Here is a 144179-nt window from a genome sequence, read left to right as displayed (position 1 = left end):
TTTTTCTTTTTACATAATTTTACAACATTTTTCTCATAAAATATAATTTCTACTATTTATGAGGGTTATAATTTTTTAATTGCTAACATGCATTTTTAATTTCTTATTCCAAATTAAAAATTGTATTTAATAATTGAGTACATAAAAATTGAATTTCAGACGAGCTGTTTATGAGTTAGGTTATAAAGAGTATTTAACGTTTTGTTGAGCGGAGTACAGTGATAATCTAAGCTTTAAAATCTACAGTTCATACTCTACACTCGTCCGAATTTTGTTTTTTTTTTTTAGATCGAAAGACTCCGAATAATATTTTTCTTTAGAATATAAAATTAAAATTATATGTCGTTGTTCTAAATAGTAAAAACTTATAACAATAAAAATAGTATGAAATATACATTTTTTTCCTAAAAATGTGGTTTAGTAAAGACCTAAATTATTTAATAAAAATATTTTTTTTTTTTTTAAATGTCAGTCTTCAGAAATAATGATTATTTTACATTAAATAGATCATTATATATATATACAATCTAATATCATCGTCGTGTCTAAAAGTCGGGTGCGATGCGTTACTTTGGGGAAATCTTGTGATATACGATGAGTGTATAGAGAAATTCAAATGCTGGTCGTGTGAATTGGGGGGAGGGGGAAATAAATAAAACAGAACAATACCGTTTACATATATTATAAAGGTATATACGCGCGAGGTGCGGTGTATATTATGTTTTATTTATGTGTTCCGCCACTCGTTTTAATGACGCGCCCGCGATATCTCGGCCGGACGGAGGCCCAGGTCCAGGTCGGGCGTGAATATCCTTCGGCAGTCCCTCTACTTCCCGTTCTCCGTATAATCACAATACTATGTATATATAATATGTACGCACGTATACGTGAAACGCATAAAATATACTGTAATGCATTGTAAATGTTGTAATGTTGCGTGTCAGACACTCGGTTAATAGTACAATAATATTGCGCATATAATATATATAGATTATAATATTACGGTTTGAGTATACGACATAACAACATTGTACAGTTTAAATGAGCCAATGACGAATTGTATTTTCGGTAAGTCATCCGTAAGATAGGTTATGGGTGTCGATGCTTGTAACTCAATCTACAGCTTCCAACAGAAAAGCTAAAATATGTAAAACTCGTGATGGCATTCATATCATATTTTACAAGAAAATGAGGAGTTAGACTGTTAGATAAAATGGAATTCGTGGAAACAAACACAATAATATAAAATATACTACTACGTTAGTTGTAACTAAATTAAATATAATATGAATATATTACTATAAAATACAGTTCATATATATATATAGAAATACTGGATAATATACCTACTTATTTTATGGAGCTTATAAAGACTATATATAGCTATATAAATATACATATATATGTACATTAAACTAGTGTTTTCTTAAACTGCAGTAAGCATTACTAACGATTCAGATTTTTATGCGTAGAACATCCGAATATATTATTTAGTCTATGCCTATGTCTCAATTGCACTATGTCCCTTCCTCGCAGTTCCTTTAAAAATATTCCTTCGACGTGATAATTGTAAATGCGATAATATAATATAACATATTATAGTAATAAATTTATTTCTTAAATAAGTTAAATTGTATTATATATAACAATTAACAATACGTTTTAAGATTCGTTTGTTATAATTTTAATATTTTATGATAATCGTGCATTGTTATCTTGACACACAACTTCACTTCCGTTTGAAAAAATATTATTTTATAAGTATACACACGCATATACACATAAATCGGTCACGTCCAAACATGCTATACCTTCTCTTTTCTTAAATTTTTATTGTAATATTTCTATCTCAGATGCATATTTATATGAATGTATCTATATTATACAATTACGTGTAGTATAATAATCATTATAAATCGTAAAAAATACGTTAAATTCAATAAAAACTTGGCAATTTATTAAAATTTAAATGCTATACAATATAATATAATATATAATGTATATAACATCCAGCATGAAAAATATTGTAAATTATACTTAAAACTTAAGTGTACATATTTATTTATTTTTAAATCCTCTTACTATGCATACCCATAGATCAATATACACAACAATCGATATTTACGAATTTTTGAAATCTAGTAATGTGTTTCTGAAAATAGTATTCAATATTCTTTAAATAATTAAATAGTTTATATACATATTTATATGACTCATCGATTTTTGTATTACATTACACTCATTTCGTCTGTAATTGTTGTATTTTTTTTCCAGGCTTATAAATAACGTGCAAAATTAGGGCGTTTTATTCTATCACAAAAACATATATATATATATATATATATATATATATATATATAAAATCATTGGATGGTAATAAATGTAAATATTATAAATGTATTAAGTTTAAAAGAAACATATATATTATTATGGACTATAGTATAAGAAACATAACATGTGTTTTTTACTGTAACTGGTGTAAAGTTTTTAAAATTATTTTAAATAAAAATAAACATATTTTTAGCATATTTTACCGGTTTAAGAATTATTAAGAGAATGTTTTTAGGTTTTTTTTTTAGAGCGTCTTAGAATCCTAGAATTTTTAACTCTTTTAAAACCTAAAAATCCGCTCTTTAATTATAATATTTAACTCTTTGAAGCATGGTGGTAAGTTGCATTGACCACCTAATTTTTTTAATTTTTGCATGGTGGTTATGACTACTAACCACCTCAAGGAAATAATTTTATCTTGTTTACGCATGGTGGTTAATGAATACTACCACCTCAATTGATTAGTAAATATACCCACGTTTTGATTTATAAATAGTTTTATTTATCCAACTGTTTATATTTTGTGTCATACCATACGATATACGGTGTTGCAGCTGCTTATCTTTATCGTTCCCGTAATATAAATTAAAATTGGAATTTTTGTTTATAACATCTTTGACATATGTATTGATAAGTATATTTTTCATTCATATCAGTCTCTATCACTCAGCAACAATTACTGATATAAAAATTAATACTTTGTAGTGGTTAACAGCCGTAACCACCATTCAAAATATGCACATTATTGATGACCGATAAGCATTTATAAATATTTAAAAATTATTTTTTTCACTTTGAAATTTGAATCATATTTATAATCACATCAAAGATGTCACGTCGTACAAGATTGACGCAAAAAGATGTAGTTCAATACCTCGAAGAAGATTTTCCTTCTGGTTCTGAACTGGAATCAGATGTCGATGACACTGATGAGGATCCGGATTATGAAAAAGAATTTGTTTTGGATTGTTCGGACAGCGAATCGGACGATTCAAATAATTTGAATGATATTGTTTTACCAGCAAACTCATTAGAAACTTGTGCATTTTCAACTTCAACATAAGTTTGCGAAATATAATATTATAAATGGTACTGAAACTTATTTCCTTAGGACACCATCTAGGAATAGACCAAATACTCGTAATTTAGTAACACCTGTCCATTCAAGGTTTATTCAAGAACCTATCCAACATAATTCATAATTTGTCATTATTTATTTTTATTATATTATAATGTCAGTAATAAAGAAATTTGATTTATAAAAAAATTATGTTGTTAATCTATGCATGGTGGTTAGTGTAAGTAACCACCACTAAAACTTAAATAACTTTGTAAGTAATTTAAATTTTACTAAAATAGTGGTACATAGATCATTTATTGACCCACTACTATAAGTATTTTACAAAATTTCAAACTTTTTTTTTTAAAAAAGTTTCTGTGCATTTAGGTAGTGAATTTTTATATATGAACCGTGCTTCAAAGAGTTAATATATGCTGTCCTCTACATTACACGTAATAAGGACACGTATAAGTGTTTGTGGGCGATCGAGCTATGAAGCATACACAGTTTAGATATACACCGCTCTTATACTGAATTACTCACATGCACATTCACTACATATCACGTCGTATAATAATAATAATAATAATAATAATAATAATAGTCATACAGAAAGAAAAACGCGATTCGGCGGCAAAACGATAGTCGTTTAAAACATTTTCGGTACTTCGGGCGCGAACGGTAGCGCCGCCGTCGTCGCCGCCTCCACGCATAAGAAGAAGTCTTATTACGGCTAATATAATAATATAATATACGGTGAACTATATATGTATACTATACGACAGACGAACTACCGGGCAATCGTAAAATTAACACGTCCACCGGCGGTAATACCAATATATAGTCTGTACGGCGGCGGCGGCGGCGGTAGAACCGTGTGAACTGGACGCGACGACTGCACTACACACACACACACACACACGGCCTGTTGCGACGTTTATATTATATATATATATATATATGTGTATGTGTGTGTGTGTGTGTGTGTGTGTATAATATAATAGTTTCTATTTTTTATACTCTTTCGCCGGACAAAACCAAATTACAGGGTACACGTCTATCCATATACCTATGTATAATATAATGCTGTAGTGCTTTTGCGGGCGCGAGCGCGCGCGCGCGAGAGATCGTTTCTTAAATATATACGTCGTGCGTGCAAGTCGTTTTATTTAATATTATTATATAGTTTTGTGTGAATACACGGCGATGATGACTTCGAGCTCGGGCGCACACATATACCGTCGAATTTCCCAAGAAAATGCGTACAATATGCACACACACACATGCGACGCAGCTATACCATTATGGTATACTGACTGCCGTTTTAAGTACATATATTATAGATCGAGCAAAATCGTCTATTCCACCATATTATTTTATGACCCACGGGCCACGACTGTGTTCTATTATCGTATATGCGTATTATTTAATAATATGTCATTATGTTGAAATATACTCGTTATTACTGCAGATAATCCACTTTTCGTTTTCAAAAGGTAAAAAAATTGTATGTGCACCGTTTTTCGATGATTAATTACATAAACACGAAAATAGATTTTCGGAAAAGCCTAAATTGCGTAACGCACAAAGTATCGGCCATCAATATCGGGTCATATCAGTCAGGCGTATAATATAACGTCGGGGAACGACTTTTATATTAACGCATAGACAACTTTCCATTCACACGCGTATATAATATAATATAATATTATACACACTTCCCGGACACCGAAATACTGCGTGTTATTATTATAATATTCACACCATGTGCTCGTATGTGTTATTATTATCATCAGCTCTTTCGACGATCAAAAACATTTATCGTAATGAAACGGCGAATACGTTTTGAAATTCACTGGCCTGAAAAACATGTGGAAATATCGCCGGCGGTCGCATAGTACAGACTATAGATAATATACCGCGATGCATACCGATTTCATAAAATCCGTATTGATATACATTATACTATAGTAAGGCGGTGTGTTTTATGTTTATATGTTACAGATACAAACAACTCGCCACGTATAGAACCGCTGAAGTCGACAAATCGTCAGATATATTCGATCGCGTATATATAAACATATATGATTAAAATAACGAAGATAAACAATTACCACCCACAGCCACACTTCACCACCCTGTTTCGCGAGGTTTGCAAAATCTCAACAAATTTCAACATCATATTTAGTGTACGATATTATGTGAAAAAAAGTACTATTAGAGCATTATTATTCGTATGTTAATTATAATTTTATTAAACATGAATATAATATTACGATGCGTTTGTCAACTGATGCAGAGAAAACGATGACACGATTATTTTTTTATCCCATGTTCCGATGCAATATTTTAGTAACATATAGTTGATTTGTGGCGCTATACTGCTATTCTGTAGAAAATCGTCGCATTGTTGATAATATTATGATATTTTTATAAGCACCCGCGAGAGACAGGAACCAGGGACACCTCATAGACACGTGACGTTAATTTGTTATAAATTCTCCCGTAGGCGCCCATCGTGTCACCACCGCCCGTATATCATTATTATATTGTGTATAGCCGTGGATCATATATTACACGTCATAGGTTATAATATTACTATTATTGCTTTTTATTATTTTTAAAAAATATATTCAAGTAAAGACACAAACACGGTACGTGTCATGTCGTCTGTCTATATATAAGAATTCTGATGATTCTTCCACTATGTTATATATAATATTCTATCCTGTATGTATAATGGATTAATACATAACACTAGTATATAGGGTATGGAGTAGTGTGACGATAGTGCGATATAGCCAAGTTCACTGTCTAACATAAATTTATTTTAGAACGCAGACACACAGTAATTATTTTTTATACCTAGATCTTCTCTTGAATAAAAAATCTTTCGATGTGATGTTAGAACGAAAACTTTCATAACGAAATATTACTTACTTATTAAATGAAAAAGAACACAAAATAAATTCGAAGTGCGTGTTATACGTCGACATTAATCTAAATACGAGTATAATATTATAATCTAGAATAAATATTAATAGGACTTATAAAATTTTTTTTTAAGTGCATTTTAGATTCTGAACGGTGTTGATAAATGAATTGATTTTATTTATTGATGTGTAAGTATGATAGACAATCGGTTCTATTTGATACTTAGGGGGTAAAAAGTAAAACATCTATATTCTATAATAATTTTTAAAATAACTATAGGAAAATCAAAAAAAAAAAAATTAAGGAAAAACGTAATTGTTTTTATTAAAAACCAGTTTTAATTTATTTTTTCATTTTTTTTTAATGTCAAATAGACAATCATAAATTTTTCATCTGGTCAAAAAGCTTGAAAATTGTATTCAAGGTTTCTCATAAGTTGTATATATATATTATAATATACTATACAGCCATTTAAAAATATAAATACGTATATATATAGGTACGATACAATATAATACGCATTTGAAGTTCCAATTATAACAAAATCCGTTAACATCACAAAAATTATTAAATAATTTTGTAGCTGAAAATTTGTAAAATGTTCAATTTCTATAGACTATATAGTTAAAGATTGGAAATTGAATACAAGGTTAAGTAACAATACATTTTAGTTGTTTTGATATAATTCAAAATTATGATTCACGAGTACTTAAAATTCTTAACGTAAGTAGGTACTCGTATATTATTATATTTTATTTACTCAATGCATTTTTCAAATGCAAAAATGAAATAAGATTCAGCTTACCGTACTAGACCAATTGTAAAATAAATTACTTAAATATACCAATAGAAATATGTGGGCATCATGCATAAAATGTAGGTACCTACTTATTAATGATATAGCTGGCGTCGCTGAGTTACGGTTTTCGTCTGCAATGATTTATTATTATTTTATTAAATTCAAAATTAATACGTACATTGGAATGGCCGATTACTCGATGACGGCCGACAGGGTAGGTATATTTGACGCCTATACTGACTGTATACCAGCGCTACGTATTACCTATACTAACTTTGCCCGTTTATAATTATTTTCTTATCGAAATTCGTGCACTTATTACTAATGGTATACGTATATGATATAATAGTTCACTGTACAGTTTTCGTGGATACCTCTACACGGACTTTAATATTTTTCATAAACGTATAGCATGACGTGTCACATGCGCTCTGTGCGTAAAAACCGGATAAATGATTAGCCACATTCACTGTTAACTGATATATATCGCCCTACATGTGTGTGTGTGTATATATACGTATACTTTACCTATAAGTACGGCTATATATAGATCATGCATTGTGTACGACATGTCGCGCGGCGGACGTACGCGACGGTTATTAATTCTACAAATCGCAATAATTAGCCGCTCGCGGAACGTGCACACGCCCGCAAAGGGGTTTGAGACGTATAAGAATAACACATAAAACGAGTATACGAGAGTAAACTAGTTAACACAAGTATAATAAATTGTATATATATATATATCATCATCACACAAATGCACACACTATATGCGCAGACGATGACCATCGAGCGATATAGTTGACGACACACGCGTAACTTGCAGGTACATTACCTACATTATTACCTATATTTATTATTTGTATGTACTGCAACGGCATAGGTATGCGTCCGTGTGCACATCATCTCTAGTCTGCCGCCTCCGCCACCGTGACGAGGGTATTTATTAAACGACGCTCCGCGAAAACGGCATCTATACAATACGCAATATACGATATATTAAATACCTACGTGGCATTAATAATAATAATAACGTGTACCTATATATTTTATATATTATTTTGCGATGACACGATGAGACGACGACGGGTGGTTGGGTTTTTTTTTTTTTATGTTTTTTAATACGCATAATCTCTGCCCGTGTACACGCCAGTTTGGACTTCCGCTTTCTGTCCGAATTTCGTACAAATTATATTCCGTTTTTAAATTAATACGTTATTATTATTTAGCTTCGAAAGCTGTGCATTCGTGCAATGACCGAACACCACGGGGGTGTTGTACGCCCATAATACTATAATGTGTATATAATATATTATTATTAATATTATTATCACCGCCGCCGCGGCGGAAATAAATTATGAATTAATTTCGAAGCCCGGTAAAATCGATTCGAAATATAAATTAATTTTTTTCCCCCAATATTGCGTACACGTGCGAGAGACGCCGTGTAAATATTTATTCAAATATACGATGTTCACCCGAAGGTCGCTGTCATATATTTATACATTATAACCCATCCGCCGCCATCGCGTATGTGTATGACGTATGAAATTGAATATTAAATCGAATTAAAACGATAAATTCAATCGACCAATATATAATCATATTTATAATAATAATAATATGATATTATATTATTATTATTTTTTTTTATTCGAGACACATAGTCTTGTACGTATATATGGGTATATAATATATTCTTGAACGCTTGAGTGTGATATTATTGTATTCGGCAAACATTTTGTTTACGACTTACGAAAAACGTCCGAGTTGTTTAATCATTTTTAATGAAAAAAAACCTCTTGTGCCTGGTTCAGTGTTCGTCTACATCATATTTCTCGTGTCCTTTCCGCTGCTGAGACAGACATAATATATATTATGTATAGTACCGATGATGAGTATTATAGATTATAAATAGGTATGCATCGATATAATAATTTTATGACCAGACCGGGTCTGTTGTAGCGCGCAACCATAGCTTTCGTATTAACCACCGGGGGGTATACCCCGAGTTCTGATCCCACGATTTGTTTAAGTGCTCCACATAACACTGCGACCTCAACGTTATACGCTGTAATAATGTATAGGTAGGTATAATATACGTAATACCATGGTTTAAGTCGTCGTACGATATTTGGTGTGTAAGTGTACCGCAGTAGTATATACACTAATATTTAAATTTTTGAATTTTAACAGGTAATATGCATCAGCATCTCAATGGCAACCTTGACATTTCCAAACGTTTATTATACGATGGAAGCCCATAAATCAATCGATTTGTCTATGTATACAATATACATACAGTATACAGACGTACGAAACGACTAAAGACTGTTGAAAAATAATTATTTTTTTTTTTATATCATTATCTTTTCCACTCGAAATTATATTGTTTACTGTGTATAAACAACAAACGCCATCAAAGAATAATATTGGCCCAGTGACGAATACAGACTGTAGCATCGGTGCAATTAGTGATGAAATAATAATATAATATAGCGGGGGCGCTAAAATTATTTGTAACTATTAAAGCAGCGGTTCCAAAACTTTTATGACCACGGCACCCTTGAGAAATAGTTTGTGTTTTGTGAAACTGCTTTTTTTTTAAAATGATACAAAATGATAGTTTTTAATAATATAAATAATCCAAGTATAATATAAAATTATTTTCTCAATAATCACATACATTTGGCGGAACTCTTGAGATTATCCCGCTGAATCCTAAAGTTCCGCGGAACACACTTTGAGAAACACTGTATTAGAGATCAGGTTATTCAAGCAGTAATATATTATTTTATTTGTAAATACAATGGACATACATTTTTTAATTCAAATATATAAAATACTAAAATACATCAATGGACCATTAAATTATACTTTTTTTAAAACATTCCACTTGCGACCCCTCTCACTACCATTTGTCACACTCGTGTGGAATTCTTCAATTAAATTTTAATAAAATTCTCCAAACTCGAAATATTGATTTGACCCCAAAATATGTAAATATGTAGATTACATAAAAACACACACAAAATGTTCAAAATAGTGAAGTAAAGTACTTAAAATCACTATCGCAGCAACTAAAACATAGATATCTTACAAATATGTAATATTATTAAAAATTATAAAACGAGTAGTTATCATTACTTATTTATTAATGAGACTCCATCATTATCTAACAATATATTAACAAATGATTGCAATCATTAGGTGTCGTATAATGTTATAATTCAGTTCAGATTGCACCTGAAACATATCAGCTAAGCAGGTCTCGATTTATTTGAACAAGCCAAACTAATGAAATGAAAAGTATAAATGCAAAAAGCAGAACGGATTAAATAAAATGTACATAACTTTACTTGGAAACGTAGTCGAGTGTACAGTGGTGAGGATGTGTAGAACTATATATTCTAAGTTCACCTGGCAGAGAAGAAATTGGTGTGCGTTCGATTCAAACTTCGACAATGGTTAGTTTTATAGTACCTAATTATCATACGTGCAATTATAATTTGTAGTTAAATTAATATTTAAATATTGATACATACAAAATATTTATGAATAATCATGTAAAAATTTGGTCCGTTGACGAAGCATTATACATCCATGCTAAATAACTATAAAAATTGCTGTGATTCTATCTGAAGACGAAATTGAATTACCATACCGCTTCGATGGTTTCGTTCGAGATTTGCTTGATCGAAATCATCGTCGATCTACAGACGGTACTTAATAGTTAATCACAAAATATTTTAGTGATTCCATCTGAACTGCTGTCGTCCCGATGGTTTTGTCGAATTCAAATATCCCGATCGAGATTGAAGTGGCGGTAGTTAGATTAGACTCAGTGACCTTCAGTGATGGAATACAGGAAATAAGAAATTATTCAAAATTTTTAATAATTGATATTTCAAATTATTAACATTACGAAATTTCACAATTGATTTCGTGTTTAGTTATACGTTATTTAATTACGAGCTATTCTTGATCAATTGGTCCGTTTACCCATTTGACAATAAATCCTTAAAATATATTTTAATCATTAAAAAAAAAAAAAATATAATATCAAAATAAGTATTAATTTATTTTAATACATAGATTAAATGGTTATTCAATTATATATTGTGTATAGAATTATAAAAATAAGCCTCCGACGCCATGCTGCACACCATAAGCTGCAGCGCATACCACAGTTGTTTACTGGTGGTTAAGTATATAAAATATACTTTAACCCTTTTCAGAGGTTTGGTCTCGGTTTTTCGAATTCCAACGAAATCATTTTTGATGACGTTTTAAATTATTATTATTATTATATATTTATTAAATATATTTTAAGCAATCTCTACGCATTATACGCATTTATAATATACATATTATATAGTATAATTTTGAAAATTTCGTATCAGTATTAAACTAAATCGAATGAGTCGTGTTTTTCGGTACTCTTATAATAATATACTTAATATATATAATATAGTCGATCACTTTTTCATCTTGAATTTACGTTTGATGATCGCAGTGGACAATCATATTTTATATCAATGATTTACTCGTTCCGAAAATTTAGATAATTATACATTGTACATTGCTAATTAAAACATCATATTCCTTTTTATGAGATACAATAATGTTTGCAGCTTATTATTATATTGATTCAAAAAATTCTTAACAGTTTATATTCATATAATTACTAATAAGTATTATAGATTTGCATATAGTAGACACTATGTAGGTGTACTATTTTAATATTACAACGGATAAAATAATGAGAATTATTATATAGATATAAAAGGAGAAAATTTCTTAATTTTTAACATGTTAAAACTGCCATTTAGGGGGGGGGAGGGCGCTTGAATTAAATTTAAAGATACTCAGCACTTTCAAACACATCGCAATAGTTTCTCAAATGGCGGTGGTGATGGCTAAAAGCTATAACGGCTAATAACAAGTATATGTACTTACTGCAAGTATCTATATGAAACTCCAAAAACTGCTGTACAGTGCCAGTTTCTTCGATTTTCCACGGGCGGTCGTTGGTCCCGGCCCGAGTAACCAGGTATAACATAATAATGGTATAGCCAGTTTGATATTACGTTTGTATATGCATATATATACATGCATCTCGTGTAGTATTTATATGATATATATACACTACACGATTTCGGCGTGCGGTACTGTCTCACCGGCTCTCTCGTGTGTGGGTGGAAGCGCGCGTCCCCCGTGGCGCGATAAAAGAAATAATAATAATAACACAAAAAAAAAAAAATAATAAAGAAGAGAGCTGGTGCGCGCGAGACTCGACCGGCTTTTATACATTATAATATATTATATAAAATGTAGATCGGTGCCTCGGGTGGTATAGTTTTGTCGGAATATCCTCGCGCGCGCTCGCAGATAACTAATTTACATCCAATAATCGTGTTAACACGACGACAATACACTCGCACACACACATGCACACACACACACACACACACACACACACACACACACACACACAGGTAGTCAGTCGGTCGATTCTCATTCACGTCTGGTTTTTTTTTATTTTTATTATTATTATAATTATTATCATTGCACAATCTTTTGATCTCGTTTCGTACGCGCGCGCCGCGCAGTCAGTCAGTCAGACTTGTATAGATACCTGTAGTATATACAGTAATACAGTATCTACTGCTATCTACGATATACGCATTCCTCCCCCCTCGCGCAAACTGTTGCTCTCTTTGTACCGCCGGTAGACGAACAATAACGCACAAAAGCGCAACATCTGCTCCCTGATCTGCGTGTGTGTGTAATCGATTGTCTAAAATCTAAATCCGTCTATATACACCTATGCATATTATTATTATATTGTTACAATATACTTTGCTCTCCGTATTTCGACTTTTCATTTGTTTCTTCTTTTCCCGCACGGATATAATATAGACACTATTAAATATTATGACAAGTTTAAAGACCTTTCGCCCAAATCTTGTCGTCCGCACACACACGCTGATAATAAATAAATATATACACATATTATATATGTGTATATCATATCATCATATAGATGGTTCTTATTGTTTGGATGCGGCACAAATCGTTCAATATAATGTATAACTTCTTTTGTTTCGATTCACTCACTCACTCTGTCTCACCGCGGCTATTCGAAACACGGTATAGATATAAACGGTTGAAAACGTGTATATACGGGGTGATTATAGTATACATTTTAGTCTAACATATTATATTTATGCATATAGGTACTTTATTATTTTGTTTGATTTTTATGCAAATTAACCAATATTTTTCAGTTTTCAACAAAATTAAAATCATAAAATACTTTTATTTCACCAACAGTAAGACAGTAGTTTTTTTTTCGTTTTAGCTGCTACTGAGTCATTCAATTGCTGTCAGTAACAAAATATACATGTTTCAAGCCAACTGATTTGAAGTTAAACAATACAAAAGGTTTTACAGTTAAAAATGATTAAGATTATTTTACTAATAAATAAAATAATATAAATTACAAACTTATAAAATACTTATATAATAATATTAGACGTTCACCTATATATGTGTTATTACGTTCAACTTATTTAATGACTAATAGGCTGACTAATAAGTAATGACTATATATATATTAGCTCTATATAAAGAAAAAATCGCGTAATTGTATTATGCGTCATATACATTGACTACATGATATAAGCCAACAACATCCACTGTTCACTAAATTAAAACCACACTATTCATCCACAACCGATAAAAATCGTACTAATTAATTATATTTATTTATTTATTTTTAAATCCGCAACGAGCCCATCCATTTACATGATGTATAATGTTCGGATATTATATTAATATAACATACATTAGAATAGCATACATTTAATATTTATAAAAAAAAAATATAATAATTATTATTATATTAACTGCCCAAAAAACTAAAAAAGATAAAGATGATCCTAGTCGTTGACCAGTTTTACAATTCGGACGAATGGTCAAACAATTACAATTGCTATAAAGAATAGTGAAATGTAAGAGGTCCAAGAAACTAAAATTTGTGACTTTAAAATTAATTCCAAATTTGTTCAGAGGTATCAACTTCATTGTCAATCGTCAAAAATTTAAATATTAAGTTAAAATTATTCTGTTCCCATCACATAGGGTGGACAAGCTCAGACATACTGTAGCAACAGCATTGGTGCATATACTTGCGAGATGCGCATTCATCATTTTTTAATACACATTTTTAATACGGGATGCAAATATAGGTATAATGTTTAATTTTTTCCTTTTTGGAAAACATTTACAATTAATTCAAATTTAATATAAACTTACAACTGGAACATGTATATAAATACGAAAAATCACGTCAAATATTAATTTTAAACCACTTAACTGTCGACGCCTCTAAAATGTGTTGCTCTTGACCGGGGCCTGTACTTAAATATACTTAATTGGTATAATGCTCCACTGTGCGTATAACATGTTGTATACATGTTATATTGTTACAGTGTACGTATATATATATATATATTTATATAATACGCTATTTAAAAAAAAAATATATATATACGGAAACTTTATCCGTCGACCACTCGTCCTCTACCTGTAATCTCGACACTTGATCGAAATTATTCATAAGCGACCGCAATTATAACTACATCTATGTAATATAGTCTCTAGCAGACAGCTTTCCGCGCGCGCGTGTCAGTAACAACGTAAATAATATGAGTAAAAAAATGAGATGAATTGACGGAATTATGTAAACGTGTATACCTCTATACTTGTACTATATATATATGTTACTCATTTGCTGCTCCGGTTAACCTTGAAAAACGTAACGTTCAGTACTATATATCTAAGGAGAAAAACATAAGAATAAAACGTTATTACATTTTACAAATTATTCAATCGCGATTATAATTAAAACGAGATTAGATTTAATCGATGCCCGTGTTTATAAAACATATTATTATAACATTAACATAGGTATAGGTCCAGAAATTACACCGAGAAACACTATATTATGTTATACCTGCAGGTGCAGTTGTAACAGTTCGCTCAGTGCATTGATAAGTGATATACGCTTGTCTGCCTCGTATGTAAAACGTCTTAATTACACAAGGATAATGATGCGCGTTTTAAGTATCAGATATGTGATTGTTACCCAATCGTTCGAAAAAAAAACCGGCAAACTTTTTTTTTAATTTTTCATATTTATTAATTACCCCACAGAAACTCATTACGAACGTTTTTAATTTAATTTTTTTTTAATCGAAGGTCCGTTCAATATTTACTAGAAGCACGTAGATTAAACCCTCATCTTACTTATATATATTTAAACCGATTTAATCCTTTCTTAATTAGGTACCTTTTCGACGTCATCATTCATCCCTGTCGCGGTACAATGTATACCTGGTGCCTAAATACGGGTGCATTAATATAGTATATAAACGACCTTTTGTTTTTGTTTTTTCTTTTTATCCGTGCACGCTGCACATCCGCTCCATCAACATACGTTATGCCTATGTACATATAGGTAATGTAGTTTATATTACATCATTTAATTATGCTCTTTTTGCACTATTAACATTACGCATTCGTCAAACGGTGAAATGAAAACACTATCTTTCTCATTATTAGATTTTATTTAGATGTGTTCTAGTTTTTATATATTTCACATCGATATATAACATATAATATTGGTTATTGTGTACGTTAGTAGAGGTTTGATTGCAACAGAAATCTATTTCTTTTATAATTTATCTATAAATTCACGATTTTGAAGCGATTCTGTACTGACAAGACTTTGTGCTCGATTATCGATATATATATATATATATATACATAGTTAAACCGAGTTGTGAATATTAAAGTCTCCAAGCATGGATTACATTATATTATTATTATTTTATTATAATATTGTTGTTACACCAACAATGTGTGTGTGCTGAACGAAGTGTGGTTCTTATATATATATATATGTATGATGTGTATGTGGTTTTATGTTTTTGGTAAAACATCACCGTTAGTATTATTTAGGTGAATAGACATAATTAGGATCCACTTGTTAAAATGTTGACGTCTCGGTGTCTAGACATAAATTCATCAGGATTTTTAAATGAAATTACCTCATGGTGAAAGGATTGCCGCTTCGTATATTTTTATAATAAGGTTTTCGTCCAGTTTATATATTCAATTTAAGTAAAAAAATAAATAATACTCGACGTTTCTCGTATAATATTTTAATAAATAAGTAAAATAAGTTAGTAAATTATGATTATTTAAGAACTTCTTTCGTATATTTACATTATTAATCGTCAAAATCTTATAGGTATATGTGTATATATTTATATATATATATTTCTTTTTCCTAGATGATACATCAGCTATATTATATAGGTATAATAATTAATAGAATCGCGTATTTTACGGACTACAGTATAGTTTTGTAGGTATGCGGCATAACATATTATTATAATATAAAAATGCAATGCTGCAATAATGAATCGTACTCGATATCGGTTCATTTTATTGTCTTATTTAAATTAAACATATTATGTGCGCGTTTATACTCGTTTTTAAAATAATATTGTATGTAATACCTACTCAATTTTTATAAATACAATATGATGTTACACTAATAACGTATAGAAGCAGTGCATATAACTAATGCATTATTTAGTTATATATTTTTTCAATATTATACAATGTTGAACGTAAACTGCGTATATATGTTTATCGGTATAAACACTATAAACGTTACGAAAACCATTTATGATAAAATATACAAATTCGCATACGCACTTATTATATTTAACGTGTTTTTAAAATTATAATGACCTATTAAACGCAAATTCTATGTTATGTATATCTACTAGACATTTTCTTGTTAAATATCCCTCTTTAGATTCTCTGAATATCTTCTGTGTAACTAAACATTTAAATTTAACCGGACGGGATTCTAGACAACAAAACGCAATTGATTCGTAATTGAACAACAACTATCGATCTACTTTTTTTTCGTATTATACCATTTCTAAACTGTTCATGTCTATAAATACAATGTACGTTTTGTCAATGATAGTTGTAATGACCGATGTCACGGAAAACGCGTGTACAAGTGGTTATTAAAAACAAGAATAGGTATACGCAAATAGGTGAATAAATCTATCCAAAATGTCTAGAATATTATGTAAAAATATGCAAAGTACAATTTAGTATGCCGTCTTGTACAACATTGTATCTCACTTAGGATAATATAGTTTCTGTGATAATATCTTAAAAAATATTCGTAGTCATAAACATCGTGGTAACAAATTACCGGTTAGGAGATTATTACCGCGACTGCAATTTACCAAACCGATTTTTCATCGTTCCTAAATACTCCGTTGTTCAGTATAATATATACAGTATATTAAGCAGTGTATATGTATATATAGGTAAAGCGAAATTTCGAGTTTGCGAACTCAAAAACCATAATATGCTACCTATATTGTAGCGTTCTAAAAACCCCTTTAAGCGGAATAGTATATATCTATACGTATTATGGTGTCGCTGACAATTTGCAATTCGGACATTCTGCTTCTTAATCCGGCAATAATGTTGATGCAAGGTTTGTGTACAACGAGGGACGTAGAGTTGGCATGAAATCGTTAGCACAACTTTTCAAAACATATCCTGCAACAGTGTTTTAAGTAGACGCGTTTTAGACATTGTCGAGAGACTTATTGAAACTGATCGGAGCCCTTATTTTGAACGGATCCACGGTATATACATTTTGTTCTTCACATCTGACTAATTATACTAATGTTAATCAAAACCGTTTGAAAACCTTCCAATGGCGTTCAGACGGCGACGGCGACGACGGAAGACGAATCATAATTATGCAGACATATTGTCTAGCGCGCATTGTACCTATATACATCGTTATGTAAGTACGAAATTCGTATAGTACTACGCGGGCGCAATCGTCGCTGTGCGACTAATACAACTACTACGTATCGTCACCGGTTACGGCTTATAATTGATCGAAAAGAAAACGCGCAGTGTCCACACGAGACGAATCGTGTGTGCGAATAACGACCGCGGTAATTTACATGTAAACACGCGTAGTAGAATATTATTATAATATGGTACGTTCGTAGGCACTATAATATGTAGACGGCGGACGGACGGTGCGCGCGCCGCGTAGGCATGTATACCTCCTAATGATAATACGCGCTTTGTAAAATCGGTATCGGTCGTTCGATCAACGTGTTTGGCGTACGACTGGGGGGATAACGTTACGAAAAATAAAATAAATAAATAAAACGGATCGCGTCTATCGGGCGGCGGCGCGGGCGGGCGGGTAAATGTCGTGCGAAATTCGTTACGACTCCGAATCTCTCTACAGATTTCCATCGGCGAGCGCGCGCCCGGCCGCAATCCCTTGCACGGCGGCGGCCGTACAGCTCCGTTCTTCGATTATTGTGTTACGCCGGCGGCAACGATTTGTGCATATATTCATAATAAACGCCACGAGCGTGTGCACACACACACACACACACACATATATACGTACGTGTGTACAGGCGGTACCTATCGCACTCGGGGCACATGTTATTATAACGCTCCGATAGTAACGAGTTCACGTTCGAGTGGAGGAGGTCTTGTTATAATATTATATACAACGCGTGCGCGCGCGTCTCCGCGTTTGTGTGCGTGTCGGTTTGCGAATTTCTCATACGTACACACACACACACACACACACACCGCAAAACCGCGCCGGATAATTGGATATGGCATTTCGGTCGATTCGACCGGGTCGTAAATTAGATCACGATCTATACACACGCGCACACACGCACACACGTGTACACACGAGCGCGGGCCGGCAGCATTCCTATACGGGGATAGGTGTACACGGAAAAAGAGCATATTATTAAAATATGCAGCGGTGGTGAGAATCGTTTTGACACACTGCGCACGCGGCGGTGTTCGGGGGGGGGGTGTGTGCGGGAAAAGCGTACATCGAAAACAATCTGTATCATCCGTCGCCGCCGCCGCCGTCACAGAGATAGGTGAAATTAAAACCGGTTCCCCTCCCCTCCCCCCCACGAGGCTTGTAATTTATGCGCCGTCGGGTTTATTATATATTTATATAATATCGTATTGTACACGTTGATAATTTTTTTTTTCCATCTACTAAATTTCTTCATTTTCTTCTTCTTTTTCTATTTATTCAGATTTTAATTATTATGTCATGCGACGACGCGCGACGTCGCCGTTTTGAACGACCGCGACATTTCGGTTCGATCAGTTCAACACGATAGTGCGTACACGCATCACTGGCACGGCGGAATTTCGAAATATTTCGATGGTTGTTGTACGCGAGAGTACAACAGGTATCTGTATGCGCCACCGTGCCGCCGCGTATAGACAGTTTTATTATTATACACGCTGCAGCGGGACTGATATTAATATGTACGACTTCACAGTGCCGGTAAGAGATTCGTCGAGCTTAGGCTATACGCTATCCGCGCACGAATATACTCGTTTTCGTCATCGACTTCGGGACAAACCGCGGTTGCCGCCGCCTCGTACGACGGTATACCGTTTAATATTATTATATGTATAATATAACTATGTATAGGTGTTATTATGGTATGTATGTCCATAATTATTTCTTTAATTCCTCGCGTTCGGTTGTTTGGAGGTTGGTAGATATACTATCGTGTTAATGTAATACGCCTATATACGATCGGAACGATTGAAAATTAAAACGGTAAAGTGCAACGAGATAGAGATTATAACATAGAAGGTCTAATAATACATACATTATGTCATATATGTATTATAATATTGTGCGTGCGGTGAACCGTGGAGATACGTTGTAGTAAGAGAGATAGTTGTAGCGGCAACGCAGTCGGCGGACGTGCGGTTAGAGCGATGTACTTATATTGTATTAGTATCATAATAATATTGTGTGCTGTGTGTCAATTATTATGAACATCGTGTACTCGTATTATGTAAGTACAAGAGCCCTCGGGGGTATTCGAGGACTTCATCCGGAGTTCAAAATCTTAAGTCATCAAAGAGAACGTCATCGATTCAATAGTGTATTTGAGACCTATAATTTCTGTATCCAGTGGTGTATTAAAGCCTTAGGATAGGGTAACAAATATCGTAAATAAAACAAAACGGGACAACTCTAGACAAAATATCTCCAAAAATTATATAATATTTTATTTTTATTTGTAATGATATTTTGGAGCTAATGTCTGCCTATTATCCTTCAGTGGGGGTCATTAATACACACTGTATAATACGCCTATACATAGAACATGTTTCGTGTTCAATATTGACAACTTACTGTTCGTCATCACTCGACGCTCATTACGCAAAAACTGTCTTTATAAGTATTAATAATTTTTGTTTCAATAATTACTCAATCTAAAACAGTTAAAACATTTTTTTTCCTTTTTTCCGTGTAGGTTCAAGTTTTTGTTTACCCAATATTATACGAATATGCATAATAATATGGAGACGATAGGAAAACTATAGAGTAAAAAACTTTCCGTTCGAAGTTTGTCGAGAAAAGGCCGATGCTCGACATTTTCGACGTTTATAGTTATTATAATACGTATAATCAATACAATATCTATAAAATAATTTATTAACTCTGATTATTGATACAGATTAGGGTGGCAAACACTAGAAGAAATACGGGAACGCGAGAGTTTCGAATTTACATAAATACACAATAATAACGTATCGTAGACCGCAGTGAATATTGGTAATGGGTCTGATACTCAATCAATATTTTGCAACCCACAAGTGAGGTACTATTTCGGTGGTCTTAGATTTCGATTTACCGCTGGCTATAAGACGACGGCGACGACGGTGGAAATTCGGTCCGTCGCGCGTGGTACGCGGCAAAAGACCAGTTTTGTTTTTACGCGTCTGGTGTGGTTTTATTTTCGAACGCCTCTCTTCGCGCCGCGGTCCGATTATAATAATTATAATTATATACAGTTTTAGCGATAAGCATTAATAAAACCGCCGCCAAGACGTCCCGCGCGTACTGTACGTGTACCTATATAATATAATTATATTAATATACATCCGTTTCCCGATCATCATTATTAATGAAACGTTCGCGTCGCGTCTTTCTCTGTGCGCGCGTCTATGTACAAAAAAAAAACCCTTTTTTTCCCAAGACAATAATTAATCATAATTCGAAACACGGGTTCGAGTATGCGTGTGTGTATGTGTGAGTGTATGTGTGTGTGTGTGTGTGAGTGTGTGTGTGTGTAGTGTGTGTGTTTAATAGTGTGCGGGATGCGTTTTATATTATTATTATTATTATATTCTTACCTCGCGCGCATATTATAATCTAATCTATTTATAATAATAGCAACAACAACAACATATCTCACCTGAACCGCCGCCTTTGATGGATGATGGTCAACCGGTCGGTCGCGCGCGCTCCCCGGCGACGGTAATCGATTTGGAAAACGATTTTTTAAAACCGTACACCACAATAATGGGACGGTGGCGGGATGGAGGGAATATTATTACTTGCACGCGCATGTAGGTGAAAATCGCTACGCTTACACCTATATAGTTGTGTAGAAAAACACAAACTAGACATACGTGACGGAGCAAACAGGGTTAAAAACTATGTATGTTGTATTGTATACGATTACCAAATTAAAAACGACGGTGGGCACGACTGTCGGACTGTCCCATCGAGTTCTTTGATCTCTCAGTTTCCACTGGCTCCAGGTAATCAAGATTACGAGTTTGATGGTTTATTATAATTAAATCTATATTAAAAATAATATATGTGTATGACATAGCATCGCTACGAGACACGTATTGAGTGATGCGTTTAACATTAGACACGTAGGTATAACTGAGTTATCGAACATTATAAAATTTTTTCTCGATTTTGAGAAGAGAAATTTGTTGGATGACTTAGAAAACTAATGCATTCAACATCTACATTCTACGACGATAACGTTATTTATTAAAAGATTTTCTTTCCGATAGCCGCTATATCTTACCCATATTGCATTTAGTACTATATGCTAAGAGAAATGTTGGAATTACAATTTGGTATCTGCTTAAATGTATCGAACTGTAAATACAGTTAACCTTTCATAGTAATCTATATAGTAATATAATCTATATTTTATTCTGCGTATACCAAAGCATATGAAATGTAGGTAGGTATATATAATCAACTCATTTTCCTTTGCCGCGTTTCCCCATTCTACATTTAGTTGGTAGTGATACTAATTATTTTTAGATAAATGCATTATACGTCATATTTTGACTAGAGATTCAAAATTCAACCACCTGTCTTCAAATTTGTTTTCAATATATGTACATTACAACACATTTATAGGTATATAAGGTACGTATATAAGCAAAAGTTCACAACGCGTCTTGGTAACTTACCTTTAATCATATTACATACGAACACATGGTATGTACATATATAATAATATTATTACCTATGTTATTGTTATTACATATTATTCGTAAGCCGCGCGGGCACGGGGATTGCCACCGGTTTTTGCGATACCATCATCGTGTGATAAACGGTCCCGATAAACAGGTTTGTTGTTTTTGTTTTTTTTTTTTAGACACTTGTATCGCTCAAATGTATCATCGTCGTATTTTAATTTATAATCGCGCAGTTTTCACAGTCTCTCTTGCGCGCACGCAAAACCCTTTTTTACAGTCGACTACGACGTTAATACGCGGCTACTAGTTTTTCTTATATAATGATATAGGCACGTCAACGACGTGACAAATGTGCACGCGCCCACAGTTCATTTTTTATCATCTTAAATATTTTTTTTTTTTAGTTTTTAATCACTTACATGCATGCGTGATATTATTAATTCGTAAATATATTCCTACTGCGGTCCATAGATCTTGTATAATATTTTATACTCTAGTGTTCGCATTAAATGATAATAATATGACAATATTTTACTTATACATTCAGAAATGGATGCTCGTATCAATTTCTGAGTATAAAAAGTCACTATATATAAAGTGAGTATTATATTTGATCCAGTCGAGTTTAAAGTGGATTGATCTTAATATATTATGTTAATGCTGGCGACTGACCGTATCAATTATAATGATATACCGGAATCTGGAATTTACAATTTATACCATTGATCTATACAGTGTATTCGATAATACGATAATAATAGTTTTTTTTTCGGTAACTACATTAAATCACGGTACTTATAATGAATCACAGAATATCTATAGTGTTCTCAAATACTGAAAATACCGGGTTATTGATAATTAACCCTGTATATGAGTATATTTTACCCATACCCGTGGAATAAAGGTGTTATTTCCGGCATTTCCGCTCTCGATTTGTCGGATGAAGGGTAAAACAATAAGAATTCGGACCGTGTAAAATGGCATCTGCACGCGCATCAGATGGTTTAAAAGTGAACGTTTTGGAATAATACATTTCCTACCATTTTTTCGTGATGTATGTGGTACAAACCGTATTCGGTCTGCAACGGTTGAAGTAGTTTATACACATAAGCGAGACGTTATAGGTTTATGTATTATGCATTAGAGTGTGGCGTATTGTTTCTATATTAATGTTATACTGTTATAGAGAGACTGCTTGAGCGAAGGAGTGTTCTTATAATATATGTTTTAATATATATTATGAATCGCGTTAAAATGTACATAAATCTTATCTAATATAGTAATTATTAAAACCGCACTTTTGTTATAAATGTTATAAATTATTATAATCACGTGTTTAATTTGTGAATTGTCGACGACGCGCTTTGAAGATAAATATCTATATATAGCTACAGCTTCATACATATATTTATTATAAATTCGTGATGAACGAAGAAAACGCGCATTTACTCCAATGTACCATAGTAACTATATGTCTATATTTCTATAATATGTAATAGATTTCATTAAAATGTATCTTGTGTGAATGTATGCTTTTATATTATGCATTATAGATATTAAAAAAAAATGTAAATATCTAAATTATCAGCATGATTTCCGAATTAGGTAAATTTTATTAGTAATTGTTTATTCAAAAATCGATACATTAACTATTGTCTAATTTTTAAGTTATGAGCGTAACAATGAATGTATGATCTTATAATGATGATTATTATTTTAATTAATTTGATTTTTTTTTTTTGTTTGTGTGTTTCAATAATTAAAGGTAGATAAAATGCTTTGATCATCAATTTCGATGGGGAAATTGGTTCTAGTTGATACTTTTAAGGGTAAAAAATAAAAATTAAAAATTCCCGATAAAAAATAAAAAAATACAAACATTTGCTATAATTTTAAAATAATTATTATAACTGTTATAAGTACTGTCTTTGCTCAGAAACTTTTTTCATAACATACTACGATTTATTATTGAATTAAAGTTTAACACGTTCATCATAACTAGTGTCGATTCAATTACGAAGTACTTACACTCAAGTACTCGACTCTTACTGTACAGCTGAGCGGGTGCGGTTAGCTATACTTTCCCACTTTTTAGTTTTCTTGTTGATACTTAGATATACCTTCTATTCAAACATTCACTAATATCTGAACAACTGGTGAATTGTAACTTCAGTTGAACCTGTAAGATAAGTTCATCCAATGCTACCGACTAATATTATCTTTTAATAATTTCTATAAATTTACTCTGGTTAAAAAACAGCTAGATGACGACTTTAATTAGATATTATATTTTAGCACCGTTGTTCATCATCATTTTTGTTTTAATACGTATTTAATATTTGTAGGCTTGTTGTAAGTAGGTAATATAGTTGACGTAGTTTCAGCAATCTGACGTGACATTACAACACAATATGTAGTTTACGACGACATGTGATGGCTGCATCGAGCAAATGCCAAGGTATATTATATAACATATTTACATATGACCCATAATTATAATGTCTCTTCTGTTTTTGGATCTCATATTTTTAGTGATAAAACATCGTTGTATATTTGCATTATAAAATATACGTGCCTGCCCGTTAGTCGCGGCTGTTCAAGAATATCGTGGGTAACATCGCGATGAAATATTATTCAAACCACTATATATTATTATGTGTTATAATAATTGTAGTCATTCGTTTTCTCATCCTCGTCTGAAGATTAAATACATGTATAAATTATAATACTTATTAATATACGATACATTTATAAATATTCAAGTCTGCAGAAAGTTGCAACCGAGAGTCAAATGTCACCTAATTTATATAATGTATAAACTGCAACGGCTATTATTTCGTTATTTAGTATAAGTGAAGATAGATAAATTGTATTTAAAAAAATTAAAAAATTAAAATAAATAAGTAAGTAAATTATAATATTATACATTTATAAGAATATCTGACCCGAAGTAACATTTTGTGCTAAAGTATCAAATAAAGAATGATCTTCGCCATAGCCGACTCACAAGTAGTTGGTTAACTCAAAGCAAAAAGTTTTATTCGGAATAAATTAAAATATGATTATATATATGTCACACAGAAATGCAGTATTATAATATAATATATGTACACTCGACACCTGGTTCCGATGCTAGTTTGTACACCGGTGTTGACTTATTTAAATACTTGATGTGATATATAGCGGCTTAAATGAAAAAAACCCATTGATGACAATAAATTTAAATGGTCGATTAGAAAAATGCTTTTACAGTCAATAACTGTTTAACATTTAACGTTATAATGACGTCGAAAGCGTGCGTTGTGATAAATATAGTTTGACTATCGTTCATCTACCGTCGATCCGATTTATACTTTTTAGAACCTTGGACACAATCGGTATTATATTTTATTGATCATTATTATTAGCTATATGAAAGGAATAGTAATTATAACTTAATTCGTGCGTCTTTATTATAACTACTTAATAACATAATTATATTTAGATCATAACACGGACCTTGTCCGTTGAAAAACACGTCCAATAGTCGTTGCAGAGTTTGTATTAAATATTATTTAATCGAAATCGATATATAATAATATGATCAATTATACAGATCGTATAATAATGTAATCACACACAACGACTTCCTATATAAAAATATAGGTACACATATAATTTTATCAAACTTAACCTCATACTTGTTTTAACTTATATTATAAAAGTCTATATGCGTAAAGACATAATCTAATTACTGTTTAATATTAAAAAATAATTGATTTCGAGAAGATTTTTTTATGGTACAACATTTTTCTAAATAATGGAAATCGAATACAAATATGACTGTAAACAGAATTGTACTTTGTATATTATAATAGTTTTCTGTAAACCTGTTTTTATCAAAATCTTTACCATTTTTGGATATAAACTGAACTCAGTTTGAACTATTTTTTTACGTCGACGACGATTTATCACTGCTTTCAAATTTATAAAAGATACCGGCTATCGTGGCCCACCCATCTCACGAACCTTTTTTTTTTTTATATAATACGCACATGACGTTTATACGGTCCTAATATCGGTCTCTCGTTATGAAATTTATAGGTCTTATATATTATATTATTTACCAACATGAATATTGTAATACTCATATGGCTACCATATTACTTATATCTTAGCAATAGTAAAAAGTAGGTATAAATATACAACAAAATTTATCACAATGAGTTAAAAAAATGTCTTTCCATATTTGTGAAACATTATTATTACTTACCGATATGAAAATGTCCTGTCATTAAGATAAACCTATTTATAATATACATATAACAAATCATTATTTTGTTTTCAAAGATACTTTGTATTTGTAATAAACTAATAAAAAATATATCCAGATTTGTATGGTGGCAGTAGGTTTATATCAGTATATGTAGGTACAATAATATACAGTGTTCTAACAGGAGACACTCATTATCTCGGTAAAAAAATGTCTTAACATACATAATTTAAAGCTATTTGAGCTCTACACCTTGAATAAATATTTTCATTTTTTAATAACAGTGATTTTTTAGTTCATACAATATCAATAACCATATTTATTAATCTGGAGCAGAATACTCAAAAAAAAAAAAAAAAAAATATCCAAATACTTGTTTTTATTAATAATTATTTATTAATTCTTAGATAATTGGAGTGATAGACTACACATTTTACAAGATTTTATATGTCACTTTACAATTTACGTATAATATCTAAAGTTGAAATGTTAATAAATTAATAAAAAATAAATATCTTTTTTAACAATTTAGTATAAAAAAAATATTTTTTATGGAATAAAGTATTAGTTTAAATAAAAATCAATAATCTTATACTATAAAGTCAACGAAGTGGTATACCGTATAAAATCATCCTGTATATAGGTTTACTGGAATAACCGTATAGATGGGTACCTATGTCCTATATAGCAATATATACATATAAATATACGATAAAATCTGTCTGATTTATTTCGTGATGTTCAACATTTAATTAGGTCGAACGTGTTTAAGACACTGCTACACTCTTATTATTATACATGTCGTGTTAGTGTAAATACTACAGTAGAAGCAGCAATGTATACCTATGGTACCTGTGTATATAATAATAATATAAAGTATATAATATTATAATGCGGTCAATGGATTTTAATCAATTTTTGGTAAATTTAACTGATGCAATACAATGTAAGTGTGAACATGTTATAAAGCAATGTATACCTACCTACTTAATTCCGGTTTTCGTTATTTTTTTTTCCCAAAACTCTTCTGTTTTGAGATTAAGTATATACAATAATAATATAAATATAATTTATATATATATATATATATATATATTCCTCTAATGGTATTTACCCTTAATAATGAAGCAAACAGAACACATTTTAACATAAAACGGTACAGACGTACATAATAATATGTATATTATTACAGTCGATTTATACTCATATACATAAACTTGTATATACATTTACGTTTAGCTTGTTGTGCACTATACACATTATTATATCGTGTACTAAACACCAAAATAAGAAGTCGTTTTATTTATGTTAACGACAAAAATATTATATTTTAGCTGTACCTATAGATTTTCAAACTCGTTTTGTTCTATAAAATTTGAATATCGAACATTATCCAAATATAACATAAAATAAGTTATATGTAAACACTTGATGTAATTTATAAATTAGGTGTATTAAATAAATAGTTTTAAAAATATGTTGTTTAATATTACTATTATACATTGAATTGTACTCATTTAAAAACTATGTTGGCACATTAAATTGTAAGAATTTTCATTAAAGATATGCTATTAAACTATTTATAAGCCAAGTTTTGGATTAAGGATGAGTATGATTAAGTGAAAAATAATTTACGATAAACAAATTGTTATTATGATTTATATACTGTTGTCTACTTCATCATTTTCTATTTTGAATTTGATAAATTAAATTTTATTATTTTATAAAATGACAATTTGTGATAATTTATTATTTTTACTTACGAGTGTCAGATAATTTGAAAAACCATGTGTTTGACAGTATAATATTATAGCTATATGTACTTATGAGCTGTAATAAATTGGATAATAAATACAACAAATTGTATATAATTTGTGATACTTAAATAACTGATTTTGTATGAATGTGCGCAGTTGTTTATATGAACCTTCTTTCATTATGTTTTTAAATTATTTCAATAATCTCAACAGCAATAAAAATCGTTAAATTTCATAAAATGTCGATCATCAGAAAAAACCGATTGTTGGTCATGATTCATAAGTTATTTAATTATTTTATTTATTTTTTGAATATTAAATACAAAACAATTATATTTAATAAATATAATTTTTAATTTAGATATTTAATTATTTTAAAAAATGTTTGTACAATAAAAAAATAATTTCATATTCATTAATAATAATAAAACAAACGTATTAGGTATATAATTGTTTATTAAATTAATATAAAAATATATATAAATTACCTATATCAATGTATGTATATTTTTCATTTCTTTAACTAAATAGAAGTCCTAAACTTATAAAAATTGAATAAGGTACTTAACAACTTTAAATTTATGTTTAATGTTTCATTTTTAAATTATGCTAAAGAAAATCTTTAACAACTCAAAAAAACAATCAGAAATAATATATCTTTAAATGACAAAAATGAGATAGTCTTTTATAATAAACAATACTATGATTTTATTTCAAGTTTAAATGATATTCCTGTACCTAGAAGCAAAATCAGTATATTAATGTAATAATTTATTATTTATCATAACACAATTATTGCTATTTCACTAAAAATATTGATAACGGTTCTAATGTATTCTATATGCGGTAGTCTAAACAGGTCAATAGCTAATATATAGGTACTATGTACAGGTAAATCGAAAATAGTCTAATAATCTATTCGAATTGTCTATGGGGTGTGGAGAATTAAGAGGAATTGCCACGTTTATATTATTTTGTTTGAGAGCATATAACATTGTAGTAATGGAATATTTTTGTATACCTTATAACTATTATTATATATATATATTATAGGTTTAGATATATTTTAGTATAATATCGTCCGATCGTCGGCATAGAGTTATTTTGATCCGTCGACGGATCTTCGATTTAACAACAAGATCGCGAGCGATGCGGCGTACTCGTATGTTAAAAATAATAAACGACGGAAAATACACACTATTTCGTGCGTATATTATTATAAATTATAATAAATAGGAAAAGAATAAAATATATTATTTGAAAAAAAATCCAAGGAAATGAATGGTGGTACAACGCAATACTATTATAATATTGTATGACGTACCTATATAATAAAGTATATTATATCGTATGTGCGGTAAGTCTTCCGTTGTGGGCGGTCGAAAACAATATAGTCATATGATACTATATACATATATGTATTTAAATTTACCTACGTGTGTATAATACATATTATATATAAGTAATACGCGCGTAATGGGTCGGCGGAAAACACGTAAACGCGCGCCCGTATATACTAAACGTTGCACGAGCAGCAAAGAGCAAATACAAGCACACACACACACACAGACACATACGCACACCATACTTACATATTATACACATAAATATACGTACGTATGCATAATATTGTGTGTGAGTACAAGTAGGTATACTACCTAAACGCATTTATATATACCTAATATTAATGGGTGCAGTCAGCGGCGGCGGCCTTCCATTTATAAACAAATATTGAAAAAGAATATTGATGAGCCCCTTAACAGGCGTGTTATTTGAAACGTTTTGTGCTCTTGCGTATATATTTAATAGACGTATAGTAAACCTACAATATACTGAAAACCGTAAACTCTTTAAAGACTAAGAACGTGATTGGCGGGCGGCGCATTCGGTTTGCCAATATATAATACACGCCGCACGAGAAGTCTCATTTGTATAGGTACTAATGTTATAATAATATGTATAATACGTGTGTAATATGCCCAAGGGCATTGACGAGTTAATAAGTTAAAGTTGAGTTATTTTTTACTTGTATTACAGCTTAACGAGTTACTTTTGTTTTATATATTATTAGGTTTTCCGTGTCTTGATCGAGTGCACAGTACACACATTAACTTAATAAATAAAGCGTCCAATGATATTTGTTAAAATCATGTTATGTTCAATGTAATTTTTCATAAAAACTATATATTATACCGTTATTACAGTTTTAAAAAAAACCAATTGGATTTAGTAAAGGTTTTTAAACTATATTGTTATTTAAAACATGAGATTTGATATAATTATAAAATATGCGTAACTTATTATGAACCTGATTAAATATTATTACCTACGCTTTATGTCATGATGTGGGTGCAACAGTACAATATTATACATACAATTATTGTAAGTGGATGTAAATATGAATTCTACTTCGTGTAGTTATTTCGACTTAAAAAACAAACGTTAACGTCAATTCGACATAAAATATCCAAACTGCAATGATTTCAATAGAGAAAACAATATTTTAATAACTATATAATATTGTCTGTGAAAAACCTCAGAAAACTATACTTAGGCTTTCAAATTTCAATGGTTATTCACTTATTGACTACTATGGCATATTTTCGTAAAAATAAACTCTTTTTATGTATTCTACAAGTAATGAAATCCTATACAAATTACCTATATTATATAATTAAAACATCAAATTTTGGTTAATTATTAAGAAGACAATCGTATCTTCATGTGCAATGTCGTCGACTCACTAACATACCATTACACCAACATTTATGTTTAGCAGTTTCAAATAATTTAATTTATTATAATAACTCAAATTTTGGTGATTAGTCTGAATGCTATCAAACTTAAAGGTAAGTAAAAATATTATCTATGTGTCCTCTTGTTGCTTGTTATGCTTATGACTTTATGAATATCTAAAATATCGACATTTAAAAATCAGTATCACTCATTTAAAAACTAAAATATTGTGAAAAATCAACAAAAGAGCACAGAAAATGTTCTTATTGTTAAATCTAATAATATCAAATTAAATTAATAATAATCAATTCACTCCAGTCTCTAATTTTAAAAGTCTCTTATGTTGTCCAGTTATAAGTCGGTGACAACACATATGTGAACGTCACGTCCTTAACTATAATTAATAGATAATAGTAAATACCTAGTTAGGTTATTACTTATAAGTTATAGTATTATAACCATAAGTATATTGTGCCAATAGTATTACACAAATCCGACTATCCATCGAAGGTGAAAATTATACATTTTTGTAGTTTTAATTCACATCTATAAATCGTTTGGTTGTAATTTTACAAATGTATTTATCTCGTTATTGAATTTCTTTCGATCGTGACTACCTATATATAATATTATAATGGTTTTATTCGAAATTTATTTTAATTAAATTATATTTAATCGCAAACGGTTTATTTTTCTATTGCGTTGTCAGTATAATAAATTTCAGTAGGATAACACAAGGACTTTGCAGTTAGCTGGAAATCAATTTTATTAAATCTCGCGATTAATAAATAGTGCTTTAAGTATTTTTTTATTTACCTCGTTTACGTGTTATCCATTACAACTGAAGAATAATAATAATACATGGATTGGCTGGCGGGTGAGTATAGATATAAATGTATAATATTATCGCACGACACGTACAATACTATTACTCAAATATATATATTATCAGTCGTTATTAGAGTTTACATTATATTATGTATTATTACCATATGTATAGGTACGATAATATACTTTCCGTGGTATTAAGTTTATCCTACACGCACGACAGCGACGACGGACGCGGCCTAACATAACTTTCAATCGACAGTTTTAACGATCATTACAACACGTTCAATGTCATTACTATTTGAATATTTACAGTAGATAAAATTTTTTTCATATAAATTTATATTATCACGTGAATATAGAATTATGGTATAGACCATAGACGCGATGACGACGATGACGTAGGACGCACAATATATTTATAGGTACCTACCTATATATTATGTTATTTATAAATACAATAAAGCAAGGTACCTATATCCATAAAACTGCAGCGCATATTAGACCTATATGTTACCAACTATATAGTATATAATATATATATACAAGTAAATATTATATGAATACGCGCAGTGATAAAATCTTTCGCACAATCTTGTGAAACCATACGCGATATCATGGGTGTAAGTATATGTATATATATATATATAATTATTGTGTGTGCACGAGTAAATATTACGGGACGCAGATTGCGGTGGCAAAATTCAAACGAGTGTTATATTGTTTTATTATTATTATATTTATACGCTTACACACACTCGAGTACTTGTATATTATATTATACCTTTTTGTTTATTATATAACCATAATAACCACCGCGAACGGCGAAACCATAATTTATTCCTCCGCATAAACGCTAGGTACCTATTATATATACATATATATGTATCTACGCGCGTGTGCATTTAAATTTGGCAGTAAAACCGTCGGCTACGACGTTAATTAATTTTGCGCAACGTTCAAAATTCGTGATATTTGTGGGTGGATTTTATAATAATGCCGTGATTTTTTTTTTCGATTTTTGTTTCCGATGCAGCCATGCGGGTCGTTGTAATCGCATCCTAACGCAACAATATAATATGTAAGATTATTACACATATTATAATACGGTTAAATGGCGGTAATTATTATATGCGCGATTGGCCGTGTGCGTTTTGGTACATATTATTATTATTAAACATTAAAATATTAATTACACACATTATATTATGTATAAGTGTGTAACCGAACGGTTGGCTGAGAATGGATGCAGAGTGGGTGCCTCGGTAGTTTTATATAGTACATATTATATATTATACCTCACAATATGTAAACACGTCACATTACTCACATTATATTGGTAGTATTATTTGCAGAAACCACATTAATATATTTACTGGTTTGCAGACGTAGATCCAAAGGGAGGTAATAGGGTGCTATAGTACCTCCTTGGCATATTGCTTCCTAGAAAACAAATACTTTACACAACATGTATTTTTTAGTAGGCTGGTTACATTTTTACATAAAATTAGAACAAAAAAAATAATAAAATTCATAAGTAATACTGATAATTAATTACCAGATTTGATATGTCTTTATTATTTACTTAAATTATAATGAATATAGTATTTGTTAGAATTTAATTTTTTTAAATAAAGAAATTTATTTTAGATGTCTTTTTAAAGTTGCTACTTATGTTTATCCTTTTGAATATTAAGAACTAAAGCACATTAATTATAAAAACTAAAAAAATCTCATGCCTTCAGGATGGAGTGTACAGAATACGAGACTATAAACTTAGCAAGCCCCCCTCTCCATAAAAAAATCCTAGATCCACCATCACAGTGGCTTATATATAAGTTACAGGTACGCGCAATATACCTGATACATATAATATTTAATGCCTTTTTTGACTTGACATTGAGAGATGCGAGCAAAATATGAATATATATATGTATAGTTTTCCGGAAAAAGGTACGCTGAAGATAATAAATTCCTTTTATAGCTATATGCTAATAATTTAAATATATAATATAATATTTTGACAAGTGTACATTCTTGATTCGCAAGTAGTTAAAAAACGATTCGTTCTGCTCGTCTATTTACGTAATCACTATTCACTAAGTATTATATATAGGTTAGGTATGTATGTATGTATCTAATACACAGACTTACGCATAAAACGCAAAATACGAGTGATTTGTGTAAAATATTATACAGTACCTTTATATATATACTAAAATATAAACCTAAAGGTATATATATATATATATATATATATATTATTTATTCATTTACCACTGTGTATAATATGTATGCTGAGAAAATAAAATATATTATGATAACACAGTGAACCAAATCCTACTTGACCTTACAACAATGTGCGTGCATACTGTTCGGCAAATATTCAGTACGTATTTGAGTGCTGATGATTGTGCGTAGTGTGTATGTGTACGTGTACTTTTGGTTTAGGCGTGAAAATCAAAAATTAGGGGTTGGCTTTACATGGTCAGTATTTAGCATGTAATTATCAAACCAATGGATAATATAATTTTTGAACTAATCGTGCAAATGCTATAATAGCTAATTACATGATAAATATTGGCTTAAGAAAAATTTTGGATAGAAGTATTTTTGATCTGTGGTCAGCATAATTGTATTCATTTTATTTAGATTATTGTGTTGCAATGATGAAATTATTGTCATATTATGAAGACTTGTGTTTACATTCTACAGTCTACAGTACCCCCACTTTATTTTTGATACAGGTAATAGAAAAACCTAAGTCATGCAAGTTATATAAAAGTTAGCATGAAAATACATGCTAATTATTAAATTATACATGCTAAATGTTAAAAACAAAAACAAATTACCCCCCAGTTTTATGTATAAGATAAAGGTGCTGTTATCAACATGTCGGTTTTCGAGTGTATATTTGATGATCAAACTAGAGTATACATTTATAATAATAATAATTTATAAGTTTTATTTTCATAAAATAACTTGATTAAAAAATACAATTATTAGTTTGTATTGCGATTTACATCACCGAATTATAATAATATCACGATTTTCTAATAACTTAACTATTTGTTATTTAGACTTATATGGAAATGTTGTCATTTGATTTACATTTTTATTAGGTTCATTTTATTTTTTCAATCATTTATGCTTTTGAGAATATTTTTAGCTTATTACTATTTAATATATCAATTTATTATAATGGATCAACACCCAATTCAAAAACTCTCACGTTAAGCTAGAAGACTCGGATGAAGCCCATCGTTACAACCTATATTATACGAAAAAATACTCTATAGACGTTCGTAGCTTCGATTTCCTCAGGAAATTCTTATAACGGATACCAAAGATTCAGCATCAGAAGATAAAGATCATTATAAATTATTAATTAACTAAATTTTTTCATACTAATGATATTGCTGTGATTAACAAATTTTCATTATTACCATTACCATTCCATGTTTTAATATTTGCTATTAATTAATAACTGTAAAACAAATACTTTTAACAGCACCATGGTGCGCTGAATGCTGAAACATTTTATAATCTTAAAATAAATAAAATGAGCAATTTTAATTTTTAATTCACTTATACTATTATCAACAATTCCATTATCGTAAATTCCGATGAAGTTATAAATCTATATTAAACTCAACCAACACATACCGTGGTTAATAGCGTTAATGCTATATTCCGTGAAACTCGGTATCGAGTAATCCCGATATTTTCTATTGGACAGTCTTATAAAGTTATAATACGAACACGGCCTACCGTCGCGTCTCAATCGCAATCAATCGTTTTCACTTTGTTGTTCTGAGTGTGTATTCTTATGATTTATAATAGTATATTGTGCTGTGTGACGACGACATTTCGATTTCGACCGATCTCGGATCTGACAATATGTTTTCGTAAACCATTCCCATCGGCTAGCGGCTGTCGTTAAATCTTGAACTTGTCGTTGGCGAAATGCATTATCCACCAGCATAAGGTTTTCGTTATACAGTGTCGTGCTGAAGAATTGAATATTATATACAATTTAAAGGTTAGTGGTTACATATTTCCGACATTTTATTACCTAAATATAGAATATACCTATATTTAACACGTCGCGGTGTAGTGGTAACGGGAATTAAGATGTGTATTATCGTTGTGACTGCGCGGTAACCTCTAGAGACCATACCACATATATAACAACAATATTTTATTTTAGCTATCATTGGCTCCCTTAGTGTTAAATTATTAGTGAATTTCAAAAAAAGAAAAAAAAACGTTTTATGTCTAAGAGTGTGTGTTATGTAATATAGTTAATATTATGCAGAAGAGTGATTAGAGCCACAATATTCTGATGAAATATGTTAGCTACCTATTTTTCGAGAATTACGTGCCAAATAATAACATTTGTAAATTTATATTATGTTAATAATAAATATTGGTAATTATCATTAGACCATTTTAATTTATATATATATATATCTTTAATAGTTTAATTTATCTAAACCTAACACATTGATATAATCCCGGCAAATCGGTTTTATTTTTTTCACTAATTTTAAAGTTAAATATAAAATTTTAATATAAGCAGATAACATCGTTAATCTCTTAAACTTTTGAGGTGTACTAGAATAAACTACAACAATAATAACGTTGAACAATTATTGCAAGAAATAAAAACTTATAATCAAATGATATCCACCATAATGATTTCTTGTTATTAATATATACTATTCAAAGGTTTAAAAATGTATTTTAGGACATAATTAATCGTATTAGTCATTTTCAACGTGTGTCGATTTCGGGAAAATAAATAAATTAGAAGTTACTAATATCTGCAAATACTTATAAAACAACTATATTTAGTAACACTGTTTCCAATTATTTTTATTTGTATTTCCAATAATTCGTTATTTCATTGAACTCCGATCAAAATATCAATGGAATATAAATTTCTTATAAATAAAGAAATTAAATCTAATAATATATTATTAATGTGTTTTTTGTGAAGTAAAAAGAAACATATAAAGGCCATTTGGATCTTGCAGTTTCAGTGTTTCTTTTTTTAGTCTTGTTTACATTTGCAGACTCGGTCTTGGTCTTGGACTTGTAAGTGTTAGTGCCGTCTCGATATTGGTCTTGCTTATCCTAGTCAAAATACTAAATAGAAACTTCCAGGTATTAATATGTATGACACACTATGTCATGTATCTTTCAAATAAACAAAACAGTTTTAAAAATAGTTTTATCAATTAATTACTATATGGCAATTAATATTAGTTTCTTCCTAAAAAATAAGATGAATAGAAAGGGGCTTCATATGTGAGCTGAAGAATGCGTGGTTTTTATTGAGCACCAACGTGAAGATGAATGAATTAAAAATATTTTATTTGATGAGGCATTACAATTGTGTGTATTATATTTTACTTAAAATATTAATAATTTATAATGTAATTGTATTATTTTTTATTTATTTTCTTTTACATTACAATTGTTTATATACAGTTTTACAAAACTCTGAAATCTCAAATAAAATATCGAAGGGAGTTAACGAGCAAGGAGCAAAGGCTTTTAATTATACAGTGTGATTCAAAATTTATAAAAAAAAAAATATATGATATATTTAACTAATGTAAATTTTTTGTTCGAGATAAATTTAAAGTTTTATGGATTTTATTTTTAATTTTAGTTGCACATCACTAAGTAGCGCATGTTAAAATAATTCCTAAAAATAATTTAAGATAACGTAAAATTTAAAAATAATTTTAGATATCTAAATAAAAAAAACTTGTATCAAACACTTTTCTTTATTTTGAATATTTATATAAAAAAAATTTGTAACATACATTTCGAATTTGTATAAATATTTTAGGTTTTAGTTTCGAGTGCAACAGTTATATCCACCGAAAATAATAACTATATGATATCACTAGCGATTATTAACTCAGGTTCGGCTGCACGTATGTATAATATATTTACAATATTTTATTGTATCGACGGTATCCACAAATATCCAATGTCCATATGTATGAATTATTATAATGCCGCATTTGTTCGGGTTTATAAGGTGTCGTAAATGGAGCGTATGGGTCTTCGTTCTATAGCGCACTTTCACACGCGTAGACTAACAAACCGCGAAAATACGAGAATAAATGCGCGAAGACGATCATCTGTCGTCGTGGACGTGCACGTCGTTAAACGCGTTTGTCTCTGAACTTATGTTTATACAGACACACGAGTGTATGTATGTGTGTGTAAACTATACACACATCGCACACATATATAAGCACATATGGTGTATACGGTGTGGACTGTGGAGAGAAAATAGACTTAGACAATACTAAGACAATACTATATAATATAATAATGTAAACGCGCACTATCGTAGGGTAAGCGTACGTCACACGCAGGCACGAGATCAAAACGCCAAAGGCTAACGTCGATGTCAACGATCATATCTCCGTCTCATGTATTTATGTACACACTTAAACGTCATGAGTATATGTGACCGTTTCCTTTCTCCTATACCTTTATGATGGGCTGCTGCGGTGGCTGATTTATCGGGAGCGCGGAGCGTCCAAACTGCATATATATATATTATATTAACGGGGTATCTATAGATTCTGGACTAAAGTAACTACCGAAAGGAACATAGCATGTTTAACGACTTAAATTATTATCTGTCATGTACTATTGTAGAGCCCCCAAAAGAAACATTTTACATTATCATATATTTTTTTTACTGTGTTTTATAAGTTCTGTGCGTCAAAAATATACTGCAAGTGTAGATGAATCCAAAAACAAATATATATATATATATATATATATATATATATATATATTTTAATGTAATTTAAAAATAACTGCATTTATCAATTATATAATTGTCAAGATTTTATTTTTTTTTTATTATTTACATACAGAGTGATTCATCCAGTATAGGTACTCACCCCTTGACTCCTATGGTTCATTTAATATTAATTTATTATTATTTTTGGATATTTTTATATACCTACTTTTTTTTTTTATTATTATATTTTTATTTTTATTTACAATCTATATTTAATATTACAATGAGTAAATTTGATAACAAGAATTTTTGGCATGAGTTCACATAATAAGAGAAAATATTCACTGATATTACTATTGATTATAACTAGTACTATTTATAATCAATGATATTACTCTATATATCTACTTTGAAACTATATTTTCATATTCTTGAGATTTTTCTACCTAGTCAGTCGGTATGCGCGAAAAGTGATTATTTTCTTTTGAGACAGGGTATAGTTTATAATATATAATAATAAAGTTGCGTTGTAACCAATAAACGACTGATGCACTGATGACGATAAAGACAGAGTATTAGCAAACTTACATTTAACACATCATATACTCGTAAATTTCAAATACACTATTATTAAGCAAAAAGTTCTCATTAATTGTCTATACGGCTATACTGCCTATATACTTAAGACATCTTACAATAGGGTGTAGTAGCTATGACGTCCGCTTATAATAAATCGTATAAAAACTCTATAATACTTACTTTATATTCAACGATTTTTTCTCAAGTTAATATATTCGCATATTACATTATATGTGTTATTGTACACGATCGATCAGATATTATTTATGCCACATTATTATATGAAAACGGGCACGCAGATGATGACGGATCCCTGCGGTGCGTAAAGATCAACAGGTTTTAATTTTATTTTATTTTTGTGATTTTGGATATTATTATTCCCGTAGACATTTCCCACAATATTTTTTTTCAATATCACCCACGCTGCGGCAACCGTGTTCGAATATTTAAATTACATCATACGAATACGCGTTAAACATGAAATCTGTGTACATATATAATGTTTATATTCCTATTTACGTGTGCACGCATTTCGGTGTCGAATCTCCCTAGTTATTATTTTTAGATATATATAATATACGCCTGAACGCCTCCATACAGCAGTCTGGTGACATTTACCCGCCGAATTCGATGTTCATTTTCCACCTGATACGTTAGCTTGAATTAATTTTCTAAAATAAACCTATATATCATGTGTAATCACCGCAACAGACCTACAATTATACCGATTTATATATTATTACATTTACGTACACGTTCCGTGCGGAGTAATTGCAGCAGCGTTTGGCTTATTACCTATATATTCGACTTATACGACAAACCGAATTGATTGATTCGATTATTATAAATTATAATATAATTTACTCATTACACTATTATATTATATTATGAGTTATGATCGTTCTCAGCGGCACGCATATTCATAATTATCCGTGTAAAACGATAAATATTGGTGACCGAAGTAATCATTTTATACCATTATCGTACCATATATATCGCACAATTGCGTAAGATATGTGTATGTTATTAAATCACGTTAATTGATAGATTATTTAAAATTTACCAAAGGTTATTTTTTTTAATGGTGAATTTTACGTTACTTTAAATTTATATTGGTAATTTTATGGTAAAATTAAAAAAATTTAAAGTTATAATTTTATCGTTTATCTATTTATTAAAATTCTTCATTGAACATAATAATATAAAAATATTAAATTTTACATTTTTGTATAAAAATGCAATATGCATGTATAGGTACTTATAGATATAAATATAAATAATAAATAATAAACATTTTTTTGGATTTATTATATATTTTAACGTTTTAACACGCACGTGAAAATTCATAAAAAATGTGTCCACCCAATAATAACAATCAAAATAAAAATAATTTTTAAAACCTAGACTTGAAAAGAATGAGTTGGGAAAAAGTTTTTGACGCGATAAAGACACGTGAATTGTGACATTACAGATTGTGGGTTTTATTCTTATTTAAATTCTTAATAGTCCAGCAAGGTTAACAATTGTTCACATTCAATGTATTTTACGTTAAAATGTATTTGATATGAATTATCATAGATTATTACATAAGTTCGAAGAACTATTTCTGTATTCAGCGAAAATAAAAATGTTCCATAACTATTTTTATTTTTAAAAAACGTATACGTGAAGTATCATACAAAACGATGGATAATCGTTATAATATAGGCATCATGGTGGTCTAAATATAATTACTTCGAGGAAATAGATAATATTGTTACTTACGCTTATCACATGCTCGAAAAATTTTATATTCTAACAATATTACATTATCCTTTAACGCAGTTCATTAGCTATGAAACATTGTTTATTTATTATTTGTATTTCAAATAAATCATTATTGTCGTTTTTTTCGTTACAATACATTATTTATGGAGGCAAAACAATTTGTAAGCCAAAACTTTATTTACCATATCTAATCGGTTTTTCTATTTGATTCACACGGCTATATTATAACATATACTGCACACGCGCGTTCCTTGTATTTTTCATAAATCGTTTTCGCTAAAATGTTCAATATTTTACGGTTTTTTACGACGCTCTATAACATTAGTGTGTGATTTAATATACCACATCACGCTATTCGTTTCCGTTTAAAATCTGTAAAATCTCTACACGAGTTATTATGCTATTAATAATAATATCATTATTTCCATATATCCGTGTAATTTATAATATTATAATTGTTGTATACATTATTACACTGTGCTGCACTCGATGGCGATGAAAACAGTATGATTATTATACATTCGTGTATCAACCCATAAAGGCTACCTGCAGGCTGATTATTATTTATAAAATCCGCGTGAATATTTCAAAATTCACCGTAACGATTTCAGCCACAATAAATTATATTTCCATTTTGTTTTTATTAAATATTATGCCTATATAATTGAATTAAATCAGAACGTATACATATACCCATATTATGAGTGTATGAGTGTCAGTGTGTGTGTAGAAATATTAAACTAATTTGTGTATGGTCTGAATTAATTATGTTACGGTGTATAGTTTCAATGTTTATTCATTAAGCGTTACACAATATTTCTGTATATCCTTCATACTTGATTTAAAATAACATTTAGTAAGAAATTATTGATGCGATAACTTATTACTACTGAATAGACACATTGACGGATTTTCGCAATTGTAAGAATTACACAAGCCGATATATTGAACCAAAGCCGTTTGAATAAATACTAAAAAGAAAAATCAATACATTAATTAATCACAATGTACGATGTTGACAACTTGAAGATGAGCGCGTGTAGGTAGGTTAAAGTGTTTACTATAAACTGTCCTCCGTGGCACTGCGTAAAAATGTTCAACTCTTTTAAGTACCATTAAATTGCAACTTAGACGTATAACAGAATAACAAATATGACCTAATTAAAAAAAAAAAATACATCCAATGGGTTTTAACGTGTACAGGTAACATTTACCGGTACATATACGATGTACGTAAACGTATACGACATTAAATTAAGTGCAGGGCTTTAAAGGATTTCAATTTAGCTTAACCAGCTACGACAGGCTTAAAATTAAAAAAAACCAACGTTTACTATAATTCTCTTAAAATCTAAAGGTGTATTCGTATCGAATACATATTGTGACGATTTGAGCTAATATTTTGAACATTTAAATTTCATACAATTGTTATAAAATTAGATTGCATTACCTACATGTTTTCTGCAATAAAACTAAATGAGAGACTATTGCCTAGTATTATCCAAAAAAATCCGTAGATACTTATATATCTAATATCTATTAGCGCACCTATGACAAAAAGAACTAAATTCAATCCATTTAATTTTTAGGTCAACAACCAATAAGATTCAATTTCGTTAGATAAGCCATACCGTAAAATGTACCGTTTATCTTTACCAACCTTTATTATGTGAATATAATAACACTTTATACATATAAAAATTAAGGTAAAATAAATATTATAATATAAATGGATGAATATAATACGACTAATACGAGTGTAATATGTCAATGATTTGTTACGTGATCAATCAAAATATAATGTTAATCCGTACCTATACTGAACACGGATTTTGGTACACAATTATTTCTTATAAAAATAATAATTTTTTTTTGCCTTACAAAGCATATGATCAAAAATATAATAATAATAATAAAAAAAAATTACATTCGGGCATGTCAAGATAATTGCCAAGTGCTATAATCTAGAATATAAGCTTTTCGACCATATGTAGTGTACGATTTCCGTACTCGTGTAGCCGTACTGCAAATACTCGTTTGATCGCTTGACTATATTTTTTTCTTAACCGATTTTCAATAACTCGAGCAGACAACCGAGCGAATCGGGTGTGTTCGACGTTATCTGAAGTGACGCTAAATTTACCGTCTTATACGTCTTTTGCAATGTATCATAAGCTATATTATAATATGCACCTATTATTACTATATTGCTCTCAATGCTCTCTTGAATTAAAATATGTAGAGCACCGACGATTAAATATATAATAAACAGATCATGGTTCTCATTATAAATAATATAGTACTATATTTATTTCAGTATTTCACGCAGTTGTTCCCATGATTTACTCAAATTTTCGAAATACATACACTATCAATTTCGAATATCCACATTTAACATATTAATATATACCTAGAGTGTGTTTACGTTAATAGGTATCTCTAAATATTTTATTGGAGGATAACCTTGGAGTGAAATTTGTTTTCGGGAGGTGGAAGGGAGTAACGAAATACACTTTCTAGAACAATTAAAAATGTCTAACCCTTTTGGTACGTTCGTACGTTGTACAAATTACTATTTTAAACGACTATTTGTATTAAAAAAATAAGTTAAAATTTACGAATAATAATCCCTGTTTTTAACAAAATAGTAATCACCATGCCTATTTTATTCGAGATATTTCCGATATTGTTAAATGACTATTGGTACATAGAGCTGAAGAATCTAAACTAACAATTTTGTAATCCGTTAGTTTTCAATACATATAAGAGGTACTTTAAATTATTTTTTATTTTATCTTAAAGGTATAATTAGGGTAAATTATGAAAGCGTAATATAGAAGTTTTGAAAACAGATAATACATTGGTTTGATTAATTTGTAAATCTGTAAAAAAAAGTGTTATTTTAAAAGATAATTATATTATGCATATACATGAACCGAACAAGTTAGAAATTTTAAATTATCCTTAAAATTTGTATTTTAGAACCTATTCATCCTTTGACATCTCGCGAAACCCAATTTCATCCTGCTGAAATTTCTAGTTGTACCTCTTAGCTCAAACACACTGCGCAGTATGGACAGTATAGATGGGTATGGATACGAATGCATAATATTGTATCTATACGTAATGTAGGGCGTAAAAATAAACCTTCGTGAGAACAGTCACTATAAGAAAACAGTATTTTTTCCCTTTCGTGTATCGTTATATGTTCTCTTCATTTTTTATGTACGAACGATAATAATTTATGAACTGGTTTGAGAAAGACGGCGACGGCAGCCGTGCAAAACTAGATCATTCCCTCAAAGTCAGCGCTGCTGTGTAGCAACAGCAGCGGCAGCAGTATATATAGTGGACATGCTCGCAATTTGTTGATGGAGACAAATAGTCCGCGTGCAAAACGACGGCGACGGCGACGTGAGCGGATACCCGACAACGGCGTGCGGGGTAAAAATAATAATATATATATATAACGATGAAGATAATAATAATAATAATAATAAATAAATGAAATAAAAAAAATAAATAAAACACGGCATAAATCAATCTCGGACACAGCGAACGGTCGCGTCTCTCAACGGTAATATCTCTTTACGTGCGCATATATATACCAAAACTGGATCGATTTGATCGATATATACATATATGACTATATGAGTAGCGTATATATATATTGTATACGAGTACTGTATCTATAATAATATCTGTGTGTGTGTGTAATATAATAACGCGAAATAGAAGATGAAAAAGAAGAAGAAATAATATAAATGTGTGTGTGTGCGCGCGCGCTCGCGCGCGTTTATGACGTGATTGCAATAACCTATGAGAGACGAAGAGATATTAAAGAACCATCTGCCTGGCGTAAACGTCGCGATACGAATTCCTTCGCACCGCCGTCGATGCGGGTCACTCTTCTTTATATATATTATTTATTGATTTTTCTCCTTTTTATACACATTTTTTTTTGCCCGTTTGGAATAACGCGCATCGCCGATAAATAACGAACGATATCAATTTGCTCGGCGACACGTCGTTTTGCTTTGACTAACGCCATATGCCAACTGGTTATCTCATACACAAGCACACAATATATGTATATAATATATATTTCACACACACACAAACTATGGTTGAAATACGTATTTGTATAAATAGATTATAACGGCGCGATATTAAATATGTTAAATTGACGGATTTGTATTTATATATAGCACCTATATATTATGCATATATTATATTATTATATATGCAAAATATATATGAGAGTCGAGGAGTACCTGTTTAGCGAGCTGGTATGGACCTGCACTCAGCGGACCATATAATATTATAATGTACATCATAATAATATAATAATATAATATTTATGCAGTATGTCTAATACATTTTCTTTTGTTATATTTTTTCACTAGCACAGTGCAACATATTCAAATTCGTCACCAATCTTTTTTTGGGTGCATATATAGTCATCATTAGATAGTTATTCAATCCTCTATTTAGATGTCTATTATTTTCAAAAATACGCAAGTCTATAAAATAATAATAATATTATGTATATTGTATATTATAATATATAAGCAATATTTATAATAATTTTATTTGGAAAAGCTATATACTATAACTCCGTATACAATTTAAAAATAATTTAGTAAAATTTATATTTTAGTATCTATTTTTAATATTGTCTAGTGTCGAATAGAACCGCTCTAAATGTTTAATTATTTATTCAACTGCGTAGTATTAAGATATTTATATTAATAAGACTCTATATAAATGTATTTCTAGTATCTTGTTTTGAATTTTAAATATTACGAGTGTATAATAATAATATTTAAATGGAAAAATTAATATGAACAATTGTAACTATACAAGGTGCATCACGGAGATATGAAAATTTTACATTAAAATGTCATATTTTGAATGTGTCAGATTATTGTGATACATTCTCTATATGTGTCTAGGTACTATCCCTAACACAGATGGACGGACACAACGAAGGTATAACTGATATAAGGGGTTCTAAATTCATCATGTTTAAAAAAACTAATACAGTTATATAATACTTTGACCATAATTAATAATGGTACTTGATACGTAAATACATCGTAAAATGGGCTTTTATACAAGGTGTAATAATTATTTGTTCAACAAATCATACGTACATCTCATTATATAATATGTGTTTTCTTGGAACTCTTTCAAAAGCATAACATATTGCTTAGGCGAAAGTTTACATATTTTAGTTATAATATTTGCAAAGTATTCAGCGCATCAGTGAATACCTATATAGAGTATAATGAGTATATATAGACACAGGTAATTCCACTAAAAAAATAATTATTAATTTTCAATACTTAAATAAGAACTGCGTATATATATATATATACATTTATTATAATATAGACATCAAATTCAAACTATTTTCCCGCTTAAATTTCTCTTTAAATGTTGTCATATATGTGCCAAATTTACTTTAAGTCCAATATAAATGGTATTCTGTACTTATAATACTCATATACTCTACAATTTATCATACGAATGCAATAAACCGTTAGTTTGTCATATACTCATATGTATATAATATATAAGCTGCGTGTGCATTGAAAACCCCTCTTCTTTTTATTTTTCAATAATATTATTTGTATTTCTTGTACGTCGTACGTTATGGTAAGTACGTGATTTGCTGTATACACTATTCACTTATATATAACATAAATATATTTATATGTGTGTATGCGTGTGTATTATTTATTTTCATATTTTGTAATATTCTTAATTATTGCTGCACTGCACCTATGCATAAGACTTGAATTTTTCATTAAATATCTATATTCTATACTAATATTTTCTAGATATGAAATAAATTTTGGCTATTTTATGGATGTAGTGTCCATAAAAAATTGTATAGTTTTTTTTAAATATTGCATATTCTTGAAGATTAAATATACCTAATATTACTTTGATTTAATCGAATATCATCATAGATTATTTTTAACACATTCGTGTTTAGACGATTTGTAATTTATAACTATATACCTATATACGGTGTCTGCCAAAATGTTGTCGTTCTTGATATGTTTATTTGGATCTGATATCATGGAAATGGATTTTACACTAAAACAGATTATAATATTGTCATAAATATATAGTATTATCCATTAAACATGTTGGATTCGTATTAAAACAAGCGACAATTACAGTTTGAATGTTAATGACTACGTACTTATAGCCAAACGCGCGTTGACTATGCAAATTAAAGTAATTTAAAAATCGTGGTATATTTGATAATATATTCAGAAAATGTCAAATAAAAATTATGAAACAATTTACGTTTCGTGTATTATATGCGCATTTATACAAAAAATAAATACACATAATACGTAATACGTACCTAGTACTTACATATTTATGCGTATATGAAGTAAAAATAAGATACATGGTATTATTTTCTACTTTGCGTGACGCGCACTTTACTTATTTGTTTATTGTATTGTTATATTTTTCCACATTGTGATTATTATGTAACATTGACCCTGTAACACATTAATTAATTATGCAACTCTATTTTTAATTCATTATAGGTATTCAATTAATGATATGAATGTATTTTTCTTACCATAGCTGATCTGATACTATTACGTTTTTTCTGGCAACAAAAAATAATAATTATCGACCTCTGGTTAATAAAAAAAATAATAAAATAATAAAACCGGTGTGTAATATATTTGTATCATTGTAGCGTAGCCAAAAATACAAAAAGAGGTGTGGTGAAAACAACTAAATTTTTTTATTATCAGCATATACTGCACTTATAATAATAATAACGAAGTAATCCGTGTAGGTATGTCTGTTTGTGTTGACACGTACAGGAAAATTTAGATTAACGTATTTGGCACATGTTATACACAGCGATTGTGTTTGTGCATGTTTAACAAAAGATTTTAATAATTCAATGATTTAAGATTTTTTTTAAAACATTTAACTCGTAAATTTTACCAAAAAAAAAAAGATTTCGATTACGATTTAAGAATATTTCGTAATAATTACGATTTTACTATTACACTTATTACAGTGAATACAAATATTCTTTGCTCTTCCAATTATTATTAGAGATTTTTAGGCAGATAATTATACTTATGATATATGTATAAAGGGCCATATGGGTCACGAGTATATTATATTTAATTAATAATTTATACTATTAATAATTATACTTATCGATATCGATTCGGTCCGACAGTATGGAAAAAAAATCGAACGTACGTGATGCATTTATTATAAGAATAAAACTTAAAACAGGATAACGGAATAAGCGAGCGGGCGTTCAAATCTCCGATAAAATATATGATATTATAATATTGCAAAATTCAGATCGGTCTTTATTTCTCACCCAAAGGTATATATTATATCGTGGGACGGAACGTAATAAGATGCACGGCGGTGACGTACCACTGTACCGGATGAGTATAGATTTATTCGGTTGACGGCGATTTCTCTATATGTGTTTCCGACATGTTATTATAATATGTATATATATATATACATAAGTATACGTGTGACGCCCCCCGGGATGATGGTTACAATACACTTATATACATAATACGTATACAACCGGAAAAAAAGCACATCGCTAAAACAGCGGCCGGATTTCTTGGTTCACGTGACCTTTGCCGGCGGCGTACATCGCCGTTGGTGCGTTATCGCGAAGAAGCGACTATATAATGTAATAATAATACGGGGCTATAAAAATCGAACTCGGGCCAAACGTCGTGACATTCTTAACCATATGAAAGAAAGTATATATATATGTACATTATAGAATATTATTAATATTATATATACTCTGCCAGCTAGACATATACACACATGACATATATATATATATATATATGACACTTTTCGAGATATTAATATAAACACACATATAGACATGTATATATAAGCACATATATGTATATATACATACACACACGTGTACAATAGACTTACTAACAGTTATAGCCATCATGCCCTGCGCGTTCACATTATGACCCGGCGGGGAAATAAAAAAAAAACGGCAAACGATGTTCGCGGACGATAATTAAAATAAAAAAAAAAATAAAAATACGACGAAGACCGGTGACGACAACGGCGGCGACAGCGGCGGCGCTTAACCTTTTTCACCTATCCGCTCCGCACAGGGTCCAGTTTTAACGTCCCGCTCACGATTTCCCCGCGTTCGTTCCATTACTTCGGATTCACCTTCCTCACCCACCCACTCATCCACACCATCCACCAATGCCCCCTCGGGATTAATATAATAATATAATACCGCCGGCAGCGGTCAAGAGATGAATATGCTTATAATATTATCAACTATTTATAATGTATATTGATCGTCGCATCTCAGTCACCACAGCTGTATGGATATGAATCTATAATATATACAATATACATATTATATTAAATACCAAACAAATATACGTAAATGTATATGGAGGTTTATGTGTGTATTATAGGTAAGTTTCCAAGTCTCCCCTTGAGTACAACACACATTATATTTGTATACACACGTTCATTATTAGTGTTTTGCGGGATGCTGTGTAATTTCTAAATTGGCTGCGACCTTATATTATATCGATTTTTATAAGCTCAAGCGAGAAGGCTTTCTCCTAAATACGAAAAATGGCGTATGCGTATTTTTTCTACAGTTATTTTTGTTTAATCATCGTCCGAGTGTGTATACTTTCTTATTCGTCCGTGGCACGTCGATAACCCTTTTCTGTTGATAAGGCTTGTTTTTAGTGTTTTTACATACGCCCCTACGACCTATACGCGCGAAGTATCAATAACATTCGTTCATACGCATGCGCATGTGCCTGCTGTACATATAATAATATAGGTAGTTGGTATATTGGTGTATGATTATGATGAGCGGCACGCCCGCGGTATATAAACCTACGAAATGTCATACGTCTTTCATGTCATACAATCACTTGGTTTTTTCTTTATATATATACATATGAACAGCAATAATATTTTTAACAATTTTTATACTTAATATATATAATGGAAAAATACAAGTTTCGTACAGACGTCAAACGTATTATGTATTTATAAATCGCCCGATTCAATATTTATACGCAAAATGGAATTCGACGGTATTTAGTCGATAAAATCTCTAAATTCACGTCTGTATGGACGTTGTAGCTGCAGGTGCAGCATCACGATTGTCCCGAAATCTAAAATGACAATGTGAACAATATATACAGTGTGATTCACCAAGCATACTCATTCCTATTTTTTTTTTTACTTAATAATGAATTTATTCAAATTCTAATTTTTTTTTAAATTTTACAATATTTCCAAATTTTTGAGATTTGTTGTACTTATTCGGTTATGTTAGGTAGTATTACTTAGTCCTTAAAAATGGTTCAACAAAAATATAAAATAGATGTATAATATCGCGGGTCTATGTAGTATTAATAATACTTCCACTATTTTTATAAATTATGTCTCCCTTATTTTCCGATCCTATATCGTAGACATATAATCCTTACTATTTGGCGATATATAAATAAAAAACTACTTTTTCCAGTTTTGATATTGATAATCAAATTTTCCACTAAATGATTTAGTGTATAAGGAATTAAGAGTTGTAATTTTAAAAACAAAAGCTTTTATGTCCACAAGTGTATAGAATTCTCTATAAGTAGTACAAAAAATCTCAAGAACTTAAAAATACGATCTTTAAGATCTTTAAGTATATTTAAAATTTCTATATACAATTGTATTATTGAAGAAGAAAAAGGAGCATGCTTATACTTAGTAAATCACTCTGTATACTCTTATAAAATATTAATCTAAAAAGAAAAAACACTCAAACACGTAAGAATATATTGAAGACGTATCGCAACCGATCTTCTGCGGGATGTTTGGTGAGAAAACAGATGATGAAGAGACGAAATATATATATCATTATTGCGACTCGTTATTCGTATACATATATATTATAATATAAGACCACAGTCACGTCCAATTCCGCATAAATCCTTTTTTTTCTTTTTTCTTTTTTCGACTATAATATATTATATTCTCATCATTAAATATATATATATATATATTATATAGGTACACCGAGTTTTCGGAGTACATAGAATTTCCAAAAGCAATCCACGCGTCTGTCTCGTTTAAGGTATTATACATATTATTATATTATACACGTGCAAGTCCATCTACATAATATATAATACAGGTTCACGTGTACCGTTCATTTGTTTAAACTGAACATTTTGCGTTATTGTACTCTTATTATTCGCAAAAACACGACAGTTACTCGTTTTATCTATATTTTAAATAATATATCGCATAGTAAATTTCCATTAACTTATTTACCGGCTCGATTATTGCCGATCGTTATAAGTAAACGCTGTAAACATATAATTATAATATTATTACGGGAATACATGATTTCGGCATTATTTGTCTTAAAATGCTGCAACAAAAATGTTGTAAATGTTGTAATATGTTAATAGTATACAGCGATGGCGTTCGTGAACTTTGATACTTTTTGGTTGATTAATTATCATGATATTTAATAAAATATGCGTACTTATTATAACACTCATTAATCGTTATAGATGATAAGATTTTACAATTAAATTAATTTTATGACTTTGTTTGAATGAGATGCAAAATGTTTGTTAATGGTCACTGCAGTAGGTAAAATAATATCAAATAATAAGAACTATTTATATATTTATGTATAAGGACGTAATATATTATATTTTAAATTTAGACGAAGAAACTTGAATATTTAAGAATTTTTTTTCTCATTTTTACGACTGTCTGACGAATTAAACAGAATTTTCAATTTCTCTGATTTGTATTTTACATGTATTTTTCCAATAAAATAATTGAAAATATTACCATTTTTCATCACTAAATTACTTTATAGGTAAACTCGCGTTTAACTGCCGTCTTATAATCAATATGCACTATAAAAAACATAAAAATAATTCCGAGTGCGACAAATATTAAAATGTTAATTTGTTACATAAAACGTTTTAGACGGAATATATTCTCGAAAATAAACATGTTCATTTGTTCGTGTTTAACTCCAATAAAATTTAACAAAATACTTATCAGGCTACGTATTGGCGCCATCTAATTTTTGTGAGCCCAATTAGAATTTGATGATATGATTCAAGCGTATTTGCATTGTATACACGTATCCATTATAATTTTATTGACTTGTAAGTTATATTAGTTGTCTATAAATGATTATTCGTGGCGTCGAGTTCCAGAAATATACAATAAAGGTATAATATAATTTCTAGATTCCAAATAGAAATTGATTATTAATATGTGTGTAGTTGAAATACATATACCTACGTCGAGTGCAATGACAATCATAATATGAATTATGTAATAAAAAATCAAATCATTTAGATCAGTTCATAATAACAATATGTTAATGTAATTTTTTTTTTCGAACATTCAGTAATTCGTTTCATGTCACTGTAGTATATATACATAACACAATCGTTTTTTTACAATATTATACTATGCAGAGGTACTCCCTAAATCATATTACGACATACAGTACTAGTAGTACTACAGTACTGCTCTATTGATAAAACATAATTAAAATGTGAAATATCATATTCATGTCGCGCCGACGCATTTTGCCGGCCAGCCAGCCAGCCGGGCGATCGATGTCATTGAACTTTAAATTGTACGCGTCTTCGGACTGATTTTTAATAGTTCCACATTGTAATATGTGCTCGTGTGTATGTATGTGTCTGTGTATATGTATTTTATTTTATATTTTTTATTCATATGAAATTTTCGTCGCATTAAGACAGGTTGTTTGGTGAAGACGAGAGAATAAGAAAAAAAACTAGAACTGGAAATAATTTCAAAAGTACAAAACAGGATTTTGGGGCGAATCGAGATCGCGATAAACCCTGAAGATGATCCTAATTGAAAAACCGGTCGCCGCCGCCACGAGTGGGCCGTGAAACAAGAGTGACCCGAAAATTTGTCACCTAACAACCGGATTTCGTAAGAGCTGATTTCTCTAAAGCTTCTTTTCGGGATCGAGATCGATAAATAATAGTCAACCTGTTCGTCGTCGTCGCCGCCACCGATTCCATCGAACAACACTCGGATTTCAGATGTATGTTATCTTTTTGTATTACAGTATATTCAGTATAATACCATTATAATTATTCGATCGATCGTTTCAATGTACTGTATGTATGTTTAGTATATTCTATATAGGTATTATAATATATATCTATTATACGACAGTGACAGCACCGATGCAGATTATATTATTTCGTAGCGATCGTTGTTTTCAACATCGCTTTCCCGGCCATGTATATACATTATACATATATTATATATGCTCTACATCTATGATACATTATAATTCTATGACTTTGTGAAGGCTATTTTTTAAACCTAGCTATGTCTGAATCAAAATTGGTGGGCGGGTCCAGGTGCGTAAAACTGTAGATCGATGAACATGAATTAAAATGTATTTAATCTAACATTTCATACTATTTATGAAAGTATAGGTTACAGTCTACAGCTAGGCCTTCTAATCATGACTACACAAAATATAACTAATAAACAATGATAATATAACTATAATACATAAACTATTTAATTAGACTTAATTTTATGACTTAACAATATTTGAAGCATGATATTGTAGACGTTTTTAGTATGTTTAGGTCTTAGCTAATTATTCAATTTCTTTATTCTAAATGAAAGTGGTTGAGTGAAATGGAGTATTAAAATAAGTCTATAATTGCTGTACTATTATTTGACTAATTCCAATGAAGTGGATCTATTCAAAGTATTCAAAAATGTTTACTTACTCGTATATTAACATAATTTAATGATATATTCAGTAAAAAGGTAAATAATTGAAACTAAAATAATAGTACTGTAGCTGATTTGATCCTAAGGAGGTGATGATGGTAGGTACTATAAGGTATAGGTATAGGGTCCATACTATAGACGATATCTGGACTTAAAAAGTCTTCTTTTTCAGATTTCTGGAAAAAATTGTTCTTCATGCCATGTCATTATAATAATTACTTATTGTATTATTGTATATAAATACAAGTTTTTGTCGGAATCTTTCGTTTGCTGACAAGCACGCATAGTATAACTGATATTATTATTGTAAGAACGAGTCATCGTTTGTCGCCGTCATTGCGATCAGACGAGTGAGTGTGTGGGTGTTCTGACGATGATTGGAGAAAGTGTGCCTATACACACACACACACACACACACACACACACACACACACACACACACACACACACACACATATATATATATATATATATGTATATGTTGCACGCATATTATATTATTTATTTTATTCTTCTATTCGTTTCCGAAGATATATATATATATAGATGGTATACATCCCGCGTATATACACACGACGATTAATTATTATCGTATCGGCTATATTATACACGTCGTTGTATAATAATATATAATATATGCATAATTAGAGGTGTCTTGCTCGTCTGTCGTGCAGGCTTATACAACGGCAGCAGCGTGTTGCGTATAACAGCAGTGTATAACATATATATATATAGTTATTAGTAATATATAATATTATGCAGCGGTTTGATATACGCGTATATTATTATTATGATATGGGCGCGAGCGAGCGCGCGCGCGCGAGGCCGCTGGGTGGCCTTTGTAGAACAATCGCACAACGAGTCGTAAAACATAAATCCGTTCTAATATGATATTTTATTGCGGTCGTATGTCATTTAGCGCCCGGCTCCCGGCACAATAAAACACAGTGTTGTAAAAAAAAAACTCCGCACACACGCTTAACCATATAATATATATAATATATATTATACACGTCTTTACGCAGGTGTATGATAATATATAATAACAATAATATAAGAATATGTACAGTGGGAAAAAACGGACGACGGTGAGAATAATATATATAAGAAGACGTTCGTCTTCTATATTTCGGGGGAGAAAAAAAAATGTTTAACACGCAGCACACAGATTATTATTATATTATTCGCCACCTCGATGGGTCACGCGGCGGCGTTATAAACAACGCATTAGGTTTTCGGGAAAGGGAGCGCCTTGATAAATGTGGACAACACCCAAACCGAATCGCATGTTTGTGTGTGTGTGTGTGTGTGTGTGTGTGTGTGTGTGTGTGTGTGTGTGTGTGTGTGTACGCGTATACTGGATCTTCTTCTCTCTGCGGGCGACTTTACATATACGATATAATATATAGGACACACACACATACACGTATAATAGGTATGTACGAGAGAATATTCCGAGATGTGATGTTACGCGCCAGTTGTGTGTGTATGTGTGCAGACGAAACTCATTTATAAGCCGTCAGAGAACCGCGCGGTCCATGAATAATTTTCCTCTTCTAAATACACACACACAAACTCGCGATATTTTCGGAAACGGATCTGGTTCCAAAAACTGGATTTGTCGCCCGAAATCGATAGCAAAACGCACATATATGTATATTATTATAATTATATATTGTAATCTTTCTCTCTCACACACACGCGCGCGCACGTCACATGTCCGACCCATCGGTCGTCCGGGCTATATCCATATGTATAATATACAAACGTTGTGGCAGCGACGGTGGCGCGAACGAGCGAGCTCGCTATCGTTAGTCTCGTAGAAAGTAAACCCGTTGTAGATTTGGCAACTGACCAAATTATATACGCCACCGACTGCTCCGATACCATCTTCGGGCACACAATTTTCGGACTACAAAAACACGTAAAATAAAAAATCAGAAATAAATATAAATAATCGTTAATTAGATATAACATAGGTATATAGTATAATATATATTTTATATGGTGATGGCAGAGCGTCCGAATTTTGCAATGCCTAGAAAACGCGTGATATTGAATCTGTTTTTTGCATACTATAAGTACGTGTCGATTAATAAATTATAACCTGTTACAAATATACGATATATTATATTTCGTTTATAATAAATATCCATGTAATTGTGACTACACAACTGCTATATGTATATATTTTATATTATATAAATTGTTTATTAGTCTTAAAGTTTCTTTTCGGTTTTTATAGTTTATTTTTCCACCACCCTTGATTTTAAAACATCTGTTTATAGATTCAAAATTTACTGTTTTCTCTATCCATCATATAGTTATTATTTTAACATCTTTTTACCCGTATAAATATTTGTTATAATATGCTGCTTGACTGACTGATAATAATTATCACAATTATTGTGAGTACTGAGTAATGGTTATGAAAACTTCGACCTGCTGATAACCGAGTCATACGAAATTGTAAATGTAATACATTAATTTATCGTATAATATTCATAAAAACATAATACGCACGTATTATAATACTAACCAGCTATTGTTTGACACGTGTTTTTCTTTTATTTTTGAATATAGTTCTAATTCGATGGGTGCACGTCTTCTTTGTCAAGATTCCCTCTCAGTGGCCCTCCCACAGTTTTTCTATCGGCATGTGCTCATGTACAAATAGTTTATATCACCTAAACGTTAAACGATTTTGAATAAAAAATATTTTATAGTGTATCAGAACGTTTTCAAAACGTAATACGAGGGTACTAAAATATGATGTTATTGTGTTCCTTCTTTGTTCAAAAATATACATTATCTAACATTATATATTATATATAATAGTCCAGTCAATTTTATAGTCATCATCACTCATTGTCAATGCAATTATATATAGATCCACCTGCGTTCCCTAGATCGCATACGACGCAACTCTTTCCCTTGTCAATCGATTGTATTGTCCATCATCTATTCAGCGGGTTTTTTTTTATCTCTTCCAATTATATCAATATATGTTTGTCGACTAATGATCTGCATGTATACAAATCGTTTGAAATTACCAGTTTTTATAAGATCGGTATATTTAACTCGTGGTAGTGGTTTAACTCCGTGTCGGACGGTGGTAACAATTGATATAAATTTATTAGAGCTTTAAGGGATTTCAACTTCCGCGCATAAATCGGTAACAGCAAAAATAATAAACTGTTAAAAAATATTTGACGTAGGTGCGATACGGTATCGACTAGGGTTATAAAGTGACTATAGAAGAGAACTGGAATGCCTGCCTATATGTAAGAAAATATGCAAGCGATGTTACCTGCGAGGTAATATCGACGCATATAAATGTAGAAAGTAAATAGCGAATACGTATTTCAATTATTTTTTTTATTATTGTTTATGAGATACGATTAAGAAATTCTTAAGTTTCTAATTCATCAAGTTCCATAAATATTGTTATTTGTTACCAACTCTCGATAAAATTTAACAAATTGTTGTTTTAAGAAACGTAAATATTACACAAAATTAATGAATTTCAATTAAAATAATTACTATAAACATATTATAATAAATATTTATAATTGTTATTATTACGTAAAAGTTGAATTGAATTTTTAAAATCTCGCCATAAATTATATATTTTAAATTTAATAATAATTAAATATAATTATGCATTTAACTTTAATTTTATATCTAGGTATACATTATTAATTTTTGGTAATTTTAATAAACTGGTGTATTCATAGATATTTTTAAATTTTATATTTTACGTATACCTTCTTTGTTTTCTTTCACAATGTATTTATTCATATTCTAATTTTGAAATTTGTAAGTATACCTAAAGTATAGGTACCTAAGAAACATATTTTCAAGAGCCTATTTCAATTATTTACATACCATAAAAAAGTATCCTGTAAGATTCAATTTTTTTTTAATGAAAACCACCATTTGTAAAGTTTCAAGCTGATGATTTTTTTTTTTGAAAATATTGACGCCTCTATAAATTTAAATTTGAATTAAAAAAGGGAATTTCTCAATTGAAAACAAAATTAATTTATATCAACACATGAAACTCCTTAGATTATATAACAAAAGTAAGTAACTTAGTTATAAAATATGAACTTAAAAACTTTAAATGTAATGAAAAATATGATTAGGTATTAAAATTGAATGTATAATTGATGGAAACAATGGGTTATACGATGTAATCAATAGTTGTCACTTCAGTGTGTTTATCAACCACTATAGACATAAAATACAATAGTGTATATATCGTAGGCATTTAGTCAAATCAAGCATTTACTAAATGCCAAGGCAATTTAGTCAAAGAAATTAATTTTTATGCAATTCTACTATTCGACTAGACATTTAGTTAAATACCTATTTCAAGTCAAGTAAATAATAAAAATGAAACATTTTGTATTATTTTAAAAATTGTTTATTTAATTGTTGTTTAAAATTTCCATCGGGCGTTGGTTGGAAATCAATAAGAGCAATTTGTCCTCTTTAATTATAATCTGCCAATATTATTGGTTTTTACAACGATGCTATTGCAATGTTTTACAAGTTGTACACAGATTAATAAACATTTGGGTTGCTATTCGAGGAATATTATACTTATTTGTTATATAATGCTCGACTTTATCCTTTCCACCATGACCAGTTGCTTTATGACTTTCTTGGATTTTTTAAAAACAATTTTCATATGGTACAACATCAAAAAACCCTAACCTATAACTAACCTCATTAGAATCGATAAGGTTATAATTTGTCCCACAGTACTCAATATAGATAAGGTTCTCATACAGCCAAGTACCTACGTTAATAATTTTCCAAGGTAAAAACCAATGGAACTTTTATTTTTATTTAATAAGAATATATAAAACTCACTACTCATACAATAAACTATAAATTATCTAATATATTCGTATACTATCGTAGTCTACGTCTATTACATTTAATTAGTAATTACATTTAGTTAAATGACTAAGCATTTAACTAAATTTCTAGAGGGATAGTGGAATTGCATAAAAATTGAATTATTTGACTATATACCTAAGCAGTAAGCATTTAGTAAAATGCCTGATTTGGCTATATATATATACCTACGACATATATATTATATACTCTGTCTAGACTACAGAAGTAGACTTGTCTCATTTGACTTTTTAAAATATACACTGTTAATAATTGATGTTATATAGTATGTATGCTTTGTAGATTTGTGTCTGAGGTAGAAGTAACGTTAACGGAGTCTCCGCCTCAGTTGTTATAACATAAAGCAAGAAACCAAAAAAATTTCATTAATTATACATTTTTTTTGGTTATAATATCTTAATTTATCGTAGTATAGCGTTGGGAGTTATTATTGATATTATATATTGTTTTCATTATTATTATAGTAACATTATACTCTTTATACATGTTTGTACGCGAAATAATGTATTTGCCCGTAGGAATATCATATTTGCAAGTAGAATATAAGAATTATAGCTTTGAAAAAAAGTAATGACGTTGTGCAAAGATATATTTTCAAGTTATCTTTAATTACGAAAAAGATGATTGAATCAATTAAAATATTTTCTTTCGCTTCGAAAGTTTAATACACAACCATAAAACTGTGCGTGTTCTTTATTACAAAACCCTATCTACCAACAACCTACCTAAAATTGATAAACACTAAACACTAAACACTGAAAAGATTGTATAATAATCAAACATTATTATTTATTAATTCTAAAAATATAACAACGAATCATTTTTTTTTGTTTTTAAATATATTGTTGAAAGGGAATATTTGTACGTTTTAATTTTTAATTCTATTTATTATGATAATAATATGACTAATCAAAATTAATCACTTACGGTAGTTATTAGCTATAAATTTTAATAACAATGCATATTATAATAGACAATGTTTCCAAATTTTAACAGAAGGATACATAAATCATTGAAAACATAAGTATATAGGTACAAGCACTTGTCATAACCAATCTGCTGATAAATTATTTATGAGCACTGCAAATACGTAACTGACTGAAATATATTGTTGTATTGTGGGGGCTAAACGAGGGCATCGGTTGTTTAGGCGCAATCAGGGTCCAAAACATTTGCACTATAAGATGGAGGTGTACTCCCACCTAAATTATGTTTTTCAGACTATAAAAACTATTAAAACAACTATGCAATATGCAAAAAGGAAACGTATACTATATATCTTCCAGTTTAAATGTGTTTTTTTCTATGACCATCATTCTTCTTTAACGTGTCTCCGCATATATTTTAATGAAAAAGTCCAAGGAGAAGAAACAAAAAATATGAATTATTTTTTGTTTTTAAATAAATAGTGATAGGTCCGAAATGCAATTTGCCATAAGGCACAATATAATATTCGATGTCCGTGATGTATAATATAAACCTATATTATAATAATAAATCGGAATTTTTATATATGTATATTATATATACAAAATACCTATAATATAACGATGTTAATAATAAATAAGATAAAATACTAGTAACAATGATCAATAAAATAAATTAAAATGAAAAATTCACAAGATCGCTTATAGCTTGACTATCTATGTAGAAATGGCATAGTGAATTAAGTTAAGAATGTACTTTATACGAGTTAAAAACATATATTTTAACGAATCTAACATTAATTTATTAAGCAAAACAATCATGGTAGTTTTGCACTTGAAACCGCATTGCATTATCACGTGAATTTAGTCTACTTTATATCACGAATTCGCCATAATTTATAAACCCAACGTTAGTAAATGTTTGCGATAAAAAATACAATTTAAAATATCGAATAGCAATTATAAATTAAATATCAATTACACACTAGGTAAGTAAAAAAAAATGTAAATTTTGTACGAATTTTAATTCTCGTAAAATGTTAATTACTTCGCAATCCATTAGAGTAAAATTCATAAACCAGTTACATCATATTATTATTATTATTATTATTATTATTATTGCAGATATCATTAGCTCACTTCTCGTGTTGATTGTATTCCCGAATGCTCGTGTATACCTGTACTTATATAGTTATATGTATATTAGGTATATATAAATAATATGTTAAAATTTTAATGCAATGCGATTAGTATGGTTTTAATATTATTATTATACCATGTATATTGTTATAAGCTGTTGCATAGGTCATAAAGGTAAAACTTTTTATTTTAATCTACGCGAACAATGCCGCTTACAGTATAATAATAATCTATCTATCTATATAACAATGAAGACGCTTTATAAATTACGGACTAGAAATGATTTCATGTATCGCATTTGCTATAATAATAATAACGATTATATTATATTATACATTATATAGGTATACCACGTGAACTGTCTATTATATAAACAATAAACGCGTTACATATCATATGTTTTTTGTATTCGCTATAGAAGACATCTACAACAGTCGTATAGTGATTTCATAATGAGTATATTTTATTTTTATTTTTTCATATTCCAAACGCGTTGAGAAAAATAAAAATTGCGCCCGTACTACCGACTGTAACAGTATAATAATAAAAAAAAATAAAAACGTGCGCACCTTTATTACTGCAGTGCGCGCGTGGGGAAGATTTTTCACATCGTCTGACGTGGCGGAAAGAAGGAAATCGTTATTCTATTGGCGCATGTAATAATTGCAACGCACCACGTGCCACCAGTGCCACATTTCCTTGCACGAATATGCTTTATACGACTGAGGAAGTCACAAAAGACAGTTTCGCAAACCGTATATATGTTTATACAAATTACATTGTACTTGGTGAGGGCTGGGTAGTAACTAAAACACATTTAATTATAGAGTTACATTTAATATTTTTTTTTAACTTGTATCATGTATTTTGATTACTTTTTTGAGAGTAACTATTAACGTTTAATTAATAAAAAAATGATATTTTAATATTCATTATATATTTTTTGTGCACATTGTATTGAATGGAATTTATATAATACACGATAATTTGGAAAAAAGGTGCACAACATAAACATTAATATAAGATAAATTAAAGATAGAATTATATCATAAGACGTTCGTTATACCTATATGCTATACATTAATTTCAAGAGACTAAAATAACTGCTTTATAATATTAAAATATTTCATTTTAAAAATTAACGAAATCAGTGAAATGTACCTAATTTAACCTAACTTTCTGATTTTAGACGGAACTTATTTTGAAATTTAAAAAAATATTAGAATCACAGAACTATTTAAACACTATGTAAAGTAATTATTATGAATAAAAAATCATTAGTATCTGGCTCATTAAATTCCTTATCTAATTTCAAAGTACACATTGGTATTCATAAATAATTTTGTATAACATATAACCAACATTATCAATATTTATAAAAAAAATACTTGAACATTTGGAATGTCTATAAATAAGTCAAAATGATTTGAAAAATGAGTGATATTTTTAAGTTTATTATTTAAATCTACGGTTATTTGGTATTGAATCACAAAAAAAAACAAAAATAATTTAGAAAGAAATAGTTATTAAACGGGAATTAAATATTCAATGTTGTAAAAATGTCTGTGGTTATTGGATTTTGAGTTACAAAAAAATAAAGAAATCAATTTAGTCAAAATCTGATATAGTGTGAATTTTCCTTAATTTCTTATTTGTTTTTTCTGATTATAAAAAAGTACTGGACAATTTTACCTTTTTTAAATACAAACTAGATCAAATTTTCTATCCAAAACCACTCTCAAAGTTGAATTTTGAAACATTTTATCGTCAACTTATCGTGTAATCATATTTTATGTACATAAAAAAATACAACATTGTAAAATAAGTATATTTATGAGTTCATTTTGAAAACTAAAAAATGTTATTCTAAACTTTCTCTTGCGTATTTTTTAACTCACTGTAGTATTTTATGGTTACCAAGTAATAGATCTATAGTCTAAAATTGAGTGCATTAAAGAACAATAAATTGATAAAAGTATTTTTATTATTGAATTCACACGAGTTAGTTATAGTTTCGGTAAATTAATTCAGTTAGTATTTAGACATATTTCTTTATATCATTTACCGTTAAATATTAGTTTAAGTTTGAAATATGCTTCAAGAGCCTTAATAACGTCAGTTTATCTGGGTATAGAGTTTAACTATTAATATTATTGTGAAAAAATTATTGAAACGAAATTAAGAGAAAGATACTTGAGATTTTTAATATTAAATGTAATAAATAGGGTACGGATTTAAATGCTCTAAAACAAAAAAAAAAATGTCTTAGAAAATACAAATTAATGCACTAAGAAAATATATTTTTTTTTAAAAATGATCTTAAAATTATTTTTAACATTGAAAAAAAATATTTAATCATATACATTTTTATTTTTAGACATTAATTATTCGCATTATTTTCATCATCTAGTCCCACTACCAATCTTCTTTTTACTCTGAAAATTATTTCCAAAAAATGAATATACAATTTAGGTAGATTAATAGTTTAGACATTCGTTATAATTTTACGTTAGGTTATTCATAATAGCACTGTATAATCAGGTGCTGCTTAATTTTTAACGAATTTCATCAATTTCTATATAAAAATGACTTAAAAACATAAATAAATAAATAATGCACTAACAATGTCAAAAAATACAAAATAAAAGTTCATTTTTTAATATTTTGATGTATAAAATGAACTTTGTGCTTGGAAAGCAATGTTTTTGAACGCATTCAGAAAAAAATTAAATTTACATTTAAATCCATTCCCTCTGCTAATATAATTATTTCTACGAAATTCAAATTTTAAATAAATACTTTTACAACTCGATAAAGTTTAATATTGCCAGAAAATATTAACGGTTTTGAAAAATTATATTATTTATAATATGTATTAGAAATAGAATTAGATCTGAGAATGAACCTTGAAGTACACCAGATAAAATTAATATTGGTGTAGAACAAAACTCTCGTACACAACACTTTAGATATGTAAGCTGTCAAATGTACGCAAGATTCGATTCAACGTAAAAGTGGACTACATAAATATATTTAAATTTATGTATAAAGAATAAGAATGGTACATATTATGATTAATTTCAACAAAAACTCTAGCAAAATCAGTATAAATTATTGTTATTATGTGAACTAGCTAAAAGAGCATCAATCAAGGAATGTTGTTGTATTGTTAACTTAAATATTATTAATAGATTATTTTTGCTTTCATCATTAATATCTCATTTCTAAAACATGGTGGATCAATGCTTAAATTATTTCTGAATATTTTATTATTTAATTAACATCAAAAATATATTTTTGGATACATCTTTTTGATGAAGTTTCAATTGATTTTCAGTTATGTTTAAAGAAAAGAAATTTTGGAAAGTGGAATAAAACTTTATCTATAAGTACTTACCTTAAACCTAAAACGATTAATACGTTAATTTTTATGAAAATTATTACCCATGCAAGATAACAATATTGATTATAATGATTATATCCCCCCAAACCAGTCGATATATATACCTATTTATAAGTTAAGCACTTACACGAATTGAATAAATAAACTAAATAAAATAATAAAGATAAAAATAAAGAATACTTATTAATTTAGTTTAAAACAAAAGAGGAATAAAGATTCTTATCTTAGTTATAAGTTATAACTTATTACCTTTACTATACCTATATTTCGAGGTGTACCAGATATAATTCTGTATAATATATAAACGATAATAAAAGTTTGATAGACGAAAGGATACAATACATCAAGATAAATGGATACTGTGACACTGTCTGATTGCCAGTAAAAAGTGAGAACTAACAGAGTAGCGAGTATCATTATATAGCCAATAGCCATATTATATTATACACAAACTCAACCCATAGTGGACGTGAAAACCACATTGTGCACGCGACATTTCGTTTATGATCAATAGTATCGAAGCCAGAAAGAGAAAACTTATAGCCCCATGTTCTGATTGACTACCGCCAATTTTAGTAGCCGGGAAATTTTAATAATTAATACATAGACCATAATTCACCATATCATTATGAAGTAAACAATTTTAAATTAATTTTAAGTCACTTTCAGTGTTTATAATATGACACATAATTATCTTTAGGATAATAAAAAAGATAGGTATACCTACGATAATATCTGAAGAATAATTTTGATAAACCTATTATATATATTTATCTTAAATTTTTCTTTTTTATAAATATCATGGACCCAATTTTTTTTTTTTATTTCTTTAGACTTTTAATTCGAATATTCTACGACTAATAAAATTATTATATAATAGCCAAATCTGGCATTGAAAATGACGTTAGTCATTAAAATAATATATAATTAAACGTTTTACTGAATGTGTGAATAATATATGGACAATTTGTCTTACTGTTACAGGCAGTGAAGGCCCGTGCCATGCCGTAATAGTGTGAATCGGGCTTTAATATTATACGTGTATGTTACCAACCACGTCTAACCTGGATAATTTATTCAGCATTAGCGCTTTTAGGATTTCCGTTTAAGATTCAGAAAAAAACAACATTGCACAGTGTGTAATATATAATAACACAATAATTCTAATAATAAAATCTTACCATCTAGTATTGTATTGTATATAATATATATATATATATATACATACACACTCCGCATATGTATGCCTAGTATATATACAAGTGATGCCGCGCGTGCAAAGATACGTGACTGCTTTGGGGCCATAAACGGTACAGACAAATATATTGACACTTCCTGTTTGTGTGGGCCGAATTTTGTTTTTTTTCGTTTAGTTTCGGCGACGGTTACGATGATACGTTCAGCTATCATATACTCGCGAGACTCGTCTGAAAACCATAAAGACTAACGCTATGAATGTATTGTCTCATATTTTATCATAATTCATAAAATCTTCAAATAAAAAAATGATTGTGTGTATGGATTAGTACTCGGTAAGCCTAAGTTAATCAATTAGTACTAAATTGTATACTTATATTGTTGAAACTTGATGAAACTCGAGGAGTGTTCATTACTTCGCTTTACTATACAGATCACTACGGGGTAACTCACGCAAGAATTGTTATGAAAATCAAATATTTTTTTTTTCATTTTTACCTAAGGTTGTCATTGGTTACAGATATAAAAGAGACTTTTACAAATTTTTATTATACTAATTATAATATAACCTATAAAAACACATATAAATAAATATAGATTTGTAGTTTGTATAATACTAAAAAACTACTCGAGCGATTTATACTCATCGCAAGATACATAGCTGGTTCCTTTATATTTATATATTATATTATACCTATGCGTATATTATACACTACACGAGATATTGTTATTGTTGGTTTTTACTTATGCAGATATAGGTTTTATTTTTTGAGTTTTTTTTTTCTCCTCTTGACGGTAGAATTGGTCTAATTAAGTTGTTTAGCGCGCGGACCGATATTGCGCTCGTCGTGACCGGTCCTCCAATCCGTCGTGGACACGAAAAAAAAAGTATATATACCTATATAGGTACAGAATATATATTATATAAATATATATATTAATAGTTACGATGGATGGGATGGCGGGTAGGACAAGAAAGAAGTCAAAAATTAAATAAAAAAATATAAGGTTTTTCGATCATTTCATTTCAGCGCAAGACCCCCGATTGAATAATTACGACCATTAAAAGCAATTAGAAAAGACCGCGTGCACATGCGGCTACGGCTACGGCGGACATACCGACCACGCTATGAACTAGTTATTTTTCTCCGTTGCTCTTTTAATAATAAGAAAACGGTTTTTTAAAAGAGGATAACACACATATCATTAGCCGTTTAAAAGATTTCTATATAATAACGACGATCGAGCCCTGCGCCGCGGACGGTTCCCACGTTTGTAAGGTCACAGACCCACCGCTCCAAGGTTCAAACGCGTATCCAAGCTAGTTTCAATATATACACACTCGTACTACACATACGTACATGCATACGCGCATAATATACACACATTATATATGTATGTATAATATTGTGTACTATACTGCAGGTGTATATGTGTTACAGTGTACCGCGCGCTTTCCGTTTAGTCCACCACACCACTGATCGATTTGAGCCAATTAAATGCCTATTTCTAGATTATATATTTCGTATTATATATATGTAATCAGTTGACATGGCGCGTTTGCGTAGATATAATACAATATGAGAAGATGGACCGCGACTTCCAGGTATATTATACCCGTCGTTGCGTTATGTGTTAATGACTTAAAGTATAATCGACCGCGCGAGAAAAAATGTTTTTCGCTCATTGTCGCTGTGCCCGATGTCGATCGTATGATTTTGTTATGCGTGGAAGAAGTGGCTGATTTTTTAGTATCTTCTTTGATCAAAAAAACATTATCAGAAAAATATAAGATTAATTGTATATTAAATTAAATTACTAACTGAAAAAGTTACTCAATATGTTATATTGACTACGAATGAAAATAATAAAAATAAAATTGGTACTTTGGTAAGTAATTGTAGACATTTTAAACCCATTATAAGTAACATTAACACAAGTAACAATCAAAAATAAAAACCATTTTTTTTAAAGTTTAAATTAACAATAATATTATATTTAACAGTTGATAATAGTTCTAAACTATATAATTTTCCATTTTCAATAAACGATTGTTGATAAGTTAGTCGATCGTGGCTACCTATTATAATTTTTTTAATCTATGCACAAAGGATGTTTCTATATATATGGAGGCATGGTGATATAATGATACCATTAGAAAACAAGATCACGATACTATTGAAAGTGTATTGCTTTTATTAAAAGAAAAAAATATTATGTGATGTCAAAAAATGTTAATAGTGATAAATTGTATACATAAAAAAATTATTATTATTTACATTATTTTGTTTGCAAAATGCATACCAAGGTAATAAATATATTACTATAAACAAAGAAATGAAAAAAAATGTTATGTCAGTGATATATCCCCTCGTCTTCTATCTGTTGCCAGTACTGACCATGCGCTGTCGTTTTCGTTGATATGAATTCATTTATACGTAGAACTTCTGCATTGCAGTTGTTATAGTATTATACCCATACTTAGAAATATGATTTATTTCTTATACATATTATGGTGTATGATATTACAACCAGATCCGGACGAGGCATGGCCGAAAATATTATTATATCGATACGCACACGTTTTGTCAAACACGCGTGGCAATTATATTATTACATTATAATATGGTGTATAATTGTATGTATATATATATATATAATATTATCGCATATATATTCGTGAGAAAATGAATTTCGTTAGAAAAAATTCGAGCAAAATAAATCGGTTCGTGTTATTGCCGAATGGACGATTTCATGTTAATCGGCGGCGGTCAGCTACACAGATCAGCTTTTTGTTGAAATTTTTTTATTCAAAATGTTTTTTTTTAATTATAATTCATTGTCGACTCCGCGAAAATAAATTGAAATCCCGTATGCGCGTCCTTTTCCCCTTCTGTCCCGCGCGCACAATGACAAAATTAATTTTCTGAGTTTTGTGTGCGCGTGTACATGCGTGTGTATTTGTGCGTACACGGACAGCCCGATTAAATTTATGTCACTTTGTAAACGAGTTTAGCAAGAAGAATCTTCGAATTCCCGAAAAAAAATCCATTAGATTATCAAATAGAATAAAAGCCAAATTATTATTAAGACACGCTGTTATGTACTTTTTGAATATATTTATTATAATTTAATCACTCAGAGCGTTTCGATTCCGTGATCTTAATGTCGTCTGAAACAACGCGCGTAATACGTTATTATTATATACCTATATATAGATATAAAGATACTATATACCGGATTATGTATAATAGAACGTTTACGTCCAAACAGAATATATAATACTTTTCGAATAATATATCTATGCGCGCGCACATGCATCAGCCGACAAAGAATCGCATATGTTAAAAAATTAACTACTGTCATTCCAACATGAAAAATAAACCTTAAAATAACACAAAAAAATAAAAAGGATTAAGGTTTATTGCGAAACATTTATTATGGGAAACTGATGGGGATGATTATATTTTCTTTGATAACTATATAAAATGTGATCAATAAAAATAAACGAACTCAAAATTGCATTTGACGCAATAATGAACGTTGAAAAATTTTTTTAAAATTTTTAAAATATAGTGTTTTGCATTCTTATAACGACTCATAGTGCTTATTAATTATAGAAGATATTAAGATAAATATTTTTAATAAGCGAAATTTTCTAACTAAAATTTGTATATAAACAAGTCATGCGATTTACTATAGAATAAGGAGGGGTCAATTATTGACAGCACTAACTATTCATAATAACTAATAAGTATGCATAGTTATAAACCATAATCTCGTATATTAGTGTCAAAACGATTTTTGATGCTCCCAACGTTGTTATTTAATACTCGTATTTCTTATAAAGTGTGATGAAATTTAATTATTACGTTTTGGAGATGTTCACTGTTCAGCTAAATATCTACACGCATTTTTGAGTGATTTTCACTTGTTATCGAAACTACAACAATCACTGCGTCCGGTAAATTCATTCATATATGATTATTTATTATTATTTTCATAATTTACCTGCGTATTATATATGTATATATATATATATATATATATGTACAATAGGCGTGCGTTGACACACCGAATAATGGTTTCTATCGGTAAAATATAGTATGTATATACACATACCTATTATTTTCGTCGTGGTCGTTGTCTTTGCAATGCGTAAGTATATAATATAATACGATATAAGTATACAGGTATATACGTATAGTGTATACTGTATACGTACGCGGAACGTATCAACGATGTCCAACACGTTGCCGGATGCCTTAGCCCAGGCGTGATCTGTTACAAAATACGCTGTTTACCATTCGGCGCACATATCCGTTATCGGTTCATGCTTTGATTTATATATTTTGAAAAACAATAACAATGGTCCCGTCTTCTTGCCGCAGGTCTCTAGCGACGGTCGTCACCGTCGTCGTCTATGTCGTCTAAGTCGCTTTTACCCGGTCACGTCTTATACATTATTATTATTATATGCCACGTATAAGTCGTAACCGGTCGGCGACGATCGAGCGAACTCGTCTCGGTGTTTGCTGCTGCATACGCGTGTTTCGTCATTCCTGTAGATACGGCGAACGTCGCACATTGTACACGCAAACGTCTCAATTTTTATCTGATTATTTTTTTCCTCATAATACTTTTATTACCCACCCTTATGTGTCAAAAAAAAATATTAATAATAAAATGTAAGCCACGCATGCGTTGCAAAAGACCACATCCCGTCGGTTTTAAACGCCATCGTATATTGTGTATAATAATCTGGTCGGGACTATATTATATACGTTTTTGTCTACGGTATTATGATACGTCGGCGGTCGATTAATCAATCAAAAATATATACATACCGTAACGCATAAGGTACGGCGTTCCCGTTCGGAAGATAAGTGTTGTAGGTGTGAAAGGTTAATAGGATTGTCATTCACGATCGAGTAGTGTGTATAATAATATTATATACCTATCGACGACGGCGGCGGTACGCTGCAGACGAAAATGCCCAAGACAGACGACGCGATCGACGGACCAACAATAACAACGCCATATAATAATAATATACAAGACAGCCAAGTCGTCTACATTATATGTATATATATATATATATATACATTATATGTATATATATATATATATATATATAAGAGTTTGGACTTACTAGCGCGCGCGCCGGCATCAAACCAGAGTACTTAGGCTAATTAGATTGATATACGACGACGGAGGCGTAGTGGAATAGGCGAACGACGAGTGTCCCAACGTTCTATGTGCGCGCGTGTGTGTGTGTGCGCGCGCGCGCGCGTTTCGATTAATTCATAGTTATTATAATAATTTATGCGTCGTTTTTATTATTTAAGGGCGAACTGGCGGGAATGTTTTCAAACGAATCCGACAGCGTATTATTATAGACTACAGTGCACGTTAATGGAAAGCAAACACGCCGCGCGTGTGTGAGTGTATAAAATCGAAATTCGTTGTTATTACGATAGCTGGCGCGCGGCTAAAGATAAAGATGAAGTATTTAAAAAAAAAAACGTGAAAGAGATTTAAATGTTGAGTTATCTCGATCAGACGCACGCAGTCCTTCGAAAATGGAAAATGATAATTGTTAATGTCCTTTTTTAAACTTGTCTCGATCGAGTGTATCGGACTTAAATATATTAACTGATCTTGTCCGTAAATAGATTTATATTTTGATACCTATGTCGTTAATTCTAGGTTTAGTAATTAAATATGTATAGACAGATATGTAATCCAATACAAATGGATCAGACAATTTTCGAATTATATTAAATCAAGTTATTTTTTGAGCCCTGCAGCTTGAATAAGGAAAATTTTTTGAGCATATAAACTCAGTTGCAATCTATCTAATCTAACCCTTTGATCGATAATTCAGACCACCCAAAAAGCCAACTAAATATCATACCTTTATAGTCAATACACACCGCATCAATAAAATAATAAAGCTATACCCCTGCAACATTACACACCTATAGATTTTAAAGTATTATCATTATTACTATTAAAGGGATACCTCTTAAGTTTATAGAACTACACATACAAGCAGGTAAGGGTATTACAGTTCATATCAATTGAATAAATGTACGTGCAGAGCACGTTTTATGGTACAGTTTTTTTTTCATTGGCAGTAAACAGTGATATTGATGTACGCTGTACCTACAATAAAGTCATAATATAATACACTTATACTAATATTTCCAACGCGGTTCAGTTCAATACAATATACTGCGACGACCGTTTAGGAAACTTATCCGACAAAATGTTGTCGATTGGCTTGAAGCGTAGTTCTAAACACGATCACTTACTGTTAAATAATGACTTTTTTACATTTCAAAACATTTAAGTTAATAATACATATTTTATAGACGTACTGTTAATAGTCTAATATATTATATACTCGTTTATAATATTATAATTATAATAATATTATTTAGTTACCTGCTTATAACGCAATATTCTTTTCGCTTACATCACTATGAAATTGTACGTTTGTTTTGATCTGACGTTTGTAGCTGTGTAAAAATGAAAAAAACCTTTTATTCACTGCTACATGACTATAAAAAAAAAAATACGAATTTATAACATAATATAACGCTTTATAGTAATGAATGTACTAAAAATAAGAAAAACAATTTTATGTATTTTTTTTCCTGTCGATGAACGGTTTTAATTATATGATTTAGATGTTATCGTCTATGGAAATATAAATAAAACGTAAAAAAAAAAATCAAACGACTTCTGGGAAACATTGAACAAACGTACACATACACCATACACACACATATATATGATGTACCGCGCGCGCGTGGTCGAGGAACACGAAAAACGTGTGTTCAGCAAAACAGTAGGACACACGCGGCAGACGGGTCCGCAAGCATTGCAATTCGATCCCAATATTCTCTGTTTCTTCTATGCACATGCACATAATATTAAATTATTGTATACATAACCATCCGGTTCACGACATAATAATTTCGACGTAATTAAAATGTACGCGCCTAGGTATTATCCGATTTCGCATCGTATTTCCCCGCTTCGGGGCGATGGTTTTAATTTAGACGGACTCGATCGATAACACCGTATCATAAGGTATAAGCATACAACAATCGGACATGCGTGAGAGTTTTTTGAACACAGTCTCTTCAGAATTTGGGTTTTTAATACGATTTATAATGGAGGACTTCGGATATTTGCAGATAACTATAATAGTTTAACAATCGTGACGACGATTCCGCGCATTTACATTATACATATAGGTATCTTCTTAGCTACATCCCATACACAGCGCGAAAGACCTCAATATTTACAAGTTACATATTATTTTCAGCTATAAATTTTTAATCCATTTTTCTTCTGAATACATAATATATAATATATATTATATGGTAGTAAGTATAGTCCAATACGTGATCTACTAAAAATAGTTTTGTCCAATATACAATCTACACTCTATACAATTTAATACCACGATTTATTATAATCTTATGTAATAAATTTACCATAGGTAATCGTCTCAATTCCGGATCAAAAACTATAAACAGGCTTTTGTTATATTAAATCCCAATAATAAAAACGAAAACAATTTACAAACAAAATGAGTCGAGGTAGTCAAGGCTCAAAAATACAAATCATTCAAATGCACGGGTTGTTTATGTTAACTATAATCGATAAATTAATATTTGCGATTTAAATCTATTTACATTAATTTATGTTCTTCAATAGTTTTGAAATATCAATAATACTTTAAACAAACTATAAAAACCTATAGTTGGAAAAACTATAGACCACACATTTACACCGTTACAGAATCACACGAATATTTATATTTTGTAGATCATATAACATTGGACTACTGCCGTCGGGTTGTACATCATTTATTACGTCATGTAAATATCTATAAAATGTATTTACAAATGCACACATATTATAAGCACCTATACGTACCTTCGTCACCGCTAAATGTGGCTCAGACGATCTGTGGTCATGTCGACGATTGTCGATTGACAAACGATTTCGAAACTATTCCCGTCGAAACAATATAATATTATATTAGGCATATAGATACACCATATAATTTATGACCCAAATCGTCGTCGTCGTCGTCGTCGTCGTCGTCGTTACTGTTGTACAAATCGGCACCGGCGCGGCGTGGCGCAGAGGTGTGCATTATATTATTATTATTATTATATTGTTGTATTATAATATTTCTCGTTGATCCCGAAACGTCGTCGATTTCTACGATATTATTATTATTATTATTATTATGCGTACGCATGTATAAATATAACACAACTCGGTCGCCGGCGTCACGCCGAGTGAAACCTCCGCCACGGGAGCGCACCGCACCGGTGTACGCCGCCGTCTAGAAGAGCGCATAATATAACGCAATATTATTGTTTTCGCGCGCGCGACCGCGTGTATAGTTTGAGCACCAGTGTTATACCTGTATTATAAATATATACATATATATGAACCAATATACCAACCTACGTACCTCCATCTACCTACCTATATGACTTTTATATAAATATATTATTATTATTATTATTATTATTATTATTATTATATCGACGGCGCGTTCTTCGATTAGTCTGCGCGCGCCGCGGGAATCTATCGCGCATATCCCCTCGGATGAATGAACGCCGCCTGCACGACAATACAATGTAGAGGTGCCTGCACACGTATAATAATATAATATAATAATATATAATAACATTGTAATTTGCTTTTATTATCATCGTATATTTCCGTCGGGCCTCGCTGTCGCGCGCGCGATAAACAACAATAATTCACCGTTAAACCGCGAGTTTTTTTTTTTTCTCTTCGTCTTTCGTTTTCGCGCACCCAACCCGTGCAACGAAAAATAATCAAAACGACGGTCTACCGCTGTTAAGTGTAATTTACGCGCGCCCGCCCGTGTATACAGTTATACATTAACGCGCGCGCACAATATTAATATTACATCCCATCGAGATCGACGTCGTCGTCGTTGCTGAGACGATAACACACATTATAATAATGTTATTATTAATGACAGTCTTGCGCGTCGCCGAAACGGTCGTGATGCGTGTATTTAACGGCTCAGCTTCAAAGTTTACCTACCTGTGGCAGACGACGCCTCGGATTACACAATCTTCCGAAACAATATCGTATACTGTCAACAACGTCGTCGTCGTCGGCCTATATTTTTGTTTCTGTTTATTATTTTTCTTCAATATAAGACCTAACTCCCGTTCTATTATAATTAACACGGTTATATAATATAATAGATTATATTATTGTGTTAGGCATAACATTATACAATCTGTATAAATTACAAGCGTTAACACGAAGTAAGGGTACAGATATGTTACTACCTATCTGTAAGTTGCTATACAAACATTGTTGCAGAAACTAAGAACTAGGCTAATTAAACGTTTATGTATTATAATATGTGACAACGATTATCATTAAGTCTTAGTCAGTATGTTTTAGTAGACTACTAAACAATTATGCGGCAAAATATAAAATCAAGTTAAGCTATAATATTATAAAAGAGTAGGCGTGGACGAGAGTTGGTTTTTCAACAGTGATCGCTTATGATCTGGTCACTGTATAATACCGTGCAGCGTCAATAGAGTGCTTGTATTTTAATTCTATGTGTTTTCGATGTATTAATATACGGAAGTATTGACACATATACAACAATATATTATAGGCCAGCGTTTTTCAAATTTTTTGTAATAAACGGTATCATTATTTTAATGTAAATAGATAAATAAAATATCTGCATAAAGTATAAATACCTCAAAAATTCAATTTTGTAATTTAACTAACTATATATACTGCTTTCATCCAAGAAAAATCGATAAATATAAAATACAAAGTCTCATATATATATATCAGTCTTAGCATATACCAGTTCACGGGCATTATCGGCGTCGATGTACCTTGACTTTTTGAACCTAACTTAACCGAGATGGGCGACTGCACTTATAGCGATTAGATATAAGCAACACTTGATATATTTCCGAACGTGATCCAAAGTACTCTCTAAATTTTTTAAATTATATATCTAAGAACAATCTCAAACTTTCGTCAGTTTCGGACAGATATATTTTTGAGTTTATAAACAATTAAGAATATTGTATTTTCGTGTATTACAGTGACTATTATAAGATATACTCAAAAGTTCCTCCGTTCAACTAAAATACGTTTTAGTTATATATATACATACAAGACCACTCGGTTATAAAATATAAATAATAAGTTGAAGATACGACTCGGCTATTAAGTCTACAGTAGTACACTGGTGCATTTTTATTATTTTGTGGGGAATGAATGACGTGCAAATTTTGGAATAGGAAATTGTATGCAAGTCATGCGAATTCCTCGCTAATTAATGGCATAGCTTAAATGAATTTTCAATGATGTAAGAGGGGGCGGGGGTTTTTCAAACGCACGTCATCCGTGAACAGACCTAACCATAATATTTGACGGCTAGTGATCCCAGGATTCATTTTTAACGTGAGATTGGATATATTTTTCGTAAAACTTTAAATGAAAATACAGGGAAATTGGAAGTGATGGCAAATTTATATTGCGTTAGCTTTGTAGAAATACATAAAAAGCCATATTTTATTATAAAATAAACCTTAGATAGATCATTCTGTGTAGCTGACCGTGTATTCAAATTTTAAAAAGAAAAAAAAGATAACAATAACAATATACATTAAACTATTTAAAGCATTGTATATTTATTTAATAAAAAAAATTTTTTCCGAAAACTATGCGAGTAATTTCATTAAATTATGTAAAATTAAATTAAAACTTTTTGAAATATTATGTATTAATATTTAATTGGATCACCTTTTATAATTAAAATTATTATCGATTAGAATATGCGGTTGAATTATTGAATGAGATAATACATAAGAACCAAAAATACCATGGTTTGAGAATCCTGAAATTGAAAATAAAAACCGTATGGAGTGATTGTGATTACATACACCTGAAAAAATAAAACAATTAAAAAATACATTAATCGGTTAAGTTTTAATTAAAAATATGCACGTTTTAAACTTAACTACACGCATGTATTATAGTTGTAATATAATAGTGAATAGTGATATACCTAATAGGTAATTGCATGTGGTCAGACTTAACTACTTGAGTGGTTTTTGTCTTTGGACAACCGAAACACTGAATTAAAAATAATAATCGTTTTATTGCTATATGATTTTTTTCAAATCTTCTACTTAAATTTAACCGTAAATAATTATTAATAATTTCACTCTTGACAGGCTATTTCCGATGACTATTATTATTATTACCGCATCGTACACGCGGTACCTATTTCTCGCGAGGTAGTATTCTACAAAACGCTATTATTTATGTAAATGCGAAGGCGCGTTCCCACAAATATGTTTAAAGTAAATGATAACTTAATGGTTTATTGGTATATTGGTAAGGAAAACACAACGAAAACTCGGACCACTATCATCTCAAAACTTTCAATTTTGTGACATTTAACTTTATTACAGCGTTATTCAATGTCTTCATCACGTTTTATTAAATAAAAACGTTTTAATTTCCTTATACATATATTTTTAATAATAATAGACATCATCTAAATCGTTTTTAAACATTAAACGTATGATTATACGATATTATAGCTTATGCGTTGATCGAATTTTTGTTAAGATTAAAAAAATATTGTACGTGCAAAACAAATATGAACACAGGTCAACGCAATAGTCTTTTCTCTTCTAAAAAGTAAATCTTCTTCTACGGTATAGGTACCCATTATTAATATTACACAGAGTAGTAGTAATAATTCCGAGAACAACGTTTTAAGAGATAAAAAAGCGAATACCACGTAGTTCATAACATATACATCTATAATATACACGCATGTTCCTGAACGCTGTTTCGTAAGTTCGTAATGTATTAAAAAAATATTTCAGCCATCGTTGAGATCAGTGTTTACCTATTAAAATTTGCATAATACTGCGCGCGTGTACAAATACAATATCTAATAGGTATGCGTATATTATTGAATTTTTTTGACCGTCTCACGTGATTTAAAAATGTGATAGAACCGCGCTTGTCCTTCTATATCATTGGGAAATCGCATGTTGTATTGTACACAATATACTTATTGAGTTTAATAATAATGCCTAATTATATTGTTTGACACAGAATTTCAACAAATTATTTATTTCGCAATGACGACGCCGCCGTATACAAACATATGCGCGTGGTATACGATGATCTGCGATAGGAGATGATGGGTGCACGACTGCACGCTGCAATGTGCGCGCACTTATGATGTTAGGTCTCTGTGCAGCCGCATTCATCATAATCTTATAATAACAACGTGTACGCCGATATACACAGAAGTTTTCGAATTTTCACGAGGTCATAGCCGAAGACGCCTTTACGTATTTACACTATATAACTATAAACATATAACAGCCGATAGGTGCTACAGCGTGATGCCGTTAAATACATGTATGAGCGTATAATACACATTAAATTATTTATTTATGTAGTTCATGTACAATAATAATAATGTTATGTATATTACGTCGAAAAACGGTATTCATTTTTTTTCACGATCTTGCACGAAAATGTACACTAACGAAGGGAAAACGGACCGCGTGTCGCGCGCAAACTGGTTTATTATATATATATATATATATATATATTATTTAAAATAATAAAGAATCAACGCCAACACTATATTATATATACACAATAATACGCGTTTGTGTTTGTGTGTAAGTGTGTATCGAGAAAGAGTGGAAAAAATTATACAATTGCGTGTGTGTGTATGTGTGTATGTTTTCGTGAGTTCTAATGGGTCCAGTTTTTTTCTTCATTCTTTCTTATTTTCCTCTCGGCCCTCTACTTCCCCACCCCCGCAGTCCTGACAAATATTTTCCAGGAGGGTTTCTAACAGATATTCCCATTAATATCGCCCGGTCGTGACATCTTGAGCATTATAATACGTTCCCGATACACACGTACACACACACGCACTCACACATTTATAACATATGAGCCAAATAAAAACGTGGTAACTTCATTATCGTGTGTATAGTAGGTGAACGCGCCGGCGTGATTTGTAAGCCTTATAGCTGCACACGCAGCGGGACGCAAATTCAAATTTTATTTTACATTTTTTTTTTTAACACCGAGGCAAACGTGCTCAGATTGTTTATTGTTATTTTTTGGTAATTTAACTAACTGCCGAGATATTAATATACACTTGCGTGTATATATATATAAATATATAATATTCAAACCTGCGTAATATAATATATAATAATAGTGATTTCCAACCAACGGCGACCGTGAGTGATCTCGTTTTTCTCAGGTCACATTGCTTTTACATATTTGGTCGACGTGGGGACTGAGAAGGATACGATATTACATTAAAATATATCGTATTATAAAATAGAAGAGCGCACGGGACGCGTGCAGCACTATAACACGTCGTTACTGGCCATCACGACGTATGCGTGCGCTTGTGTGCACAGTATATAACTCTCGCGTCGTCGTCGACACACCGCATATACATAGTATTATTATCATACTATATAGATGATACTATACTCTATACAAACAACATTATTCGTATCCGGACAATATTACGAAAATGCACGCGTTCGTATAAAGCTTACGTCGTTACTATTGTTATTGTAATGGTATTCGAAAAACGGCTACAATAATGTCACAAATCGCAACAAACTTAACCGGCACGTCGCGTGTTTCGATATATTAGTATTTAATATTAAAAATTCACGTATAGGTTATGTATCGTGATCGTATGTATCATGAATCATCTGCCCGGTGTTATATTATACATACGGCTACAATAGGTGTTGGGTGTACGCGGCAGGTGATAGTCCACATACATAAAAAACTACTTTCTGTACCCAAACCAAAATGTTCAATTTTTCACTCTGAGTTTGAAAAAAAAGTAATTTTAAAATTGCACTAAATCCGATCATTTCATAGATCCTATAAATCGTATAAATAATAATTTTAGTTGACAATTGCAATCGCGAATCGAACGTCGATCGACACTTAGTATATTACACGACGTAACTAATTTAGAAATAAACGTAAACACCATGGAGAGACCCCTGATTATCTACGGTGAACGTACAATTTTGTATTTTATCGATAATTGACAACGATATTGGTATGTGAAATGATAAAAACACGTGTATCATCTTGTTTAGACTTGAGAGCGTATAATATAACAGCTATACTTTCTTTCATCTCTGTGTGATCATTATATCGTCAAGTAATTTACACATCGTTAAAGGTGAACGTGACTATGGTTTAATTTAATTTAATTTGTAAATTATACATTTCATAAATAAAAAAAAAATGTATGAATAAGACGTTAATAAGTGACGTTGTACAACAACACCACAAGTAGTTTCAAGGAGTGATGCACTTCGAACATCATCTATTTTAAGTTCGAGTGCAATATTCAACCATTCCACTAGAGTAACTCGAAAAAAACACGTGCAATTCGACCTCACCCGCACTGTGTTACCTATCGCGGGATTAGTACTTGTTCACGATAGAGAATGGTTTTCCGTCGACATGGCCTCATGTACAGCACGCAGCGTCCGGGCATGTGATGTGTCCGTGTTTTACTAGTATCGATGTAATATACGCGATTTATATACACTTCGTAATATATTATGTTATACTTACGTATAATATAGGCGAGTGTTTGTTGACGTCATAATACGTTATTTGCGCTGATTTATTGCGACCGAACCACTAATAATATACGCGCGCACGCTCGAGCACCACCACCGCCGCTGCCGTCCATCCCTCGCGCCTTTTCTGCAGCGCGCTGACGTCATTTTTAAGTTTTCTAACCGTCGATAGTCGATGTATCGTTGCGTTATATCGATGACTACAATATCACCGATGCGCATCTACGTAGTGCATGCAAATAATAATAATAATAATAATAATAATAGTAATAATAAAACGAGCGAAAACACGAGATCATCGACGCGATAGGTATAATATAGGTTTACAACAATGATATGTACAATACATAACCCATCGCGCGCAATAAATCGTCTACCAGACTGCAGCACAATAATATATGTATACGCGCGTAAAAGAGAAAAACGGCATTTGTGTCGCGACACGTTTGCGTGCGAGTGTTTTTTTTTTTCCGAAATTTGTAGAAAGCCACTATATACTATATTATAATAAAGTCCGCAGTGGTATTACTTCGGCGAGTGAAAATCGGTTTATAATATTTGTACATAATATAATATAATGCAATATATATAAGTACCTACGCGTTATAATATTATATTGTATCGTGCTGCCAGTCGTCGGCGGAAATGCATTAACGCAGTCAACACACGTCCGCATATTTGGATTGAATATGAAATCTATGTATGGTAAATTGAAAATCGTACGTATACACACACACACACACACACACACGAATATCTACACGATTGAATCGTTATCCCGAACCGGGAACGCAAACGTCCGTGTATACATAATATCATGTATATATATTATATATACCACCTATTTACAGTGCGACATTGTTTATTATTATAATATACAAGGTTTATTGTCATCGTCCGTCCGTACGACGATGGCCGTACGCGTGTGTGACTTTAACGAAATCCAAAATGAACCGCTGGCGTAAGCTAATTTATGGACACTAGATGCAGGTACCTATCTATATATATATATATATATACGTATTGGAAACAACAGTATTTAGTTTTACAGCGATGTTCCACGTTCTGGCGATAATGAAACAACGATTTTTACATAGCATTATTGGGTGTAACATAAAATAATCGACAAAAACTCAACACGGATGAACTAATCAAGTTTTTTTTGTTCGTACGATATATATGTATATATTTATTATATTAGTTGTAAATGCGCACGTTAAGGTTTTATACTTTTAGTGTAACACATCAAACCTGTTATTAAAGGGTTTAAGGAAATAAACATCGTTAAACAACACATATTTTCATTAAAAAGTATTCCGGTAATTACGATAAAAAGAACATTTATACTTGGAACAGATATGCATATTGCAGGCGTGGGAGTGGTTTTACATCTTTAAAACAACATTTAGAGCCAAACAATCGCAACGCGTGTGTTCACGTATATATGTATTCATAAAAAGAATAGAATTTTTATGACTTGGACTCGGCGACACTTGAATAATAAATACGAAAACGCTCGACTAAGTGTTTTTTTTCAGTCAACGTACAAATTTGGTCCGAATAACACAATATTTATTGTAAGTAAATGTCATCGAACATTTTTTGTGTGAATACACAATCTAATTAAATTACTATTCGTTTTTGAAATCTAGTCGTACAAGATAATAAAATTAATTTGATAGTTTTTCTGTTACTTCAAAAGTATAGTATAATTTAATTAGATAAAAAATATTTTGCTCTATATAATTTAGACATAGTTAGCTTCTTAGCTATTTCTTTGAAAGATTTAATTATATTTTACGTTTGTTTGAAATTTTGAATATAATATACCTTAATATCGTAAAACTATATTATTATCTCTGAAAAAATCTGAAAATGTTGTAAATAATAGAACAGGATGAAATATTAGGTCTACTCCATGATTTCGAATCGCAAATAATATAAACGAAGTAAAATAATATTTAAGAACCATCAAAATTACACTTTTTCTTACATCAAAATAAAGGAGGAATAGTTTCCTCGTTTTTTATATTAAATTCCATTCAATTTCCATAATAAATCAACTAGGTGAAAGTAATTTTTCGAAATTATTAAAATTTAAACACCTACTTGTTGATAAAAATTTTAATACACTAAAATTAAAAACGTTTTAACTATAAATACAATTGTAGAAATATGAATTAAACATGTTTTATAATATTGCATAATTGTAGATATTAACATATTCATTGTAAAGTAATTTTTGTAAATGACGAATATTCATTTATATACATTGTTACTCAATATTCTCTTATCTTAGACTTTTCTATCCTTGGAAAATAAATTATAATTTTATTATTGATAACCTCTAAAACTAATTAATTCAAAATTATTAAGGATCTCCGTATTTTCGTATTTTAGGTATTAAAAATATATACATTATTTTATTTTATTTTTATCAATAATCGATATTAGTATTATTTTTGTTTTCAGCTTTTAAGCTTTCAACATACAATTTAATGCTTATATCAGTTACATCTAATTATTCAAAATTGTCCCGATTTTGTTTAATGTAATGACATACTCGTATATAGTCTCATGCACTTGCTTATGATACATATATTCACATTTCGTACGATAGATTAAAGGCATGCCGTTTTATTATTCACGCAAAGTTAAAAATACTGTAATCATATTTCTAACGACTATATTATAACGGAATGAATTATATAAGATTTAAACATCTGTGTTTTATTATATTTATGCCTATATCTAATATGCGTATTTGTGTGTGCGTGTGAGTGTATTATAATATTCTATCCAATACCACATATTATTTTTCTATTATAATTTGTCCATCTCCGGTCGTTTTCTGGTTTTCATATGCGATTGTTTCGCACGGACAATATACAGGAATGAAATTGTTTGAAATAAGTTATTCAAAACGATTCATCCAGAAAATTTTAAACGGGGTTGTAAACTACCTAGTAATATATTCATAAATAATGCACGGTATAATATATTACAAACATAACTTTGCGGAGAACCATTCAAAACCCTTTTTTTAATTTATAGCCGTTTCTTCTATGTATACGCGCTGCGCAGATAAACCCGCATAATATGACAAACATTGGTTCCTTATAATAATTTTTAAAACGCGGCTTAACACTTAATATTCTATTAGATAACGTCCGTTCGATATTTATTACATCGAGTCGCAAAGTCAGTCGGGAAACACACGTATGACGTGTATGTGCAGATCTGATTTATGTATCATATTATTAACTGCAACGTAGGTATATTATAACGGTGTGTTGGGGAAAATAATAATATTCCTTTAATAAAATCACAATACTTTTTCATAACGATATTTGTATACTGAAGTGTATCGGCATTACATATTAAACTAAAAACGAATCATTGTTATAGTGGTCTCAAAAATAATATCCGAAATGTGAGACATAACAATTCCGTACTTTAACGACTAAAAACGTTGATGATAAGTGTGAATATAAGTATAATATAAAACTATAATTTTGATAATATTATATTTTATAACATGTTGTATCGTATAATATAGGCGTATATGTAAATTTCCCAAGATCGGTTTCTAAGAAGAAAAAAATATTTCCCATTGCCCCAGGGATTTTTCTACGCATGAATGGTATTCAATTCAAAATTAAATATCACGTTTGTTACTAATTTTATGTTACTATATATAAAATTTATACAGGACATAGAACGGATGAATAGAAATACCTTAGGTACAACAATATAAACATTATATTATTTTACTACGGCTGACCTGAAATAATTTAATATTATAGCCATTATGAATTAAATGAAAACAAAAATACAATTCATACATAATATTAAGACAATAATATGTATTAAAAATAATTAATACTATAATAGAAATGACTTGTGTTCAGCTATTTAAAAAGTCTATTTTTTATACATTGAATTAGAAACTGTAACCCCATTATGCACGTAATTAATGAATATATAATGGTTTTAATCGAAATCACTATCAATTGGTCGTCATTGTAAAATATCTATTTAACTAAACATTTATTTAAATAGTTTATAATTTAGTAATCATATATTATTATTGTTTTCGAATAAATAAAATAAATTAAATTATGATTTCATGAATATTGGTGATAAATTGTATTTTAAGACATTTAAATCTAAACTTAAGATTGTTATATCATCTAACTTCAAAGTAATTTAAGTCATTTGAACTTGAACCGACTTATTGTATAAATATATTATATATGTACTATATGCGTAATCGGGTAGATATACTGTTGATTAGGCATTTTAAATAATCTTGTTTTTTTTCGTCTTAACGCGTAAGTAGAGTCGTTCTTAAGCGAAGGGAAGAAGGTCACGGGTCCATGCTCTGGATTCTCGGGTTTATTAATAATTATAACGTTAATGTTAGGGAAAATTGCAAAAGAGAGCCTCTGAATAATATTTTGCCCCAGGCCTCGAAATCCTAAAAGCGACCAGATATAAAACGAAGAAAAATAAAATCACGAGGACGTCCGTCATCGCCGAGCCTGTGAAAACTGCCTAGATCAAATTTTCACCATGGAATGTGGAAATTGATCGAAAGCTACAAATCATGACGCTAATGTATTATCATTTAATATGTAACAAAGCGATATATAAGTTGCAGTAATGTCCGTAGTTCTGCAACATCCGTGTTGTGGCGTATCTATGTAATATATACGTATAGGAAAATAGCAATTTAATGTGTTCGCTGCTACATAACAATAGCGACATGCCGCGGCAGAGTGTACATGTCCATGAAAAGAAGATTTAACTCTTTTTGTTTGCTATGAGACTACCTCCGTACTCTCTCAATTGGTTATCTATGCGTATAATAATATATGAATATTAGTGATATATTTATATATAATATGACCATATATTTCGGTGGCATACACGAATACACAATTGCTAATGTATGATACACGTCTATATGAACTACAGTGTACAACTATAACTACGTATATTATACCATAAACAGTAATAATAATCAAAGGAGGGACATGTGGCTATTGCCCACTATGCGCTACCGACATTAAATTCAAACATAATGCAACGCAATATAACAATATATCATGTACTATGTCGAGCTAAACATCTATCTGGTCCTATATGAATTAGGTGTTAGTACATGTGATTTAAATATTCAATACATATAATAAATTATCTATAATAATAATAATAATAATAATATGCATACTATAAATTGGGCGAATTAATTTTTTCGTCGTGAGCCAAAACGATTATTACTTGTAGATATTTTAAATATAATTTAAGTTTTGTTATCGAGATAAATATTATTTTAATTTAACCAATTTTTTGTTTTTTTTTACGTTTGTTTTTGGTTTATTTATATAATATATAATAACTTGGTGTACGATGGCTGACGGGTATGTCCACGATGCACTCCAAAACTACTCAGATCTCCGCCTATGGTGATTTGTTGGTCTCCAACATAAGATAGGATAGTTTTTATCCCAATTAATGACCTCAACATTACCTCTCTTTATTATGTTTGAAGCTGCAAACAAAGTAAATATTTCCTTATCGGTTATCATACACTACAGGTATTCAATATATACACACTATACTTTAGAGTATATAATAGGCTATAGGCCGCAGGATATGTCCTGCATTAGAGATAAGAATTTGATATTACAATGTAAGTAGAACTTTTTACAACATAATATGCCACAATGTTGACACGCTGGAAAATTAAAATAAAATGTATATACAATTTACCTACAATACATATTATTTTCGATGCAATAATGTTATTAAAAAATAGCTAAAATTACTTCAGGATTAGTATAATATTATATAAACTGTGCAAAAAACAAAATCGAAATAAAATATAATTAAAATTTTCGGTGAATGGTAATAATTGCTGAAGACCGCCGTCGGTTCCATAATAAAACTAAAAAAAAATTACCCTCCATATATTTTATATACACATGTGGTATGCGATTATACACGTCATAATATATAGCTATATAACATAATATATATATATATATATATACATGTACAGCATAGGTATAGGATAGTATAGATATATGTGTATTAAAATAATGCACCACACACGCGTAAGACATACACATATGAAATACGTATCAGTGGGAAAATCTTTCGACCTCGCACACACACAACTAATGGCCCCACGGCCCTATATACAGTCGCGCGCCACAGCTCTCCTACATCGCGCGTGCATTATAACATTCGTTACGTATTATTGATTCAACCATTATGTATACTATATACATCATATGTAAGTATATATATATATGTATCGCTGCTATACACACACAGACACACGTATAGACCGTGTTATTATAACAATCGATCCCCCCGCGATGTTTGTTTTTATACCATGCACGCGCTTCGTTCAACCGCCGCGCACCGGTGCCGTACGGGTTTGTGGGGTTTTTCGTCTTTTCCACCGTCGTCCGCCGCGCGTTAGCCCACATAATAATACATTAATATACCCTTCTCGCCGTAGGTTTCTCGGCGTACCCACATTTATAGAATATTATATTATACTATAATATGTGCGTATTATAATACGCGTGTATAAATTCAGCCGCCGCTCTGCACGAACACGCACCGGGTCACGACTGTGAACCATATTTATTTAACACCTCCGCCCACTAGTCGCGATAAATCAACCCGTTCGATGGATTCGGACGTGCAGTCTACACCACCTATGTGTGTATATATATATACATATTATGTATTATAATGTGTACGCGGTGCATTATAATATTATATATGCACATAATTGTATATCATGTACATAGCCTAGTACCATAGTTACCTATGATATATATATACATGTGCTGGTGTGTACATAATGTATAGTATATATCTGTATATATGTATTATATATAGGTACGTGGCCAGACCGCGGTATATATACTTCACCGTTGTTTACACTGCGTAATGATATTGTGTATACGATGACGCGACCCTATTTATTGCGAAACCAAATATAATATACCGTCGCCCTTCGCCATCGTCTCCCCGATCACACGATTCGCTCCCATCATCGTCGTCGACATCGTATCGGCATCGTCTGTAAGACTACTAAAAGCAGCGCTATAACATCCGTTTCGTGCCCGACCAAAAGTCTCGACGTCCTCGAGTGCTTCGGCGATTTCCCGACACATAATCCCAAACATTACGTAATACGAATGATACGTACGCTCGAATTCGCTAGTGTGTTAATCGTACAACGCATGTCGTCTTGCTCATTTCATAATATAATTATGTAGTTCGATGCTTCCACATGAAAACTGATTTTTTCACGCGTTACAATATAATAATCGTATTATCCATAGCGTCTCCATAGTCGAATCACTTGATTTCAATTGTTTGATTTTATTTATTTTTATGATTACGTCATTATTACAGCTTTCGTATGATTGTATTCGAGTGCAATATATTATATAGCTATAATTGACGTTTATGGCATAAACAAGTCAAGACAATACTCTGTTCCAGATCGAGATATACTTTATGGCTAGCCGAAAGACAATAATGAATAAGTAATCGTAAGACAACACAAAAAAACCTCTAACTATTTCGGTTTGTATAGGTACCCATATTAAAATATTATATACGCATTAAAGACATGAACCTAATCGAGAATATCGAACTGGTTCCGATCTACCAGTAACTGCACTAGAAAACGGTAGACATCGAAATACAATGGATTTCTAGTTTGATAGTTTGAATGAACGCGAGACAGTCTAATACTACAATGGTACACACGAAATCGCGAACGTGGACAGTAGAATCATTGCCATAATATAGATATTTACTTTTTACTAATCTTTTATTTAAGTAATTTATTATTATAATTATTAAAATCGTTGTTAATTAGGGTATAATTTGTATCGTAAATTTAATATAATTTTAACACCCCCAAAATTTAAGGTTTAGTTGTGCCTGCGCGGTGAGTACACGGAGAGGAGTTGAGATCTAACAAAAAGGCATATGCAGGTAAACGATTATCCTGGAGCCATATTGCAAAATATATTATCATGCTGCAATAAGAAATGTACCCATTTAAAGATTTATAATTCGAAAATCCAGAAATATTTGGGGATATAGATTTATACCAGCTGGTCTAAATGTATTAATACGCCCATTCGGATCGCCATACCTACCCAGATGGTCTTTTGAAAAAAGAAATTTTATTAATGAACTACGTGCAGATGTTTTTTAAATAATAATAATAATGTCTGGAAAATCCAATATTAAAGTAAATATATGATACTATATGAAATATTTAAATCCTTTTCATAAAAAGTTTTTTCTACAGTTCTTTAAAAAAGTAGAATTTGTTAAAACGTTTTTTGAATAATTATAGTTCAATAATCACTATAGAAAATTGTTAAAAATCAAAAGATTAATGTATCACTTGCTGCCTCCTTACATTTGCCACTGGCCAATGGACTGTTTCTTACTTTTCATACAATATGAATAGTAAGTACATTTTTTACAATATACAATACAATTTCAGTAAAATCTTATTCATCACGTCTTTCTCAGAAGCATTTATTTTATTAAAGCATTACATCAACCATTTAATAACACTTTTCACATCGCGAATAATTCAATCATTATTATTTACTCGCTATTATATTGTGTAGACTATGGATGATTTTGTTGTATGCACCACCAGGTATAAAATTTATTTCACTAGGCATGCTCACCCTTCTTTTTTGAGGGTTCAAATAATTTTTTTAAACATATTACCGTGGGTAGACCTAAGAAGGGGGCTAAACCACAAAATATTTTATTAGTATCCACAAATTTAAATTAGATTATAAGTCACAAATCATATTTTCTCCAGAGAGGCAACAAATTTACAAAGAACAAGTATTTTGCAATAATACTGTATCAAATTTAACTATTCTCGACATTCAAGATCTCAATTATCATCTGTATAGTCCTATATTATTATATTATTATCCAAATTATCTGCAGTTAATAAACAACGTTGTCCATAGTTGACTAAAAAATAAATATTCGATTTCAATAACGAAAAATAGTGACAATCAACTGATATGCAATACTCGGTACAGGGTTGAAATGCAGAGGCTATAACTACGATGTAGTCATATACTCTTATGGGTGGCAGACGTTTATTAATTTTATTACCGATCCCGAGACATAGATCAGTTGGATGTATATCAGCAATAATATTATATTATATATTATAAACTTTAATATCCACCGTAAATAAACTGTTTTATAGACGATATTTATTTTATAAACCGACAGCGATAGACGGCAACGGTTTTCCGTGATGACGATGAATACCTATAATAAACCACTATAATACGTATTGGTCGAATCCGATAGGTTCATTATTATATATTGTACTATGTCACGTGGTGTTGGTAAACGACGATTTACACAAATAGTATTATTGTATATGCAGCGTTTAGGAGAGGTATATAGTAATAAACACGCAATAATAAAATTGAGTAAAAAAATCCAGAGACGACGGGCAACTATTCATATAATATATGTATTTAAGACATGGACTACTATAATATACTATATAACATAATACACTTTATTTATATATCAGTACCATATACCTTGCATATATACAGAGAGCGAAGCAAACTACACCTGCATGCGACGTTATAATCACACTTGCACATTTTAATGGGTGATACTCGTTTCCGATTTCCTGCAATGTAATATTAACCGTTTCTGCCTAAAAAAAGTTCAAAATTCGTTTTGGTTTAGTTTTTAATTACTTTAGACAATGGTGTATTATGTGTCAAATAACACTACATGCCGTTACTAACAATTTAATTTAAAAATATAAGTTCAATGTATTGGTAAGTTATAATTTCAGTAGCGTAGCTATAACAGGAATAGCTCCAACTATCCCTCATTAAAATTTCGAGAAAATTTTCAATTAATTGTAATGTTTTGTGACTGTATTACGTAAAATTTAACCACGATCGCATATGCCATGTATTAAATTGATAATATTTGTATGATGGTTATTGAAAAAGACTATATATAGTAATAACATACCCATCAGTATCAGCATACTAAACTAAGAAACTGAGAAACCCTAGTAACTAAGATACTTCCTCAATGTATATTTTGAGCTTTTCTTCAAAAGCAAAAATCTTACTGACCATGTGAGGGATAAGTTTATTTTCTCCTTGCATTTTCAATTCAGTATGGTGAGTTGTGTAATGACGATTAATATTATAACATTTTGGAATATTTATGGTTTTACGACAAATTAAACATAAAGCATCGTGTTTCTTACCAGAAATACAGAAAAATTCAATGTCCCAACTGTCTTGAAATATTCTGGTTCATCTTCGATATTACGTTTTACCATGATAAAGGATTAAAATTAACAGCTTACTCGCAGAAACTAGAACACACGATGCTAGAATCACAGAATTGTATATTATAACGACAATACGGGATAAAATACAAACGGACAATAAGCGATAACGGATAAACTGTTCATACAAGACTACACGGTGAAAATGAATAAACTCATAATCGTAGCCCGTAGGTGCCTACTTATCTGCCCAACTAGTAATTCAATACAAGCTTAAAATAGAAAGATAAAATAAATAAAAATGATAAGATAATAAGTGACGTTAATTTTATTCACTGTTTATAGAATTTTGGATTTTAGAATGAATAATTTAATTTTAGTGCAGGCCGCACTAGAGTTACTAAAGAGCCGTGTAGTGGGAACCGAGGCCTTAGTTTAACCTCACTTTTAAAATAAATTACTGCCGTTGCTCCGAAAAAAGCTGTCACTTAGATAATTTATATTATTTTTATATTTAACTATAAAAGGCGTTATAAAGGATGTATCCTTTTTTTGTACATGATTATACACTATAAGTTGTCGATAAAATGCTTCGAAATTCAACTTAGAGGGTCAGGGTGGTTTAAGATAGAAAATTGGATCTAATTTGTATTTTAGACTTTTAGAAAGGTTATAATCAAAAATAAAGGAAAAATGGTAAATTTTACGATAACCAGATTTTGACTAAATAGATTTCTTATTTTGTTAAACTAAAAAACTAATAACCACAGTAACTTGAAATTTTAACAAAGTATTTATAATATTATCATTTTCTATATAATATGGTATAATTTTCAAAATATTTTGACTTTTTGAGCTATTTATAGAACATTGATATTTTCAATAATTTTTTATAAATTTCAATAAAAAAAAAAATTATGAAAGGGTAAAAATACTATGAAATTTAATACAAGCTTCCTAATACTTGATTCAATTCCCAACTAAAAAATATCAAACATTTATAATCAAAATATTTTTTTGAAAGTTTACTTTTGACAAAACTCGTGTAAATTTCGAAAAATACAAGCTATTTTATAGTTAAAAATACATAAAAAAAAAATGTTCTATTAATACCTAAGATTTTAATATTGAAGTCAATTCTACCAGAAAGCCAAATTAATTTTCTATGAGCATTTGAAGTTTTAACATTTAAGTATTTAAGTGATTGTAATTTATTGACACGGCTAGGGGTGTCACGTATTTTGGTGATGCACACGTTATTTCATGTTAGGTTAGGTTAAATGCAGTTATTATATTTTACTTCATTCACACAAAATCTATATAATATGTTAAAATAGAATTTGTTTTTTTTTATATTTCTGTTCCTGGAAAATTCATAAATAAGTACACTATGCATTTAACACTTTTTATACGTATAATCGTCAGTACATTTATACGATTAACATTTTTTCCATAAACTATATTTTGATCAGGTACCTGGACTTTTCACATAGTCAAATGATGATATGTATATTGCCGGCGATCCGAGAAACTTAATATTATTGTACAATATATTACATTCGTTACCGGCCACAGCGTAATTTTGTATTGTTATTTTATGCATATTATTATAAATATCTGAAATAGAAACGCTACAGTCGATCGTTCCAGGTAAAACGCGCGAGAGACGATTTCAATATTGTAATACACCACGGCGTATATATATGGTACGCACACTTAAACACATCTAATAATATTTTGTGTATAGACTTTTTTTTTAATACACAAAGATCGTGACCCGGGGGGGTGTGGCCGAAACTACGAAATCTATAACATTTCGATCGTTTGAATAATTTATAATAATCCGTGCGCGTACATAAGATATCTGGTCCACCTTTCACTCAGAGCGATGGTAGTACCCGCGGTGTATAATAGGTATTATATATATATATACCAATCGATACACCTGTGGTGTGTGTATATATATATATATTGTATTATAATGTACAAAGTATACCTACCCATCGCGCTCGATTCGGGGACGTTCCCGCGTGTGTGTTGGCCTCTCGAGGGGGTCATTTATGTATACGCGAATGGCCAGCGAGCGCGCGCGCGATTGTACACGCGATATAATATATACGCTCACCGTGCGATGCAAGCATGCACACATAATATTTTACAGAAATTTGCATGATATCATGAACTACGTATTATAAAATAAAATAATTTACGAAAACTTAAGTATTCTCCTATTGTATGTGTACACTGTATAGAGTGATTCAACGCAAGCGTCCTCATCCCAATGTTTCCATTCAGTAATGAATTTATTCGAACTATGATTTTTGGAACTTTTAATTAATATATACTTAAGACTAAAATCTCAAATTCTTGAGGTTTTTTTGTACTACTTAACGATTGTCGTATGGCGATACCAACTATTTTGTTTTTTTTTTTTTTTTTTTTAATTACACAATTCCTTTTTTATTATAAATTATTTAGTGGATAATTTGTATTTGAAAATTTTGATGTACTTACCTAATTCAGTTTTCGAGCAATTTCTCAGTTATTAAAACGTTAACACTGGAGATAATAGTAATTACTAATTACATATATAGTTACAAATATATGAAATAATTGGAATATTGGATCTATATAGGTACGTAATATTTATTATACTAGACTTAATTTTACAAATTGTAAAAATTGATGGATTGATATTAATTATTAAAATATTGTAAAAACACCATACAACACGATATCTCCTAAACTAATCCTTAGTACACAAAGTTAAATAACTAAAATCTATTAATTTGAATAATGATTTTGTTATCGATTATCCAATTCCTAACTTAATGTTAAATGGAAATGGGAGTTTTAATTAGAAAAACAGAAGTTTTTATCTCCATAAAACCCGCCTTAAATAGTACAAAAAATCAATTATTGTAATTTTGCATTATTACAGATAAAAGGGGGAATGAACATGTTTGCCGATTCACTCTGTACATACCTCTAGGCTCATGGTACATATGGGTATAACAACGTTAAACCTGCACACAGTGCGATCCGTATGCGAGTATGTGGATATATACATACATATATGTGTAAAAATTATATATTTATACGTTATATACAAATACCTATGTAATATATTGATCATTAGTTCCGGACAGACTTTCAATATTAAAATATTCAAAATCGATTCATTCGCCTTAGTGTACTATACGGGCCTACTGCATATATTATTATACAATATCACAACGCGATGACGCGCAGGACCACTTCGCCATACAGATCGTAATAATATCGAATTATGCGTATTGCTTATAATATATACCTACGCCTACCTCAATACTCGTATAAGTTATATGTTATAATATGTATGCGTTATATTCTTCACTATCGGTAATCATAGAACAGTTTGTATACGCTTATAATACATAATATTCAGTGGAACCTCTATTTAACTCTATTTAATGGTTCTTTAAAAAAAAAATTAATAAATTAGTATTTTTGATAAAAAGAAACATTATTTTTTGTCATTTAAAAAGCTCATTTCTACTGTATTAAATGTATTCAAATAACAAATATATTATATAATACCTAATAAATTAATTTAAGTAAAGAAATACGAAAATGATAGCATATACTTAAATTAAAACATTTTTTTAATCAAATTTAACAAGGTATGATTAGGCACACGATCGTAGCGTCGTACATATACTGTTGTATGTTAGATCAACAATAATTGATGTGTTTATTTTATAAATAGCTATAGTTTAAAATGTATTATATATTCTATTTATTGTAATTATTATGTAAATAAATTGATTTGTTAAATAAAAACATTTTGAATGAAAATGTTAGTCTCGTAAAATAAAATTATTATTTAGATAACTTCGTTAAATAGTTCTGTATAAATTGTATACCGTGATGTGTGTAGTAACTAGTAGGTACTGCAGTTATTATATAGATAGGCGATAATACGTCTATTCGAAAGTCTGTGACATCGACTCTAAAATAGTAAGTAAAGTCACGTACTTATACAGTGTGTTAGAACAGTAACTCTCAACATTTATATAATATGCCACTAGCACTTCAAAAAAACTTAAAAAATCCATGTTTGCAAAAAAAAAAAATCCTTTTAAAAGATGGTTATGAAAGTTGAGAGTAAGCAAACGGGAAGACACAAAACTCGAGATGAAAATCTGTAGAAAATCCACGCACCATAATGGTGTCATTATACGTATATTAATAGTTGCATTCAAAAATCAAATAATAAATTAATATGCTTAATGGGAACTTTGAATACGTGTTAAGTTTGTATAATAATAAAATATATAACTTGATATTGGTACAACTTCAATGAACAGACAACTTATGTATAACCACTGTGCGACGACAACTCGTAAATTATTACGTCATCTACTACACGTGTATAATACATGCTTATTTACTTTATAATTATTAATTGCGTAATGGAATCGTCAAACGATACACCTTTGAAGTAACGAATAACCGCAGTCAGTCATATTATAATCACCAACGCGAATAGGGAGGCAGGCAATTAACAGGTGATATACGTTTATAGGTATATATGTATAAGTAAACCTACTTATTAATAATATGTTTCTCCTGATTTTTAACCGCAGGGCTTTATAATAACCATTGGAAAAATTCAAGGAACTCAAGTTCCTACTCCACTCTCAGAATTGTTACTTATTTTCGCCACTACATCATATAATATATATATTATATTATACCTAGGCGTGGAATCAGATGTGGGGATGATTCGATAGAAACTATGGGAACGATAAAAATCTCTCTTATCTCTTGAAGTATTGACAAAACAGCTGACCGCTGGATACTACGATACTACGTTATAAAAAGTATTCAAAATATCGTTATAAACGTATAATAATAAACGTTGCAGTAGGTAATATAATGAAAATAATGATATGCATATAGGCAGTACAGTATGGAAACGACGAAAAGAAACGCCACGCATTATATATTATAATATGCGTTTATGAGTACATATATAACTATACCTACCGCCGCCGCTGCTGTTCGAAGAAGAAAGGAAAAAAGCTAATCGAAATGCTATACATACATAATATTGTAATGTGTATAATGTGTATATACATGTATTTTATTAAGACCAAAAGTCACGAACCAATTTTCTAAACGATTTCATCGAACGGTTTCTCTACGATATATATTATTTTATATATTGTGTGTGTGTACGTGTATACATATAAACGACATGTGAAGATGGACAAAAAAAAAAAACTCAGTTACATATAATGCACACACACAAGCGCATAAATACATTGCAGTTGTATACTGGTGCGGTGTGATGCCTTTTACGGTCTATGGGATAGTTACAAAAAACAACGACGACGACGACGACGACAACGGCAGTGGCAATATATACTTACTTACACAGAACACTGTACATACACACGTTGTATATATTTGTACCAGCGTAGAGAATTCGTGTAGACACGGAACTGGAGCAAGGATCGTCGGTTGCGGCTTGTTTTCACGAGGAGCCGCGTGCGTCGATATATATATATATATAGGTATATGTATACAAATACGATTTGTGCAAAAGGCAGACGATACGCGCAGTTGCACGACATATGTCCTTCACGAGTAACGGCGGGGGCAAATAATACACGGAGCCAATTTCGTGACCGTTTCTCGTGGTGTAGCACGCCGCAAATTATACATATATATACATATATATATATATATACTGTGCTCTCCGTGTTCGCTATAGTCCGCTCCCAGCGCGTATATTGCAGAGCGCGCGCGCGGGTACACACACACACACACATATATATATATAGTTATGTTTTTATGTATATTATTTATATACACACACTCGTACTTACAATCTATACATATATATATATATATATAGATAGATACCTATATACGCGCGTTACGATCCGATGTATATATGATTATTTTTTTACAATTATTATTGTCGTCGTCGACGTTGTTCCTTTTGCTTTTTTACATTATTATCCATATAAAATGTGCAGCAGACGGGCCGCTCCTCCCTCGCTGGTCCGTCGGAGGAATTCCGATACAACGACATGTATCCAGCTAATTTCCAAACGATCCTATACAAAATACATACGTATAATATTCCGCACACTGAATATTATAATACACATATATGCGTATGTGCGCGCGCGTGTGTGTAGGACCCGAGAGGATATACTGTTTATAACGAGAACGCGACGGTCGACCCCGCTAACTGCTGCAACGATGACTGTGTACAAATATTGTGAGATTTTTTTTTTAACGGCACGCACGACACAACAAACGCCTATTGATTTGTCGCCAACGATTGTTATAAAATATGTTTTGTGGATCGGGTTGGAAAAACTGTAAATTGGGCCCCTGTCAGCGGCGCGGTGTCGATCGACGCGATGATGATTTATAACGACGTGCGCCGTCGCGTCGAGTGAGAACCGCGTAAACGCTGCACGCCATCAGCTCTCCATCATACACTATTATGTTATACATCATACTTATTAGACGTCCGATTGTTTTCGGACGTAAAACCAATCGTCATCGCTGTACCACAATATAACAACATATATATTTGATCACACAACGCATTTATTCATTTATATTATTCAGTATTACGCGTGTAATATGTGCCCCGTGCCTTCACAGAGCAATGGGAATTTTTAAATATATATATGAAGAGCTTATACCTACATAGATACGAATACTCGCGGGTAAATCGCAACGGTGGCAACGGCTATATTATATATAATAGCGTACATACTCTGTCGTCTTGGCGCGGTTGGATAAAATAACACCGACGGGCGCAATAATAAAATATGTAATAATTCACGTTGTAAACATACAACGCATATACCTAAGCACTGTACTTGCGTAAATTTGAATAATATACACCGTGTGCACATCATGAGGAGCAAAAAAAAAAACCATATCGAACAAAACGAATCTCTCGGCGACGTGTTTGTTCGGCGGTTTCCATTGAGGTTTGACCTCGTTCCCCTCACCCCCATCGCCCGCCCCCCGCCGAGCGATAGCGACGGCATTTTTGCACCGCTACCGTACGGGATGGTAAGGTTAAAGGTTTAGGTAGTTGAAAATTAAAATATATATATATATGTGTGTTATATACATATGTATCGGACGACAAAAGACTACGCCTCTGTGCCCGGCAATAAAATGACAATAAATCGCTGGTGGTATAGGGCGAAAGGTGTCGTCGAATGTATATGGTAAGTGGTCGTTGCCTATATTTTTATAGGGTCCGCATTTTTTCTCATGTCTTAAAAACACATATTATATATATATACACGCACGCCGTATGCGTATTATTTTTCAACCCCTACAGAAGAGAGAACAATTATAATATTATTGAGACGTCGCGGCGCATGCATATAATAATGTTATATTATAAACTCGCAAGTACATTGTTACGCGCGCCACTTAAAATTTATGGAACACGCATGTGGTAATGAATAGACTTCGGTGTGACAGTGCATGCGTGTGTGTACGCGCGGTGTGAAGTGCCTTAAAATAAACTGGATCTATTGTGTATAACACATACACTACAGGTACACATATATAACATATTTTCAAGTATAATATTATGTGTGTGCGGTCTTTTCTATGTTCGTTGGTTAAAATAAATGAAAAAAAAATGCAGTGTATATGGTACGTATATAGACAAAAAAAAAAAAAATCAAAACAAACCGTAACAACGGCCGCTAGCGTTTAAAAAATACTCCCATCGTTAAAGTCTCTCCCGTGTATATATTTATAAGTTATACCCAACTCATTATAATATTATATTATGCGGGTCGGTGACGACGACAACAACGACGCGCGGTGGACACATAATATTATGTATACGTCATGTTTGGCGATCCAATAGGCGGTATTGTGTGCACGAAAGGTGTGGACTTGTGGAGTATCGTACTTTAGTATCTCGACAAGTATATGACAATTACCTATAATCATAAACGGTTATCGGTTGCGTTTATTGACATTTTTAACCCATAGCTAGGTACCATTAAAAAATATCACTGTTCATCGGGTATACCGTACAGTATTAGAAAGTTTAGAAAACCGTGTGTTTAATTTTGGAAAACAAATTTTCATACAATCCATGGTAGCCGTTGGAGCAAAAAATATAATCAATCAAAAGTTACTGCGTTATTAAATAGTTATACATACCTATTAGGAATTATATTTATATAATACGTTGAATACGTTTATTTTACTTATACCTATAGGGTTTTAGGTTTATTATTACACATACATATATATAAAATGTTCAAAACTATGTCTAAATTTCCAATAATGACTACTTTCTTTGTATAAAAAATAAATATTACTGATTTTAATATTTTATCTATATACTTCATGTTGTATAACCGATACGATCCTGTAATTTAAAGTATTTAAACGGATATTAAAAGATATGTGTACGACACTAGTTGTTGACATAGTTATTATAGATATTTCAAAACATTACTCAATTTTTTATTCAATATAAATTATTAATAAACATTGTAAGTTGGTATTATGTAATACGAATCAAAAACCATTATAAATTATCGATTACCCATTTAATACATTATATTAATTAAAACATCACATCATAATAATTATAGGAACCACATCATCATCATCATCATCACGTATTTTAAAAGGTACACCTTCTCTTTTTGCTATTAATTCATGTTAAGTATCATAATTATTATTATTAATTCATAATAATTAAAAATATTATATCGACTATCAAATAATAATGTACATCATACTATGATGGGGTATAAAACTATAAAGTATAGTTAATACGCGTTTAACATTTGGATTAGACTATAGACATGGCAGTGACTAAAATTCAAATTAATCATAGACACACTTGATACGTTTAAAATTACAAAACTTAATTAATTATAATTAAATAATTATGGCATTGGATATTGCAATAAATGTTGATAGATAATACAAAATATAATTTATGATATCAAGGTAATTCAATATTACCAAATCGAACTATAATAGAAACAAAAAACTGCTGAAATATTGTAAAACTTAACCGCAATCAATATACCAATAGTAAGTGTTATTTTTATTTACAATAATTATATTACTATGAATAATGTCGGTGACTTAAGTGGTGTACAAGACATAAGTATTTAAAAAAATGCAATTAAATGTATCGGTATCGGTACCTTCTTATATGTATTATGCGAGTTCGTATTATATATTTATAGTAAAATAACCATATGCTATACCATAACCTAACCTGTTGTATAAACTATCGTATTAATAGAATATTAGTGGACTAAAAATCGAACCAATCTCAAAATATAATAATATTATAATAGTTCTCTTCGTATAAAAAAATATTAAGGCGACGTTCATCAACCTCACAACATCGAAACCAGTAACGAACGGAGGTATATAAATTATAGAACGGTGCGGTCTATCCGTACAAAAAGTCTTCAATAATATACACGGCCAACAAATTCGTTCCAACAAATTATGATTAACTTTTGAAGGGATACATTATATGCGTATAACCATTAATCACTGATCACGAATACGACAACGCCGACATTACGGGCAATACCGAAAGCCGCGGTAAGGTTATTCGGCCAATTTAACATAACGCGTAATGTATAATATAATATATCGTCAATGTTTTGAGACCAAAATAATACGTTTTGACGTTTACACGAGCTCGCCCGCGTGTAATATATATAATATTTAAATGTGACGTCCGTATCAAATGGACGTTGCGAGCCAATCACTTTTGCCCTAATTAAAAACCTCCGCCGTCTTGTCCCGCGCGTATATGTACAGATGACGATAATATGATAATACCTAACACGCGTAAGAATATTATACTATGCAAGCAAACGACGGCTCGACTGCAGAGAAAAAAATACTATAAAAAAAGATCACAATATACGGTACACGTAAAAATCATAAACGGCAGTTGAACGTTCGACTATACAACATAAACCCAGATCGGGGAAGCTTCTCGAGAATATAATGTTATTGTAATTTTTCTCTTTTCAATATTATGATTATTATATATATATATGTGTGTGTGTGTGTATATACACATAAAACGACAATGATCGATCGTCAACTGCAGCAGTGGCGGTCAGCAACTGTAAATAATATAATGATGAAACGCGCTCGCGTACTCAAACATAATATTAGGTATATATATATATAAGTACAAGTTTTTTTTTTTCGTGTTCGTTTCAAAATCTTACCGACAAATTTTCCCCTCACTGGCGTACTTCCCACCCCCACCATCACGAAACATCTGACGCGTGATGTACCTATACGCATAAATACGTAATATATACTAATACTAACCTTAGCCGACAATAATAATTTAACATATTATTGTGATTCGGCACGGTCGGAAGATCCGCGCGGCCCGGAAAGTTTATCGTGCCCCAGCACGATGACGGGCGCGTGTATACAGAGTGCGACAGAGTAAGAACCCACCAACATTTGGTAGTAGAACGGGTATTTAACATACACTACCAACACAGACCCGCCAGTAACCGCTCTATACAATATAGGACAGTGTTCCGATCGACATTTTTTTTTTTTTTTTTTTAAATCGTTATCGGCACAACAACCGCGCTCTAATAGTCCATCGAATTTTCGATTAAAAGTTGTCGCGTACGATATTAAAACGCATATTAAAGTCGCTTTTGCAGCGCAGCAAACACACTCTGTATATAACACGCGGTTGTACGTGTATAATGTATAGGTACACGGCAGCGCGCTCCAGGTATATAATAATATTATATCGGCCGTATACCGCGGTATACATAGGTGCACACGCCGTGTGCACTGGAGCAATTTGTACGGGATAATACCGTGTGTCGTGTATGTAAATCCGTCCGTGATTTATTCGGTGCCGTTAAATTAAGCATTAATGACGTATGTGCGCGTATAATATGTGTAATACAGCCGGATCGCGCTCCGATGTTTTTAATAGCGGTCATTAGTCATATTATATTATATTATATTATACACAATGTTAATATGCGTTCTGGTAGCCACGTGATGTTTATTATTATTATTATTATTTTTTTTTTCCTTTTTGACTCATTTTCATATTTCGCCCGTTATTACAAATTAGAATAATATTATGTTATTATTGCGGCGCACAGTGAAACCCACGCTAGAAACCAGTCCTCCCGGTGTAATAATACGCGTACTCAACGACGAAAACGAAATATTGAAAAAAAAAAATTAAAAATAAAAACCACCGATTGCGCAATAAAATACATCCGGCATACGGACACCGCGGGCCAATTGTACTCGACTGCGGCCGAGTTGTGCGCGAAAATCCCGTAAGCGTGCTGCTCGATGTTAGCAACAACGATGTTATTATTGATCGGGCGGTTAGTCGTGGGTCTGCGGCAATTGACGGAAAACTGGATTCTATTATAAATACCATTATTCTGAAATGTAAGGTCTATGTTGTGAAGTGAGTAGTGGATGACACATATGCCGCCAAAAAGTACAACAAAAACAGCCACTGTTAAAGTCACTTGTCGGTCGTTGGACTGCGTTTTTCTTATAGTGTTTAAACATTTCGTGATGTACCTAATATAATACCACCGAATCTCTAAACATTAAACACGTATTTTTACCCGAAATCTTGAAAATATATTTTTTAAATAGCTTTTACTTAAATACTACTTGAGTGGAATGAAGTAGTAAAGCCACGGGTACGCCTCAAAAAAATTGATCATCTAAACTTTAAATACTTACTTACAAATAATTAATTAACTTTTTCAAATTTAGATTAGAAAAAATAGTAATTTGACTGGAAAATCGAATGGCTAAATATCATTTAAAAAAGTAAAACTTAAACAATTTAACGACAAAAATATTTTGAGACAATGAAAGTTAGATCAGATTAAGTTAGTTTCGCTGAAATTAATTGTTAATAACAGTTTAAACATTACAATTGCGTTTCACAATTTTTCGGTGGCCATACATAGATCGTCATATTATACACGTATAATTTTTCTACCGCTCAAAACCTAAATCCATTTCTCCCGTAACCGGCATGAGACTCGCGTGTATATTATACATTTATAAAGAGACTATACGGTGTTACAGTACGTGCGTTAAGTTTCGTTTCGATATGCGTGACAGTAATTATATTTTACGCGCATATTAAGGTTAAATGAATGGGAAGTCAATTAAAATTCGATCCATTGAACGCATATAATATGTGATAACGGAATGTCACAGAATGACCGTTCGTAGTTTACTCGCGCACATCTACATACAGAGACGATATAGGTAGGAATGGTATGTTTCATATAAACGTTGACCGGATAATAATATAATAATAATTCCCAGCGTGGTGCTTTCAATTAGCCTATACGGCATGATATTCTTTTTTAACTCCAATAGTTTTTTTCCAATCCTCATATTACAGTTTTAATACACAATTACACAACAAATGACTGGCATCCAATTTTTATTTGATCTACTCCTCAAACCACAAGCGTTGTATTTCTTTCAAGACACGAGAAATTCTCAATTCAAATTGGCTAAAAATCTACATGTCTGATTTTTTTGAATCATTGAATTGTACATCATTCTTATATTTAAAAAAACATGTCCACATTTAATTCTTTCGGAAATTATTAAAAATTAATAGTAATATATCCTTAGGTACGTGTATTTTACAATATTCTAGTCAAATGTTTGTATAATAGGTATTCAAATTTGGTTTATATACGAATAGCAAATTGCTTGCAAATTATTCACAGACGATCTTTATACATTTTAGCGCATTAATCGAAAAAAAATAATATATTAGAACACGTTTTTTTTCCAATCGATAATCGTACTATACGTAAATACGATACAAAACTTAGTGCTTAACCTTAACACTTAATGTGTATAAAAAAAATAATGATTAATTAAAAAATAATAATTAAATTACGATATTCCCCTGCATAATAACTATATACGTTAATTATTAAAATATTAGATTCATTATAAAAGATACGGAATTATTGATTTTACGCCCTCCGTTTTATTTTTAATCCGGTTTAATTTGAACTAGTTGGTAAATCATTTTAGTGATGGTATATACATAGTAACACAAATCATAATGTAATATAGTACCAAATCCTGCTATGAGTGCTATGCACATAATATTGTATATTCAACAAGTTTTTTAGAATCGGAAAACTTCAACTACCTACTTTACGGCACATAATATTATAACCATTAACCGTCATAAGCATAAAGAAATAGGTACTGTAAAGTTCATTAATTTTTACGTTTATTTTAACATACAATAACTATTGATATGTAATCATAAAAAATTATCCGTGGTTGTATTGTGATTATTATTAATTTATCGAACATTAAGTAAGAAAAAATACATATATTTATGATTTAATAGGTCACACTCATCTAATGATATTCGTTAAAAGTAATGCAACATTAAAAATAAATGTAATATATATACACTTATATGCAATTTACTTTTATACGAATTATTATATAAATTTAATGGTTATTATTTTCAATAAGAATGATTTATTAATTATTCGTCTATTGCCTAAAATAAATAATAATAATGCACTACACATGAAAGTGTATGAAATTATTATTGGTAACAAAAATTTAGCTAAAGGCTAAGTAAACTAAGTACCTACGGTAACTTATTTTTCACTAACATTTAGTTATTACATTTCTATACGCCAGTTTTTATTTCAATAATGAGCAAAATTATTTAAACCAGAGTAACCAATGTATGATTACATTTAACGATAAATTAACTGTTCTCGATCAACTTTTACTTGCCAAGCATTCGATATAACATTTATTTTTTTTAGCGGTTTCCATTTTTAACGAACTCTTTGAATACTGGTTAGTAAAAGTATGTTATAACTTAAAACATAAAAAACAAATAATTTTGAAACACCTTTGACCCTTCGGTTACATGCAGGGGTCACGTTTAATACATTACCCTACTAATTTGTTTTCTTATTGGCTATTCTCGAACATCAAAAATGAATAAAGATATTTTTCTTGATTACTCGTTTATAAGTTACGTACGCACCAATAAAAATCAATTTACACGATTTTCTAATATTAATTTAATTTAACTATCTCATATTAAATTTAAAATATATTATCATAGGTAATTATGAAGTCAAATGACATTATTTTCCAAAAATATCTCATCGTTCTTCCATTGAATCTAGAGCCAATTCGAATTAATAATGGTGAATTTTATTTTTATCCAAACCGAATTCAACATTATTTTATTCAAACATTATTTTAATAATCATAATCTTTCATTTCGTGTTTCATTTGTTTCCATTGACAATAATAATATGTTTTATAATATGAATTACCTATCTATTACCAATATATAATTGGTTATTGATAACGAATACACGCATAGGATCGCTATTTTAAACCATTGCATTTTTGTAAACTATTATTTACGCATTTTTTGCTTCCATTATTTCATACTAGAATCCATAATCTTAAACATTTTCATATTTATAGTGATATTTTTGTATAGTTATCAAAAAAAATGCATTATAAAAAATGATAATATAAAAAAAAATATATAATTACGATAAATAATAACTGAGTTTTAAATTGTAATATTTTTCTATTTTTCATTTCAAAACACCACATTCGACATAATTATTTAATTTCTTTTCTTTTTTTTTTTTTTTTGAAATTGGATATCTTCCAGCAAAATGATTACCTATTTGTATAGGTTTCTCTACTTTAATTATTATTAACTTAATATATTCAATTTTATATATTTATATAAATATTTTATAACTATTTTTTTATTATAGACAGTTATTTTACATTTTAATAAAGAACAACTTTGTTAACTTATTTTGGGTTATGTATATACAAAATTATATAATTTAATATGTCTATGTTAAGATATCATAATATTATTATTTTGAACCAAAAAGTATTAATGTCACATATGAACTGTTTTTTATGAGGTATGTTGTTGTATACGTATATAACAAATACAAAAGAATTACGATTTATCTTTTTAAACATATTAAATTTATTTAATTTATTAAGACTGTACATTATTACATTAATATGCAAATTGTTTTTTCGTTGTTAGAGGATTTTGGAATGCGAAAAATTGCCTTCTTTAAGAAAAAATAAGTTTTGTCACATAAGTTATGATACACATTATATTTCTTTTATAACCTGTTAACAGCGGGTATGCTCCCAAGACAGGTCTGACAATAAAATAATAAGATATTTAGAGATGGATATTTTTTAGTTATGATAAAATTATATTTATGAATACCATAAAAAATTATAACATGGGAGTCCTCCAGTTTAGTGTAGCCACATACTACCAATATCAATAACTGGAATAATATAATCGTTTCATCATTATGTATAGTTATTGTTTATTATTAACCTCCGTCCCGGCCTCAATGAGAAATCTAATTTTTTCCTTAATAATTATCTATCGGATTAATTGATGAATGTTTTATGAGTAAAATTTAATAAATAATGTGGACTCGAAAATGTGCTGTTGTATAGTAGTTCTGTATTCATTCCGTTCACCGCACATACACACACTAACTGCACCGCACCGACTTAGCTCACTCACACGCATAGGCTTATAATTTTTCCAATCAAATTGATTTCTACGAACCTCGCGCGACGTACAATTTAATTTAATAATATTATTATGTACGAACGCGTGACCGCGGCCCGAGACATTAAACGATTGCACACTCAAATTATAATAATATAATACAAACAAATAAGTCTCGCTATATATTAGACTGTACAGGTAATATATTATTATTATCAATATGAAATAGCCCAGTCAAATTAGACCAAAAATCGACAAAGTTTGGAACTAATTCCACGAAAGCTGGAGTTTAATTTTTTTTTTAGATCATACCTTACTTATAAACATACTAAAAGTCCTGACACCTACCCCTTGTGCGTAGCCCCCCACCCCTCTTCAAAGGGTGGCGCACCCCTTTCACTTGTTTCGCTTATAACTCGTTAGATTTTTAACTTACGATAAAAATACCCATGACCAAAATTAAAGACCATACAATTTACCATAGACTTGTGCTACTTTTAATATATATATGTTGCGATAAGTGTTATTTTTTTAAAAAATATAAAAAATAATTTTTTTTTATCTTTTTTTTTATTGTGTTTTAGCCAAAACCGTCAATGATACGCTGAAATGACCTATGACAAAAGTTAACGAGCATATTATTTTACATAATGTAATGTTAAATTATATTAATAATTTTAATTATTGTAAGTCGTACATTTGAAATAGTCGTATAATTTTATAAAATATACAGTATGAATAATGTCATTGGATTATATTAACGTGTATATTATATTATTTATATTATCGCAATGGTTGTAAAAGATATAATTCGTAGAATCGGAATTGTTGTGGATGGTGAGCCGGCCATAGTACACGTGTACACAAACAGGGTTTCAGTGAACGTTGAATCTTGAGGGGATCTATTGTTGTATTGTAATTAATTGTTATAAAGCACAAGAAGTCGGCCAACAGACGATGAACAATGTTATAGGTGATAATTTTAGTGATGTCAAGTTACAACGAGCAAATCGCGTAGTCCCTTTAGATTTTGCTAAAAAACTAACGGTTTGTATTAGAGATGACATTTTTTCAATTGATCCTTTATTACTCTTCCAAAGAATAATGATAAGAGTTAAGACTGACGAAGAGCTCAAAGAATGTTTTGAATACGAGTTATCACCTATTCCTCTTTCATTGTTCGACGAATCAGGTCAAATGCGAAAATCTAAAAAATCAATTTTATATGATGTGTTTCTAACTACAACAAACACATACAATGTTCTGGACAAAAATGTTATTGTAGTAATCGATGGAGGTTTCTTATTGCATCGTGTTGTATGGCCTTCAACTTCGACGTATGGAAATATCATAGAAAATTATATAAGCTACGTGAAAAGACACTATGGATCTAACTGCATAGTTGTATTTGATGGATACGCAAATACCGAATTAAATATTAAAAATTCAGAAAGACAGCGACGAAAAAATATGTATACGAGTACAAACATAATTTTTGAAGAGTCAATGGATGTACTAACCACTCAAGAAAAATTTTTATCCAACACCGAGAACAAAATAAGGCTTATAACAATGTTGACTGAAAAGTTTTTGACTTCGGGTATTCTTGTTCATCAAGCCGAAGATGACGCTGATTTACTTATTGTCAATACAGCTATACGAAACACCGACGATAATATCCAAGTAGTGGTCATAGGAGAGGATATTGATTTACTTATACTGTTATTAACATTAAGTCCTCCAAAAAACACAATAATATTCGAAAAACCGGGTAGAGGAAAAATAGAAACAAGATCTTATGCTGTTGGAAGTTTACAAGAACATTTTAAAAATGAGATTCAATATTTTATGTTTATCCATGCGGTGGGTGGATGTGATACTACTTCGTCATTATTTCAGACAGGCAAAATAAAACACCTGAAAACAGTTCAAAAACACCCGGAATTACACGATTCATTATTAATATTTAATAATGAATCGTCATCGCCCGAAGAAATTGAATGTGCTGGAGAAAAATATCTTTTAGCATTATATAAAGCTCCAGCCCATATTACATCTTTAAATAATTTAAGACATCATATTTTTCACAAAACCGCAGCTTCCAACAAAAAACAAGTACAACTAGCTAGACTTCCGCCTACTATCGATGCGGCACGAGAACATTTACATAGAGTGTATTTGCAAATACAGTTGTGGCGTGGTAATAGATTAAATCCACAGAATTGGGGATGGAAAGAAGATAATGGCAAACTAAATCCAGTTTTCACGAAAAAGCCACCAGCGCCGGATACTCTTTTAAAAGTGATCAGTTGTGCCTGCGCAAAAACATGTGAACAAAATTGTAGCTGTCGAAAAGCAGGATTGCTATGCTCGGTTATATGCAAGCATTGTCACGGAGGTTCATGTTTAAATCAGCAACCGATCATAGATGATGTAGAAGAGGACCATATTGATGACAACTTTGAGGACAATATCGATGAAATATTTTTAATTGGAAATCAAAAAGAAGAAACCAACACACCGACAATAAAAAAAATTAGACCCACATAATATAATTAATAAGGTACTGTATGATTTTAATAATTCAATACATAATATAATTTAAATAATTAAATATGAAAATATTAAGTATATTAATTAATTTTGTTTCAGGACCCAAAACCCAACACTATTTTTATATTTAACTTCATAGCTTATAGTCTGAAAAAATAAAAATAAATGTATAATTTCCAATTTTTGTAAATATTTTATAAATTACTGTATGTAATTAATAGTTTCATAATTAACTTTTTTTTATTTCAATTTTATAAATATGTATGTAAAATAAAATAATGTATTTTCATTGTAAATTTTATGGTCTTTAATTTTAGTCATAGGTATTTTTATCGTAAGTTGAAAAGCTAACTAGTTATAAGCGAAAACAGTGAAAGGGGCGCGCCACCCTTTGAAGAGGGGTGGAGGGCTACGCACAAGGGGTAGGTGTCAAGACTTTTAGTATGTTCATAAATAAGGTATAAACTGCTCATATACCGAAATTCAGCTTTCGACATTTTTTTTTTAGTATATTGTAATTAGATTTCTGATTCTTATATTTTGTAATTGTCAACAAATTGTTCAATTACATCGTCACTTTTTATATAAAAAACATTTTTACTTATGCTAATTAAAATTGTTAAAATAATTTAACGTTATCTTATGTAAAATAATATGCTCGTTAACTTTTGTCATAGGTCATTTCAGCGTATCATTGACGGTTTTGGCTAAAACACAATAAAAAAAAAGATAAAAAAAAATTATTTTTTATATTTTTTAAAAAAATAACACTTATCGCAACATATATATATTAAAAGTAGCACAAGTCTATGGTAAATTGTATGGTCTTTAATTTTGGTCATGGGTATTTTTATCGTAAGTTAAAAATCTAACGAGTTATAAGCGAAACAAGTGAAAGGGGTGCGCCACCCTTTGAAGAGGGGTGGGGGGCTACGCACAAGGGGTAGGTGTCAGGACTTTTAGTATGTTTATAAGTAAGGTATGATCTAAAAAAAAAATTAAACTCCAGCTTTCGTGGAATTAGTTCCGAACTTTTTCCTAATTTGACTGGGCTAAAATAAAAAAATAATAATAATAAGTACACATTTCGTCATCGCTGTTTTAATAATAATTATAATAATAGCAATAATAATAAACGTTCTGATGCTACGTGTTTGGGCGGACTCGATATATATATATATTATATATTTCGAGCACGCAGAACGTGGAAGAGGTGTGTCCGAGTCGTAAAACAAAACGCAAATCGAGATGATATCAATGCGAGTTTTGTTTGTTTTCCCCGGGTATATGTTTCCATTCATATCAGATAATGACAAATATAATATAAACGTATATACATATATTTATTAATATTAATTACTGACTGAACGATCTCGTACACCTTCGGAAACTCCCACCGGGCCATGGGCTATATTATATACGGCGCTCTGCGTGTATATACAATAATAATAATAATAATAATAAGTAATAACTAATAATGTACCAATAATCTTTCGACCGGATATCCAATATCGTGTCCGAAAATTTTATAGACAAATTACATCGACCATTATTAAAAGCGTTATATAGACGTTTATTAAAAAAAAAAAAAAAATCGTATTATTATTATGTGTGCTTGAAATAAACTGGGTGGTCATTCCTGATTTCGTGTTAAATCTTCTCACAGCGTTCTTGTCTGAAAATTAATGAAGGTGGGTACTATCATTTTTCTACTCATTACAAACGGACAACAGTCATCGAGTTTAATTTAAATAACATTATCAAAAGTTCCTCCGTAGTCCAATTATGTTACCAATTAAAACGAATTGTATGCATGTGTGTGTACATAATACATAATGACATGTAGTGCAACGTGTAATTGAATAATAATAATAATAATAATAATAGTAAAAATAAAATAATTAACACAGACATTCGACTAGATGGCATACGCATACATTGAATAGATACACAAAATATATAAACTAATAAGTCGTGGATATTTTAAATAAAGTTACATGTCATATAATATCATAATAATATTATGCACCTACCTATAATTTATGTAATAATAGATGCGGGTCGTGTGGTACAATATAAAATATTTATAACAACCTACATTTATGAGCATTTTAGAAACAATTTTTTTATTATTTTAATCGTAGTGCGCAGCGATGCAGATAAATACACGATCAGTGATATAACTATTAAACTATTGTGAGATAATATTGTTATTATATACATTTATACCGTATAGATATGAAAATTTCCGTATAGATTTTCCAACGTGTTGTTGTAGCACATGAAGCCTAAAGGCGATTCGTTTATTTATTTGAATTGTATCTCACACATAAAATATATTTTTAGACAACAATTCGTTATTTTGTAATTTATTCTATGAAACATTTAAGACTCTTGTAAGTATTATCATTCATCACGTATCTATATAGGTAGGTATGCACACAAAATAATAGCATAGTAATAATACACGAATTGATATCATCTTTAAGGGTAACAAAATTAAACATGAAGAAAATACTGATAATATTTATTATAATATTCACTAGTTCCAAAAAATAAATAAATTAAATAAACATATATTGCCAAATAACACCTTTTGATATTGAATCGATAAGTAACTATATATACTTAAAAAAAACTTAAACTTCTATATGACTATATCAGTAATATAATTCAATATATAGGATAAACTGGTTTAGTTTTTTTCTATAAAATTACTTATTTATCAGATTGCACTAATGTTAATATATTATGTAGGTATATCAAATTTACAAAAAGATAAATAAAACGTTAAACCTTGCTTGTATAGTTATTAAAATCTAACTCATTCAATATGAATTATACGTATAAATCGTTTTAAAGTAATTTACAAACTGTTAACTGAGAAAAATCATACCCAATTATGCATAACAGAAAAATATCGCTATAGTGTAATATTCCCACGGTTAACTGAATGAATTATATAGCCACACACATACACACACACGAATATATATATATATATATATATACATACAATATGCTTAACCGCGAAAATTGAAATAAACGAAGTAATAGTAACCTTATTAATATATATATTTATAATTTATAAACAATAATTGATATATCGATAAAATTGTGATTAATCAGTTCACGATTACTGCAAACGAATAATGTGTAGGTACCTACCTACAAATTATAGCGATATACTTGGGTAAAATAATAAATCTAAATACACAAATATATATTACATAAAAATATTATTTATCTATGAACATTTATTTTATTATATTATAATTTAATGGATATAATTGTATATACAATACAGAATGTTGCTTATTCATATTTACTCTGATGAAATAATTTACTATCGTTGTATATTATACGTAGTCAAGATTTCCTACTATACGGTATTAAATATTTAAATTTTGCCTATTCGTTATGGGGACTTATATAATCTTCATTAAAAAGAAAACAATTTTACGTTTTACTGCATACTATATCGGATATGTGTATGTTCAATATTATCGGACTAATAGTTAGTAGTTTTATAGTTTAAAATTTAATATTAATAATAATAATTTATAGCTTCAATTTGTGGAACACCAAAACTCACAGTAGGGTAATTTGCAAGTAGATAAGAAATGTATACACGTGTACCTAACTATCTCCTCATTAATTTGTTCGTGAACCGTTTTTATGTCCGTTTCATTCGAATTTCGTAAAACGTTTTGAAGTATATGTTTACTTGTATAAAAATAAAATGAGATGTTCTGATAAAAAAAAAAATTATTCTATTGAAAAAAACTTTTACTGAAGAAAAAATGACGAGAAAAAATAGGTTTCAGTTCGTCCAAACGTTTAAAAAACAAAAAAATTACTACATACTGTATTGTTCAAATTGACTCTTGACTACCTCATCGATACTTGTGCGTTGCAGTATTATCGTAAAGTAAAATTAGTACACAACCAATAAACGTGTATTAAACATTTAAACGATAACATAATTATACGATTATTATTCAGCTGTGATCACATTTCAAGGATTTACAATAGTTCTTATATTTATAATAGTTCAAGACAAAAGTATAAAATTTGTACAAGCAAGATTTAAAATATTACTGCATTGCGTGTTTACTCATCATAGTAACACTCCGAGATCTAGCAAAAAAACAATTTCTATTATAATGTGAACATGTCGTGTACCTACTCTAAAATTATAATTTCGTTACTTCTCTTTTTCGTATCTTCAAGTACGTAAATACAGGTCATTTTTTTGTTTTTTTTTGTTTATGCTCGCGTAACCTTCGCTATAATATACGTCGTATACGGGTAATGAAATATTAATTTGTCAACAAAAAATATAAGTAATAAATAAAAAAAATAATACATTTTGAATTACCGAAAACTAAAATACTGATTTATATCACATTGTAAGTTAAATAATTATTCTTATTCGCAGTCTATAACTGTTTGCAAATGTTTATGAAAAAAAGAATATTTTTTTGTATTGTTGAGTTAACTTGTACCTCCTATTTTGTAATAGTAACTTATGTTGGTATTTTATTTTATTGACAAAAAAATATTAGTTAACATATTTATAAAAAAATAACATGATGAAATATAGCTAGATCATAATATTGTGCCAAGTCTTATTAGATGTATATAACATTAAATTTTAAGTTGTATTTTATATTTGTATGGTTTTATATACTATACTCGTATATCTGATCAAAAGTTTATACGTTGACCATAATAATCTATATTAAAGTGTAAATCGATTGAAGTTTATATTGTCAATGCATACATTTTATCGGATCAACTGTTATAATAAGTCAAGTCATACCTACAGTGACAATTTTGATAAAAGAAAAGAAATTTTTTTAATTTTTCCCCGTAGTTGCTTCAATGATTGATACAAAACTAAAGATATTTTTTTTCAGCAATAACTATCACTCTGAAACTGAAATCTCAGTATAATACATTATATTTCTATCAAAATAAAAATGCACGTGCACTACGTTATACTTTATACAATACTATAACATTTCACAATTAGCAGTTTAATTATACCGTTTCACGTTTGAATAATGTTTTATTTTAACAACACCGCATCTGACATCAAAACCTAAGCTAACAATCCGAAGCCGACTGAAGTGGGGCACATCCATGTATCGTGTTAATTGGTATGTAGGCGTATACACTTATTATACAGATAAATGAAATTTAATAGGTAAAGGCTCTTATATTATTACTCCCGGTCACAGGATTCATTACCACGCATACAATATAAAAGTATTAAATCGTATAGACCGTATAGTCATAATAAAATCAGACGAAATTAGAAATATAATATAAACTCAGATATAATCCATCACTGTTAACTCAAGTTGAACAAACTGTTTAAACGATTACCGCCAAATCCTTTGAAGTCTGCTATAACTGGTTTATGTTTGACTCGACGTTGTTATACATACATATTATATATATGAAAATGCGGTAAGATTTAAAACTAACTCGTTTAAAATTTAGACATTTTATACTTTGTCATTTATGTTTCTAAAAACTATGTATATACTATAGTGGTAATAGAGTTTAATCGTATAGAAACAGTCTTTATACCTCACGAGATCCCTTAAACTCTGGCTTGATTTTTACACGATGCGTACACCGATTTAAGTAAACAAATAATCGTTTGCAATAACATTACAGTTTAACTTTTGACATTTTTAACACTTCAGCTTAACTAATATAATAGTAATACAAAAGCAAAAAAACAATATTAGGCAAACACAATAAATCTTAAATCTACTGGAAATGAATATAATTATGATGTACCTATCTCCCAACTGGTCAATTAATATTTATTTTGTTTACGCAAATGAAAAATTTCCAAAAAAAAATATTAAAGTAAATATTGCGAAAACAATATTTCCTAATTTAATATTTTGAACCAACACTAAAAGCTCGACAAATCTATTGATGCGTGCGTATATGCACTAAACATTAATAAATAAATGATTTGAAAATGTTAAAAAAAAATTCAAAACAAAAGTATCACCTTTGATTTGTCTGTTATAGAAAACGAATTATTATGCACTTGGAATGCATCGTCCTAGAGCACCCAAAGAATAATGCACTTTGCATTGAAATCTGGGCGCCATGTGTTATAACGTATGGATTTCATTTTAATCGCGTTTCGCACGGGAATGGTTGGCACGATTGTGAAAAATGACATTCCACCGGTAAAATCCGCTAGTTCATCGTAACGATTTTTACGTCTTCGCCGCCAACCGTTTGTCTTATGCACGTTATGTATAATAATATACACGTGCATAATAATATGCAAGTCGGCCGTCGAGTCGCGCGCGTTGTGGTCTTCGTCGACAATTGACGATCGGTTTGTACGATAACGTCGGCTCCCCGGCTAAGAAGGTATGATCCGGAGTCCGAACGACGACAGCGACGTTTGTTCGTATGACACATAATATTATATTATTGTTGTTGTTGCCTACGCGCGTACACGATAATATTATGTACACTACCGTGTCGTGTGTACAGGGTAAACGGCCAGTAGACATACAGTTTGTGCGTATACTCATATATTTAAGTATAACGAAATAGAACGATGATATTTTTTTCAACTTTAGTCGGCCACCTCCCATTTTTTTATTTTTGTCTTTTACAGTAAATCGTTAGTACAATATAGTACGATGAACTGACGAAAAACGGATATTACTGGAATTTTCTGCGAGTCTGCGTTCGTAATTCGTATATTATGTTACTGTATAGTCGTCTTCGATTATCGAATTCTAAACGTTTCCACTGCAAGCCTGCAGTAACACTATCATTCGTTTCACTTGTTCACCGTTGACGAACTGCGTACGAATAGTGTCAATCATAATATTTCGGTATTACAGCAAGTAATTACAACCTTACTAGTGTAGTGGGCCAACACTCACAACGACATCAGAGCACGTAGCACGTAGCACTAGACAGTAGACATGGACGTTATAAGATTAGGAGTCATAGCAGTTATAGGCATCACTAAAACGCACATTTTTTTGGGGAGGGAGGGAGGTATTGGGGTAAGGCCTAAACCTAATCTCACTAGGGTTTTTACGATTTCCGTATGTTCCCCGAAGATTTTCGCGGCCGCGGTGTCGAATAAATACCGAACACCCTGTATATCATCTGCACGCATGAACATATCTCGGAGCACCGGCGGCGGATGAGTGAAATACGCAGTTGTGACGTATTGAATTTGTACTGTTTTCACAATGCAGGGTAACAACTCTGGCGCGCGCGCGTGTATGTGTGTTATTCGCGCACGCAATCCAAATATCTCTCGTGCCGCTTCCCGTTTCCCAGATGATATCTCCGTGTCATGTTTATTGGCCACGTCGCGAGACCTCCGCCGCACATAAACCCTTTTCCGTAAAGGTATATAATATGTTGCTTGTATAGCTTCCTTCCTTCCTCCGCAGTCATCCTTTGGTCGTCCGTTTTTTTTTCTCTCCTCTCACTCTCTCTCGGCGTCGCGATCTTGCAACGCATATTGCATAAATATATATACCCGTATATACATATATTGTTATTATTTATACTCGCAATACGTATTATTTATTTATTACTTTTTTTGTTGCTGTTTGTTTGTTTCGCATCGCGACTATATCTCGCCGCCAACACGAGTACAATACGAATACGCACACACATAATGTATAGAATGTATAGCGACCGCGTGGGCCGAACCGGAATATCCGCGATCGACCGCGCCGGAGGTATCGTGTTTTATTTAAAAGGGTCGTCCGGCTGACGTTTTTCACCGAAGATATTGTGTACGCGTTGCAGGTGTAGTAGTAATAGTAGTAGTTGTAGTAGTTGTAGACAGTAGTATAGTGGTAGCTGTAGTAGTTGTACAAATATAGACGACGATTACACAATACGATCGTTCGCATATTTTATTAACATTTTTTTCCCCTCGACACAGGTTTATTACAAACGTACATTATCCAACGTAAAGAAGTACGTAGATATTTTATCCAGTGCTCATACAGTTCATTCCGTATCGCGTAAAATACCATTTTACATTACGACTTTTCTCTCATATTGTATGAGCCGCGTTATAGGTGTATCGCTCGTGCAGTCCGTCATCTGTTCGGTATAAACATCCATTTTTAAGTGAACTTTTTCCGGGGATGGCAACTATTATGACGCGCGCGTAGGATATTTAGGTTATTTTGGCACAACTGTGTACAAACATCATCATATTGAATTTCATCGAAAAACAAAAACATAAATACATTGAATCAGGGATGGATTTAGGTATGTGGTGGCCCCACATAAACAAGGAAATACATTTTTTTTTACTTATTAAATAACATTTATTATCATATATTTTAATAGTAATAACAATTAACTACTTATTTAATAACAAATAATTATTAAAACAAATCAATCGAGTATAACTAGTATAAGTAATATCATCATGATATGTTTCATGTACCCTAATTTAAATTTAATAAAATTGTGGAAGCCCCTGGGCTGCAGCTCACTCAGCCTTCCCTTAAATCCAACCCTGCATTGAATATTTCAATAATAGGTTCATTAAAATGCTATGAAATATGCACAGAACAATTTTAATGCAACTAAAAGTAAATTAATATACACAATTTTTTTTTTATAAGTGGTGTATCCACATAATTTACATTCCGTGGAATTTTGTCACAATTTTGGAGTCTTTTTCACCAACCATAACCGTATGGACGCATCTGCAAATAACGGCTAACGACAGTATACGCGTTTTAGTACATCGGTATCAGTTGTATATTATCATGACTGATTTAAAATTTAAAATGTTTAAATATAGATTGTAGGTTGATACTGTATACAAGTACATGTAAGTATATGTTTAAACGCAAGTTGCCTATATTTTGATTAAATGATTTTCGATTTGGCAATACAGTGATATTGTATTAAGCAACAGACGATAGTTCAAATGGATTAGCAAACGGTGTAATCGGTTCACAGTTATTAATTTTACCACATAATTCATTTACTTAAATTAAACAAATTACATTTTTCGTTCCACCTATGCATGCAACGAAAACTATCAAGGTTATCAAATAATTTCTCTTTCTGTTAATTAAACAAAGGCGTACTATTTTTTTAAATAATATGTTTTCCTACTGAATACTGAATGCAGACTATCGATTATTATTGCATCATTTTGTTTCGTTGCCGGAATATTCAAATATTTACATTTTTTTTTTTTTCATTTAGATTAATTCTAATTGAAAAATACTCCATATTATTATTATAAGATAAATATAAATAATCAAAATTCCCAGTTATTTTACCATAATAATAAATATAAAAATATATCGAGATGTGTACTATATGTATAGAATTTATGGTCAAATATTGCATAATTATATGATATTTTTTTTACAACTTACGCAAGACTTGACTCTGTGTGAATTTGAAGTCAAAATTTACATAAACCATGTACAACATGTCATTCAATACACCGACTCCGTACAGCAATATAATATAATGTAATACACCTTATCGTGTACAAACTATGTAATCGTTCGACAATCAACGATATATTTATAGTATTATAGTGTACTATAGCTATAACGCAGCTGCGACAATCAGCTATTCTTTCAAAATATCGTTCGTTAGGAACACAAGAATTTGACAAACCTATAAATTCCCTTACATTCGCCAACACCATAAATGGATGATAACATAATATATCGATTTTTCATTTGTCTTGTTTCTTATAACACCGCAGCACGATACCGCGCGCGCGTGATTTTATTACGAATCGTTCGTATTCGGTTCGTTGATGATAATAATAATAATATATAATATATGGTTTAACATCAACTTCGTTAGTTATGCAGGAGATTTCATTTATCTTGCTCTGTTTTCCGTGCATATGCATGTACGGCTGTATATTATTGTAGTACAAATATAATATGTAGGTATATAAATATACGTTTATAGACTATACACTATCGATCGTCGGTAAATCGGACATTTTTTATGCGGATGCCCTTGACGGTCGCCACTGGCGCAACGGCTCACTACCGTTATATTATTATTTTTATTAGAATATTATAACATTATCGGTGACTTGAACAGTCAGCTATGACAGACGCGAATATCACTCGCTCCCACTTAGACGTCCGGCCAAACGCGCTCCGCTGCCGCCGCCACGTATCTATCAGCGCTTTCCGTTTCGTTTCCTCTCCGCGTCACTATAATACGCCTTCTACTACAACGAAATATTAAAATAGATACGTTTTAGAATAACTACCACTGGTCGTTGTTCTTGTTGTCGGTGAAACGTATTCGCGCTACAGCCCCTGGTTGGTATGTAAAACAACCACGCCGCTGTTCGTAGAGAAATCACTTGCACGGCGCCAAAATTAAAATTGAAAAAAAAAAACGAAAATACCGACGACAAGGTAAGTAATCGCTAGAAATCTACTGTTTTCAAAATATTTATGCACTGTTCAATCGTTATTTTACTTAAATTCGTGATTAATTCTAATAATATGCATTACTCATCTGTTGCGTTGAAATTTCCACCATCAGATTACTTTATCCGGCAAACATATGATTTAAGCATGTTTAATAGTGCAGATGACTGATAATGATAATATTATATTATTATATCGTATATGATTTTAATCGTTATCCACGCGCGAAAAATTTCGTCCGATATTATTGCAACCGTATTGTATACTCGACAATACACGCTAAATACAACAATACATCAGCATTCTTATTACGTTCTGTGAGCATCATATTATTTAGAAATGAATTATTTAGTTAACGCTTGAAAGTGATTAATATGTACGACATAAAACACTTTTTGACATTCAATACATAATCCAAATTAAAACTTGTTCGATAATATTCGATTTTCGTGCTGATTAATGTTCTAAAAAACAATGGTTAAAACACTGCCAACATTCTCGATTTTAGAGTACTTGATGAGTTGAATACACATTGTGATTCTTGAACATTATATTATATTATATTATACAAATATTACTATGATACACGTGTTTCTAACCGGGTGCAGTGCGCCAATGCTATTATGATTCTTAAACTATATAATTCATATCTATTCAAATAGGTATTTCAATCCGTTTGAAAAATTTAAAATTTGAATCACATTTTATAACGATAATAAAATAATAATAATAAAATCTAAAAAATGCTATTGTTATTAAATATATACCTATAGTCGAAATTAAATTTGAAAGATTCTAGTATTCTACAAGTCCTTGTAGAATAAGTCCTCCTATAAGTCCTTTGTTTAATCGAAAAACAATTGTTCAAAGTTATATGAATAAGTTTAATCTATTATCTAATACCTAGGTAATAAATAATAATAGACAATAACATTCCTAAACTTAAATTAAAATTTATCATGATTTATTTAATTCCAAAACTTAACATTATTTTAACATCATCATATTTTTAGCTGTTACATTAATTGTAGTGATAAGACTTTCTATTTTTATGATCAACGTTATATATTTGTATAACATAAACTTCAAGTATACTTGATAACAGTAAGTAAATAATATGCAGTAGGTACCTATTTTTAATTATTCTAATATAATTTTTAAACTATTTGAAAATATAATTATTTGGTTTCGTTATTTTTTCCCCCTGATACAAAATATAAATAATACTGTACGGTAAATTGTAATAATATACAATTCTATTAGCGCCATGCTCGATGCAAATGACAATGAATAATTCATTGTTACATATTTATCTTTTATAATTTATTGGTTGTATTAAATATTTATGATATGAGACTGTAATACAATTCCGTAAATACTGTAAAACCTACCTTGTTTATATATCATTAATTATTTGTTTAAAAAGAACATAATATTATCTTTATCGGTAACACTTTGTTGATTTATTTTCCAGTTTTTAGAGAAATATCCAAGCAGAAAATTCAAAATTCTCAACGATATAGTTTGAAAACCAATCACGGAAAACATTTTGAGGTCCACGAGAGAGTGCTATAATTTCATTATTGTTTTAAGCATACATAAATGACTAATATGAAATGATTACCTATGATATTTTTCGTGCAGATCGGGATGTATTATAACATGGAAGTATATATAGGAAAGACTCATAAATTATAATGCTCGCAATAACTCTGGTGATTAATTTACCCTACTCGATTATAAAATTGTACAATAATTTTACTCTCAATTCGAAAATATATAATTTAGTAATTTAGTGTATACCTATTTGTTCTTTTAATACATGGATAAGTACGGCGAATGCATAATATTGTATTATATAGTTCAATAGGGCTCGTGCAGTTTTCCAAGGTCTCTCGTAATAATATTAATAATTAGGAAACTGTTTTTATAATGTTTTGCAAACGCAATAAGTGCTGTCGGCGAACATCCGTAACGAAAAAAAAAAAATAAAAAAAAAAAAAAAAGGAAATCAACTACTGCGTTACGGCGTTGGCCAATCGTGCGAAAAAATAAAATAAAATAAAAACATGTGACACAATCTTTGACCGCGAGCGTGTACTTGTCATTCAACGACGTCGTCCCTCCGACGGTTGCGCGGGCCATCGTCGGACTACAAACCTTTTGTCGGCCACCGCCGCCGCTCTTTTTATCGTCCGATCGGCGTTACACACATATATTACGCGTACATCCCTTCTGCGCGTCCCAGACACATGTGGGCGTACTATCACATTTATATATTATGTTATGCGAGTGTGGCATAAATTATTTATTATTCGTCGAAATCATCTCGGGACACCTTGAATGATGATCCTATTTTGGTCGTTAGCCAAACGTTATAATATTATTTTATAGTATACATATGCATACATACCTGTACGCGTATAAATATAAATACGTGTGTGTGTGTGTGTGTGTTATTGTTATTTTTCGCAATCTAAAAACTAGGAAGAAGCCTCGGGGGGCTCTCTGACGTGGAGGGGGTCCGCCGGAGTCGGACATGAGTTATTGTTCGTCTTGTAACGACAAGGCCGCAATCATCACGAGTCCTATTTACCAAATGCGTTAATTGTAACACGGCCGATACAGCGCGCGCGCCGCTGCAGTGGCGCTGGTGTGTGTGTGTGTGTGTGTGTGCGCGCGCGTGTGTATGTGTGTGTAATAGCTGATGTGTATACGGTACGAGAAGTGCACACGGGCGTCAAATTACAGTGATTACAGAGACGACGGCGAACGAGAGAGAGTGAGAACACGCGCATCGCCCCGCGCGCGACCTTGGCAACCAAAATGATTTGTCAGCGAGATGATCTAGCTGGAAGTGTATGCCTAACCGGCACACGAAATCTCATTAACGGTGAACTATATATATGATGTGTGTTAGGCGGGTGTATTAGGTGCCTGTAATCCATATAGTATTATCGTAATATAATATTTTACACGCGTCCTATTAGCGCCGAGACGTGTACGTTTAATGGAAATTCGCCCGCGGATAAGGTACGCGAGGCGACAGACAACGAGTGATATTATAATAATAATGTAATACGGCATGAAACTATATGATCTCTCGGACGTCGATATGTTTACCGATGTTGTACGTTTATTATATACAGCCCCACAGGGTCACTTATTGTACGTGCCTATTAAGCGTGTACGCGTAATCATTGGTGTAATACTCTCGGTAACTCGAACCTCGTACTCGAAATTCTCGATATCTCGAATGAATAAAATTTCTTTACGAATTGCCATATTACACGTCTTAATGTTCAAATAATCTTTTCAACTCGATTATTATCATCGGACAAGTTTTCAACAACTCGAATTATCTTATCAACGCGATTATCATTTATTTTTCACTTACGACTTGATTGATTCACATTTGATTTATAAATCCTTACCACTTACAGACTACAGTAGAATTCGTACGATACCGAAGAAGAATTCGAAGACCCATAAACACATCCCGAGTGAATAAGGAGCAAAACTTGATTTAGAAACATTACGAAAAATGTATTTAAAGCGATGAAGGTATGGAAGATTTATTTATATACTACTCGGTTATTTAGAGCATATACATATAACATATAATAACAAATACATATAAGCATGACATATAACGAATGTATTAAATAAACAAAAACAATTACCTAACCTTAAAATAATTCTTCAAGTCAAATAACATTTGAACTATTTAAATATACAACATATAATAAAATGTATTTATTACACAAATAACAATAATATAGTATACATTTTTCTACGATTTTTAATAGATCGACATTTTTAATAAATCAACATTTTTCCTCCCCCCTCGAATTTCCGCGTTACTGCGAGTCGGCTGTGTTAGATTTCTTATTTCTATTCACGTCCAAGTACGGTGTATCCGATGCACAGTGTACCTACATTACTATAGCGCGTATTAAATCGCCGCCGCATACTCTTTTATTATACTTTTATCACGCACGGGTCTTCCAGCCGTTTAACCATCGATCGTCGTCTACGTCTCGTTGTTGTCGTATAAAAAAACGACGTTTGGCGGCGAACGTGCGCCCGACCGGTCACGACGACAAACACATCTTCGGAAGAAAAATATTGAATTTAAATATAATATAGTTAAGGCGCACGCCTATACATTATTATATTATGCATTATGTAACAATATGTGCACATTGTAAGTATAAATACACAAGTGTAATTTGGCATTCACGTCCGGAATTGCGTTCAATGAAATCTATATGGACATACGTATATTGGTGTATTATAATACCTACGAGTAAATAAACGGACGTCGAAGAAAAATCGCGTTGCGCAGCTAAAGTACCTATTAATAATCGTTCACATGAATTGCAAACATAATTATAAGTCGGTTCAAAGCGTGATGTCCGTTGTAAGTTACGGGTACCTAATGCCTGTACAAATACGTAGATATACATATATTATGTACTGCACACACGCGTGAAAGTCGACATACAAAACTTAAATCGAATTCGAAACTTAGCTTGTATCACAAACAGTTTGAATTATTGGATTACAATTGATTTCTGTTTTCGTATAATGAGGATATTAAAGAACAAAACTATATTGTGTTCCGAACCGTTGTTGTTACAGATTATTATGTTCATTCGCTTCGCTGTAAAATAATTGGACGGTATCCATTATATACTGTTTATCGGCCTATCACACTATTAGCAAAATAGATTAATAACACTGTGGAGTAGACGCCGTCGACTATCGGAAGACGAAATAATACATGACCTAGAAAACGGAACATATTACCTATGTTTAGTGTCGAAAATATAATGACCTGTGTTCGATTATAGGTGGTTTACTCTATTATTACGGTGTTGTGCTGAAATTAATATTCTTCGGAGTGCAAAACTGCTTTGGAAATATTATATTTACAGCATTATAAAATGATTGAAAAAAATAAACCGTTTAACTATAAATCAAGAAGATTTTATTGAAATGTCCCTGCCCCTCCCTCAATAACCATCAAAGTTGTATAATTTATTTATTGCAAACATATAATAATAACGTACTCGTCGAGTACTGCACGACCGCGATTGAAATATATTTTATCGATTTTCAACGGAAATGTACTATTTCTCGTCATATATTGATTAGCGCTATATACTGTATCGGATTTTGTTTAGAGCGTCCGCGGTGTCTCATATTATTTAGTAATCCGTAATACTGTACTACTATTACATCTATTGACAAAATAATTTTACAACAACTTGCAAACACCATATTTATCAACAAAGTTTTATCAAATTATTTTGTCTATTATTTCATATCGTAATACATAAAATATTTTCATACGCACTTCCAAAATAATTTTCTTTTTTACGCGATACCTACACTTTATCACCATTACCTAATAAGCTTAATATTTATTTTAATAATTGTATAGCCAAAAAGTATTATAAAAATAGTATAGTATATAATTTATTTACAATTATACATTAGATATTTATTATTTACAATTATACAATCGATCGAAAACTTAATTTCAATTACAAACATATAAAACGTGTATGTATAATTTTAGTATCAACAATTTTTTTTAGATTCGGTTATACAACAGTTCTGTGTTTTCAAGAAATTGAATTGCCTCACTCCCTGCTGCTTCATCACGCGTTATACTATCCTTCGACAATCTTAAACGTGTTGGAATAAACTTATGTCATATCGTTATCGTCAACTATAATCGAGACATTCTATGATGAAATGTATGTGGAATCATACTTGCAAGTACAACAATAATGAATTAATAATTTATTCACTTCGAATTTACATGATATAATTACTATTATGTCTAAAGAATTTCTATCGATGTTGTTGAACGGAGATGAGCTTATACCACTTTTTACGTTACAGGACATTCATATACGCATATAAATTATGATAATTGTTACCAATAATCGATATCCGATAATACAACATATTGTAAGCATTGTCAGCATACAATAATTGTGAGTATTTATGATATGCTGAAGGATTTTTATTGTTTTTTGCGATATCAGATCAAATATTCGTTTTGAAATAAAACCAATACCGCGGTATAGATGATATCGAATTTAAGTATTGGCTCGGCCCTAATATTAAATAATTTTTTTCTCGTTGACATCCAACACCTCCCGTCGGGAAAATGATCGAAACGCATTGGCGTCGATGTGCTTACGCGTGGGTATTTAAAAAAAAAACAATAATCATCGCGTAGCAGGACGGGTTTTTGTTGGGGCTATTCATAAATTCGTCTCCAAAGGTCGAGGCTCAGGAAAAGCGTGAAGCGTATACCGCGTCATACACACTGACATTATCTACGACGATAAGGTCGCTGCTGCGCGTGATACGATATCGTACCTATACGTAATATTATTCAATTATTGCCGTACATATTATGCATAATATACAGAACACCGACGGAATCTATTAGCGCGTTTTTCGTTCTCAGCGCGCGCGTGCACATTGGAAACGTATATATTATAATATTATATTATACATCATATTATAATAATATATAGGCCGCGGAGGAGGAATCGTATTAGGTCGTCACGACGGGTGATTTATTCGTCCGTTCTCGTATTTCGTACACACACACACACACACACACACACACACACACTCACTCACTCACATATAGGTAACTCTGGTGGTGTTTGCGTATAGCTGCATATTTTTTTCTTCCTCTTCTTCGCGCATAGTATATATAATAGCTATACTAGTTAGTATAATATATATAATATATATATATTTCCTACGCGTGAGACGCGATGACGAAAACTTTATACATATATTTATATAATGTATACTCGGCCGCCCTAAAATTAGATCGGATCACGATCCTATCGATCATGTCTCTGGCAGTATATATATTACATGTATATCTCCGGCCGCACGCGCGTTAATAATCATATTTAGCCATGGCGAAAAGCGGAGGAAAAAGAATAATATTAAATTGTACATCTATAATATGGACACGGCGATGATAATCATACTAATAAAACCCGTCGCGGACGCCCTCTCCCCCGAAAAAAAAAAGAATAGAGACCGAGTGAAGCAGAGTGAGAGAGAGAAAACGAAACGAAACCTGTCCATCATCATCATCATCTAGATCATATTTATTATATATATATATATATATATATATATATGTAAGGTAATATAAATAGGACGATGCGTGGTGCACGTCGGCGCGGCGGCGTCGACGAGGAGGAGCCGCTATGGACGTCGAACGGTCGGACACGAACGCCCGAGTCTGTGGTCGAAAGGCCAAAATCAATTTGGACTATTATTTAAAACGTCACCTATAGAACTGCATTGGTAAGTGTCGGTGCCACGAGCGCGAGTGGATAAGAATGCCCGAAAAAAAAAACTCTAAAAACAAAACTAATCATTATAATATACTGCTGCAGCAACGAGATCGAGATCGTGACTCTGACGGAGCACAACTCGTTACGATTTTTAACGCTAACCTCGTGATGTCCGTACGGTGTTATAGCGGTTGTCTGAACGCTGACTCTGCCGCAGTAACAGGCTCGAGCGCCGAGACGACGGGCGAAAAGTACGTCGTCCTCCATATTATTATTATTGCTATGCGTATATTATCTATTATATCCGCAGTACATAAGGGACACGTCGAAAAACTGGGTACCGGTCATGAGTATTGCCTATGGACGATGCGATAATAATAACAATTTATGGTAAAAACACAACCACCATTACTGTTTTTGTGTAACATATTATATTATAAATGTCTACATATACTTCGACACGTCAATGGCGTAAAATCGTATTGAAACAGTTAGATATATTATATGCAATGTGCTGCTAATGATATGCGTCATGCATGTATAAGAAATACTGAAAAATAATGTTCATATATATTACCAAACATCACAGTAGTAATCGGCATTATAATATGCTCTTATAAGCATAAGAGCTACCTACACATAAGTATACAGTGCGCGATTTAAGGTATAATAGGTACAATCATTTTTTTATAACGATTTTTTATTGAGAGTAGGTTCAAGCTGCAATTTATACGCAAATCTATTTATCACGTGTTTTAACATTTTAACAATTCAGCAATAACCTTATATTATTATAAGGTATTATTATATTATATATTACCCAATATACAAGTTCAAGTGATTACATATGATTTTTTGAAACTTAAACTCGCTCCCAATCAGTCAATTTTCAAATCACAATTAAAAGTTGTTTTACACAAAATATTGAAGTTCAAACTTAAAAGGGGGTTGGAATTTAAAAAATAAATATTTTGTTACAGGTGCAAAGCAAAAAAATAATTAAACATTTAAATTGTTCAAAAACAAGTGTAATTGAAAACATAATTTATACTCGTAAACAGTCAATAATAATGTATTATCGTTATATTTAGATGAACCAACAGTGTAAGGTATGCGAGGAACAGGCGGCTGGCTTTCATTTTGGAGCTTTTACATGCGAAGGATGTAAAGTAAGATACGCATTTATATGATTTTTTTTGTTATTTTAACATCCACATTCAAACTTATAATATTTTTTTTTTTTTTATCAATAATATATCGAAATTTATAAAAACTCAAGTTTTTAGGAACAGTAAGTATATTATTATATTATTATTGTTTTTACTTCTGCAAGAATGTGAAAGTTTTGTTTATTTGTTTTTTGACTGATTTTTAATTTACTGTATAGTTTATACACAGTACAATAACTTACTTAAATATTTATTAAAAACTTGTGTAATTATAGAATTGTATATTTTAATTTACGAAAAGTTTTATTTGTTTCGAATAAATTAACATTTAAATGAAATCACGAGAAATTCATTCGTTTTAACTCATTCAAATGTTATACATTCTACTATAGTAATTTATAAAACACGATAAATAACTCAATTGTTCAACTATATAATATAGAGTGACCTTCTAAACTCTAAGATATTATATATAGTTACTGAAATTGCATATTATCTTCACTGCAGTTACAGCGAAGTCCATTGTTTTGATTTCTATTTGCATCCAAAGTAAATTTACAAATATTATTTATTTCTTCCATTGTGTTACTTCGCCGTTGCTACCTATATATTATAATAATCATTATACCGTTGTAATTATTCAAACAACTGTTTGAAAGAAATTGATAATATTTTGAATTTCCACCATCACGTGTATATAAATATTCATTTAATTTCTGTTAGTTGTTGGTATTTTATTCCCAGTTTAATAAAATCATTTATAAAATATTTTGTCCACATTTTAGAACTCAATAATATTCTGTCGTTTGATTTACACTCGCACATTGAACGTAGATATATAGTATTGAGATTTTTTTATGGTAAATTTAATAACATTGTCTTGTTGCATTAAGTATCATTAACCACACTCGTACATCGTTAATCATTGTTTTATTTGATATAATATAAATAATCTCTCATAAATAACAACAGTGCAGGTGCCATAGAATATTTGTATAACCATTAACTAAAATAAATATTTCGAAACCGACCTACACATAGGTGCACAGATACTCGTGCTTAGTAAATGCATACATTAACATAATATGTTCGAAAAACGTCCATCATATTTTCATATTAATATACGTATATGTATAACGATTCGTGTATATACATATGTATTTCATATAAAATTGTAACAATTCAATTATGATGTTATATGATAACGACAAAAAGGTCTGAACTGTATATAGTAATGATCACCTATTATATACAATAAGCAAGGTTTTTCACTATTTTATTCTTTAGTTATGCGTTTATTCTTTATTTAAAATGAGAATCACCAGTTTTTATAGTAAATTGTTAAGTCAACAATTTTATTAAACATTCTGGTATATCTAAACCAGAATTTAAACGAGTAATGTCTGTGTTAAATTAATTACGAATTAAGGATAACAGTCGATAATAATAAGCTTAGAAGATAATAATATGAAGTTAAGTTAAATATAATACATACAATAATATTTAGTACAGTACTCACTTATTATAGTGTTATTACTGAGTTTTGACAAACTACAAAATGCTAAAAAATCAATAATAACCAGTAATTGATTACTAATGACTAATGAGTAATGACTGTAATTTTCAAATCATCATATTTATTTGCTTGAAAGTCTGCTTAGATATACTTACAAATGCTCGTACAAAATACCATATAATTAATAATTTACAATAAAAAAGTAGTTTAGAAAATAAAAAAGTTTATATCATCACAGTGCACTCCTTAAATACCATAAAAAAATTTAGTATTACTAAATATGGTTTTCTTATTACCTACCCACAACTACTTAAAAATTCCAATAATCAGTATTTTTAATTATTTAATAAATTGTATGTACCACTAATTTACGTATAAATAGACACTGTTTACATGAAACGATTATCATAACAAACTTCAAAATCGACTAGTGATCAAACCCCGAACTTTTTCAGTCGTTTTTTGGCCGAGCACACGCCAACCCCGCGACGGTGGTGTCAGCAAAATGCAAGTCGGGTGATGACCGGTGCGTGATCGACAAGAAGAACCGGACGTCGTGCAAGGCATGTCGGCTGAAAAAGTGTCTGGCCGTGGGCATGTCGAAGAGCGGTTCGAGATACGGCCGCCGATCCAACTGGTTCAAAGTCCACTGCCTGCTCCGTGAACAGAGACTTCTACCCGGCGACCACGACAACAACCGCTTCGATAAGGGTGATGTCAGCACTCCACCGCCGCCGCCACCACTATTACCACGGTTACAACGCCCGCGTATCTCGCTGCTTTCGTTACCGGTACCACTGCAGCAATGGGCACCACCGTTGCTCCAGTTTTTTAGTTTCGCGCCGAACGGTCGGGCTCCGTTACCGCGGTCCGAGCGGTCGGCCTTCCGCGTGACCACTGCCTCCGGACCCGTAGACGAAGACGACCGACCCGTGGACCTCACTGTTCTTCAATCGGCCGACGACAACGATGACGATAATAACAACGAGATAATATCATGGAAGACCGCCAAGTTACGGTTGTTGCAGCAGAGCGAAATGTCCGAAACGCCTCTCGACCTATGCGTCGGGAACGCCGACCACCGGAACTCGGAGACGGATGGAGTCCGACGACACGAGGACGTGTCATAGTCGACAAATGTACAATGATAACGCTGAGACAACTGAGACACGGTGCGACCGCGACTTGAGAAGAACTAACTATCGATCCTCAAATGTACCCTAAACAATATAAACAAACGTCATTTTTCCACCGACATACCTCGCCGTTCAATCGTTATCACCACTAAATTAAGAATGTGGGGCACAACAATCTCATCCTGTACATCCATCCAACGAATCAAGAAGTAAAACCAGACTGCGACTAAATGCGACAAACGCATTATTTTATACTACTCGAAATTTTCCTGCGCGGAATAGAGATGACATAATCCATTCATAGCCTATACGATGAAGACCTTTGGAAACAAAAAATCACCCTCTTCGTATGTGATAAACTTTTCGAAACGACGATATATATATCGCATTGATACCAAAATATATAATAATATGACGTTAAAATATGTACGTTCAACGTAATGTAATAAGTTAAGTTTTATAAATTAAGTCGAAATAGTTTTATTGTAAATGAAAGCTTAATGCGCTTAAGCTTAATATAGTTTAATCTAAAACTTTGTTGTTGACGCCTGTATTTCAAAAAAAAAGTTTGTTTGCGAGAAACGATTATTGTCATTTTAGAATAAGAATACCAGTAATTGTTCCTAATACCGCAGTTATCATCATTACATCATATTAAATATGTTTCACAATAATTACAATAAGTAAACATACGGATATTTTCGACGTCTTCATCACCAAAGTACGAAACGACCTCTAAACTAAATATTTAAATTATTCTAAAACGATTTACAGAATCCAAATTTGGAGCTCTGTAAAAGAATCAAACCTAAACAAAACACAATTAACTCAAATCGAAATCTTTCGTTTAATAACAATAGTCCTATTTATTTTATATCTCATACAAATCTGCACTCAATCCGACAAGAAAATAAACATTGTATCTATCAAATCTTATACATCTTAACAGAACTCACTCTTCGATCACCAAAACATCCTAACAAAAAATCTAACATACCCAATAATTCCCCTCCCCCCCCTCAAAAAAAAAACACTGAAAAATTTGTATAAAAGACCATAAAATCTGGATTGAATTCCAGATAAACTTAAGCTAATTCTGATATCACTTAAACTTTATTGTACAAACACTGTATAAATTTCTTAAAATAAAAACTCTATATTATAACTCTTAAGTACATTAGCGTTTACTTGCACATCGCATATCAACAGTAAGTTTTCTTTGTAATAATTTTCTAAAATGACTTTCTGTCTCTACACTAACGTAAAATTAAAGTAATTTAAAACGAAAACACTCACTATTAAAATATTATAAGCACCCTGTGTGTATTTGTTCGTATATACTATATAGATACCTCAAGCAGGAATATATTGTTGGTTTACGCTGGTCATGGACTGTATTGTATGTACATTGTATATATACATACGGTTATAAGTGGCAATATCCTCTGCCCACCCACGTCCACTTAATACTTGCCGACACGGTGCACGATTTATTGGTTTATTTTAATTTTAACCTTTTTTTATAAACTCTTGTAATTGATGACGTTTACAACGGTGACCTCTGCGTTAGTATAGTCACGTGTTATTTTTAGTACAAATATATATATATATATATAGGTATAGATCTGCTACTATATAGATGGATTTGTAAATTACATTTTCTGAACTGCAGCACATCATTGTTTAAGATTCACGTAATGATAATGCGCATATAAATGCATGTTGCAAAAGCTAAAATTTTAACTTATTACTATTAAATCGTTACTATTATAATATTTTATAAGGTATCGTGTTTATAATTCATTAATCGTTGTAGTTGAAAATGTATAGCTATGCTTGGTGCGGTAAACAATATTAATGATTACGAATATTGAACGTAATAAAATTTGTTCGTGAAATAATTATCGGTTATTACTTATTATTATTAATGTCGAATGCAAGACTCGGACGGCAGAAGGCCGCGCCTACGAAGCTCGTCGAGGTTATATGCGTGTAGATAGATACATTGTACATACGTGCTTTTTCGGACGATGAATTTATGAAACAAATGCGCAATTGTAAACATACGTCCGAAACAAGCGTGTGCGATTCAATATAAAGACATTGACCTAAGGGGACGGATCGGATTGACCTATCGAATTAGTGACTTTTTATCGTTTGTAATTCGTTTGTATACCCATCAACGACGGCGGCGGCACATTAATCAAAATTTGAATAGACACGCGGCAAAGCGAAGATTTTGATAAACATATTGTGTACACACGCTCAAACATGCACACACACACCACGTACGGGAATACGCGTGTAGGGATGCACGTATTAAATCTGATATTATTCACAGTCACAGCGCTTAAAAAATTAAATCAAATCTTCAACGACACTTTACGGTACAAATCATTCGCAAACGATCGTCGGTTTTTATCAATACACGTTTTATAAAATGCCACTTAATATACTGTCGTTTGAATGTGACATTTTTTAGTAAAACGAAATAAATTCATAACAACTTATAATACCGTACATCTCTGTTAGTAAGATGTATGAAACGTAATAACACTTTATTAAATAACAAAACAAGGTGTCAACTTGGAACTATTAATCGTTATATTGTACATTTTATATTTACATATACGTTTCACATTTTGAACAAAATCGTATAACTTTGATTTGTACAAAAATAAATTCTCATACCATTATATGAATAATTTAAAAAAACGTTTAAATCAAACATAATACGTATTATTATATAATATCCTTCATAAACAAACGGCTAAACGATTCACACCAGTTCGCAAAAAAAAAAAAATAGGAATTCCACTCCGGAGCTGAATGATTAATCAGCTCTTTGAAATATATATTTTTTAAACTGTCCATACCATCGTATTCCAGTATACAACAGTGAAATAACATACATATTATAATATAGGTAATCGGTATTTTGTATACCACAGTGAGATTAGACCGACAAAAACACACAAAATTTGATGGAATAACTAATTGGCCAATATTTCTCGCACCACCACCTGTATAATGTGTATAATATTTTGTTCAGTGAATATTCGGGACGAGCATAATATAGCATCGTGCTTGGCCTTTACGATTTACCACGTGATTATTTATTACAGTCAATAGCCTGGGGACGAGGAGCAGTTTATTATGTGCGTTTATTTAGGTACGTGAACGTGATATTATTTCAAACAAGACTATTGAAAAAAAAATGTACTCAATTACGCACATACACGCTGGACATGTATTAATACCTAAATTCTGGATATGACGACATTGTTGTGATAAGTACAATATGTGCGTGCATTTCGCACATCCGCCGTATTCGAAAAAAACATTTCTTAACTATTTCAATAACTACCTATAGATCGACTATCGTTGAAAACCAAAAATAATATTTTTATACAGGTAAAATAACACGGGTAGGTAGATTTATTCATATTATTTTTTCTAAAACTATTTACACTATGACATAAAATTTTAAATATTGATCAGGGTGATTTTTTTAAAGGTAAACATCTCCGGTAGTTACTCAGCTAAAATCTACAACACCAATCTAAATTTATAATACTTACAACTATATAGGTTTTTCTGAATATTTTAATAATTAGTAAAATTGCATTTGGAGTATAAATCTAGATTTATTAGATCTATCTCACATTATTTAAATTTTTAGTGAATTTACTTTTAACTATTCTACAAAAAAAAAAAAAGGAAAAAATAATAATTAAATTGCTTATATTTTGTCATGTATTTTTTAACAAAATTTTTAAATAATGTGTGCCTTCCAAAACCGTTAGATATTTTTAAGAAAATAAGTAAAGAAATACTTTGTGTAGCCATGAAGGTATAAAAAATAAAAACTTTATTATTAATATTATATTTGTATATTATTATTATTATCATTAGACTTATAAAATAAAAAAATATATAATGTAATTAAATGTCTATGTACAAAACATATTTTAAAACTCTGGGAAAATGTAAGTATTATAAAAGATAATATATTTTTATTTTTATTTAAACAGAACCTATAATGACTATAATATATTTATTGGTAAAATGATTTTCAATCTGTACTTATTGTGATTGCATAACAAAACAACTATAGAACAGATGATGCGTGATATCGAGTTGGAAAAAGAAAATAATCACTTCATTTAATTACACAATGTAAACCGTTTCATAAATTTGTTGAACAAATAAATTACTTAAATATACTATATATTATTATGTATTATAATAATTATAATCATTACGGCAAATCATGTATTATGATCGGTGATCACATTATTTTTTAAACCACGGCCATTATAATTCGGTTTTGATAAACTTTACTTTTATGTGCCAATTAAAATATTTTATCGTTAAGTCCGTTGTTGTAAAATAAAAAAAAAACTTAATAACAAAATAATATGTACCTACGTTTGAAAATTAACACTGCATTTTAAACACTGTGAGTCCGTGGTTAATTGATGAACGAGAATAGAATACAAACGCCCCCGACATGTGTAATTAATTCACACCTCCAACACTATATAATGCATGTGCACTAAAATGTACAATGTACTAATAATTTATAAGCAATAGCATTACAGTTAGTTGCTAGGTACCGCATACTAGATAACTGCAGTTAAGGACAGTGCTTATTTTTAAGTGCGGAATCTAGATACCTTTATATATTAAAATGGCAAGTGGACATCAAGTTAAGTAAATTGTACATTGTACATCTACTTACAAATATAATTTCTATAGTAAATATTTTAAAATAAAATTAATAAAAAGTGTTCATCAGTTTCTATTAATACTCAATACTTATTATTTATTAGTCATTGAACAATATAATATGTACCTATCTGAAATGTGTATTAAACTTATTCTGTATTTTTTTTATTAATAGATGACATTTTAGGAAATAGAAAGTAGATAAAAGTGTTTATAGTAAATTTGTTGGACAGGTAACCTTAACATTTCATTTATGATAAATTTGTATCACACAAAACAAACATATTTGCATATTCCTAAAAACTAATTTATTTGGGTGAGTACTAAACATGCATACTTTAATTTTAAACACAATTTAATGAATAATTATTTAAAAGACAGAATATTTTATACTTTTAAATTAATCATTAATTTGATAAATTATTATTATTATTTTTAAGTACCTATTTATTCATTTGTAATTTAAAAAAAATAGAATAGCTTATTAAACAATGAACCCCGATAGCGCATTTAATTTAAAATTTGTTTTGAATATCTTTTATAGTAGAATGAATAGATCAGAAAACAGTTTATTTATGATGATGTCTTATCGTGGAAAATCATAATTTTTCAGGAATAGCTATGCCACTAATTAGCTCTAAACCTCTGAAATTAGTTTAAAAAATCTGATTATTGTTACTCAGCAAAAATATTCATAAAAAAAATTAGCCTGGTTATCAAGATCAGGAATGTTAGGTAATAGTTTGTTAATAGTGATCCAACCATCTGAATATTTATAATTTTTATTCTCTGTTTATTATTTAGTAAACCAGCGTATTATTTTATCGTCCCGAATTGAAATTTAAAATTCTAATTAGGATAATAAAAATATATGTTAAAAATAAAAATAAATAACTAATAATTATACTTATTAACTCATAAATCATAATAATATTATATGTACGACCTACACAAACAATTTTATTTTTTTTCCTCTGCACCGTGTGACTATATTTGTCGATTTTACCTATAAAATTAAGTTTGTATTAAATTAGCTGACGAATGTGATTAGTGTACCTATACTGCGGACGACTTGTGTTCTATAGTGCATGCATTTCTTGTTTAGTACTGGTAATATACCCAATAGTGTTGTAGGTGTTATTATGTGTATACTGTATAGTGCAACTTTCAAACATTTTTTATCGACTCTCGACAACGTCTGATTTTCGCAACGTTATAATATTGCAATTATTAATCAACTCGTTGAATTTCGATATTTTGGCCTCGGGTTCGGTCGTCGATAAATCATTCGGAGAAAAATCGTACACCGTCGTTATATAGGTGACTTTCCGCATACCTATTGATATTTAATAATAATACATTTTTATGCAAACGGGCACACACTACGTAAAACCATTGCAGACCATGTGTATAATATAATATATAGGTGGATACATCATCGTATACGTATAATATTATATTATAATATAGTGCGACCGGACGACAAGCACTGCACTACACACATTGCGCAATATTAAAATATAATACAAGTATGAACTATATCTTCGGACCGCGTCTGATAAATTATAATCGTATATCATATTATAATGCAACGCTGCAAGAAAATGCCACGGTTATACCTGTCCGGTATACGATGTAGGTACATATGAGAGATCATTTCCGGTATGAAAAGTTGCACTGACACCGCATGGTCCGTGCGTGAACAGGCGTTCGGAAATAATATGTTCATTATCTCCGCGCAATAAACAATAAAATATGTAACGCGTCCAATATGTCGGCAACAATAATAAAAAAAAAAAAGCGACGCGAAATCACACATGCAACACAATATAATATTGTATTCCGTCGGACATCATGCATAATACGCTTTGTGGAAAATCACCGATTCAAATTTGAGTGTGACATATTATCAGTGTTATGCATTAACTGCATACAAATACGTATCGTTTTACCTTATATAAATAAAAATAATTTAAATTATCTATTAATTTAAATAAAATGGTTATACGGGATAAATTATACCTAGGCAATGTTTGGTGACAATATTTTCATCGTGTGTGGAGCTGTTAATTTTTCTAAGCTGTATAGCCAAATAGCTATTGTTTATTCTATTTTATTTATATGTTCTCTGTCGTGTTTAACTGTACTTAGTTATTTTGTAGTTTATTTTTCATTATCTACAAACACAAATGAGTATACTCTATTATGATCGTATTTGTAACACGACCAATTTTTACGAGTGAAATAACTTAAACTTGTAAAATATTATGTTTATACTTATTTACTTACTATTATATTTATAGAAAAAATACAAATTTTTAATTATCTGTAGATAAATATGGTCATATTTTATTATCGATTATTGAGATAAATATTTTGAGCGTTATTTAATATTAATACTTGTCTAGAAAAATGTCAATGAATTATCTATTATCTTGTATATAGATAAATTGAGGGTTACCTTTGTACAACACCAAACATTATGTGTTTCAAGTGAGTACGTTGTGAGCGTGTTATATACATAGTTATATAAAAAAAACCTAAAAATCTGACCGACTGCATAGTTTTTATTATAATGGAATTAATGTATAATCGGATTTAAGTGATTTCATAATAAATATAGTAACCACCGCCCCAGTAAGATGCCTGCACGGGTCAGGCTATACGACTGCACACAATGTATATAGCCTTATAGGTGACAAAAATGAAATAAAAAATACAGCAGTACACAATATTCAATTATACGTTATATGATATTCTTGTACGGTTGAACGGGTCTTAAAAAACCAAGATTTCTTATAAATTGGTAAAATTACTTACTAACTATGACTTGTAAAAAATCGTCTTTTACACAAATCGATTATTTTAATAGTTAACAAACATTATCTCGAACAGTATCTGGGAGTTGATGTTATTGAAAATATTTTGCATACGATACGTTCAAAAATGTCGTTTTATAACGAATTCGTATATTATATGTAAATATATATATATATATATATATTCAAAAACTTTAATGAACAGGTTATCTATAAGAGGTCTCGCCAGTGTTTACGTATTATTTGTATTTCCAACGGAAAAATGTTCGTATAACAATATTTCTGATTAAAATTTAAAATTGCTCTATTAACAACCCCTTGTACAGTTGTACGGTATGTGTGTTATATTATTTTCGTTTCCGCACACTCGATCGTTTGTAATTGTAATGACGTTTTCCCCAATTACTCGTGCGCGGTTCTCGGCCTCTCAGGCACCTATCGTTTATTTTTCTCAACAACTAGAGTGCATGCGCACAACGTACCGCGACGGCGGCCCGTAGCCGATAAATCATCGCTGTAGAGTGTAGATATTAGTTGTAATTTAAAATAACCAAACGAAACCAGTCCGCTGGTTAATTGGTCATGTATATAATATATATAATATATATACATAAAAGTGTACACGGAGACCCGGGTATACATGCTCGTACAGGTGTCTGACTGCGTGAGAACACACAGTCTCCGCGCGAGTGTTATTTTAACGACCTGTTGGGTGTTGTATTGAAATTGAAAATAATCAATACAACATCGGATCGTGTAGTATTATGCACTGTCATAAACCATGCTCGACGCTGTTGCATATTATGCAGTTGACGCGCGGGAAATGCGCTTCCAACGCATTTTTAAGCTCGTGTCCCGTTGTGTGTGTTTGTGTGAGTGTGTGTGTGTGTGCTTATCACAATATATATATATACTCGTGGTATTAAAATCACCCTCTTAAATCAAATTGTTTTCTTGAACGTTGAAATCACCACAACCGCTGCTAAAACGTATGATTAAAATTCAACACCGGTTATAATATAATATAGGCAACACACGGTTAAAATACAATTTCAATATAATTAGGTATGAAATTAATTTAAAAAATTATAGTCAAATCCAATATCTTCATGAATATTTACTGCAGTAAGTTGTATTAAAGTAGATTTAAACTCATAAAAAATTGGTACTACTCAGATGGTCAGATCATATATATAATATGTGTAGGTACATTGTGCATCATAAACAACGATTTGGTTCAAGAATCAAGATATCGTGGCCATGCATAATAATTATTAAGGTAGGTACCTAAGAATTGATATTATAATTACATTTATAAAAAATAGTACTAATAAATAGTACCTTTACAACACGTAAATTTAAACTATTAACCTCTTTTTCGTAGTAATATTGTATACATTGAACTATGAAAAATAAGTAAAAGAAAGCTCGAAAACAAATATTTAAATAATCAATACCTACATTTATATCGGTATGCTGTTCGCAATTACTCTTATACGCTATTTATTCAAACGAATAAATACATTTTTTTAGTTTAATATATGTTTATACAAGCATATTTCACACTGTGAAGCTTACTTGAACTAATTAAATAATGTTAAAACACCGAGGTCACAACTCACAACTCTCATTTTACCAACCGACTAATTATTGTTCTACATCGCGATTGTTAGAAGGTTGTATCTAGTTTTAAAATGTTGCAATGCATAATAAATTATAAATATTTTCAATATAGGTACTTTATAATCAATAAATTACATGAAACATGTTAGCACTCGATAATAACTTGTATACGAGTGCTTGTCGGTTATTTTTCACACTATATTATATTATAATTTTATGGTAAATGCACTCGAAGAACCCGACAGTTAACTTTTAAAGTTTCATAATTATAAATGTTTTAATAATTAAATTAGTAACAAACCTGTTAAATATTTTCAAACAACCTGCAGGTATAAAACACCTATATATATGATGATACAATTTAATATATCGATATTATTAATTAAATAAATAAGTTTTGCCAGGCAACAAACAAAAGTGAGCCGAACCAAATGAATTAAATACACATAATTTCTACTTTCTATAAAGAATTAAAATTTCCGATACGAAATTGTCGAAAAACAAAATTTAGATGAATGCATACCACAAAAAGTCTAAACATTATAACAACCTATAATTAGAATTTAAAAATCATATGCATTATATTTATTTAAATAATAACTCATATCTAAAAAATATAATACAATTATTATAATTGATAGGTATACGTAAGACAGTCGTTTCTGATGAAATAGTAAAGATTTCAACTGAAGAAGTCTGATAATTCACCTTCCATTTAAACACTTCCCTTCTAAAATAATTGACAAGTGGTTTCTTTCAAAACACATCTGCCTACGAACCTATCAATAGATGCAATTTAAACTCCATAACCTACTAATATTTATAGACATTTTATCAGCGTATCAATTTATCGATTGTTTTCAATTAGGTATTACTCTAGAATACTAGATACCTAGGAAAAATATATTGCTCGTATTTAGAAAAATGCAGAATTTTAACGTTTAAATTATATATACCTGAAAAATGTGTAATAAACTTATTTTTATTTATGTAAACACTAAACAGTGATCAATATTTTATTTATTTTTAAAACGAATGTTCACAATCTGTATGAAAAATACTATAATTAATAAATATAATACAATTTACAGGGCTTGACGGCTTGAGTGAAAGGAGCGAACAGTAACGCTACTTCATTTTGAAAGTTTTTATTATGTTATATTTTTGTTTTCCTCGACTAATATATGTTTAGAAGATCGCGTGGATAATTATTAATTACGCTTTAAGCAGCGGGTAAAATTACCCGGGAGAATGAGAGAAATTAGACTTGATATTATGGGATTTTGGTGGGCTAAAGTGTTGAAATGGAATTTTTTATAGTAAGTGGGAGCGAGAACAAAGAGAGTAGAGAGAGATTTTGAAATCTTTATAAGAAGTTTTGTTCCTAGGTTAGGTTCCTACCACGAAGATTTGATTAATAAACGGAAGTTTATAGACTAAGAAGATTTAAACAGTTTAAAATTTGAGACTTTAGTCGATCCACAGATTTGGATACCATAAGGCATAAGTCATCGCAGGACAAATATTAGTCGTAGAGAAAATGTTATTATTGAGTGAGATGTTGGAGCGAAGAAGGAGTCTTAAACTAAGAAGTTTTAATTTTAAGGGAATTTCTTCTTTTTTTTTTTAATGTGAGTTTTCCACCAACCTAAGCCTTTATCGAGATAAACGCCTAAATATTTAACTGAGCCGACAATGGGAACTAATTTATTATCGATGTTAGTGGGGAGGACTGACTAGAGCGCAACATATTTTTGTGAACAATAACTTTGTGCTGCCATCTAGTTTTTGGTTTTGAGACATGCAGATTTTTATATTAAGAAATTACATTGTTCTCATTTATAGATGGCGTACAAAACACTTTATGATAAACATAATATAACTGATCACTTTATTTTGTACTTACGCTGTTTAATTTATTTATTACGCAATACGCACATGTAATAATGAAATAATTGTATGAAATATCTCTATATTCTATGGATATAGAAAACTACAACATAGTAACGTTTAAAAATCACAATAATGAATGTAGGAATCAAAAATCTTTATTTGTCATTAATAATAATTAATGACAAGCCATTAAAGATATGAGTAATGTATTTTAAGAATATTGTAATAAACGTAGTAATATAAAGGTTTAATATCATAAGCTTCAATTTAATTAATTTTAAAGACCATTTTAATTAAAAATAGATCTATATACTATTTTATAATTGTTGATTGATAATAAGACGTCGTATTAAGTACAATAACAACATAATGTCGTCCTTAACATCCAAAACAAATAGGTTGTAATTGGAAAAAATTAATTTAATTTTTAATTCGTACTTATATATAATAATCCAAAGTAAATATAGATGCGAATTTATGGAAATACATTATACGCAATATTGTAATAGGCGATGTATTGTCATTAAAAATTATAATAATTAAATTAACTATAATGGCTTAATAGTTAATTATGTAATTAACCGCCGTTACATATCTATTATTTTGATTAACTTGTTTTATATTTTGTTGTTAATTTTTATCATCGTTGTTACACGTAATTATTACTACTATATAATTTATATTAAATTTAATATTAATATAATTCAACAAAACCCGAACGATATTCAAAATCAAATGTTTGTGGTTAACATAACTTCTATTATGAAAACGAGTGAAATAAAATTGATATACAATTATAATTAACTTAAACCTAATTATTATATGCAACCAATCACAAAAACTCATATCAATTTCATACTACGCATTGACTGTTCAAATTTTTAATTATATGTAAATACGTATATGTGTTTTTCAGAAATCAATTAACAGAATATATTTAAACAATACACGTAATTAGTATAACTAGTTAAATTTTAAAAATATATATTTTAATTTTAAAATTGTATATGTTACTTGTGAATATTATACTTCGTCCATAGCGACGACATATTATTATGTTATTACTTATTTATAATGTCGTTTCTTTAGTTTTTACAATTTAGATTCAGCAAATAATAAATGACGTAGGTAATAGGTATATTAATATATATGTCCATAACTACCTAAGTTTAAGGATTATAGACACTTAAGGTCGTTTAATATCTTTGACTTAAACATTTGCTTAGTCGACATTTAAGCAAACCACTCATAAATAATAGCAATAGTAGTTATTTAAAATAACCAAACACAATATAAGGGATGGAACTCTTTCGAGACAAAATATACCTTTCCTTTTTTCAATCGGTGTACATTTTCAGGCTTTCTGTAACAACAATTTTAAAAATATTCAACACATACACTATTTTGGCCACAAAAGTAAAATTATATAATTAATTTACGATCAAAATTATATCTACGATTTTGGATCCAAAAATTTATCGTTTGATATAAGTTTATCATCTCCTCATAAAATATTATACCTGCATATTATGGTACATAGAAGATTTTCTGTTGTTTTTTGATATTGTCATTTAGGTGTTTGTATACTACGGGTTGTGTAATGTGTGTGTGCGTAGATACTCGTGTAAAAAATTCACTGCCATTTATTTTAATAATTTATTGTAAGTACTTATAATAAGCATATAAATTTAATATTTATTTTTATTTTATTTTACATCTTTTTAATGGTAAAGTAATTTTACATAAGTGAATAAAATAGTGCACTGGCTAAAAAAAGGTTATTATGAAATAATCGAAAAATTACATTAGTCGAAAAGAGAAATAGTTCCGTACTTCCGTCCCAACATATAGGACCAACGGGCAACGGCCTACAATATTATTATAAATTATAAAATACAAAATAATAGTGGCCCTAAATTGCCTACCTAACGCGCCGTTCGTTAATATGTAATACTTTGTCGTAAATACCGGTCGTTTAGTAAGTGTCATACTATAACATCTCAAATCCCTCTAGGCTCTAGACCCACTAACGTGTTTATTTTGACAACTGATTTAGATAAATATAATCAATGCCAAAAATGGGCATTATATTATAACTATAACTTTTATGTTTGACTTTTTTATTAATAACTCAACTAGTTTATTTATATTGTAATAACTTTTACAAATTGCTTAAAAACAAAAAGTAATTTGTTAAATTGAAATTAAAAATTATTTTGATATTTTTTACTTATTCGCGCTACATAAATGGTTTTAAATGCAATAAATAATTTCATCATGTTTTCGTATAACACAATAATAGGTAAAAAATACTACATGATAATGTTATTTAAAGGTAAAATTGGAATTAAAAGAATTTTACTAGATAAAAAACAAATGTCAACTGGTGTCTTGGGAATTACATATAAAAAAAT

At 30.5% G+C, this 144179-nt stretch overlaps 2 protein-coding genes across 5 annotated transcripts; both read left to right on the top strand.

Moving 5' to 3' along the window:
- Nucleotides 1–36087: 36087 nt before the first annotated feature.
- Nucleotides 36088–131100, top strand: LOC113547784 (nuclear receptor subfamily 1 group D member 2-like). Of its 4 annotated transcripts, none has more exons than XM_026948278.1 (4): nt 119363–119511; nt 122970–123090; nt 127970–128047; nt 130019–131100. In XM_026948278.1, exons 2-4 carry the CDS (start codon nt 123085–123087, stop codon nt 130691–130693), a joined length of 759 nt encoding a protein of 252 aa, XP_026804079.1. In that variant the 5' UTR covers nt 119363–119511; nt 122970–123084; the 3' UTR covers nt 130694–131100. The 4 variants fall into 4 exon arrangements, with proteins under 4 accessions (XP_026804082.1, XP_026804079.1, XP_026804080.1 ...); XM_026948279.1 differs by lacking the exon at nt 122970–123090 and adding an exon at nt 121001–121080; XM_026948281.1 differs by lacking the exons at nt 119363–119511; nt 122970–123090 and adding an exon at nt 36088–36183.
- Nucleotides 106750–109212, top strand: LOC113547783. The gene is made up of 2 exons (XM_026948277.1): nt 106750–109064; nt 109154–109212. Exon 1 carries the CDS (start codon nt 107459–107461, stop codon nt 109049–109051), a length of 1593 nt encoding a protein of 530 aa, XP_026804078.1. The 5' UTR covers nt 106750–107458; the 3' UTR covers nt 109052–109064; nt 109154–109212.
- Nucleotides 131101–144179: the final 13079 nt, after the last annotated feature.

Source organism: Rhopalosiphum maidis, chromosome 1, assembly GCF_003676215.2.
Source record: "Rhopalosiphum maidis isolate BTI-1 chromosome 1, ASM367621v3, whole genome shotgun sequence".
NCBI classification, from domain to species: domain Eukaryota; kingdom Metazoa; phylum Arthropoda; class Insecta; order Hemiptera; family Aphididae; genus Rhopalosiphum; species Rhopalosiphum maidis.
The sequence above is the reverse complement of the archived record's forward strand: the minus strand, read 5'-3'. Positions and strand labels throughout refer to the sequence as shown.

Excerpts from the sequence above, each read along its gene's own strand:
- LOC113547783 (XM_026948277.1), top strand. The coding sequence starts at position 107,459 with ATGAACAATGTTATAGGTGATAATTTTAGTGATGTCAAGTTACAACGA.
- LOC113547784 (XM_026948278.1), top strand. Across the intron at positions 128,048-130,018 it reads TTACATGCGAAGGATGTAAA|TCGTTTTTTGGCCGAGCACA; the intron begins GTAAGATACGCA and ends GAACTTTTTCAG.